General features: G+C 49.5%; 5 protein-coding genes, 2 long non-coding RNA genes and 1 other non-coding gene across 14 annotated transcripts; 4 read left to right on the top strand and 4 right to left on the bottom strand.

The window, feature by feature from the left end:
* Window positions 1–25,600: 25,600 nt before the first annotated feature.
* On the bottom strand, window positions 25,601–35,651 carry DBNDD1 (dysbindin domain containing 1). Its single transcript, XM_027076507.2, is given in 5 exon segments — window positions 25,601–26,944; window positions 27,870–28,010; window positions 28,370–28,516; window positions 35,284–35,365; window positions 35,367–35,651. Coding segments are annotated over 5 exon segments (798 nt in total). The 5' UTR covers window positions 35,637–35,651; the 3' UTR covers window positions 25,601–26,786.
* A 26-nt stretch (window positions 35,652–35,677) lies between these two features.
* Window positions 35,678–58,933, top strand: GAS8 (growth arrest specific 8). 6 transcript variants are annotated; one of them, XM_027076495.2, is made up of 12 exons: window positions 35,678–35,818; window positions 39,749–40,121; window positions 42,469–42,555; window positions 45,757–45,954; window positions 46,908–47,114; window positions 48,969–49,023; window positions 49,899–50,104; window positions 50,643–50,810; window positions 51,273–51,359; window positions 54,043–54,252; window positions 56,973–57,038; window positions 58,683–58,933. In XM_027076495.2, the coding sequence occupies exons 2-12, from the start codon at window positions 39,849–39,851 to the stop codon at window positions 58,830–58,832; spliced, it is 1,707 nt and encodes a 568-aa protein (XP_026932296.1). In that variant the 5' UTR covers window positions 35,678–35,818; window positions 39,749–39,848; the 3' UTR covers window positions 58,833–58,933. The 6 variants fall into 6 exon arrangements, with proteins under 6 accessions (XP_026932296.1, XP_026932299.1, XP_026932300.1 ...); XM_053210831.1 differs by lacking the exon at window positions 35,678–35,818 and adding an exon at window positions 36,125–36,279; XM_027076499.2 differs by lacking the exons at window positions 56,973–57,038; window positions 58,683–58,933 and adding an exon at window positions 53,822–53,942 and having other exon boundaries at window positions 35,687–35,818; window positions 54,043–54,213.
* A 137-nt stretch (window positions 58,934–59,070) lies between these two features.
* Window positions 59,071–61,885, bottom strand: LOC106988974 (5-hydroxyisourate hydrolase-like). The gene is made up of 4 exons (XM_027076508.2): window positions 61,756–61,885; window positions 61,170–61,309; window positions 59,804–59,939; window positions 59,071–59,343 (listed from the first exon to the last, which is right to left on the bottom strand). The coding sequence occupies exons 1-4, from the start codon at window positions 61,813–61,815 to the stop codon at window positions 59,254–59,256; spliced, it is 426 nt and encodes a 141-aa protein (XP_026932309.1). The 5' UTR covers window positions 61,816–61,885; the 3' UTR covers window positions 59,071–59,253.
* A 1,365-nt stretch (window positions 61,886–63,250) lies between these two features.
* Window positions 63,251–85,213, bottom strand: LOC113604413 (cadherin-1-like). Its single transcript, XM_053210461.1, is given in 10 exon segments — window positions 63,251–64,619; window positions 64,792–65,908; window positions 66,111–66,352; window positions 75,378–75,560; window positions 79,171–79,299; window positions 80,144–80,242; window positions 80,245–80,324; window positions 82,613–82,757; window positions 84,256–84,399; window positions 84,479–85,213. Coding segments are annotated over 9 exon segments (1,323 nt in total). The 5' UTR covers window positions 84,593–85,213; the 3' UTR covers window positions 63,251–64,619; window positions 64,792–65,721.
* On the top strand, window positions 65,006–84,195 carry LOC113604415 (uncharacterized). 2 transcript variants are annotated; one of them, XR_008293598.1, is made up of 5 exons: window positions 65,006–65,624; window positions 66,642–66,869; window positions 73,197–73,452; window positions 73,924–74,091; window positions 84,143–84,195. It is a non-coding gene; the product is annotated as an uncharacterized LOC113604415 (long non-coding RNA). The 2 variants fall into 2 exon arrangements; XR_003426355.2 differs by having other exon boundaries at window positions 73,924–78,023.
* A 5,895-nt stretch (window positions 85,214–91,108) lies between the features above and the next one.
* Window positions 91,109–106,684, bottom strand: PRDM7 (PR/SET domain 7). The gene is made up of 10 exons (XM_053211053.1): window positions 105,288–106,684; window positions 104,758–104,881; window positions 104,332–104,439; window positions 99,218–99,267; window positions 96,375–96,531; window positions 95,638–95,739; window positions 95,152–95,423; window positions 94,661–94,728; window positions 93,279–93,472; window positions 91,109–91,503 (listed from the first exon to the last, which is right to left on the bottom strand). The coding sequence occupies exons 1-10, from the start codon at window positions 105,411–105,413 to the stop codon at window positions 91,109–91,111; spliced, it is 1,596 nt and encodes a 531-aa protein (XP_053067028.1). The 5' UTR covers window positions 105,414–106,684.
* Window positions 106,685–107,441: 757 nt separating this feature from the next.
* On the top strand, window positions 107,442–107,547 carry LOC113604436 (U6 spliceosomal RNA). Its single transcript, XR_003426379.1, has one exon. It is a non-coding gene; the product is annotated as a U6 spliceosomal RNA (small nuclear RNA).
* A 197-nt stretch (window positions 107,548–107,744) lies between these two features.
* LOC128313214 (uncharacterized) lies at window positions 107,745–117,577 on the top strand. Its single transcript, XR_008293585.1, has 3 exons — window positions 107,745–108,061; window positions 110,843–110,918; window positions 114,493–117,577. It is a non-coding gene; the product is annotated as an uncharacterized LOC128313214 (long non-coding RNA).
* Window positions 117,578–135,409: the final 17,832 nt, after the last annotated feature.

The following is a 135,409-nucleotide window of genomic DNA, read 5'->3' as shown; positions in this document are numbered from 1 at the left end:
CATGAGGGACAGCATGGTTGAAATAACACGGGTGTTGTCACCTGTATATCTATTTTCATTATAATAGAATATTGGGGATGATCCAAATCTTTGCTTATGTTGGGGTTTTTTTTTTTTTAATATAATCAATATTGGGTTCTTGACTGTACTTAGAATTTGTTGTGTTAATATGGTGGCTTTTCTTGAGCTTATTTTTGTTCTAATGGCTTTTGACATATAATAGTGAAAAATCTAAGTCGTCTTTGGTCTTGTCCTTAACTGGTGTTAAATACTGTTAGCTTATGGTGAAAACTGGCATTTTCTTCTTTGAGGACTGAAGAAAATACAGGATCTGGAAGAGCACTTGCTTTCTTTGGCCTGACAAAAATACTAATCCTTGGTTGATCGAAGATAAATTATAGTATCCTTTGCTTTTAAAATTTTATGTGGCTTAATCTTAGAATCATGTTTGTTTTTGAGGCTGTAATAGTTTCAGTGGCCAAAATTGTCTCAGGCAAGAAATGGTTAGGGAATTGGTGGGGGTGGGAGTGGAGGCATTGACAGCAATAGCTGTGAAAATTCTTCATGTGTTTCTGCAGTGAATTTAGTTCCTGTTTATCCTGTTTGAATCCTATTTTAATGGGACATTTAAGCGGATAAGCAAAGGCAGCAAGCTAGCCCTTTAGCCCACATCCGGGTCCCTTCCCACCTGTAATGCCACCGTGAGAAAATGGCCCATCACATGGCAGAAGGTGTTCATCTTCTCTCACTTTTCACTGCCTCCGGGGGACCTGCTTTCAGCAGCTGGCTCTTCGGGGAAGACTGACGTCATTTTCTTAGTGGCTGTGTTCAAAACCACCCAAAGGTACCCATCTTTCTTCTCCCACCATTAGCATAACGTTACGAGAACCAAGTGAGGCTTCCTCAGTGTCTCCCCTGTAGTGGGGGAACCAGGGGACAGGGTGTGTGTGGACTCAGGATGCCCTGTGCCTCCTCCCTTTTCTAGTTTCCATATTGAGCCTTACTTCAGTCTTCCCGTTTCTGGGTCACTGCAGCCTGTCTTTATGGTTTTGATAGGACAGTGAAAGAGAAACTCTCATAAGAAAGTTTCTAGGCGAATCTTTTGGGATGCATGAGAACAAACCTTTGTTTCTACATATCTGAGTGACTCAGGCTGAGCCTCATGTTTGGGAAGCACAACAGAGATGATGTGCAGACTGCAGTTAGCTTGGAGCATATCTGCCTCTCACAGTGGACTGTAGGACTGTGCTCAGTGTCCCCTTGGACACCCTGTATGTGAGGCTTGTAGGTGCATGTTGATCGCATCAAGCAAGGAGGGCAGAAAACTGGTTTCTCTCGTACTCTCTTTCCTCGTCTTGCAGGATGGTTGCTTATGTGAGTGTGGTCTGTGCTTTTAAAGTACCAGAATCTCATCATTTTGTCCCTAAGGGTTTGAGGAATTCTTTAGAAGAAACAGAGACTTAGAAAAAGCAGCAACTCCAAGAAAAGGTACAAGGGTCAATTTGACATTTTAATGGACCGAGCCACCCAGGTGTCCATCAATTTAATGTTTTTTTTTTTAATTTTTTTTTTTTTAACGTTTATTCATTTTTGATACGGAGAGAGACAGAGCATGAACGGGGGAGGGTAAGAGAGAGGGAGACACAGAATCTGAAACAGGCTCCAGGCTCTGAGCGGTCAGCACAGAGCCCGACGCGGGGCTCAAACTCACGGACTGTGAGATCGTGACCTGAGCCGAAGTCTGATGCTTAACCGACTGAGCCACCCAGGCGCCCCTCAATTTAATGTTTTAAAACTGTGAGAGTTTTGCATTTTTAAGGCCTTCACTACTTCCGGGGTTAATCTCCTTGGGAGGTGACAAGCAGGCGGCCCGTGCACGTGTGGTGTTGGCCTTGTCTCTCCTTTGCTTGTCGTGTCCATCGCTTCCCAGTCACCCCCTTCCTTATTCAGATCCAAAGCCTCACAGTTTGGTGATGTGGATTGGTGAAGTGGGTATTTATCAGGTGTGGTTCTCCTGTGGAATGTCTTCTGCTCAGTTACCTGTAAGTGAGGAATAGGAGGAGGCCCACAGAAGCATGTTGGGAGGTGTGTTTACATGCTTTACAAATATAGCAGTTGGTTTTTTGCAGCGTTATCGTTTATGCACATTTTTACTCTATCCTGTAATATGTTTGTCTGTTTCTGGGTCACCTAGGCCTTGGGCCTCCATGGCTTTGATTTGGGGTTCTTGGAGTGGCGTGCATGTGACGGGGCAGGACTGTGGCTTTGTTTGTCCTGCGACTTTTTGGGCTTCTTGCTTAGGCCCTTCCATTTGCTGTTGCCTGGCTGTGGAGAAACATGGCCATGGATGGATCGCTGCCTTAGAAGCCTCTGTGAGACCACCTTTCCCTTACTCAGGGGAACGATTGTTTTCCTAAGTTTTGGGTTAGTTTCCCAGGTTCTTAGGAACACATGCATTCTTGTGTGGCACCTCTGCAACTTCATTTCTGGTCACAAATGTGTGGGCGGGTGGTGGGGGGGTGGTTTCCCCACCATGCAGTTCTGGGACACCAGCTGGGTGTCCTACAGTTTAACCCACTTCTGACACCATGTACCTGGAATTAGCACCAGATTCCACAGGTTCAGGGCTCCGTCCTGAAAGGCTGCCTCCGCCTCCCACTCCCTGCCTTCAGATGCTGTTCCACTTCCAGATTGTCACCTGTGCTTCTGACTGACTGGCTGTAAATCAGGTTTCCATGATCCCCTCTCCTTGGGTTCATTTAATTTGCTAGAGCTGCTCACAAACTCGGGAAACCAATGTACTTACTAGATTACCAGTGGTTCATTACTGGATGAATGAGGATGTTAAGGGATATGAATGAACAGCTAGATGAAGAAATATGTAGGGCAAGGTCTGGTGGATTCCCTGGTGTAGGAGCTTTCTGTCCCCTTGGGGTTTAGCACAGAATGTGGGTACTTTCTTGTCTACCAATCTAAAAGCTCTCCAAACCCTGCCCTTTTGGGTTTATATGGAGGCTTTGTTGCATAGGCATGTGATTGATTGAATCGTTGGCTGCTGTGATTAATTCGACTTCCAGCTCTTCTCCCCTCCCCTCCCCCCTTCTCCCCCAGAGTCAGGGGTGGGGCTGAAAGTTCTAACCTTCTAATCACCTGGTTGCTTCTCCTAGGAACCTGCCTCCATCCTTAAGGGTTTTCCGAAAGTCACATCATTGACACAAACTCAAGTGTGGTTGAAAGAGGCTGGTTATGAATAACGAAAGACACCTTTACCACCTAGGAAATTCCAAGGGTTGTTAAAGCTCTGTACCAGGAGGACCAAATGTATACTTCTTATAAATCCAGTATCATACAGGTCAAACAAAGCTAAATGCCTGGCAGACACCGTGATAACAATTATTCGTTTTTGTTTCTCCCCCTTGTCTTTGTGTGTGTGCTAAAGCACCTCTTGGAAATTTTAACTGGAAATTGTACTTGATGGAGTTACATGGGGAGGGGAGAGTGTTTCTTTGGGTGTGCCTAGCTTTCTAGGACCGTTCAAGCCTCCTGATCCTCAGAGTGTACTTGGAGGAACCCTAGGTGGGCCTGTGCTGAATCAGAGCCATCTCTCCCAGCACATACTTCGCACCCGACAGAATGGTGGGACAGGGGTGCTTATGGGGCTGGATTTGTGTACTCTGAACTGCTTTGTATTTTACGTGTGTGTTGCAGGAAGAGGCTTGCAAGGCTGGATTCAGTCATCTAGTTTGTGGGTCACAGTGTTCTGAGAAGGGGTATCGTGCCCAAAGTGCCAGCTGTTTAACAGTAATGCCCCCTGGATCGTGCCTGGTATGTATGTTCCATTCACTGGTGATTACCTGGAGATTTTAAGAAATTGTTTTAAATTTCCATCTTGTCTGGAAATGTCTGGGGTTGGTATGGTCTAGTAGTCTTTTCCACTCTAACCTGTGTCCTGAACTGGGAGGGGCACAGCAGGCTTTTCTCCTACACTTCTGGACAAAATACTTATGTTTCAGCTCTGCTCAGCCTCTTCCTGTCCTGCTCCCTGTTTACCTCCAGAAGGCACCAGTGTTAGGAAGATTGTATGTTAGAAGGCATTTTTTTGTTCTCTGAAGCCTCTTTCTCTAGGAAGTTGTAATTATTGTTACCTGGTGTCAGATTCTGTTTTCTCTTAGGAACTGGTGAGCCAAAGGATGTTGGGGCTGGAACAGAGGAGGCAGGAGAAGAGGAAAGCAGGGTGACTTTGCCTGGTGGAGCCGGCTGCAGAAGGTGTGTGTGCATCCGAGGACTAGACCCCACGCGGCCCATCACGCACCCAGGGGGCCGGTCACGCTCATAGACCCCACGCGGCCCATCAGGTACCCATGGGGCCGGTCACTGCTGTGCTTGGGCTTTGTGCAGTCGCTCTGCTTGTTCTTGGAGCAAGCTGATTCAAAGATTCTAAGAAACAAACTTAAAATTATGACAACGTGGAGATTTCCATCTGAATTTTAAAAGACCCAGATAAGAGATAACCCCAGAAGTGTTGGCTCTTTGTGGGTCTTCTGCCTCTCCCGGGTGCTTTGCTGAGCTGCTGTGTTTGTTGTGTTTACATGTGCCAAGCGGAGGCCTTTCCTCCCAAGGACCCCGGCTTTGGCTTCACCACGCACACAGCATGGTGGAGTGTGAGGAGGGAGCATTTGATGATGTCTCTCATAATATCTGATAAAAGAAGTCGCTGTTTCATGAAGGAAACCACCCTCGTTTAACCGTAAAATGTGTTCTCTTGTCCCACGGGGGGAGGGGGTGGGCATTCCCCTGGGACAAGCAGGGTTTCCGCAATCTTGCTGTTTCGGGGGCAGGTGTTGCTGTGGGATTTTTCTACATCTATTTTCGAGATCCTGGGAAGGAAATCACCCGGAAGCGGTTCATGCAGTATTACTTGGTGAGGGGTCTGGTGAGGGCACTTACAGTCTGTCCACCCAGGAAGGAGTATGGCGGCGTGCCCACCCCTGTGGTCTGCAAGCTCTGATCCTGAGCATCCCAGCCTTGGGGTACAGACAAGACCAGTTTTACTTTTCCCAGTAGCTCCCTCACTGAACGCTGAATGTCATGCCCACATTCTTGCTGGGTGGAGGTCCCTGTAACATCATGGCCTAACTTCATCATTGACTAGCTTTTGCTCCTAAGACCTCATTCTGTTTTTCTGTAAACTCCGATCTTCTGTCTGATTGAAAGCTTTTCTCCTAGTGTAGTCCTACCCTGACCCTGAGCAGGGTGGGCCAGCACTGTCCGCCCCAGGCTTTGTGCTGTGCTCGCAGGGTCCTCCCTGGCTTGTCCTTCTGAGTGCTGAAGTCAGGTGGAGTGCTCCTCCAGCTTAAGTGTAAACTCAGATAGGAGCGGAGGACTTGCTCCCCCTCTGCCCATCGCCCTAAATAACACACAGTTAAGATCCGGACTTCCATCTGTGTGATGATGTTTGTAGAAAACCATTGTTTCCCACCAGGGTCCATAGCTGAGGCCTTTGTTGTCTGCCCGCACGTCTGTCCTCAGAGAGGCCCTTGCTCCCTGCTGGGTGGGGGAATGGCAGCTGCCTCTCCTCTCTCCCAAGGATCTGCCTCCTGCTGGGGAGGAGGGGTGAGACAGGGGTCCTCCTGTGTCTGTATTCTGGACAGATTCCAGAGTTCCCTCAGGGTCTGGCACCGCTGACAGTGACGTGTTTGTTCTGAGGCACAGCCTAGAGCACTGAACAGGGACGTGTTCCCTCCCTGGCTCACCTCACTCAGCGCTGCGCTCAGCCCCCGTGGTGCACGGGGGACGGGCAGCCTCTCCCCAGGCTCAGACCAAAAACCTGATCTTCCTCACTCAGAGGAACTTTCAGGTTGGCTGGGAAAGTCCAGCATGTGAGTGCTGCACCGTCTCCCAGCTCCTCCGCAGCTGTCGTGAGATCACCGGATGACATGTTAGGGTGTCACAGAGGTAAGTAAGCTGGAGCGCAGCCCTCCCTGAACGCCTCATGCATTTGGGAATAAAAAAAAACCACAGTATCCAGAAACTTAAGTGGCAAACTTTGTTGTAAAATAGCTTTGTTATTTCTCCTAACTAAAATTAGGAGGACGTTTCCTTCCAGTTTTTAAAATGAGGAGAAAGTATATTTGCAAAAAATGGGAAGTAAATAAGAATATAAAGAAGGGAGTCCCTGGCCTGCTCTGAGCAAGGTTACACAGGGGGCACTGGTCTACACCCTGCCCCTTGGGCTTCACCGTGTTGAGCTGTGTACCCAGGTGGTAGTGTAATTGTGTCGGAGAAAGCAAGACTGGCCAGCCGGGCGGTGATCCAAAAAGTAAGAGATTGAAACATGATGAGGGCTGTAAGGATGTCCCAAGCTCTTGCCTCTTTAACGTGAGAGTCGGTGGAGTCTCTGGGGTCTCTGTTGCAGAAAAGCTGGGGTGTTCGGCTGCTCTGAGGCGTTTCTTTGACAAGCATTAGGCTGCACTATGGAAGCATTGAGCTTTGTGGGGTGGTCATAAGATGCCACGGTTGGGAACACGTCCTCATCACACAACCCTGAGTCTTTTACTTTCCAGAAGGAGCATTGTTGTAGTGATCTGAGATGCTGTCGAGAGCAGATGGATGGCAGAAGGAACCAGGGCACACCCCTGAATTGTGTCTTTGAAGAGCTTCCCAGAGGAGCATGTCTGCGTGCAGATGGTTGGGTCCAGAGGCACCAATAGCTTGTGGGCCTTGGGGATTACGTTTTCATTCTCCCTGGCACTGTTTTCTTGTGGTACCTGCAGCTGGGTGGACAGAATGTTCCCGAATCAGCTCTGTATCTTAGGACTGCCCTGTAGTCAGTGTAAGACTGTTGTTTGTGTGCCTTCTGGACACACCTTTCCAAGGCAGTGTGGAATCTTAGTGCCTGGATGTACCAAACTTTAACTCCTGTTGCTGAATTGGTTTCTGTTTATTAAAATGGAAATAGGTTCATACCCCAGGCTGGAAGTATTCATGTTAGTAGAAAAACAAAACGGATCTGTTCTGCAGAGCGTAGGCTGAGGTAGAGCCACAGTCTGGGTCTGTGGAGCACGTCCGAGCACAGAAGCACGTGGTTTGCTGCCGAATGCCCTGCTCTGCAGGTCTGGCGTTCTTTCTCCGAGGTGGACCGGCCGGAGGTTGTGAACAGTTTGTGCGTGGCATTTCTGCTCCTGGACGGCATCTGAGGTGAGGGGTAAGTTCAAGGCTGAGTGTTCCTTCATAGGGTTTTTTTTTAATGTAGAGTGTAGGGGCACCTGGGTGGCTCAGTTGGTTAAGCATCCGACTCTTTATTTCAGCCCAGGCTATGAACTCATGGGTTCTTGCGTTTGGGCCCCACGTTGGGCTCTGTGATAGTTTGGAGCCTGCTTGGGATTCTCGGTCTCCCTCTCTCTCTGCCCCTCCCCTGGTGCATGCTTTCTCTTTCTCTCTCTCTCCTCCCCCCTCCTCTCTCTTTCAAAAATAAATAAACTTTAAAAAAGAATTGAAAAAGTAAAGTGTAGTTTTCTGTGTGTGTGTGTGTGTGTGTGTGTGTGTTTTCAAAAACATGCCTCTCTTGGTTTCACTACCCAACAGCGGAGGTTTCAGTTAAGAGGATCTTCACAATTCTGCGCTGGCAGATGCTACTTCCCATGATTAATAACCCGTGTTAAGGGGATCGTTTACCACATCGGTGTGTAGCAATAGCAGTGTTCCAAGTAGAACAGAATCCCCGTGTAGGGCTCTTTTTTAAAATTTTTAAACAATTTTCATTTATTTTTGAGAGAGAGAGAGAATGTAAGTGGGGGAGGGGGCAGAGAGAGGGACACACACAGAATCCGAAACAGGCTGCAGGCTCTGAGCTGTCAGCACAGAGCCCGACGTGGTCTTTGAACTCCTGAACCATGAGATCATGACCAGAGCCGAAGTCCGATGCTTAACTGACTGAACCACCCAGGCACCCCACACCCGCCTAGTGTAGGACTCTTAACTGTGACTCAGTTTTGTCAAGTAACATGTAAGAACCATGGTCTGAGAGCTGGGAGGAGAGAATGGCACAGGGACACAAAGAAGGGACAGACAAACCTTCGCAGTTGTGGGAGCTTCTTATACCTTCATCCAAGACCCAAAGCCTGTGGTTTGGTGAGGCCAGACCCAGGCTTTGCTGGAGGAGCCCCGGTGGGGGGGTGGTGGCTGGAGGGGGAGCCCAAAGCTGCTCTTGAGTCTTGGTCTCTGCAGAAGTTTGTATGGTTTAACATCAGCAGTGTTGACACCTTTGAGCGGAACTTGGAGACTGCTCACTGGGAACTGGGCATTGAACTCCCCCAACCAGACGGCAGTGGTCTATGCCACCGAGAGCGACGGGTGAATGTCGGGCTCCAGTCTGGAGTCTGTGGTTCTGAGTACAGAACAGTTCAGTGTTTGATCAGTTTTGGAGGGGCGCCTGGGTGGTTCAGTCAGTTAAGTGCTCGACTCTTGGTTTCGGCTCAGGTCATGATCTGGCGGTTTGTGGGTTTGAGCCCCTTGTTGGGCTGTGTGCTAACAGTGTGGAGCCTGCTTGGGATCCTCTGTCTCTCTCCTTCTCTGCCCCTCCCCAGCTCACTCTCTCTGTCTCTCTCAAAGTAAATAAATAAAAACTTAAAAAAATTTTTTTACCAGTTTTGGAGTGTGCTTCCTTTGAGCATATTATAGGCGTCTGCTAATTTACTATATATAGTAAAATGAATAAATAAATTCTGTTTTCATGGAGGAAAGAATCGATCGGTGAAATATTTAGGCAGGCAGCCCTTAAGAAATAGTATAATAGGGCTCAACTGTGAGGGGGCTGTGCTGGGTCTGCTGGGGTCCGTCCTCCTCACCCCCAATTTCAGGTGTCTGGGCAGACAGACGTGTGTGGGGTGAGAGGCTCAGGATTGGGGAAGGCTGGATGCTGTGTCCAGGCTCTGACATGTTTTTAAAAGATACTGCTCCCTTGTGTAGCATCAGTCTGCTCTTCACAGCCTTTCTCCCGAGGGAACTGATGAGTGGTTTTCTTGGATCTTCTAGGTTTCCCTTGCAAAGCCAGGTGTCCGCCCTTCTCCTAGTGGGCATCTTCCTCTGTGCTGTGAGGAGGGGGCCCGGTGGGGGCTGGGCGTGGCAGGCGAGGACGGGGGCCGCCTCTTCAGTGCTGGGGAGACACCTGCCAGGGTCTTAAAGTACAGTGTCAACGTGTGGTTTGCGGATGTAGCTGGTTGTGAAGAGGCCAGGCTGGAGATGATGGAGTTTGTGAATTTCCTGAAGAATCCCAAGCAGTGTCAGGACTTAGGAGCCCAAATTCCAAAGGTATTGATTTCAGAAAACATGATAATGCTCTGAGCTCCAGGTCACAGTCAGAGATCACCATGGGTCAGTGTGGACAGATACGGGACAATTGAGCGTTTTCTAGAGATTGTGTATTTTATTAATCATGGGAAGTAGCATTTGCCAGGGCAGAATTGTGAAGATCCTCTTAACTGAAACCTCTGTGAGTTTACTTTTTTGAACTATGAGCTTGTGCAATTATAGGAACAGTCCCATACCCAACCGAAGTGTGTTTGTGTTCGCTTGAAGCACAAACATTATTGGCTTTTCATTTAGAGGCCAGTCTGTCCGTCTAGTTTGTTTCCAATGATCAGAATCTTTTGTTAAATGTCTTGCATAAACCACACGTTACCTATAGTTTTGTTCTCTAAATGAAGTGAGAACTTAGAAGCAGAGCAGTCTGAGTGTAGAACCGTGTATTTTCTTATGACATTTTTCTTAGAGTTTTCTTTCCTACTCAATTTGACATTTTTTTTAGCTGTTTGCCTTTATTGCTTTATTTTCCAAAGCTTTCAACTTAGTTTTTTTTTTTTAATTTTTTTTTTCAACATTTCTTTATTTTTGGGACAGAGAGAGACAGAGCATGAACGGGGGAGGGGCAGAGAGAGAGGGAGACACAGAATCGGAAACAGGCTCCAGGCTCTGAGCCATCAGCCCAGAGCCTGACGTGGGGCTCGAACTCACGGACCGCGAGATCGTGACCTGGCTGAAGTCAGACGCTTAACCGACTGCGCCGCCCAGGCGCCCCTCAACTTAGTTTTTGAAGAAACAACCTTTTTTTATTCCTGTTTTTTTTTTTAGTTCACACAATGTTAAATTACATAATTAAAATAGAAGTACAGCTTGCATAAACAGGTTTGGGATCAGATACAGCTGCCTTATGGTGAGCCCTTGACCCTGCTCTGGACAGAGGGGTGGGGTTGGTGTGGGTCAGGGTTGTTGTACAGCCATTGTGATTCTGGCTGCTGTCTGTTTCTGCTGGTGCCTCTTTGTGTCATGGACCCTTTGATGGCTTGACAAACTGCAAGTCCTTTTCCCAGAATGATTTGCATCTTAAAGGAAATGGAGTCACAGACCCTTCAGTCATCCCCGGGCTATGTGGACCAGGCTAAGAGCGCCTAGTGTAGACCGCTCTTTGGACACAGACCCTTGTAGGAACCCTTGCTTTCTCCAGCTCCTCCCCGTAGTGTGGCCGCCACTAGACAGTTTGTTCTGAGCAACAGCAACAGGTGACAGACTGCTGTGAGCCTGGGGACTAGAGGGTAGGAGGTGCTGTCCTGTCTTACAGGCTGGGGAGTGTTTGCTGGAAAGCGTGTGTGTGCGACAGAGGTGCAGCTCGCCCTGGTGCTCCCTACTGGAGATTTGCCAGCACCCGGCCCAGCTGCTGGTCCCCTCGGCTTTGTGGTTGGGTGCCGCAGGGGGTGCCTCTCTTTGCTTCTTAGGATGTCCAGCTGCTTGTACGTACTTGCAAAGTGGGTGTGATAAGCGGTGTGGCGGTCAGGTCACCAAGAAGGGCCTCTCACCTGGAGTGCGACCCTCCAGCAGCGTGTGGGCTCGAGGGAGGCGTCTCTGTCATTCTGTGTGGTGCCGAGGGCATCGGGGCCCCCATGGGTGTGGGCTCCTCCTGGGCGTAAAGACCTATAGTGGATGTGGACACATGTACCCTGGGCTCTCAGTTGTGCGTGTGGTCACACGACTGGCAGAGATGGATTCATGGCGCACCGTGACCTTAACCCACATTCACGGGAACATGGGGTCCAGCACCATGTTGTGGATCTGAGTTTTGTGACTCCTTCTCCCTGCCTTTTCGTGAGTACTTGTTGTTGTTTTTAAAGACTCAAGGAAAAAACACTGTATGGTCTCCGCTGAGGTAACTAGATGCTAACCCACACCCTTGACTGGAAATGGGGCAGTAGAAATTCCCTGCTTTAAATTTCTTTTCAATTTTCAGGTGTGATGGTAATCCATAAAACGGACACCGAGGTGTGTTACCAGAGTGTGAATTGGTGTCACTGTTTTGTAGAGCAGTTTGACGGCACCTGTCAGACATTCAGACCCTTTGACCCAGCAAGCCCTGCCCTCGGGAGCTCTTGTGAAGACACGGCCTGCTTAGGTGGATGGGCTTTCGTGTGTCTGTGGTATTTGAACTTTTTATGGTGAACGTGGTTTAATTTTCTAAGAAAATATTAGAGGGAGAACCTCGGACTAGAAGAATGGTGCATCATCTCATGGGATTCTTGTTAGTGACGCCTGGAAGTCACCTGTTTAAATCAGAAACGGGCCTGCTTTGGGTCCCATCTGTCCCCTTTAAGAGCCCGGCATCACCTTTCTGTTTCAGGGAGCCATGCCCACTGGTCTCCTGGCACTGGAGCTGCTTCTTGCCACAGCCACTGCGGGGAAGGCCAGTGTGCCTTTCGTCACCGTGAATGGGTCAGAGTTCCTGGAGACATTTGTCGGCATTGGGCCAGCAAGGGTAGGTGGGCGCTTGTCCTTGAGTCAGACAGCCCCGGTCTTTGTGTGGACCCGGCAGTGAGCACAGAGTACGCCGCAGATTGAGATAAGGGTTGGGTTCCGGAGAAGAGAAGAAGAGACTTGGGTTAACAAACACTCATTTTTGTTTTCATACCAGGAGCAAAATAGACTCTCTGTGTGGATTCCTACTTTAGGTTCATGACATGTTTGCAGTGGCCCAAAGAAACGCTCCTTGTGTCTTGTTCATTGATGATATTGATGCATTTGGCAGGAAACGAGGCCGAGGGTATTTCGGAAGCCAGAGTGACCGGGAGAACACACCGAACCAGATGCTTGTGGAGGGATGGATGGTGAGTGCACGCTGCTGACAGCCGCCGAGAGCAGGCCCGTCCTGTCGGCACTGCCACATCTCGCGTGACCCTCCTCCGGCTTTTGTTTCTGTCAACTCCCTGGGTGAGTGAGCATCCCTGATGGTTCTGTTTGTAGGAAGGCTGCTCTCAGGCAGACTTAATGGAGAAAGCTATGTTAGATCCACAAAAGCCCCCCACTGCCCCCTCCCCACCAGCAGGAGGGGTTAGTGGAGATGGGGTGGTGAGATGAGGAGAGGTGAGGCCCTCTTGGGGAGGTGGACCAGGTAGATGAGGGCTCCCCCACCTCTCCTAGTGTAGGCCTTGGTGCCTGCAGGATGGCGTGGTTGGAGCCTTGCTCCTTCCCCTCTGAACCTCTCTCCTGCTGCCCTTCCTGACGCAGAATCTCATGGGTGTGAGCCCACTCCACGTACCAAAATCTTTCTCTTTCTTTCAGTTCAGACTTTTCCTCAAGGTGATTCCAGCTCAGTGTGTCTGGTAGCTTGTCAGGCGTGCTGATATTTCACTGGAAATGTCTACATGGTGAACGTTTTTCAAATTTGGAGATGCTTTCAGTGGTCCCATGGCAAGTTTTCATCTTCATCTTGGGGCTGCCAAGAGTACCCCAGGTTTGGTGATTCACTAGGAGGACTCCTAGGACCCCATGTGTAGCTGTACCCACGACCACGACTGGTGACAGACACAGAGCAGAATCCGCGCGGGGAAGAGTGTGGTGCAGGGAAGCTGGCTGCAGCTTCCCTCAGGACGTGCAGGAGGCACCGACTTTTCCTGGCATGGAGCTGTGACGACATGTGGGCGTGTAGTTGACCAAGGGTTTCAGTGGGGGCTGGTCCTGTGGCACTCTCTGCCCAGTATGTACCAAAATCCCAGCCTCCCGGGAGGAAGGCAGGTGCGCAGCAAAACCACACTGTACAAACAGTTTAGGCCTAGGGAGCCCCTCTTATCAGGGCGCAGTGGAGACCCTCCCCAAATCTCAGGTCCCAGAGCCAGCTGGGGGCCACCTTATAAGCAGAGCTTGAGAGGCTTACTGTGTTAGATTCTTTCTGCCCAGCCAAGACGTTCCAAAACCCTTTGTTATACCTCGTATCCAACCGTGATTCTAACTAGGTTAGTACTCTGTTCTGATGTCTCAAGGGGCTGATGGGAGAGAGCATTCAGGGGGAAAGAGGGTGGGAACACCACCACTTTCTCTGCTGGCGGCCCCTGTTCTCTGCAGTCCCGCCTGCCCTTGACCATTCCAGTTCCCTGGGCCTTGTGAGCCCACTAGGGCTGGGTGGATGGAGACCTTGGGAAATAGCTGGGGCACTGACACCGTGGAGAGTCTCCTTGCTCCCCAGGGGTTGGGGGGTGGCATCAGGTAGTGTCAAGCTGTCAGGAACCAGTGATGAGTCAAGATGGAGGTCCACACGTGGGCCCAGGTCCTGGGGGGGTCCCAGTTAGCCGGGGAACGTCTGACTACTCTCTGATGGAGACGCGTCTCAGCCAGAGCAATGGGGTCTGTGAGAACCAGAGCCAGTGGTGTGCTGTTTGTGTCCTGCCCGTGAAGGGTCAGAGGGAGGGGCCCCAGAGCCAGCCCCGGGCAGGAGCGTTGGCCCCGCTGAATGGCCTCTGTAGTCCGTTTGGAGTGAGCAGAGGAAGAGCAGAGCCAGTGCAGGGCGGCTCAGGGAGGCCAGGGTCCCTAGAAGGATGAGCAGGTGTGCAGAAGAGGACAAGGCGTCAGGACCAGAGAGAGGAGGAGAGCTGTCTGGGGATACAGCACTACCCCAGTGGGTGCCAGCCGAGCCCTCTCCTCGGGCGCCCTTGCTTCTCATGTCCAGGGTTCACCTCTTTCACGAACGTTGTGGTGGTGGCTGGCACCAACCGCCCTGACCTCCTTGACCCGGCTCTGATGCATCCTGGCCGGTGTGACTGACTGATTTACATCAGCAAGCCTGCCAGTCACATGGCGCTCAGGTTTGGGGCTTCATGCCCTTGTGCTAAAGGTTAGGTTGGTTAGATCATTACCTGTGTATTTGGAGGCGATTTCTTTTCTTTTCTTTTTTTTTTTACTTCTTCCTTTTTAAGTGGGCTCCATGCCCAGTGCAGAGCCGAATGCAAGGGTTGAACTTTTCACCCTGAGAGATCAAGACCAGAGTCCGGCCGTTAACCGACCGAGCTACCCAGGTGCCCCTGGAGGTGGTTCGTTTGATCAGGGCTCTGCAGTGGTTAATATTAACATTTGGAAAAAGTGGAAGCTCGTGGATGCCCTTGGGTGCTGCTAGTTGCTGTCTCCCGGCAATCCACTTTTGGGACAGGTGTGGCCGGGCCTGCAGAAACGTCACTTCAGCCCATACAGGTGGGAGTGCTGGGACATATCCATGTATTCTGGCGCGGTGTTGTGAAAACGTAGAGGGTAGACAAGAAGAGCTCACCCTCACCTTTTGCTCTGACAACTGACATCACCTCTTCCCTAGCTAGCCCTTTCTGTTTGTGAGAGTGCGTCCGTCCCGCGTGGACTTGCCCTGGCCCTTTCCATTTGTGAGAGCGCGTCTGTCCCGCGTGGACTTGCCCTGCTGCCCAGGGTGGTCCTCATCTTGCTCACTGTTGGCTCATGGCCCCGGGAATGGATTTGATGTTAGAGGCAGCACAGTCATGAAGGTGTTTTTATGCGTTCAAGAGCTGAGTGTACGAGGGGGCTCGAACTCGCGAACCATGAGATCGTGACCTGAGCCGAAGGCGGACACTTGACCGACTGAGCCACCCGGGTGCCCCTGCCCTGATTAATTATAGTTTTGCTGGATATAGCATTCCTGTTTGACTTTTAAAAATTATTCTTGTCTCACTGCTTTGAATATTTTGTTCCACTGCCTTCATTTTACTATGTCTGATGAGGTGCCAGACACCAGTCGTCATGTTGCTGTTATCCTCTATGTGATGAATCTTTTCTGTTGCTGCTTCAGGATTTCCTCTTTGTCTTTTGCGTTCAACACTTTAATTGCGATGGGTCTCTTGCAACTTCTGGGTTTCGAATTATAGTTAGAAAAGAATCTCTCCTTATTTTCATATTATGGACACATCTTTATCATGTTTATGACTTATTTTTTTTACATTTACGTCTCTGACCCATTTGTACTTTATTCTGATATGTAGCTTGAGATATTGCATAAATTTGATCTTTCTTCAAATAACTATCCTATCATTGCAACACCATTTTTAAATAGTTCATCACTGACGAAGAAACAGTGCATTATCTTGACTTTACCCACTGAATGGGAGCCTTTCCAAGGACAGAAGGAATTACAGAGAACATTTCAGATTTTCTTTAGTTGTATCACAGATAGTACTATCAACATTGTTATTTTGAAAGTATTTCATGTAGGGGCGCCTGGGTGGCCCAGTCGGTTTAGTCTCCGACTCCTGGTTTCAGCTCAGGTCACGATCTCACAGTTTGTGAGTTTGAGTCCCTTGTCGGGCTCTGTGCTTATAGCACAAAGCCTGCTTGGGATTCTCTTTCCCTCTCTGCCTCCCCGCCCCCCCCCCCCCGCACCCCCCCGGACTGTCTCTCAAAAAAAAAAAAAAAAAGGAGGTAAGTGTACCTGACCTTTGGGATACTTCATCATTGCTTCCTGACTCCAAATAACTAAGTGTGAAGCAGGGAAGGTGCCTGGAGTCCCAGGCTGTCCTTGTAGATTTTGCAAAGTGGCTACAGGTGACCCTGCTCTGACCGTCTGTGTGTCTCTGTCTTTGTTAGGCTCTGACATCAAAGGCAGATTGTCCATTTTCACAGCCCACCTACACCCACTGAAGCTGGGTGGGAGCCCCTGTAAGGACACTCGCGGTGCTCCCTTTGGGCTGTCACGGTGCTCACTCACAGGTGAGTGTTGGCCAGGCCGGGGATGGCCTCGGGTGTTACATGCGCTTGGTAGGTGGTTTCTGGTTGTAGGGTTCAGTGCTGGCATGTGCCCACCTTTGTCTTTGGAACTTTGAATCTGTTGAGAGACATCAAAGGCCTCAGAGATGATTAGCCCCAGAGCTGATTTGTAGCCATCTGAAGTTCTAGTTTAATTCGGTTTCGACTTGGTGAGTTGTTAGTGCAGGGGCCTCCCTAAATGCCCGAGCACAGACCCACAGCAGTGAGGAGCCGTTGCTGCATTATACGGTTTTGGGCGTCAGCTCCCAACCTGGGGGCTCCCCTTGCTTTTCTCTTTTCTTTGTAGTTGAAACCAAGATCCTGTACTAGGAAACTTGTTTCCCCACCAGGGTGGTTTAAGCACTGGGAGTTTAGGGTTTTCCCAGGGGGCTTCCTGCCCAGGTCATCGTCTACTCAGCAGCCCTTTGGAAGCCTAATGATTACTGTGATGAGCCCTGCCATCCCCAGAACATTCTGCTGTGCAGCCTTGTCCCCTCCCACTGTTGTGCTGCCATCTGCCATCTCCCTGGTGTTCTGCCCAGTGCGGGGTGAGGGCTGGGGTCAGGTCACACATAGGAGTGCACGTTTGTTGGCTACAGGATGATGAGTGAGGCATTCTCATCCAACCAGGCTGGTCTGTTTCCTACAAAGAATGTGCTCTCTGTTCTTCCTCCTTGTGACTCCCATGTCCACTTATACACCAAAGTTAAGAAACTTGAATAGGCCTCCCAGACTCTCGTCCCAGATATACATTAGAGGCTGCCCAGACTCAGCAGGATGACCTAGGACCTCACCAGCCTCCTGCGGCAGCTGCCTCATCGAACTGCCGTCCTCTGTCAGGCTGGTCACGTGGATTCCGCTGTCCCTGAGAGGCAGACCCAGCCTTTGTGAATGTCGACATCGCAGGGACAGAGAACGGTCTCTCTGTCCTCACACACAGAAGGGGACACAAGAATTCTTAGAGGAAAAGAACTGTTGATACATTTTCAAGAGCCACATAAATAAGTGCAAACTATGGCTGTCTGTGGTTCTCATATTGTTGAGCCTTCATCTCCACGTGCGCCTCAGGCTCCTGTGTGGGAGATCCAGTTTTTTTAAAAACCTGGATGTTCCTGGGGTGCGTGGGGGGCTGTCGGTTGAGCGTCCGACTTCGGCTCAGGTCGTGATCTCACAGCTCGTGAGTTTGAGCCCCACATCAGGCTCTGTGCTGACGGCTCGGAGCCTGGAGCCTGCTTCAGATCTGTGTCTCCCTCTCTCCTCTGCCCCTAACCCACTCACATTCCGTCTCTGTCTCTCTCAAAAGTAAATAAGCATTAAAAAAATTAAAAAAATAAATAAAAGCTGAATGTTCCTTGGGAACCTGACGTGTAAAGTTCTCCTTTAACATTTTTGCTCGTTCTTTGCACTATAATGTAGTAACAAAAGTGAATGAGAAAAAAGACATTTTAAAACTTAGCTAATGATTCAACAAAAGATTACAAAGTATGCAAAGAAACAGTAAGTGTGGTTCATTCACAGGAGAAAGAAATGGACAGAAACTGTCCCCAAGGTAGCACAGACATTAGGGTTACTAGAAAAATACTAATGTCACCTGTCTTAAAGTTGCGTGCCTATAGAGTCAAAGGGGACCAGAAGAACTGTATGTCTCAACAAAGAGAATATTAGTAAGAAAACAAATTACAAGAAGTAACCAGATAGAAATTCTGGAGCAGTAAAGTACATGACTGAAATGAAAAGTTCACTAGGGGGCTCAATAGCAGATGTGAGCAGCAGAGGAAAAATATTGGCAAACTTGGAGATAGTCTAATATTACCCAGTCTGAGGGGCAGGAAGAAAAAGGAATGGAAAATGTACAGAACCTAGGACCAGATGGGACACTACCAACATGCATATTATGGCAGTCCCAGAAGGAGAGGACGGAGGAAAAGGGGCAGTGAGAATATCTGAAGACATAATGGGTCAGAACTTTCCAAATTGGATAAAAGACAGGAATCTACGTTCCCAAGATGTTCAGTGAATTTCAAGTAGCGATGAACTCTAAGATCCATCGAGACTCATCATCATCTGTTAAAGCCGAAGAGAGGCTTGGAACCAGCAAGAAAGAAAGGATACAGTGTACAAAGGATCATCAGTGAGACTTGATAACGGATTTCTCCTTGCACACTTGGAAGGGCAGAAGGCAATGGGGTGACATGTTCCAGGTACTAAAAGAAAAAACCCGTAACAGAATTCTGCATCTGGCAAAACTGCCCTTCAGGAAGGAAGGGGAAATTAAGATGTTCCCAGATACTGAAAAGTTGAGGCAATTCATTGTGTTTAGACGTAGCCTACAGGAAATGCTAGAGAGAGTCTTCAGGCTGAAATGAAAGGGTGCTAGCCAGTCACTTGAAGCCATGTGAAGAAATAACAGTGGTACTGGTAAAGACAAGTGCATAGAACGATAATTACAATTTCTGTGATGGGTATGTAATGTAGAAAGCTGTAATCTGTGACAATAACAAGGTGAAGGTGGAGGGAAGGAGATGTACAGGAGACATTTGTACGGTTATTAAAAGCCAGACATGGAAGAGCTGGTCTTAAAAGTCACGTGGAGGGGCGCCTGGGTGGCTCAGTTGGCTAAGTGTCCAACTCTTGATTTCAGCTCAGGTCTTGGCCTCTGGGTCGTGAACTCAAGCCCTGCGTTGGGCTCTGCACTGGGTATGGAGCCCACTTAACAAAACCAAAAATGAAACCAAATCCTAAGTAAGTAAATAAGTAAATTCACACGGAGCTGCAAAGTGCCCAAGTAGCCAAAACAGTCTCATGAAAGGAGACCGAGTTGGAGGACTCCTACGTCCCTATTTCAGAACTTGCCACAAAGCTCGGTGAACAAAACACGGCCCTGACAAGGCGGACATACTGACAGAGGAAAACTCACGAGTATAGATGCGGCCTGTACATCTGTGCTTAGTTGATTTCTCTTAAGGTCGTGAAGACCGCTTAATGGGGGAAGGACAGTCTCTTCAAAAAAATGTGCTAGGACAATGGGATATGCACATACAAAAGAATGAAATTGGACTTTGGCACCAGATATAAAAGTTAACTCAAAGTGGGTAAAAGACCTGAATTTCAGAGCTAAAACTATAAAAGTCTTAGAAGAAAACATGGAAGACCAGATCTTCGTGACTCTGGACTTGGCAGTGGTTCCTTAAATACGATGCCCGAAGCACAAGCAACAAGTGGAAAAATAAATCGGACTTAATAAAAATTGAAATCTTTTTTGTGTCAAAGGACATTACTGAGTGAATAAAAAGGCAAGTGTAGAGAACAGAGGAAAATATTTGGAACTCATGCGTCTGATGAGGGTCTAGAATCCAGAACATAAAACCCAACCCAAGAATGGGCAAAGGGTTAGAAAAGACATTTTTCCAGAGAAGATAGACACCCGAAAACCACATGGCAGAATGCTGAGTGTCATGATTTATTAGGCAAATGCAAATCTAATGAGGTAGCCCTTCCATGCCGCGGACGGCTGTGAAAGACAGAGTTGCCGTGGATGTAGAGGTACAGGGCGTCTAATAGGGCTGCTGATGGGAGCGTAAACTGGGCTGACTGGGCTTTGGGAGTCAGTTCGGCTGTTCAGAAAGTAAAGTACGGAGCCCTCGTATGACCCAGCAACTCCACGTGTAGGTATCTACCCCGGAGGGTTGAAAACCTGTCCACACAAAGATGTGTACGTGTGTTCACAGCAATGTTGTTCACACTGGCCAAAGGGTAGAAACACGCCAAACGTCCGTCAGTGCATGAATGGATAAACAATGGTATGTATGTATAATGGGATATTATTCAGCCATAAAAAGAAATGCTGGCATGTGTTACAGTAGGGATGAACCTCCAAATATTATGTCAAGCGAAAGCAGCCAGGCACAAAGGGCCACGTACTGTGTGATTCCATTCATATGAGAGGTTTATAACAAGTCCGCGGAGACAGACAATACACGTGCGGCTAGCTAGGGTGGGCCCTGGAATCCCCCACGTCAGGCATAGGGTACCTTATAGATGATGGAAGTGTCTGAAATTAGGGCAGGAGTCGTATGACTTGATAAATTTACTAGAAGTCTTTGAGGTACACCCTTAAACCAAGGTAAACCAAGCGCCAAATTTGGGTTTGGAAAACCGCCTACGGATCCTGTGAGCCGAGGTAACGCTGGGGCCCCAGGTCAGCCCGCGGAAGGCCCCCCACCGCTCCAGGGCTGCCCAGCTCACCTCTGACGAGCCTTTCAACGGCCTGCTCAGAGTGCTTCTCCTGAACACAAGGACCCAGGTGGCAGGAGGCAATCGGGGCGGCTTCGTGGCCCTGATTAAGATGGGTGGATTTAATGTTGAATAAATTACACCTCAGTAAGTTGCTTAACCAAAAAACCGGCCTGGCCCCAAACTGGTGACTGACAAAGTTGCTGCCTCGCTTAGCTGTGGTCCCTGTCGCAGAGCTCCTCTTGTAATACCCAGTCCCGGGCACTCATGACCAGTTTCTCCGTTCCCGGGTCGGGTGCTGACATTTTGGTGTCTGCCACGAAGCCGCCCCGATTGCCTCCTGCCACCTGGGTCCTTGTGTTCAGGAGAAGCACTCTGAGCAGGCCGTTGAAAGGCTCGTCAGAGGTGAGCTGGGCAGCCCTGGAGCGGTGGGGGGCCTTCCGCGGGCTGACCTGGGGCCCCAGCGTTACCTCGGCTCACAGGATCCGTAGGCGGTTTTCCAAACCCAAATTTGGCGCTTGGGAATCTGCCAGCAGCCTTCATGCTCTGTCCAGAGCTACGTTTAAAATCTCAGAGAGGTGGGGCCTGCAGGGCAGTGGCTCAGGCCCTGGTTTGGGTGCTAATTGCAGACCGGAGGAGGGGGTTCCCAGAGAGCTCCCTCACGGAGGCCACAAGGACAGCCCTCTGAAGGTGGGTGCAGGGGTGTGTGCTTCAGCGCGGGCAATGGCTGCCTGGCCTCCTGGCTTCAGCTCAGCAGCTCGGGGAACTGCAGTCAGCGGGTAGGGATCTTGGGGAGCTATGGCTGGCAGTGGGAGGGGCTCGCTACCAGGAAGGCAAGGGCACTGAGCTGCAGCTACGGCCACAGGCCGCCTCCAGGGAGGGGAAATCCTTGTGATGCAAGGGGCCCCTGAGAACAAGAATGAGTATCCGATTGTTACATGGTTGGCCCCAGGTGTCAGGTGCCAGGCACTTCCCAGGCGTGTCCCAGTCTCCCCAGGGTTCCACACAAGGCACCTGAAAGTAGACAAAGCAGACCCCTGGGGGGCATCTGAAAGCCCCTGGGGGGAGGGGCGCTCTGGAAGACTCCTGCTTTCCCAGCGACCCCCAGACCCCCACGCCTCACCTTGATGGTGGGTGGAGCTGGGCACCTTGGACCCCACTCTCGCACACAGCTCAGTCAGGGCTGCGTGGTTACTGAAACCTGACCGAGGTTTGAAGGTAGGTAGCACAGGAGAACATCCTCTCACAAAAAAATTTAAGGCTAGAACTTAAGGGACGGAGATCAGGGAGGTGCCCAGGTAGCCAGCGGCTGCCCTTCCTGCGTCGTCAGCCCCACAGCCGTGAGAACCAGTGCTGCTTTGCTTTGTGTGTATCTTCTCACTAAAGCGTGACACGTATGGAAGGGTGGGGAGTATTGGGTAGCTTCTGGAGAGTTGTCTTGGCAGCTCGGGTGAGCCGTTGGTGCCTTTGTACTGCTAACGGCCTGTAAGCTACGGTGTGGGAGGCGTTGGGAACCACTCCTTGTCTCCATGCTTCCTGTGTCACTTAGCGAGCCACCGAGCATAGCTAATCACGTTGGCTGAAAATGGGCCACCTAAAGCAGCCTGCTGCGTGCAAAGTGCATGAGTGGGACACATTCTTTGGAGGTGGGAGGCAGGGCTTCTGCAGAGCAGAAGGCAGCATCGTGTCTGGCGTGGAGGGACAGGCACCAAACTGGGCCTGAGCCGTGTGTGTGGAGGCTGTGAGTCTGTACTTGCTGAGCAGAGGCTCTGACCAGCCCCCAGCGCTCCCTGAGTGGAGGGTGGGGATTTGGCGCCCACTTCCCAGATGTCCATTTGTCCTCTGCCTCTCACAGGCCTGGCAGCTTGACATGGAGGCCTTGAGAGGAAGACACAGGTCCTGCAGCCCAGAGAGAAGGCGACCGTGCCGGACCGTGGCCCACCACGAGGCTGGGTGTGCAGTGGTAGGCTGGCTCCTGGGGTGCGCGGACCCTTTGCCGAGGGTCGGTCTCTCCGCCCGTAGCCTCTAGGCCTGGGCGTTTGCCTTACCCAGGCGGCTCTGTGTGGCCTGTGGTCATGCAGGCACAGTACGTGTCACCGTGGCAGCACTTTACTTGTCGAGGAATTAATTTAGGTCTAGAATTTGGTCCAAAAGTTTCCTTGGGGGGTGGGTGGCAGAGAGGAGGAGTGGAGTCTGGATGCCAGCCACCTGACACCCAAGAGGTTTGACACTAAATTTCCCTCACTTCTAAGCTTTGGACCTGGCTCTTCTGGAGCTACTTTGGGGTGGGTAGGGTGGAGGTTGTTTCCATTGCTAATCTTTGGGGTGACCCCACCCAGACCTGCTAATTCTGGGTAGGGCCCAAGAGGCTCCTCTCCTCCCACACCCTTGTGACCGAAGGTCACAGTAGGGCAAGTTGGGTCTGGGGTGGGACCTGGATGGGGCAGGAGCTCTGTGTGCGGAGTGACCGGGGCACCTCCTGCCTGTGTCTTACAGGTGTCCATCATCCCCCCGGGGCGAGGGGCTCGGCTCTGCCCAGTACTCGCCCAGGGTGCAGTGTCTACACGCAGGAGCAGTTCTCTGACCACATGTGCACGATGCTGGGGGGCAGGGTGGCTGAGCAGCTGTTTTTTTTGGGGGGGGGTCACAGGTCAGGGGCCCAGGGTGACTTGAGGAAGGCCACCCAGAGCGCCTATGCTCAGGTAAAGGGCAGGGAGCCCTGCAGGGTGGGATCCAGCCAGGTTCGCCCCCAGCTCCTTCCAGATTGTGCAGTTTGGGATGAGCGAAAAGCCGGACCACGTGTCCTTCGACTTTCCCCGACAAGGCAAGATGCTGGTGGAGAAGCCGGCTAGTGAGGCCGCCGCCCAGCTCACTGAGGAGGAGGTGCGGTGCCTGTCGGCTCCACCTGTGAGCAGGCCCCGGCCCCGCTGACCGGCTGCTGAGAGCAGGTGGAAGAGGTGAGTGGGGCAGGTCCTGGCTTGGGCTTGGGGCTTGCCTTCGCGGTGCCTGCTGTCCTGGGAGCGGCTGAGTGATAGGCAGCTGCGATTTCTAGGCGGGCACGCGGCTGCTGGAGAAGGACAGACATGGTGAGTTGCTGGGGCGCCGGCCCTTTGCGGAGAAGCCCGCCTACAAGGCGTTTGTGAAAGGCACCAGCAGCCTGGAGGAGGACACCTCCCTTCCTGAGGGGCTGACGGCCTGGAACCAGGGGCGGGAGGAGGGGGCTGCAAAGCGCTGCGTGCAAGAGAGCCCAGCTTGGCAACGCTGGCTTTGAAAGCTGCTGCCAGAATCACTGGGAAACACCTTAAAACCTGATAAGGGCAAACGAGCATTTTGGATGCCTAGAGGATGGGGTCCCGAGTCAGAGGGGCGGGCCGTGAGCCGTAACTCCCCTGCCCCACAGGAAGCAGAAGGCACGCCTCTTCCTGGTGGAGCCTTGAGTTTAGACCTTCATGGGCCTCCCTTGAGGGGAGGGGGGTCATGGGTGCATTTGGTGGGGACAGGTGTGAGTGCTGATGTCCTTAATCGCCCCAAGGAGCAGAGGCTTTTGGCTCAGTTCAGAAATTTCACGGTTTAGTGAAGTGGCAGAATTAAGGGAAAAAGCAGCCAGTTACCAAGGGGAAGTGTTGGGTTTGGGTTGGTGGAAGGCCTGTCAGTGGTTCTGAAGGAAACGCCACGCTTCCCACAGGTGCGTGGTTGGGGGGAGGGTCGTGGAGCCCACCCCGCCCCCAGCACCTGGGTGCTGCTCTGAGCTCTCGGGAGGCAGTCTCTCCGCCGAGGCCAGCACCCATTCTCAGGGCAGACAGCTTTACTGACCAGGGTGTGTCTGGATTTAAGTCCCTTCTCCAGCTGGCCGTGTTCCCTGTGACCCCCTTTTGTTAGAATCACAGAGAGGGAGGGTCTGGACCGAGCTGGGGAACCTGTGGGTTGTGTGCAGAGAGTTTTGTTGTCGCTGCCCCCGGTAACCCTCTTCCTGGTGTTGGGGCGGCTGCCAGACGAGAGGAAGGCCAATTCTGGCTTGTGAGCTCTAGGCCTCTGTTGCCTTAGATTGTCTGGTTGGTCTGAGAGCGCGGCAAGGGCCCAGCCCGGGGAGCTGGGGTCAGGACTGGAAGCCTGGGGTCAGTGGCAGCATCCCTGCTTGCCTCCCAGAGTCCTCGGCACCACGACAGTAAAGGGGTGTCAGCTGCTGCCTCTCGGGGCGGGTGGATGTCTGGGACCCCGGTGATACCTGCTTGCCTCCCAGCTGTTGCTCACGGCACCCGGGTGTGGGGGTGGGGCGTCTCCACTTGCCACACGTGACCTCTGTTCTCTGCTCGGTCAAGACCAGACGCTGGGATTTGGTTTAAAAATTTCCGAATCATTTGTTGTGTTTGCTTCAAAAATAGAATTTCCAAGTTGGGACAAGCACTTTCTGTTTTTGTTGTGTGTAAGACATGCCATCGTTGAATTTTTTTACTTTTCCAGAGCTCACCGTGTCATGAAGTCTCCACTAAACTCAGCCTTCATTAGCTGAGCTAATGGGACCCTCTGACAGAGGTGGGAGGTGCTCTCCTCAACCCCGTGAAAGCCCCATGATGTCCAGGACCTGGGCATTGGTCCATTTTGGGGCTTGGTGCAGCCTCCTCAGGCTCACACCCCCAGCACACGTAGGTGAATCCCAACCCCTGCTGTTTTTTTTTGTCTTGGATACCCTTGCGCTCGCTCCCTCTGGAGTCTCCTAAGCCCTTTCCTTCACCCCTTCACCCTGTTTGGGCCACCTGGCCACACACTACACAGGCTTTGAGTCAGTTCCTGGGCCCAGGGATGTGGGAGACCTGGCCTAGAACCTTCCATCAGGGAGGCTCGGGCTTCCCTCCAGAGAGGCCAGCAGGAGGAACTGCCTGGCAAGGAGCCCTGGGCCTGTTTTCTGGGCCCCTTGTTACACGGGTAATCAAAAGAATTGGGGTTTGGGCCTCACCCTTGGCCTTCTCCTCACAGGCCCAACCTGCTGGCTGCCTCCTCGTGACCACTCGCTGCTCTGGGAACCTGCCTGGGCTCAGAAGACTTGCCGGGGAGCTACCTCGGGCCTCTTCTGGCCTGGGCGTGTGCGTGTGCATGCGTAGGAGGGAATCTTCACTTCCTAAGGACTACAAATCCAGGGCACTTGTCCCTGACACGTGACCCATATAAGCAGCCCAGAGTACAGCACCGAGGAACCCCCAGTGGCTTCAGCTGGAGAAGGCCCAGCACAGTTTTGCTGCTAGGGCAGCTCCTGTACCCTCGACACGCTCTTCTGAGCTCTGGTGTCACCTAGAAAGGAAGAGACACCGGTTGGGCCTTGGGAAGAGGTGAGATTTTAATCCCAATGTTTGTAAATAAACTGCGGAAGCCATAGCAGGAAGGCTAGAGATGGAGGGAAAAGACGCAGGGGGCGGGGGGGGCCATGCAGCTGCCCTGACGGGGTTTGTGTTTAAGCGGACTTCTGGATGGTGCCTGGCAGACATCCTCTGAGTTGGTCCTCCTCGCGTGGAGGGAGCAGGCCTGTGTTCTCAGCGGGGGACTTGCCTTTAGCTGTGCACAGCGGGCCCAGGGCATGCCCGGGGCTTCCATAGGAGAGCAGGTTCTCCTCCTGTAGAAACGTTTCGGTGGGAAACGGGTCAGGGCGGGTTGGCCTGGGGACCAAAAGCAGACTTAACGTATTTATTTTTAAACTGTTCTTGGATTTGCTGTCGGACCAGAAGCCTCTTTCATCCCTTAGCTCATAAAAAGCAGCATTGGGAGCAGCTGAGCCTGATGCCCTTAAGTTGGGGCTTGGGGGCTGTGCGAGGGCCCCTCATATTCCCAGTCCCCCTTGGGCATCTCTACCCCAGGCCAGGACGCCAAGCAGGGGCACAGATGCCGGACTGTGTCCCGGGCAAGGGCAGACCCCGCCCACCCACACAGTCTGAGGCGGTTGTGCCTTATTTGGTGTTACAAACCACGGAGGGTGGGCTCGGCTGTCACACGGGGACCAAGACAAGCAGGGTCTTAGGGCCTGAGGAGGGGGCCCTGGTGCCAGCAATGCTCCCTGGGTGGCAAGAAGAGGATGGGACTGAAATGAAGGTGGCATTGTTCAGGACGGACTCCCCTACCCACACACTTGGCTGGATAGCAGAGCATCCCGCGGGCTGGAGCACGGTGTGGCCATTCCCAGACCAGAACCCTGAGGCCCTCAGGGGGTTTGCAGAGAAGCTGTCTCCGACTTAGGTCCCCCTCACCCCACACCCCCTCGGGATTCTTGTGGCAGATGAGAGCACCCCTCCTGCAGACAGAAGTTTCCAAAAGGCCTAGGCCACTCCCACCTCGTCCTCAGCCATTGTTGTCCGAGACTCAGGGACTGGGACGGAGGGGGACATAAGGCCATTGGGCTGTGCTTGTGCTGGGGCACCCCGAGAACCTGACCCAGAGCCACATGGGTGGGCAGTGTCCATGGGGTCAGTATTGTCCGGATTTGTCCTGCCTGGGCCCCGGGGCCAGCTGGCCTAGTCCTCCTTGGGCCTCTCCACGGTGAGAAATGTGTCCACAATTGCTGGTTGGCGCTCCTGGTCACCAAGTGGCTGCTTTTCTCGGTTCTGCTCGGCCCTGGTTCGCGTCCAGGAGGGGGAGCGCAGACAGCCAGACCGGGGTAGTGGGTGCAGGCCTGATGGGAACATAAGGGTCAGGTCATTCCTGCAGCTACTGGGCTGGGCCCCCGTGTGCCTCTCACACGGGGTCTGGCTGCACACTGGGGTCCCCCGGGTGTTTAGAAAACACAGATGCCAGGCCACCAGCATTGCGGACATGGGGGTCTGGAGGCGGCATGGGCAAGGGCGTTTGTGATGTCCACAAAAAAGAGGGTCTCTGTGTAGCTGAGATCCCACCCTGGCTGTGAACCTGGCCCACAGCATCTGAGCAGTCCGTCACCCTCCCAGGGTGCAGGCTGTACAGTACAGAGCTGGAGCCTGAGCCCCCCATTCCACCCCCTGCCTGCACGAGGTGCGATCAGGGAGAGAAAACGGTCCCTGGGTCCCCATACCCCCACTGGCTGCGTGGCTGTTTCTGGAGCCCTATAGGTCAAGGGCAACACTTCCCCAGCAACTGAAGGGGAAACAAAGGGCTGAACTGTGGTGCCAGGGTCGATGAAGGCCACCCTGCTTGGCTTAGCCTAACTTGTGAATGATTACATTCACATTTAGTAAATTTCACTTTTTGGTGGGACTGTGGCTTTGGCCTTTTGTTGGCGTTTGGAAAGGAGAATTGAGGAAAACAGGAGGGAAATTCCTTAAAGTTGGGCAAATAGACATGTAAAATGCAAAAATATTGGGATGCTTGGCTGGCTCAGTTGGAGGAGCATGCGATTCTTGACCTTGGGGTCGTGAGTTCGAGCCCTACGCTGGGGATAGAGATTACTAGAAAGAATAAAATGCCAAAATATTGAACGAAACGGTACAGTGACAAACACTGATTTTGACACACATGTGAGCAACAGTTATTTTCCGAAATAGGGGTTTGAGGAGAGCTGTGTTCGGTCGGCTTGGGCCCCAGGACCGCCCCACGCTGCTCACTGCGCCCCAACGCCAGCCCACCTGCTGGCGACTCGCTGGCCAGGCTCTCGTCGTCCGAGTCAGCAAAGACCTCAGCCAGCTCCTGGTCGGACATGTCTGTCAGCTCAGTGAGATCCAGGAGGTCAAAGTGCACCTCCAGGGAGGAGACGCTGCTCAGGGGCTCTGCGGGGCCGGGCAGGGGGATGGCTCGTCATGGGCGCAGTCCGTCCACCCAAGGCCCCCCATGAGCCCCAGGGAAGAAGAGCTCTGGGTGAAGCCCTGTGTGGCCAGGATAAGACGGGGCAGACCCAGACACCCCCGTACTCCACACATTCAACCCTAAACACCTTCTGGGGCCCCCCACTTTGCAGATGGTACAGCCAAAGCCCACAGAGCCGGAGCTGTGAGAGCTCAGCACCACCACCACTGCCACCCTGGATACACCTGGGGTACTGTTTGGACAGGATGGGGACCCTGCCCTCCATTTCCCAGGGGTTCATGGTCCCCGTGGGACACACGCTGGACAGGTCAGCTGTACTTACGCCGCCTCTCTGTGACCTGCAGGAGCCCCGGTGCTGGTATCGGGATGCCCACCTCCTCCTCGGCCGTGGGCGAGTGGCAGCTATCTCCTGTCCCATGGGCCAGGGTGCCCAGGGCTGCCTGTGGCACCTCAGCCTCCTTAACCATTTCTGCAACAGAGACGGTGTTACCTGGGAGGAGAGATGGGGGCGGGGAAGACCTGGGTGTTTGGTTCACTGAGCCCCCCTTTGAGGCCCCGGGCAGTGAGCAGGGTAGCCTCGGGTAGCCTTGGGCCCGGATGCCAGACGAGGGCCACTGGGCAGTGGCCTCCTGTGGATGGGGAAGGGGGTGTCCAACAGCGTCCTCTGTCTCTACTCTTAAGTCCAACCAAGGGTGCAGTGGTCTCTCTAGCATTTCCTTGCCTTTTGGGTCCCTTTGATCCAGAATGGCCCCTACTGGCCTGCCTGCCCTCTGTGGATTGACTTTTAAAGTCCTATGCTCTTGTGTTTGAATACTGAATAACGCATTTTCATAGTAAGAGACTGAGGAGTGTTCCTCCAGGTTTGCAGGTTTTTTTTTTTTTTTTTTTTTTGGAAAGATGTAATTACTCGTGTTTTGCATTTGATGATTTTCTCAGATGAGAGCAGGAGGCCCTGTGGGCAGTCTGCTTGGTAGAGGCTGAGCCGCTCAGAGATGGGGTCCCTGCCCCCAAGGAAACACCAACTGCACCCTTCCGTTCCTCGGCCCAACACCTTGTCTTCTCAGCTCACGTCCCTCCATCCGTACCTCCTACCAGCCTCTCCAAAATGTTCCAGAACCCACCCATCTCCCCCTCCTGCTGCCTGACCTTGTCACTCCCTGAACTCAGCCAGAGGACCTGTGAGGCACGTCCCTTGAGGCAGCTGGACCCCTTGGTTCCTCCGTGTCCCTACTGTGGCCCCCAAAAGAGTGAACAAATGCCTCCTGACTCCCCTCAGCAGTGCTCTGCAATGCCCCAGCATCCATGCCTGTCCCACGGGGTCAACATTGAGAGCTGGGTGTGCGTGAAGCTACAGGAGCATCTGCTTTGAGTGTTGCATCTAGGAGGGTCCAGTCGGGCCCCCACTGCCAACAGCTGCCTGTTAGGGGTGGGCCTGTCCCCCACAACAGGGTGGTCAGCAGCCTGGATGCTGCCCAGCAGGTCCTGTGGGTCTAAAGGGTTTCCAGCTGAGTGGGAAGATAATGCCATCCATTCACAGCTGTAGGGCTCTCTGGGTAACACCTTGGCCTCCTCTTGGAGGGTACCACTATTCCTGGGAAGTATAGCTGAGGGGAGATGGGACTGGGCCCTGCCCATGCTGTGTCATCACATGGGGCTTGGAGCTGGATAGGGGCTCAGGGGATCTGGCTTCCAGCTCTCTGACACATTTGGATTGTGGCTTTGGAATATCCTTAGAGGATACAGTTACACCCACCAGTGTCCTGGCCCTCCCAGCCCAGCAAGGACACCTTCCCAGCAAGATGGCACAAGAGATGTGATTCAGACCCTGCTCTGAGCTGGGGTCAGCAGGGACGCCTGTCTTGAACCTCCAACCAGCCATCTGAGAATCCCTGTCGAGAATCCTCAAGGAGCCTTTACTCCATGGGACACTGCTTTGTTTCCTTGAGGTGGGGACTACAGAACCCCAGTCCCTCTCTCTGAGGGTGTGAGTATCCATGGGCTCACATCACGCTGGTGTGTGTTGTCGTAATTCTGAGACACTTCTATACCCATGGCCCATGGTGACGGGTGAGGCAGGGGGACACAGCAGGGGATGCACATCACACAGATGTCATCAGGACCTTGGCTGCTACTCTGAGTGAGCTGGGAGAAGCCGCTGAAGGGTTTTGAGCTGAGTAGCATGACATCTACCTCCATTTATGTGAGATGCAGGCCAGGTGGGAAGGATGAAGTCCATAGGTGCTGAGATAGTATGAGGTGGGGGAGAAGCATCATTACAGATGCTGGGGTCCAGGGGTCTTGGACAGCCTAGCCTGTTGTGCTGCTGACTGTAAGAAGCACATTTTGACAAATTTCAACATCTCTGAAATAACAAAGCACCTGCGGTCGATGGTATCATGGATCCAACAGAAAATGGTAGCCCTGAATGTTTCAAAGTCATCAGGTGTCTAGTTTTTTATTCCTTTCCATGTCTCTTGGCAGTTGGGGTGGTCTGTACTCTGTAAACCCTGGTCCTTGGCCTGTGTCAAAGCTGTGGGGGGTGAAAATGCAGAAGATGCAACTTTTGCCATAAAGGACACTCACTGATCTTTTGTCGGGAAGAATGTAATGGACATTAAGAGTCAAAATGCCAGGGCAGAAGAGGCCAGGGACAGAGAAGGTTCTGGGCCCCTCAGAAGGAGCAGGATTGACCTTGGCATGTAGAGTGGTATAGCCATTGTGGAAAACCATCTAGTGGTTCCTCAAACGATTATATATGGAGTCACCACATGACCCCGAAGTCCCCTTCCTATGCTTATAACCACGATCATTGAAAGCACACATCACACAAACACCTGCACACGAATGTTCGCTGAAGTATGACAGTAGTCAAAAGTGGAGTCAAGCCCAGATGTCCATCAACGGATGATGTGTGTCCATCCACACCATGGGATGTTACTCAGCCACAAGAACCATAAGAAGCCATAAGAAGGGAAGCACCGACATAGGCTCAACATGCATGAACCTCAGAAACATGGTAAGTGTGAGAAGCCGGTCACAAAAGGCCATGCGCTGTGGTAACGTTTATATGAAATGTCCAGAAGAGGCAAATCCATAAAGGGTAGAAAAGTGGATTAGTCAGTCGGTGTAGCGTCTCACTCTTGATTTTGGCACTGGTCATGGTCGCACAGTTCTTGAGTTCGAGCTCCTGACTGGGCTCTGCACTGACAGTGTGCAGCCTGCTTGGAATTCTCTTTCTCCTCTCTCTCTGCCTCTCAAAATAAATAAACATTAAAAACAAAAAGTGTTGTTTTTTTTTTTAACATTTATTTTTGAGACAGAGAGAGATAGAGCATGAACGGGGGAGGGTCAGAGAGAGGGAGACACAGAATCTGAAACAGGCTCCAGGCTCTGAGCTGTCAGCACAGAGCCCGACGCGGGGCTCGAACTCACGGACCGCGAGATCATGACCTGAGCCGAAGTCGGCCGCTCAACCGACTGAGCCACCCAGGCGCCCCAAAAACAAAAAGTTTTAAAAATAAAAAGAGTAGATTAGAAAAGACATAGAAAGTAGGTGGTGGTTTCCAGGAGCTGGGGTGTGTGTGGAATGGGGAAAGAACTAATGGGTATGGGATTGCTTTTCGAATTGATGAAAAAATTTACACACACACACACACACACGTATGTATGTATATTTTAGCTTATTTATTTTGAGAGAAGAAGCACAAGCAGGGGAGGGGCAGAGAGAGAGGAGAGAGCGAGAATCCTAAGCAGGCTCTGCACTGCCAGGGCAGAGTTTGATGCGGGGCTCAAACTCATGAACCGTGATATCATGACACGATCATGACTGAAGCTGAAGTTGGACACTTAAGCCACTGAGCCACCTAGGCCCCACCCCCACCCCACCGAGTTGATGAAAATATTCTAAAATTAGATGATGGTGGTGGTTGCACAACGTTGTGAATATGCTAAAAGCACAGAACTGTATGCTTTAAAAGCATGAATTTTATGATATGTGAATTATACCTCAAAAGAAATCCTCAGGGGTGTCTGGCTGGCTCAGTAAGTAGAGCATAGGACTCTTGGTCTCGGGGTTGTGAGTTCGAGCCCCACTTTGGGTGTAGAGATTACTTAAAATCTTAAAAAAAAAAAAAAAAAAGAAAATCCTCAGTGGAAACAGCTTGATTTTGGCTGGAATTGAAGGGCAAATCCAGGAGGACTCAAGACCTCCACTAACAATTTCTGTGCACCTACTACGCACCAGGCATCAGGCTCAGAGCCTGGGAGTGGGTAAGAGAAGTGTGACCTCTAGCACCTAGGTTTGGTCTTGGCACACAGTAGGTCCACCATAAATGTTTGTTGAATGCACGAGCCAGCCCAACACCCAACCGCATAGTTACTAGGCGGCTGTGCTAGGAGTCACCTCTCCATGGATGAGACCCACAGCTCTTCCAGGGTATGAGACAGGAGTGAAAAGCAGGCACGGGGCAGGTGTGCTTGACAGCCAGGCTCAGCAGCCCCTGGGTCACCTGGGGCCAGGGGGTGGGGTAGCAACACTGTGATTCTCAGCTCAGCACAGCCCCCATTAAGCCCCTGCAGGGCCACTGCTGCGCTGCCCTGCCCTGTGCAGACAGCAAACCAGTGCCCCATGGGGACCGCAGTTGGGTTACCACAGTCCTGCCCCCCAGCACTGGTGGCTGATGTGAGTGGATGGATATGATAGGGTTACCTTGTGCCATGTGGCTGACCTATTTTCCGGCACATTTGTGTGAGCACTTGGCCCAAATTTCAAGTTCCCTGCTGCGTGCCCTGGGCCTTGCCCTAAGCACTGAGGAGGTGCACTGCACGAACAGTTGAACAAATTAATGAAGTGAATGAATGAATATATATGACACAATTGCAGTGGGGAGGGAGAGATGGTCACAGAGAGGGGGGCACTCACACCCCATTTTCCCAGCCCCTTGTCCTTGGACTTTGAGGATGCTGGGTGGGCCTTGCCAAGGCTCAACCTCTTTGGTGCAGGGCCACGGCCTCTCCCTGTGGCTGTTCAGACAGACCTGGAGTCCGGTGGGCCACAACCTTGGTTTTCCCCAGCTGGGGCCCTTCAAGAAGTGCGCCGCCTCCCTTCTCATTTCCATGTCTGCGCACTTGGGTATGAAGACATTATTGTTGGGGCGCCTGGGAGGTTTAGTCGGTTAAGCGTCTGAGCTGGTTTCTGCTCAGGTCGTGATCTCACGGTTTGTGAGTTTGAGCCCCACGTCGGGCTCTGTGCTGACGGCGTGGAGCCTGCTTGGGATTCTCCCCCCCGCCCCCATCCCCCCCGCTTCTCCCTCTCTCTCTGCTTCTCCCCCACTCACGCTCTCTCTCAAACATTAAAAAAAGAAATCATTGTTAATTTGTTTAGATGCAAAAGTGGGCTTTTCCTTATGCTCTGTGAAGACCTGACCTTTTAGAGATACTTTCAGATGAAGTAGTGTGTCTAGATTGGCTACCAATTACTACTGAAGGGAGGATGCTGGTGGTCTGGTAGAGCAGGCTGGGAAGTGGCACACAGAGCTCTGCTGCACCGTTCTACTTATTGGTGTGTCCCACATGCTCCAACATAAAGTTTTCAAAAGTCAGTGAGCTGAGAGAATGACCGAGCCACCCATATGTGACCTCATGAGATCCCACAGAATGGAGATCACCAGGCCACTGTGTAGGCAGGAAATGGCTACCAGGTAACAAGAGTTATGAGCCCCGTCAGGGTGGCCCCATCTGCCCCTGCCATGTTCCCACTGCTGCTCCTGCACAGGGTGGGCACCTGATAAATACATGTTTGTGCACTCAGTAAGTGAGGGTCGGAAACTGAAATCAGAAAGCCCCTCTCCCGACCAAACACCTTCCCTCCTGACCTCACTCAGGGCTCGCGCAGCCCTGCAGGGAAGTGAATCTGTCCCCACCGACAGAAGTGGGCATGAAAACTGAAGGCCAGGCCCCATCTCCCAGTTCTGTGCTCCCCAGCCCTCACCTTTCCCTTCACATCCCCTCAAAGCTGCCACGGGGAAGTCCTGGGGTTCTGGGACTGTCAATAGCAAGAAAAAGGTGGATCCCTTCCACAAATGACAAGACAAAGAAAACCCACACGCACCAGCTCTGGGTGTGTCTGGTGGTGCTTACAGGGAGGGTGACAAGGTCCTCCAGACAGTTGTCTGGGACGCACCTGCCCAACTCAGATTGCAGACACAGCAGTGGGTGGGCCCATTGCTTCAGGACACCCCTCGGGGCCATCCCTTTGGGCTCCAGATGAGGTCGCTGATGTGGCTGGTGTCCCTCCACAGGTCCCTGTGCGGTCAAGAGTGGCTCCCTGGGATGGGACCTCCAGGAAACCCATGATGCATCTGGGGCCTGGCCAGGCCGGTGGAGGCGCTGATGGCGCCCAAACACTCTTCCTGAAAGGACTCTGAAATGGGGTTCCTAGAGTTTTCCTCTCATCACCAGCTGCCACCCTGCCTGGGCCAGACTCCAAGAGGGGAGACCTTGGTAGAATCTCAAACGCCAGAGTCACCGGGAGCTGACAGAGGCTTCCAGGAGGTCTCCGTGCACACCTGCCCTCCCAGATGTGAGCGCCCTGTGCCTCACCCAGGCCGACAACCCCGGCTAGCCTGGAGGCAGGCGCCCCGAAGGCCCTGCCGGGTGCGCTGCCCCCCCCTCCCCCCATCCACCCAGGGCCTGTCCAAGCGCGGTGCCCTGCAGGATCCCAGAGGCGGCCTCCCTGCCCGAGCCCCCGGTGAATAGCGACTTGGGCGAACAAAGCAGATGCGCGGCCCAGGAGGGCAGCGTCGACCCCACGCCTCGCCGACCCGGACCCCGAACCACGGCCCAGACATGCCCTGACCCCCAGAACCCCGGCTCTGCTGGGATGGGGTTCGGCACGAAACTCTGGGCCAACCACCCAGGAGCGCGCCTGTCGGCTGCCGGGGCCTGAAGCTCAGAAGACAAGGGGGCGGGGACGCGGTGTGTGCGCCCCCCGCCTAGCGCGGGGGCCGTTCCCGGGAGATGCCCCCGGCGTGGCTTCCCCGGCGGCAGGCCAGGCTTCCACCCGCTCCGGCCAGGCTCGACTCGGAGCTACCGGTGGGTGTTTGCGGCCCCCGGGAGCGGCCGATGAGTGGGCCCTGGGCCGGGGGGGGGGGGGGGGGGGGGAGGGGAGGGAAGGGGCTATGCTGGCTGCGGGGAAGGAGAAGCTCGGGGACTTCTAGGGACTGGGGCCACACTCACCTCCGGGGCCGGCGCCCTCCGGGGGCTCCATGCGGCCAGCGGGGTCTGGGAGGGGCGCGGGCGGCGTCGGCGTCACCCGGCCCGGGCGCCCCTGCAGCTGCGGCGGCGACGCGGCCCCAGTTCCCGGCGCAGCGCATCGGGGCAGCAGCCGGGGGGCCGCGGCGGCGGGGAGGAGCCCGCGGGGCGGGGCGCGCAGCTGCTCCGGGGCCCGGGTTCCCCCTAGCATCCTCCCCCCGAGCCCCGCAGCACAGGTGCGGCCCCGCCCGGCCCCGCGCGCGCCCCCTGCCGGTCCCGGGCCCTGCGGACCGTGTCTCCCGCTGCGGACCCTTGCGCATCCGGCGGCGGCGTCCCATCGCGGGTGCGGCTCTAGCGCCCTCTGCGCCCCCAGCGCGCACGCTCCTCCCGCAGCCGCGCCGACTTCCGTCCATTTGTTCACCCCCAGATATTTATGGGGTGCCAGCTACTCGTCGGTGCTTCGCTGGCCATGGAGGGGAGGCACGAGGAGAGGCAAAGGCGGCGCCCACACCCCTGGCCTGTAAGCAAAGATTTGCAGATTGTGGCTAATACTATGGAGAACACATGTGGGTGGGGTTGGGCGGGAGTGTAACGGCGAGGCCGGAGTGGGGGATGGGAGGTAGGGAGGTGGGAGCGGGCAGCCAGGGCGCCCCGGGAAGGCAGGCAGGATCCGGGCGCGTCGAGAACCGCAAACACACGCCCCTGGAATGCGTCCCTGTGTCAAGTTCTTTGTGCGCAGTATCTCATTAATTCTCCCAGAGATCCAAAGAAGACGGTGTCCTGTTTTTCCAGGTGCAGACGTTGAGCACAGAGAGGGTAGGTAACCTGACCAAGGCTGCACAGCCAGGCACTGGAAGCCAGAGGGTCCGAATTCAAGCCCAAAGACTGCACTTTTATAAAAACAAAACCAACCACAGAAGAGCATCAGGGAGAAAGAGTTTGTACCCAGCTGGGAGTGAAAAAGGCCCGCAGAGGAGGGAGGTGGGTATGAACTTGGTGTTTGCAGGACAGGCACCCTCTCAAAGGCAGGTGGTCCATACAGTTTCAGCCACTCGAGGAAGGCCCTCGCTGCCCAGCCCAACTCCAGTCACCGGAGCCCACAGCCTTTGAGACTGTCAGTCCCCGAGGCTGGCTAATGGTTCCCATTGTTCTTTAGTTTACAAAACAAGTGAGAACAAAAACTGCAGTTTGCAACCTTCTAAAATGATTTCCGTGACCCTGTAGAGAACCAGCCCTTGCTGTGAGCCACTGGCCTCCATGTGACCCCAAAAGGCAGAGATTTGGCTTTCCAGGGACAAAACTGAGTTCTAGGATGGGTGGTGGGGCCATAAGCAAGCCAGTGAGTGCCCTGGGAAGTTGGGACAGGGGATAGGTACTGGCTGTTCAGAGTGAGCTGGGGTGGCAGATTGTATTTTCTCAAAATGGTCACATTGGTATTTCTTTAAAAAATTTTTTTTGATGTTTTTAGTTATTTTTGAGAGAGAGAGAGAGACAGAGCATGAGAGGGAGAGGGGCTGAGAGAGAGGGAGACACAGAATTCGAAGCAGGCTCCAGGCCCCGAGCTGTCAGCACAGAGCCCGACGTGGGGCTCGAACTCACAGACCGCGAGCGAGATCATGACCTGAGCTGAAGTCGGATGCTCAACCGACTGAGCCACTCAGGCACCCCCAGATTGGTATTTCTGATTCCATTTCCAGAACCTTTCCACTCCCCTCAAGACACTCCCTCACCTATACTTTTCCTGCTTGAACCTGGGCAAGCCTTGTGACTGCTCTGGCCAATAGAGTGTGGCAGAAATGATGCCATGTGACTTCTAAAGTTGGGTCGTAAGGGAGATTCACCTGTCCCTCAGAAGACCCCCTGGAACCTGGCCACCTTATGTGAGGAATTCCAGGCCACTCAAGACGCCAATGTGTGTGTTCTGGCCGGCAATAGCCAGTAGACCGGACTTAAGTCCTCAGGCCACGGGGCAGACATGAGACCCGCTTTGAGCCACCCCTCTGGGGGTGTTCTGTGGAGCTGAGGTGAGCTGCCCCCCACTGAGTCTTGGCTGAGTTGTAGACTCATGAGCAAAACCAATATTGTTACTGTATCAAGCCATTACTTTTGGGGATAACCTGTTATGTAGCCACAGTAACTGTAATGGCAATTGTTTAATAATTTTCCCTATTTGAGAGATGGGTAGGTGGGTACAGAGGGGGTCTTGTCTAAGGCATTCCAGCTGGTGACCAGCAGGTGATCTGATTCCAGAGCCAGTGTTTATTTATTTTGAACTTTTCATTAAGAATATTTTTAAGCAAAAGGAGAGAGAATAGCACAATTAACCTGCTTGTACCCAACACCCAAACTCAGCAGTTACTAACTCATGGCTGATCATGTTTCCTCTCTACTATCAATTACCTCCCTTCATTGCTGGAAGCAAATCCTACACATTATATAATTTCATTTGTAAATACTTCACTATTTATCTCTAAATGAGAGTCCAGTCTTCTCAAGTCCTCTGTTATCTTTTTTTTTAAAGCTTATTTATGTAATTTGAAAGAGAGAGAGAGAGGGAGGGAGGGAGACAGAGAGAGAACAAGCAGGGGAGGGGCAGAGAAAGAGGGAGAGAGAGAATTCCAAGCAGGCTCCTTGTTGTCAGTACGGAGCTCGACACAGGGCTCGATCCCATGAACCATGAGATCATGACCTGAGCTGAAATCAAGAGTCAGACACTTAACTGACTGAGCCCCCCAGGTGTCGCTGAAGTATTCTATTACCTTAACACCCAGGCATCTGTTGAGTTGACGTAGTGGTCTGCACTTGATCTTAGCCAAAAGGCCGAGAAGCGATGATGATGTAGTGGTCTGAAGCAGTTTACCTAACTGACCAAGTCAGCAGGCATGAGGAAGAGGCAGACATTAGACAATATGGTCAGGGGGTTTGTCTATGTTAACATTTGCTCTGTGATTTTGCAGGAAACTCAGATGCCATTTATCTGGGTTTCGGAGCTGCACAGCTTGATGCTGAATAAAAGTATCTTGAGCCACACATGTGAAGAAAAGGCTCTTTTCTAAGAATCTGAACTCAAATCCAATATGAAAAGCACAGGTCACTGTGGGCCTGTCAGGAGCCCGGGGAGTTGTCAGCCAGGGCTCTCTGTGGAACGATAAACTAAGCGATGCTGCTGCTTTTGACAAGTGAATTCCCTGTCTCGTTATCCTGAGCTCACCTTCTTTTTCTTGCCCTTTTTGCTGAAAGGAATTCTTGTTAATGCATTTATTTAATTCAGAACTCCCAGACTTCTAAAGCAAAAAAGCCAATCAGCATGAGGCACCTAGCATATTGGGTCTGCCAAACTAAGTGTTAAATAACAATAATTACCCCTCCGTGTTACCCAGCTGCACTGTCTGGCCCGCCAAATTCCCTCTGGGAGGCCCTGGCATTGGGGGAGGAGGCCCCTATCAGGCCAGTGGTGTAGGCACAGGGACGTGACCAGACCTCACAAAGGCCTCAGGGCCTGCTATAAATAAATCATGGCTCTGTGCAAGGTGGGTCCTTCCAATTGGCTGCTCCAGTCCAAGAGCAGTCATGGCTTCTGTGGGTAAACCAGGAAGCCCTTCAGGGTCCTTACTGTGGCTCTCGGATCACTGCCTGTGTGTGTGTGCTTGGGGCCTAAGCAAGCCCAGCTAAGGAGGCATCTTCTTCCTTGGGTGGGATTGGCAGATCCCTTCTTCATTACTCACACTTTGTCCCCAGTGCAACTCTCCAGGGTGAAAAAATTCTGGAATCTTCTCCATCCCCAAACAGATGGGAAGATATGACCTGCTGCAAAATCACTAGTTAGGAAGATGTTAAAAGAGAGGGTGTACAAACAAAGAGGACAAATGGTGTGTAAAGATGGGCACTTGCTTATGACACATTCTTAGTCTTCTGATTGACAGGGAGTGATACACGTGGGCAACAGGGTGGTGGCAGGGGTTGGAAATTCACCTGCAAAATCATATAATGATTTGCAGTTTTCAGAGCAAGGGGTTGGGAAAGGGACTTCCTAAGGCTTTTTCTGCAGTGCCTGTCTGGAAACCCCTGGCAGAGGTTTCTAGTTTTTCCTCACCATGAGGACCGGGGGCCACAGAGGAGGCCTCCTCTGGCAGAGCAGTTTATTTTTGAGGAGACACTTGCCGACTTCAAAACTTTGGAGCTAGCTGGAAAATACTTTTCTTTCCTATTTCTGTTTTGTTCTGATGGTTTGCGGAAACCCAGCTACCTTCCACCCTCACCGCGGCAGCTGGTGGGAGGAATTTTCAAAGGTGGGCGGGGGTGTGGCCCAGGGGCGTAACCTCGGCCCAAATTTGAATCCGATTTGCATAGCGTCTGGGAGCCTTGGGCGGCTGATCTGTCTTTCCTTGCGGTCTCCCTCCTTCCTTGAAGGCACTCTTAACTGAACACCTGGTATGTACTGTTGTTCTAGGCGCTGTAGGTAAGAAGTGGACGAAACAGTTCCTCCCCCTCCGGGGAGCTTAAGTTCTAGTCGGGGAGACACGCAAAAAACACCATAATCCCCCAACGAAATGCGCTTAGGAGCTTCGGGAAGATCCAGAGTGCGGTTGACACCAGGCCGCCGCAAGACCTACTCGATTCGGGCAACCCCGGGTTCCGCCCAGCGCGAGTTGCTAGGAACTCGCCTCCGCGGCGGCGAGGGACTGTACCGGCTGGCCGAGTCTCGCGAGGATCTTCGAGGTTTCGCGCGGGACCGCCCATCGGTTGCCGGGAGACGCTGCGGCCGCCGTCGGGCGGGCGCCTCTGTCTGCAGGTCGCGGCGGGAATCCACCACGAGAGCCATGGTGAGGAGGCGCGGGGTACCCGGCTAGGGTCCCTGAGGGGGCCAGGGGCTCCTCGGTTAGACAGTCCTGCGCGCAGAGAGACCCCTGGATGGGGAGGCCTGGGGTCCCGGGACCTGTGCGCACTGAGACCCCAAGAGTGGGCAGGCTTGGAGCTCTGGGTTCCTGGAATTGAGGCCTTGGTGCTCTCCTGGCGTTCCCATGAGGAGAGCATGGGGCGCTACGCATGCCGCATCCCTCATCCCGCACGCACGTTGAGCTGAGAGATCTGGGATCTCCAGGCTCCTGTGCTCACCGCCCCCCCCCCCCCCCCAACCCCCGCGCCGAGATCCAGGGTTTGATGTGCAAGCCGTCCAGAAAACAGAACCTGGGACAAAAAGATTTCCCATTTGTTATGGAAGTCTCAGTCCTCCGACCCTTGGGCCCTAGGGTCTGACATTATAGGGTCCCATGGAGCACAGTCGGGGTCAGGGGACACCCTAGGACGCCCAGTCTCTGGGATGGAGAGTCTGAGGCATACCGCAGTGGCTGGAGTTCCCGCTACAGCAAGGAGTACTGGACAGAGCCCCAGGATACAGGAACTGCTGTTTCCTTGGAGAACCCCGTGGGAGGCAGGCCTGTCCGAGCACGACGGGGAGCTCACCGCCTCTCCAGTTCTTCCTCCTGCCTCTCTCCTGTATTGGGGCCCTCAGCTGCCCTGGCACCCATGGTATAGACGCGTTCAGTAGCGCATTTTCTGGGGTGTAGCCCGCGGGCCATCAGCTGGCGGGGAGAATGCCTCTCCAAGCCCCTGCAGTTGGCTGTGAATTGCCAAGTAGTGGTGAACCTTTGGGACCTTCTGATGGGACTTCTCGAAGGAGGAAAGATTTTAGTGGATGGGTCTTTTAAAATCAGCTGGAAAAGATCGCTAAAATACTTATGTGTATCACTAGCTTGTGGGAATATGGGTGATTTTCCTATTCACTTTTTGCTTTTCTGTGTTTTCCGAGATATCCACGTAAAACTTTTTTGTAATCGTAAACATGTTACAGAGATGTGTAGACATGCATGTACACACATGAAAACATTAATAGGGACGTTTAGACACACAGATACGTTACAGAAACATGTAGATTCATGCACATGCAAAAGCATGGGTCACAGAGTTGGGAGAAGTCTAGGCATAAAGACAGGGATTTGGAAATTCAGTACGTGCTTGAGTGGCCCTTGAGAGGTGAGTGGAGGTGGGAGGTTTCTCTCATCTTGTCAAAGTTGTTAAAAGCAAGTGACACTAAGAGCAGGTCCGTGTGGTGAACTGTTTATAGCACACCCGTGGCGAGTGCTGTCTGCTTCAGCTCCTGACAAGGCTTCTTTCAAGGATTTATTTATGTATTTATTTTAAAGTTTAAAATTAATTAGTAATAAATAATGTTTATTTACTTGTTTGTTTATTTATTTAAATGTTTGTTTTTGAGAGAGAAAGAGAGACAGAGCGCGAGTGGGGACGGGGCAGAGAGAGAGGGAGACACAGAATCCGAAGCCGGCTCCAGGCTCTGAGCCGTCAGCACAGAGCCCGACGCGGGGCTCGAACCCACGAACCCCGAGACCATGACCTGAGCTGAACTGGGGTGCTTAACCGACTGAGCCACCCACATACCCCCAAAGATTTTTTTTTTAAGTTTATTTATTTTGAGGGAGAGACAGCGGGAGCGGAAGAGGGGCAGAGAGAGAGAGAGAGGGAGAGAGAGAATTTAGAGCCTGACATGGGGCTTGATCCCACAAACTGAGATCATGACCTGAGCTGAAATCAAGAGACGCTTAACTGACTGAGCTACCCAGGCGCCTCTGATTCTCTGAAGGAGTTTTATATTTGGAAGAAAGGAAGCCTTCTATTACCACCTGTGATCATTGCTATGGAGACATTTCTCCTTAGACTTATTGAACAGTTTCTTGCAGGTTTCTCTATGGTGGTGACCAAGCATTATAGCCAACATAGTAACACTTGGCAGTGTGGTATCGGGGTTTGTCCTGGCCAAGCACATTTTGCATCTACACCAAGGAGGTCTCTGCCACGCACCAAGGAATGGATTTGGAATGAGTTCCCCGTCCCTTCCTTTCTGAGGGAGAAAATGTTCTCTTCTAAAAAGGAAGATTTTTTTTTTCCTTGTTTCTCCAGAGGTGTCAACAGAGAAATGTGTGGGTGGTGAAGGGTGGGGAAACCTTAGGGCGGAGTGATGTGCTCCAGGTGGGGCATGAGACAGTGAGCAGTAGGACAGAGGTACCACGACAGGTATTCCTCTTCTGGTGAGCCCGGGAATTAATCAGAGCCAGGCCTCCCTGTCTTACCCAATCATCTCTTCTTTAATCAAAGGCGCCCAAGAAGAAAGGGAAGAAAGGGAAAACCAAAGCTACCCCGATTGTTGACGGGCTTGCTCCGGAGGACATGAGCAAGGAGCAGGTGAGCAATTAGGTCGGGATGGGAGTGGCGAGTGTCGTTCGAAGTTGTCTCTGGCTGTTTGTCTTTCTGAACTTCTTCTTTTTTTTTTTTTTTAATTTTTTTTTTTAACGTTTATTTATTTTTGAGACAGAGAGAGACAGAGCATGAACAGGGGAGGGGCAGAGAGAGAGGGAGACACAGAATCAGAAGCAGGCTCCAGGCTCTGAGCCATCAGCCCAGAGCCCGACGCGGGGCTCGAACTCATGGACTGCGAGATCGTGACCTGGGCTGAAGTCGGACGTCTAACTGACTGAGCCACCCAGGCGCCCCTTTCTGAACTTCTTACAGACTGTTGCCCACTGCCTCCTCGTCCACCTCCCCTCAGTGTGCTCCTGCACTCGTGTCCAAACCAAGATAACACCTCTTCCCATTTCCATACTTTTCGTCGGCTCTAAAACTCTCAAGCACAGTACAGTTTAAAAAAGGCATCAGTACACTGAAGACATTTTTAAATAGGGTGGTAGCAATTTGGAAGGAAATGATTTTCCAAAATAAAAACTATTTTTAATTTTCTGTATATCCTTTCAGTCTTATCCTTTTATGCACCTGATGCTTACTGAGCTGTTATATGCATATATAATATTGTTGTTTATTTTATTTGCATTAAACAGTAGGAATTATTTTAAGCCACTTACCCATTTTGACGACTTTAAGGACCAGAGAACGTAATTATCTAATTATAATTCCAGTGAAAAACTGCAGCACGTGGTGAGCCATGAGAGCAGGTGTGGTGGCCCCTGCAGCCTTTGTGTTGGTGACTGACCCGTGAGTGAGTGTCTGCTATAGGCCTCTTGAGGGTCCCATGTCAGCTTGTGGGTTGGTGTTAATAACTCCCTTGATAGTTTTAAGACATAAATACAAAGGAGACGGGGACAGTGACATGAGCTGAAGTTGATGAGCTGGACAGAGGCCCTTGTACACTAGTGAAGGGTTGCTTTATTTTACATGCGGGGGAACCTCAAGCAGTTTAAGGAGATGGTGATGGGTTCCGGTTTGTGTTTTGGAGAGAGGGTGGGGCTGCTGTGTGTGGAATGGACGGTACATCACATTGCCATCAGTTGAGCTGTTTCTCGTCTCCCCGTTTACTTCTTGTCCCTGTGCATACAGAACTGTGACACAGCAGTGGTTAGGTTGCACGTGTGAGCACTGACACCTCAGAACTGTCTAGGGTCCAGGCAGGGGTGAGGGACTGGGGACAGTTGCAGTCAGTTCATTGGATGGTTACCTTGGAGGCACTGGGCTCCAGTGTGGTCTGTTTTCTGCTTTTCAAAGAGAAGCTAGAAATCTGGATATTTATAAGAAACCTAAATATTGAGGGAAATCTAAGACTGTGAGTCAATCGAACTAGGTAGGAGCCTGGTTTAGGCTATCTGTTTGAGTCTAGATACGAAAGGTCTGTGCCATGAGGACACTGTCATCTGCTGAACCCCTCATCAGAACCCCATGGGGAGGCAAGCCCCACCCAGGTTCCCCACCACAGAGCTCTGGCTGCCCCTCCTTAGGGGCTTGTTATCTTGGCCTTCTCTCTTCTTAAAGTTTTTAATTCATTTTATTTATTTATTTTTACTTTTATCTTCTAATGTTTTATTTCTTTTTGAGAGAGAGAAAGTATGAGCAGTGTAGGGGCAGAGGGAGACAGGGACAAAGGATCTGACAAAGGATTTGCTGAGAGCAGAGAACGCAATGTAGGGTTCGAACCCATGAACCGTGAGCTCATGACCTGAGCTGAACTCAGACGCTTAAGCAACCGAGCCACCCAGGCGCCCCTCTCTCTCTTTTTAAAAAATGTTTATTTATTTGTGGGGGAGAGGGGCGGAAGGAGAGAGTGGGAGAGAATTCCAAGTGGGCTCTACTTTCAGTGCAGACCGTGTGCATGACCCTGGGGTCATGGCCTGAGACGCCATCAAGAGTCGGACGCTCAACTGACTGAGCCACTCAAGCGCCCCTTGGCCTTCTCTTGAAGTGAGAAGTGTGGTTTCCCTGTGGGGAGTGGGGTTATCAAGAGAGAAAAACTTCACACTGAGTGGCCTGAAGTTGTGCTCTGAAGATGACTAATTCTTGATGGAGATGAAATTCCCAAGAAAGCCAAGAGCCAGCCCCACGTAAAAAAAAAAAAAAAAAAAAAAAAATTATTTGGAGATTTGCAGTGGGCTTCGGACAAAACCTTTTTGACTGTTAGGGGTTCTTCTGGGTTTGTATATTTTTTTTGCTTAACATACCTTTAAAGGTGAGCGTTTGTTTGTTTATTTATTTATTTAAAGTTTTATGTACTTATTTTGAGAGAGAGCAAGGGAGGGGCAGAGAGAGAGGGGGAGAGAGAGAATCCCAAGCAGGCTCTGTGCTGACAGTGCAGATACGGGGCTTTAACTCTTGAACTGTGAGATCGTGACCTGAGCTGAAATCAAGTCGGATGTTTAACTGAGCCACCCAGGCACCACCAGAAGGTGAATGTTTTTTAATTTAGCATTGTTTTGTTAACGTGTGTACATGCTGCTCCATCATTTTCATATTTATGTGTCTTTGGGCCATATAACCTTTTAGTAGATTTACTCTAATTTCTCAGCCATTTCCGTATTTAAAATCATCTCAGATTACTTCCTTTAAACTTTTCTTGCTGTTGTAATAATGGTGTGGCTAATGTCTTTGAGCAGATAACTCTTGTATTTTTTGGTTCTTTTTTTTTTTTTTTTTAACGTTTATTTACTTTTGAGAGAAAGAGAGCATGAGCAGGAGAGGGGCAGAGGGAGAGGGAGACACAGAATCGGAAGCAGGCTCCAGGTTCTGAGCTGTCAGCACAGAGCCCGACGTGGGGCTCGAACCCACGCACGGTGAGATCATGACCTGAGCCGAAGTCAGACGCCCAACTGACTGAGCCACCCAGGTGCCCCAACTCTTGTGTTCTTTTGAGAAATTCCTCTAGTATAAATTCCTGGGAATGGATGAAAAGATACAATCATATTTTGATTATTGGTTACATTCAAGGTACTTCTGCTATTTTCTGAATTATGTCCTGTCCTCGGGACCTTTCTAGCATCATATTTTAACATCTCACTTTTAGTTTTTACTTGTGTTTAGGTGAGAACAGCCTTTCTTTCTTCATCGCAGTGGGCAGGGGTGGGGGGAGGGCCCTGCTGGGCCTCACGGCTGCGCTCTGCCCGGCAGGTGGAGGAGCATGTCAGCCGTGTCCGCGAGGAGCTGGACCGTGAGCGTGAGGAGCGCAACTACTTCCAGTTGGAGCGGGACAAGATCCATACCTTCTGGGAGATCACGAGGAGGCAGCTGGAGGAGAAGAAGGCCGAGCTGCGGAACAAGGACCGGGAAATGGAGGAGGCTGAGGAGAGGCACCAGGTTGAGATCAAGGTAAATGCAGCTGGCCTGCCCGTCCCTGCTGGACATACCGTATGGCACAGAAGAACGGGGCTCGAGCAGGGGGGCATTTTGTTGCTTGCTTTGGGGTCACAGCCCTTTGTATCCTTTACACTGGGAAATGAAGGTTTGTTGTTTTTTTAAGTTTATTTATTTTCAGAGAGAGAGAGAGAGAGAGAGAGAATGAGTGGGGGAAGGGCAGAGAGAAAGAGAGAATGAGTGGGGGAAGGGCAGAGAGAGGGGGCGAGAGAGAATCCCAAGCAGGCTTCATGCTCATCGCAGAGCCTGACATGGGAGATTGTGACATGAACTGAAATCAAGAGTTGGACACTTAGGGGCGCCTGGGTGGCTCAGTCGGGTGAGCGACCGACTTCAGCTCAGGTCATGATCTCAGGGTTTGTGAGTTCGAGCCCCACATCGGGCTCTGTGCTGACAGCTCGGAGCCTGGAACCTGCTTCCGATTCTGTGTCTCCCTCTCTCTCTGCCCCTCCCCGACTCATGCCCTGTCTCTCTCTGTCTCAGAAATAAATAAACATTAAAAAAAAAAAATTAAAAAAAAAAAGAGTTGGACGCTTAACTGACTGAGCCACTCATGAAATACTCATGAAAGTATTTTTTATAAAAGGGTATGTGCACGGGGCACCTGGGTGGCTCCGTCGGTTAGCCGTCCGACTTTGGCTCAGGTCATGATCTCCTGGTTCGTGAGTTCAAGCCCCACATCGGGATCTCTGCTGTCAGCTTGGAGCCCATTTCAGATCCTCTGTCCCCCTGTCTGCTTCTCCCCAACTTGTGCGCTCTCTCTCTCTCAAAAATAAATAAAACATTAAAAAAAAAAAGATATGTGCCTGCAGGTGAGCATGCACGGGCAGGTGAGCAGGCGAGTGTGCGTGTGCCGGGGTGTGGGTGAGAGTGTGCAGGGAAGCAAGCGGTGCTCTCGCTGCCTGCAGGTGTACAAGCAGAAGGTGAAGCACCTGCTGTACGAGCATCAGAACAACCTGACGGAGATGAAGGCTGAGGGTGCCGTGGTCATGAAGCTGGCCCAGAGGGAGCACTGCGCACAGGAGGGTGCACTGCGCAAGGACATGCGGGCGCTGAAGGTGGAGCTCAAGGAGCAGGAGCTGGCCCACGAGGTGGCGGTGAAGAACCTGCGGCTGGTAGGTGTGAGGGCCGCCAGTGCCTGACTGGCTGCTGGGGACCGTGAACTCCTGATTAGTCAACTTACCTGGGAATTCATATTTTGCTTAGAAGCTTCCTGCATTTTGGGAATTAGTTGAACTATTTAAGAAAAAGACAAATCCCATTTGGGGGCCAAGTACAGAATTTTATTTCAGATCTGAGCAACAAATGGACTTCCCAAGGGGAAAATCCAGCCTAGGGTCCTCTTCATGTGCTGCTGACACCTGACACCTGGCTGCTTTCCCAGGGAGTCTGTCAGGTGCATTTAGAAACATACAGAACCGGGGCCCCCCGGGTGGCTCTGTCGGTTGAGCGTCCGACTTCGGCTCAGGTCATGATCTCGAGTTTGTGAGTTCGAGCCCTGTGCCGGGCTCTGTGCTGACCGCTCAGAGCCTGGAGCCTGCTTCAGATTCTGTGTCTCCTTCTCTCTCTGCCCCTCCCCTGCTCGTGCTCTGTCTCTCTTTCAAAAATAAACAAACATTAAAAAGAAACATATGCAACCATTAACATGTCTGGTATACCAGCCCCTCCGTGGCCATGGCAGTTTGTCATGCAAGCTGGGTTCATAAGCACCTGGCTAACTTTTTGGTCCTTTCTGAGTGAGGCTTGGGGGTTCCAGGTGGAGGTTGAGATTCATTTGCCTGGTGCCCATAAGGTGCCAAGCGCTGTTCTGATCTCTGGGGACAGGGAACAGGACTGAGAGAATGACTGCCCACGTGTGGTTGACAGTCCAGGAAGGAGACAAAAGACAGAACGAAGTGTTGGATACGTGGAGCACGTCCACAGGCATAAACGCGGTGGGAAGAGCAGTGTGGGGAAGAGGATGCAGTGGGTTGAGGGTAGGGTTGTATTCTTCTACAAGGAATTCTGGGAGTGTGTCATTGAGAAGGTGACATTTGGGCAAAGGCTGGAAGGCGGTGGGGCTGAGCCAGGCTTAGGGAGACCAGGTCTGGAGAAGGCATAGGGGATGGGCTGTTGTGGAGGCCTAGAGGAGCAAGGGGCAAGGTGGCTGGGCAGGTAGGTCAGAGCTTGTCAGCATCAAAAGCCACAGTCAGGACCCAGCTGTTGACCTGGGTTTAGTTGGGGGAACTTTGGAGGTTTTGGGCAGAGGGAAGATGTGTCTGACTTTGGTTTTCTAAGGTTCTTCTTGGCCATGGGTTCGGAAGACTTTGTTAATACGTTTGCCTCATGCTGGAGGCACTGCAGCCTCAACTAAGAAAAAACTTTGCAGTGAAGGCTGACGGTGAAGTCTTGGACCTATAAGAATAGTCTGATCTTTGCTGACAGACAGATTTCCAGTGAATTTGGTGATGTGAGGCTGTCTGCTTACCTGAGGCCTGGATATGGAGTAGTTATGTGGTCAGAATACCCCTTTGTGCAAAAGTACTATCCTATAAAAAATAATCTAAATTTTCTATTCAAAACCTCTCTATATAACTGTGAAAATAATTGTGAATGCTGCTCTAAGTCACAGCTGAAGCAGGCCGTCAGGCATCTGGAGAGAACCTGCAGCTCCGTGTAGACATGGCCCGTGCTCTCCGACCTGTGGGCAAGCTGAGTGAGGGGCCAAGCACGGTCAGTGTTGAGCATGTCTGTTAACATTCGGTCATTAACCAAGGAAAGTGAATTATGAAACACGGAAGTTACCAAAACCACGTTATTCTGAGCATGGTCCAAGGGCTCGGAGGTGAGGGGAACCCAGCACCCTCCAGAAACAGCGCAGAGTTTCCGGAGTTGGATTTTCCATACCACCGAGGAGCAGGGCCAGCCCCAGGGAGAGGCTTCTGTGTGTGTCTGTCACCTAGTAATGGCCTGCTTCTCTGCCTTCGCAGAAGCACAGCGAGGAGGTCACCAAGATGCGGAATGACTTCGAGAGGCAAGTGCGAGGTCAGTTCCTTACATGCGTCCTGTCAGAAGGAAATTTACCTCTAGGGCCTGCTCACCCAGGGCACAGAAACCAGGTCAAAATGGCCTAGATGCGCAGAGAGAAAATGTAGTTTCCAAGGCTGACGGATTGCCCAGAATCCCGGAACAACTTACTTCCACGCAAGTTGGGGAGGCTGTGATTACCACCTACGGCCCTACTCCTGGCATAAATCAGTAGTTTGAGGCACGTGGCAGTTATTGTCTTGTGGGCAGTATTCTTAGAATAGTCTTCATGGCTTCTGGCCCGAGGAGGCTCCCGTTTGAGAAGTCTGTCGGGTTCACAGACAAAGCTCTAGAGTCGGCCTGGATGACCACTGAGCTGTGGGATCAGCTGACACTTGGTTTTGGGAACCCTAACCCCGGGATTGATTATCAGTGCCTGCTACAGACAAAGGAAGGCAGACAGTGGTGTGTGTGTGCTGAATATGTCATCTGTGAGCCTCAGCAGAGAGAGGTCCACTCAGACCCGTCCTGTGCTTTGGCCGCGCTTGTGTGCACAGCCTTCATCCCGGTGGATGTTCCTGGGCCGTGTTTAGAAGTCCCATCTATTCTTTTTTTTTTTTTTTAATGTTTATTTTTTGAGAGAGCATGAGCAGGGGTGGGGCAGAGAGAGACAGAGGGAGAGAGAGGATCTCAAGCAGGCTCCATGCTATCAGTGCAGAGCCGGACATGGGGCTCGAACCCATGAAACATGAGATCATGACCCGAGCCGAAATCGAGAGTCGGACGCTCAACCTACTGAGCTGCCCAGGTGCCCATAGGTTCCATCTATTCTGATAGACACTGGGCCACCTGTTCCTCTGCTAAGCTGCCCTATATGTGCTTCTGCCTTTCAGAAATTGAGGCCAAGTATGATAAAAAAATGAAGATGCTTAGGGATGAACTTGACCTGAGGAGAAAGACTGAGATCCACGAGGTGGAGGAGAGAAAGAACGGCCAGATCAACATGCTGATGCAGCGGCATGAAGAAGCCTTTACAGACATCAAGAACTACTACAACGACATCACCCTCAATAACCTGGCTCTCATCAACTCCCTCAAGGTGCTGCGCTAGGGCCGGCTGGGCCGGGGGCCCCAGACACTAGGTCTCCACCCCGTCGGGCCCATTACTCTCCTTTTAAAGATGTTTGAGGGTGCTCCTCTGTCCTTGTTTGAATTCATAATGGAGCCTCTCCACACCTGTGGCTGGCGGCAGCCAGGATGTTGCCCTGACTGTAGCGTAGGCGGGGCTCGTGAAAAGGACACATTCGACAGGTGGAAGCTTCATGCGGAACTGTAGTGGGAGCCCCAGCATGGCTGCACAGGTGGTGTCATCACCACGCAAGTGCTGGCAGGGACAGAGTTCCCACGGTGGGGAATGCCCCTCGGGTCCTGGAAAAGTGTAATCTCAATTTGTGTGGAAGCAGCCTTCCTAGAAGATTCAGAATAAGTGAAGACTGCCAAATTACTCCGTGTTTATACACAGAACAGGTCTTCAGGACCGTCCTTGGTGGGCAGGAGGGCTCCTGGCTCTGCCCTCTGAAGACCTCGGCTCTGCCTGCCGAACCCCTGCCGCACCCCTGCCGTACTTGTGCCAACAGGAGCAGTTGGAGGACATGCGCAAGAAGGAAGGTCACCTCGAGAGGGAGATGATGGAGGTGTCCGCGCAGAACAAGCGCCTGACAGACCCTCTTCAGAAGGCTCGGGATGACGTGACTGAGATGCAGAAGAAGCTCGGGAACTATGAGAGGGACAGACAGACCCTGGTTGTGAGTTTCTGCCTGACTGTGCCTCCCTCCTTGCACTTCCTCCTGGGCTAGGAGAGGAGGGACATCAGCAAGGTGTCTCCTGGGTCCCAGAGCAGGGTCGGCCTTTAGGGCAGGACTGGGGGGCTGAATCTCAGCTTCTCTGACTGGTGTCCTTCATGGACAGGATGTTAAGCTGGTGCACATTCTGGGCAATAGGTGTTTCCACCAGCTTGCTGCGGGGGGCGCTCAGCTGCTTGTGTCCTTGAGCCAGTCCTTCGTTCATTCGTTCGTTCCTTCATTCATTCTATCAGTCTCTACACTGAGGATGGGGCTCGAACTGACAGCCCTGATCCAGAGACACCAGGTGCCCCTGAGGCAGCTCTCTTCCACAATTATTTTTGGCCTTGCCATCCCCCAGGAGCCTGCATTACGTGGACGCCTGGTCCTGAACACTTTGTCCTCCACCTTTCATTTTCTCTCCAGCGCACAAAAGCACGTTTGAAGGTTGCCGAGAAAGAGCTAAAGGACCTGCAGTGGGAACACGAGGTGCTGGAGCAGCGATTTCTCAAGGTGAGCAGATGCCAGGCCGGCATCCCAGGGACCCCCAGTCAGGGAGAGACCCTTCCTGTAACCCTGGCTCGGCCATTGGTTTCAGGAAGCCTTAAAACCGCGGCTGGGTTTCTAGGTTCGAAAGCTGGGAGTCCTGTTGTCCACTTCTCACGCTCTGCAGCCTTACGAGGCAAAACCCTGTGGTACATTCTAGAGAAGGCCCAGGGTCTCACAGAGCAGGTGCCCTGCTGGGAGACCATCACCCCCAATTCTCTTTCCCCCCGGCTCACCTCTGAAGCACGTGAAGGGTACCTAGCCCTTGCATTGAGGGTCTTTTCCATGTATGTACATGTGTTTAAGTAGTAAACTGTCGGGCACACATTGTAAAGAAGTCCTGGAGCCCTGCCGTCTGTGAGTGAAAATGAGAGGGCCCTCCTGCTGTGCAGTGCTGGTTCTCATGAGTGGTAGCAGCTCCTTGAGTTTTGTGCAGACTTCTTCCTGTGCACCCTTATGTACGGGTGGCTTCATGCCTTAAGAACGCTGTGCTTTTTTTTTTTTTTTTTTAACCTCACCTTGATTGTGCTGTCTCCAGATTGTACACACAGAACAGTCATGTTCGGCTCTGTGCCAGAACGCTCCATTTAAAAAAAATTTTTTTTTTTTTACATTTATTTATTTTTTGAGAGACATAGAGAGACAGAGCACAAGTTGGGGAGGGGCAGAGAGAGAAGGAGACACAGAATCCAAAGCAGGCTCCGGGCTCCAAGCTGTCAGCACAGGGCCTGATGCGGGGCTCGAACTGTCAAACTGTGAGATCATGACCTAAGCTGAAGTCGGACGCTTAACCCAGTGAGCCACCCAGGCGCCCCAGAAGGCTCCATTTGTTATGCAGCCACTTCCCCTGGAGAGATGTCTTTGTTTTTGTCTTTTGCTGTTACAAACCACTGCCACTGTCCTCCTTTTAAGTTTACCTTTGTGCAGGGCTGAGCATCTCTTTTAAAGTCAGTCCCTAGCAGTGGCTTGTTGGGCCAAAAGGTTTGTGTTCCGAATTTGGGTAGAGGCTGCACAGAGCGTTGTTCTGAGTTATGACTCTGCCCAAAGCACCCAAGGGGCCACTTCCTGCCTGAACCAGATGTCACTAATTCAAAACTTGCTGATGTGATCGGGTGGAAGATGTCTTGTTGAATGTGCTTTTCTGAGGTACCCCGTGAGTGGCACACATGCCAGGCAGAGCAGTTCCGTTTTTGTAAACTTTGGTTAATTCAGGTTTTGTTCCTTTTCTCACCTGATTGAGATTCATGCTCACAGACAGTGATTATGGAATGGTCCAGATTCCTCAGGTACATCCCATCATCCCATCAGGTCTAGAGTCACCTTCTTCAGAGATGCCTCTGAGGGTCCTGCAGGCTGCTGGCTGGCCAGGAGAAGGACCCTTGAGTCACCAGTGAGATGCGCCCTGCGCCCCCCCGTGCCCCCCCGCCCCCGCCGTTGCTGGCTAAGGGGGTGTGCATTTGGGGAGGAGGAAATGGAGGCTGACTGCAAAGGCTTGCGTTGGAGCCTGTGCACTTTGCCCCTTCTCTTCTGTTTGAGTGTCGTTCGTGGTATGTGCCCAAGTCAGTGTTTCCTGAGAAAACCAAGCGTGTCGATGTGTCAGCAGATTTTGAAGACCAAAGGGATGGACTGATTGAAGTGAATCGAGGGAAAACTGTACAGTAAGGAGAAGGAGAAGGTGCTGCAGGTTTGAGCATAACCCTCTTCTCTTCCTAGCTGTAAGACATGTTTTTTTTTTTTAATTTTTTTTAACGTTTATTTATTTTTGAGACAGAGAGAGACAGAGCATGAACAGGGGAGGGGCAGAGAGAGAGGGAGACACAGAATCGGAAGCAGGCTCCAGGCTCTGAGCCATCAGCCCAGAGCCCGACGCGGGGCTCGAACTCACGGACCGCGAGATCGTGACCTGAGCCGAAGTCGGACGCTTAACCGACTGAGCCACCCAGGCGCCCCAAGACATGTTTTTACACACGTAGAGAACATTCTGGAAGGAGTTACATCATGGATTCACATGGAGGCCTCTGGGAAGTTGGGTTAAGGGGCGTTCACGTTTTATACTTACACACAGTCTTGGTTTTTCTTTAAGGTGCTCAGTTAAAGGAAAAAGAATCGGAAGATGAAAAAGAACACTTCTATTTATTGACAGGCTGGTCTCCAGATCTGCCTCGTGGGGCATGTTCTAGGATCCAGGGCTGGCAGAGGGAGTGGATGGATCCCCACGGGCCCCACTCCCAAGCATTGCTTGCTGGAGTTTGATGCCTTGCATGTGACGTAGGGGTGATCAGGGACATGACTTTCCTGAGCCTCCTGAACAAACCCAGAGCCCCAGCCTCTCTGTGGGGCTTCTCCAGCTCTAACGAGGGTGCCCTCCTGCCTCCTGAAACAGCTTAGTAGACGAGGGTCCAGTTAGTGTTTCCTCCTGCTTTCCACAGTGTGGATGGCTGCAGCCCTTTAATCCCGTCACAGAGAGTGGGTGTGGCGGCAGTGTAAATGACACCCAGCCCCCCCATCCGTGGGTGGGCACTGGTGAATGGAGTTCACTCAGCAGAAGTGGTATGTTCTGGCCCAGGGAAGAGGCGGGAGGGGGCTTCTGACCAGTGAGATGCTTCCGGGGGAGGTGGCCTCTTTGTCCACTGCAGCCTGTCCCTTGCAGGTACAGCAGGAGCGAGATGAGCTGTACAGGAAGTTCACCGCGGCCATCCTGGAGGTGCAGCAGAAGGTGGGCTTCAAGAACCTGGTTCTGGAGCGGAAGCTGCAGGCGCTGAGCGCTGCTGTGGAGAAGAAAGAGGTGCAGATTAATGAGGTGCTGGCGGCCTCCAACCTGGACCCTGCTGCCCTGACCCTTGTGTCCCGCAAGCTGGAGGTAGGCCCCAGGCGGGCTCCTGGGGAGGTGCTGGGCTGGAGCCTCATGTCCTTGCCCCCCAGTAGGTGTCCTGAGCTTGGGTTGGGGGTCGCTTGTTTCGTGTGTTTGTGTCCAGCCTCCGTCATTCCGGTGGGGACCCTCAGGTGATGTTGGGAGGGTCATGGGTTTCCTGTGGCCTGAGCATAGATGGGGCTGCAGATGTCTGCTCACAGGCCCGTGTGTGCCATCGGGCTCCCCAGGTTCTCTGTTACTGGCTTTGCTCAGGTCTGAGGTCTTCTGTAGTCCCCTCCTTAACCTCTCAGCCCTTCTGGCCCTGAGCCCACTGCCTGTCCAGTTCTCGAGATGGGTTTAGTTCAGCCTATCAGGCCCTGGGTTTCTTAAGCTGCTGTGGGCCGGCGCTCCTCGGGAATTTGGCAGCAAACCTAGAGACAGGCCTGGGGGACAGTCGGGCCCATGAGCTCTCAGCTGAGACTACTGCCACAGTCTGCCTGGGTTGCTTTGATGTCCGGATATAGGCTGTGGGCAGTCAGGATGGGGAAATGCAGGGCCATGGGCAGTTAGGACAGGGAAATGCAGGGCTGTGGGTGCCCCTTTGTGGTGGCGGGTGCTGTGGCAGGGTTCCCAGAGGGAGTTATGTCTGAGCAAAGGCCACGAGTTCACAGTTCCTCGTGGTGCTCCTCTATGCTGGAACCATCTTGGGCACTGGGGACAGCAATAAACAAGACAGATGGGGCCTGGGTGCCCATGGGCTGGTGGGGCCAGCTGAGGAACCCTGGCAATAGCTGCCAGCTTTGGCTCAGCAAGCAAAAGCCTGACAGCACCTGGCAGGCCGTCTTGCCTGGAGCTGGGCCTTGTGTCTCTGTTCCCTGGGCCTAGTTGGGGCATGTCACAGAAAGAACGGGTGAGGCTGGACAAGGGGTCTCTGGGCTGCCGCGGGAGTGCGGCTGTGCAGGGATCCTGGCCACCTGGGTGACCTACTGTAGCTGCCGGGCCTGAGACAACCCCAGGTGCAGTGCCCTTGGGTGCCTGGGAGACAGACGCGGGTGTGCATGGCCCCAGAGAACGCAGCTGGTCTGCATGTCTTTATGGAGAGGCCCAGTGAGGAGAGGCCAGCTTGTCCCAGAGGTGGATCCTTCCAGGATAGACGGTGCCTGTGTGTGTCTGCTTTTCCTTCATGGAGAAACAGATCTTCGGAGTTAGGGGCTGCTGACTGCTTCGGTTTGCGCAAGCGTGTTTCATCCTGAGAAATGGCACACATAGCATTTAAAAAAAAATGTTTTATTTATTTATTTTGAGAGAGAGCGAGAGCGAGCGAGAGCGAGCAGAGGAGGGGCAGAGAGAGAGGGAGAGACAGAGAATCCCAAGCTGGCTCTGCACTGACAGTGCCGGAGCCTGATGCTGGGCTCGAACCCACGAACCGTGAGACCATGACCTGAGCCCAGACCAAGAGTCAGACGCTTAACTGACTGAGTCACCCAGGTGTCCCTACACAGGTAGCATTTTTTAGGTGATTTGTCCCTGTGTAGTTCAGCTGAACATAAACCCCCCTTTGCTCACATGACACCCAGGCCCTGAGGATTAACTCTGTGTCAGGTCACTTCATGTTTATGTCAAGCATCCTGCACTGGCCTACTGCCCACCTGGCCTTGACCTTAAGCTTGCAGCTCCCTCTTGGTTGTATCCTTGTGAGCCCCTTGCTGCTGCTTGGGTGTTGGGGGAGTGCAGGGCTGTGGCGAAGGGAGCAGAGCCAGAGGGATGGGGGTGATTCTCACGCTGTTGGCTGTGCCCCTGGGTTTGGGGCTGGTAAGGAAACATGGAAGGTCCTGGGTGGGGCAGACTGGATCAGAGAGAACCCTCTGGGAAGGTGGGAGGTGAGCTGGCACTGAGTAGGGGTGAAGGACTTATTGCTGGTGGAGAGGTGCTGAGGAGTCCAACGTTATGTAGTGCCCATTTCTGGATGAGACCAGGTGCTGCTTTCGGGCAGCAGTGAGTCCTGGCTCAGGGGGTGGCAGGGCCAGGAGGGCCTGAGTCACTCAGGACAGGCTCTCGGGGCCTGTGGTGGTGCAGCCACATGGGAGGGGCCTAGTCTGGGCTGGCAGCACCATGGACTTGGGTCTGGGGGCCCATCTGCGTCCTTGTTTGTCCTTGTTTGTGTGTGAATCCCTGTGAACGCCAGCTGGCGGGGAGCGAGGGCCCTGTTAGAAAGGTCAGGATGGCTTTCCTGCCTCTACTTTTGGGAGGGGCAGCTGGTCTTGGAGCTGGATGAGGCTGTGTTGCCGGCACTCATGATGAAATCAGTCCGGTCCTCAGTGGTTGCTGCAGCTGGGCCTGTGGGCCAGGGTCACTGTGGGCCAGGTGGCAGCTCTTGCCTTTTCTGGACACTTACTTCTCTGGCCAGGCAGGAACCCTCCAGGCAGCGGGTAGGGGTTCAAGGGGCCTTCCCTGGGCCGTGGTTGGCCTGGCTTCTCTGATCTCTTGTCCTCACTTCCCAGCATCTAGACAGTCGCCATCTGGAGAGGCAGATGGTATCTTCCCTTTCTCCTCTGAAGACCTTTCTGTGCTGGCTGGCTGCGCCCTGTGTGGATGCACACCGTGATGGGGTCAGGCTGCCATTCCCTGGATGTCTGAGGTCCCCTGCTGGAGCTCCCAGACCCCTGCCAACCCCTGTCTACCTCAGCTCAAAGACAAGCTCTAACTCACATCCACCTTTCTCTCCTTAGAATGTTCTAGAATCAAAGAACAACACTATCAAGGACTTGCAGTATGAGTTGGCCCGGGTCTGCAAGGTATGAGGAGCCTCCTTGACCCTCTCTCAGGGCCCCACCTGATTTACACTTTGAGGCATACACAGCCTGAGGCTGTCTGGGCCTTCTAAGGGTCACTGTGTGTGTGGACTGGGTCTCTGATGCTGCCACGGGGGTGCGGTTGTGCTGGCATCCTGGCCACCCGGGAGACCTGTAGCTGCCAGGCTTGAGACAGCCCTGTCTCAGCTCTGGCCATGGTCCTGGTGTCCCTTACAGGGGCCTGCCCAGTGGAGGTCTGCTAAATGAGGGTGCTCTGTCCCTGTCTCCCTGTTTGACCCTTTACTCTTGCTGACCTGGCCTCTGGGGTGACTGGATGGGCCTCCTTTGCTTCTTCTATGTAGGGGACAGTACGAGTCTAAGCTTCTCTCACTCCTTTGTAAGTCTGATGAAAGCTGCACCCCGTACCCACACCAAAGCCACCAGCAGTGTGGAGGCCTCCCGCTGTTGGGGAGTGGCAGGGAGTGCCTTGACCCTTCTGTTGTCTGCCTCATGAGCCCCAGAGGCCTGGGCCCTCTACCCAGTATTCACTCCTCTGTGGGTGAGCCCCCAGCTCTGCCTTGGCTTTGCCTATGGGAAATGCAGACATAGCGCTGCCTACAGATACATTTACCTCGAGCAGCCACCCCGTGAGTGTGACTCAGATAAGCCCATAAGCCTGCCGGTGGACATTGCATCCTGGTTCTACTGTGCACCCTGGGTTGTGGAACCCCAGGAGGGAGGCAATGCCTGTCACTGGCGCTGGGCTCCAGCGCCCGTGACCAGATCTCCCTGAGCCTTTCCTCAGCCCTGCCCATCTGGACACTTCCCTTGTACGCTCTGGCATCCCCTGATACTTACATCTACAAAATTCGAACCATCTACTGGTGTGTGCAGTTCTAAGGGAATGTATCTGATTGTCAGGAGGTCCGACCCCCAGAAAAAGGTGAGAGCCAGGACCTAGCCCCCAAGTTCTGTCTGGAGCCCAGCCTGAGCTCACCCTTTAAATCTCAGCTCCAAGCATCAGCACCTTTTTCTTGATAATGGGGAGGATGATGTCAGACCAGGCTCCAAGCATTTCCTGCGCATTTCAATCCCTTGTAACCAATCCGATGCAATTAACTTAACTCTTTAAAAAGTATCCATTTTCCAGAGGCTGGGGGGGGGGGGGGGAGACAGGAACCTTGCCTGTGTTGGCCCCACCAGCACTGTTGCCCAGACCTTAGCCTTCCTGGGATCGGGGGATGGAGGGCCGCCTGCCTGCACTCTCCACCCACAAGGCAGGGAGGGTCATATACATGTGGAAGGTCATGCCCGTGAAGTCAGGGATGACTGATTTGAATGAGAAATGCCTGGCAAGGAGCCAGGAGCACGTTCAGACTCTAGTTCTGCTCTGAGTCTGTATCTTCTGCTTCAGTTTCCCCATCTGTGAAACAGGAATAATGGCAGCGTCTCCCATTGTGGGTTAGCTCAGTTATGTACGTCAAGGTGCTTATGATCAGGTGTGGCGTATCGTGAGCCGTTGGTAAAGGTTAGCTTTAAATGGTTTTCCTCCACCACCCTCCTGCACCCTCCAGAGCTGAGTAAGGCCTGGGCTAGAGTCACCCTCCGTGTGGCTCCGCCCCTCCCGATGCTGCTCTCACCCCACAGGCCCACAGTGACCTGCTGCGCACCTATGAGGCTAAGCTCCTGGCCTTCGGAATCCCTCTGGACAACGTGGGCTTCAAGCCTCTGGAGACGGCCGTGATTGGGCAGACGCTGGGCCAGGGTCCCGCGGGGCTCGTGGGCACCCCAACGTAGTGCCCACCTGGGACTGCTCCCTGGATGACACTCCCTTTCACCAAGGACAGGAGCGGTTTGTCTATTTGTATCGTCTGCAAATGAAGTTTTTCTACATTTGCTGTGTGTCTTGTTGCCTGGCTACGTGGAGGAGAGGCACCTCCAGGGCCCGTGGTGCCCTGACCACTTCCTTCCCTGCTGCCCTCCTTCCCACCTCGGGCCAGGGCAGCACCAGCCGAGCCCAGGAACCGCAGCAGCCTTGCAGATGCCATCACTGACTTTATTGACGCCTGAGACTCAGCGGCTACTGGAAATTGGGGGGCCAGAATCTCCCGCAGGGAGTGTGAACTGGTGCCCTCTGTTGAGGTGTCCCAGTGAGCTGTGGGGATGGGATTGATGCTCACAGGCCAGCAGTTGTCCGGAGGAGGCGATGGCTCAGCCACTAGCTTCCTCGATACGTGGTGTAGGACCACGGGCTCAGCAGCAGGGGCACATGGAACCTGTGGGTCTCGTTGGTGATGGTGAAAACGACCTGAGAAGCAGAGAGGGCACCGGGACAGAGTGAGGGTCTGGTGCAGCACACAGGCAGCCCAGACTGTGGACCGGGGGCAGAAGTTAAGTGGGGCTGGAGCCCCGAGGGCCAGATGAAGCCAGTGGAGAACTGGAAAATGGTGAGGGCTGCGGATGGGGCTGAATCCTCCCCCGGAGAAAGCCCTCGGCTTGGGGAACTCGAAGGATCCGCCCTGAACAGGGTCAGGTGAGTGCCTTTGTCCACAGGGGCTGAGTCACTTTTGGCCCTGCCCCACAGCTTTACCCAGGGACAGGGCAGGGATGGGTGTGTTGTGGTAAAATCCCCGGACACCTTCCGAGAGCTCAAAGCAGGTGAACTCACTGCTTGCCACCGCCCAGGGAGAGGTGGGACCAGCCTGCCCACTGCAGGAATCTTGGTGAATCACAGGCCTCCACCCCTCTGGCCCACCCCCGGCCCTCACCTCCACATACGGGTAGAAGCTCTCCTGCCCCCTCTTCTTCCAGTAGCCCTCAGTGTCAAAGGACAGCTTGTAGGTGCCTGCCTTCATCGGGCCTGGTGGCAGGAGCCCCGGGCAGCGGCCATCCGAGTCGGTGTAGCTGGAGAGAGTGGAGTCGGAGGGAGTGAGGAGTCACCCCTGCCTGGCTCTCCAGGGTCGGTCGGCCCATGGCCTCAGACGCCTCCACAACCTGAGTCACTGGGAATGCCCTGCAGCAGGCCACGTTCTAGGGCCTGGGGTCTAGAGCAGCTCGGGGACACCACTGCAGTGTCTTTTTAGGGAACTCCAGTACAGAGAAGCAGAAAAGGAAAAAAAAATCTATTCCATGAGCAACAATCCCTTTATACTGGCATATATTTTTCTAGATTTTCTCTATGCATAACTATGCTTATTCATAAACTTGGAAAAATACTCTAAAATGGATTGTTCTGTTCATACTGTTTGATAGCTTGCCCTTTTCATTTAATATATTGTGTGTGGCTTTCTGGATCAGTAACTGTCCCCAAACCCCCATCCTCATGGTGGCCTGTTTCCAGCTGTACCGAGTGTCTGAATGGAGGGTTCTGAGGGCCTGGCGCTTTGCTCACTGATTAGCCCCCAGTCACGTCTGGAAAGTTCTCCCATTGTTCCTGCCACCTGTGCTTTCAAGTTTCTGTGCTGCGACTGGGAGGAGCAGCATGTACCCACACAGTTTATGGGGGAGAAGTTGGGAATGGGTCTCTAGGACCCTGCGGGGGACTCCATATATTCCTTCAAGAACCTGGAACCCCAGCCTCTGCGAAGGGGCGGGGGATGAGCTCTCTGTCCTCAGGCCCTGAACCCTTGGGGCCCAGCCGTCCACTCCCACCACCAGAGGGAACCTGCCTCCTTCAGGAGACTCACAGGGCGGCCCCAGCGCTACAAGGCAGGGCCTGGGCTGGGCCTAATCCAGTGGAGCCTGGGGCAAGGGGCCAGGGCCTGCCGAGCCGCCCACCTTTTGCTTGCCTCTCGCTGCCTTAGTCTCCGCGACTATAAAAGGGGTAATTATGGAGCCTGGCCACAGGCTGTAGTGAGCATAAGAACACAAGAAAAGTGTTCAGTGCACTGTCTGGCACAAGGTTACCTGTTAATCACGGTGACAGTGAGGCGTTCAGATGACACTTCAGGCCTCAGCCAACCCTGCCCTCAGGGAGAGGCAAGCCCTGGCTCCCGGCCCAGTTGGCACTGGGGCTGTGAGGCTGCACGAGTGTGTTCTTTGGCCCCGAGGCTGAGGGGACCATAGCACGGTGGTCAGCACTGCCATCCAGCCCACACTTCCTGGCTATCTGGACTCTGTGACCCTCAAGCCTACCTTTTTCTCAGCTCCGTCCACTGCTGGCCATGGTCCTCGAGCCTGGACAGACGGAGGCAGAGGCCCTGGGCTGGGAGCCCTGAGGCCGTGTCCAGCACATGCGTGGTCAGCGGGCTGCTGACCAGCTCCATGCCTCTGCCCTGAACCACGAGAGAGGGACAGGGATGAGCGTGTGGGGCCCAGCCCTGTGTCCGCACTGGCGTAGAGACCGCAGCCTCGGAGTAAACAGCCCCAGAGGACAGAGTCCCCAGCTGCCCCTGGACCCTGGAGGGGGCGGGGTTGGGCTGGCGTCCCTGAGTCAGCTACGTGAGGCTGTGGGGCCAAAACACTGAAAAACGCTTCATAAACAATGCTGGTCTGACCCCCATTCCCCCACACTAGACCCTACTAGGGCCCCCTCCCCTCCGCCCAGCCACTGCAGGGCATCTCCACACACGGGCTTCCTTCTCCAGCCAGTCAGTGCGGGCAGGGGCTGGCCAGACCCCACCTCCTCGTTCTCCCAGAGCCCCTGGCTCATGCGCCACTTCGGACCTTAGCCCCCAGGCCGCGACGAGCCAGGAACCCAGCGTCCGGACCCGCCCCCTACCTCTGAGGAGCCCAGGTGTCGCTGCAGCGCCCGCAGTCGCGGAGCGGCCCCCGAACTCATGCCGGAGCCGCCCACGTCCACCACCCCTAGAACGGTGGTCCTGAGCGGCGGTCCTGGGTCGCAGGTAACCTGCCCGAACCCGCCCCTGCCCTCACCCTGGCCCCTCCCAGGACCCGAGGGCCACGTGTCGGGCCAAACCCAGGTGGGGGGCGCGGCGCGGTGGGGGGGAGGGCGGCTACACCTCGGTGTCCACCAGGGGTGTCCGAGGGGGCTTCGCTGCGGAGCTCTGGCGTGGCGACGGGGGCGCACAGACCTGCGGGGGCCGCGGAGGCTCCTCCCAGGGCCGGAAGTGAAGTTGAGGGCACCGGCGGGAGGTGGGGTTTGGGGCGGGGCGGGGGGCGCGGGGGCGGAGGGGGGAGGGGCGTCCGTTCCGGGTCTGTTGCGCCGCAGGCGGGGCGGGGGCGGGACGAGTGGGTCCAGCGGAGATCAGCGTGGGCCGCGGGCTGCCATGACTGCCCTGACGGCCCTGAGAGACCACGTGACGGTGCCTCAGTTTCCTGTCCGGTTCTGTAAAACCCTCGGCAGTAACTCCCAAGGCTGAGACGAGGCGAAGCTGTCTACCTACCTCTCTTCCCTTACGCCCCTGTGGCCCCCCCACCTCTAGGGAGGCTCTGCACACTGACAGCTTAGGGTCTGGGAGAGAGGAGCAAGTGACAGAACTGAGCGGACGGGTACCAGTCCATCGCCATATTGAAGTTCTTGCACATAAAATATTTTATGTAACATAAGTAAGGGCACTCTATATTTAACATCTGGAAAGGTCTACACCACCATGTTGGTTGACTGGTTGTGTTGCTCTAGGTAGGGAACCTTTTTCTTGCTGTCAAAGGGCATTTTCCAACTACTGGATGGTGAGCATGGACTATGTGTAGGTTAAGAATCACACCCCTCCAAGTCAGGGAAGGAGACCCTCCTAGCAAAGTTGGGAGTGTGCTGGTTACACCTACTTTGGAGTTAATTAAGAGATCTCTATTTGCGGGGCTCCTGGGTGGCTCAGTCGGTGGAGCCTCGGACTTTGGCTCAGGTCATGATCTCGCGGTTTGTGAGTTTGAGCCCCAAGTCGGGCTCTGTGCTGACGGCTCAGAGCCTGGAGCTGGCTTCGGATTCTGTGTCTCCCTCTCTCTCTGCTCCTCCCCTGCTCACGCTCTGTCTCTCTCTCAAGAATAAAGATTAAAAAAAAAAAAGAGTATCTATTTGAGGGGTGCCTGGGTGGCTCAGTCAGGTGTCCGACTTCCTCCTGGGTCATGATCTCACTGTTCGTGGGTTGGATCCCCGCATCTGGCTCTATGCTGACAGCTCGGAGCCTTGAGCCTGCTTCCGGTTCTGTGTCTCCCTCTCTTTCTGCTCCTCCCCTGCTCATGCTCATGCTCTGTCTCTGTCTCTCTCTCTCTCTCTCTCTCTCTCTCTCAAAAAGAAATAAACAAAATTATTTTAAATAAAAAAAAATATCCATTTGAGATTTAAACACACATGACGTTTGGCTGGGATTATGTTTACAGGAGCTAACCCCAAAGAGAGGCTCACACCTGTTTTGCCAACACCCGTGGGTACGATGGATGAGAAACAACCAGATGTCTCCACTGGGGACAATTAAATAAATGAGCTCTGTTAACAGACCGGCATGCTCTGCAGCCCATTAAAGAGAATGAGGTCCATTTGCGTGTAACAGTGTCCCGGAGTAGTAGCCGCAAGGCATGACACGGGGTGTAAACAGGGGGAGGCGTCTATAGCTTTCTGCTCTGAATGTGTGTATAGCTTCAGCTACATTAAAAGCTTTGCTCACTTAATCCTCACGGCTACCTCATGATGTAAGTATTATTAACCCCATTTCACAGAGGAGGCACAGAGAGGCCAAGACCTGGAATACTTTCTAGTATGCTACCAGCAGACTTACACCAGCGGCCACTCTGGGACAAGCAACTGTGGATGGGGTTACTTATTTTTGCTCTTTAACCTTTCTTTGAGCTCTTAGATCTTTTATTTTTGTACTCTTAGAATCTCTAAGTCGTCTCAACTGCCATAAGTAAACTGACAAGAACAACAATGAAGCCTTTGTGGGGTGTGCCCTGTAACTCCCTTTCTAGAGACCCGACACTCTTTGCCCCAAGAGAGAACTTAGTGGCCGGGAGAGAAGGTGGGGGGAAGGGAGTTGTTGCAGTTCCTTCCAGGGCCCCTCCAGGGCCCGTTCCCCATCCTGCCTCCACCCAGACGGGAACTTCAGTGTCTAGGGCCCCTGCCCCTTTCACAAGTCACTTGAGACCCTCAGCCCCTGCCTGGCATCCTGGCAGCCAGCCCTCTCTGAGAACCAAGATTATCATGGGGACATTGCATACTGGGAACTTCCCTAATGAGAAGGTGACAAGGTCCCTTGTGGCACCTCTAGGCAAATTAGAATAAGGTGCTTCATCTTCAAGGTCCTCATCTACCAGAAAATTGTCATAGTAAATGTTTAAATGGCTCATCTGTGGATTCAAAGTTATAACATTTGAAAACACTTAAAAATGATAAAAACACTTGCAGTGTGAGGCATATATGTATCAAGTCAGTGCACGGTCTGATTGGCTGTGCACGGTGCCTTGCCGATCCTGGTGACAAGGCTGGATACTCACCTGGGAGCTCATCTTGACAACCCATGGGGACCCTAGAAAGGCAAGCGTTTGGCGAAAGGGCCTGGTGGCCCATACTTACAGCCTCAGGCTCTCGTCCCCGCCGGCAGATGGAAAGGTACTGTGAGTCTGCCACTGGACAGTCTGTGTGAGAGAAAGTGAGGAGAAGGGTCCTGGTCCCCATGGCTGGAGGTTGCCCTAAGGGGGAATGGGACAGAGGAGATCAGACCCTACAATTGTGAGCCGCTACAGTTCCTCCAACTTAAACACCGTCCCATGAGGTCTGCTGTGCCCCCCCGGGGCCCCTCCCCATGGTCCTATCTCTCACTGGGTGACTGAGCCAGCCTGAAAAGGGGCTGCTTGATCTTACCGTTTATCTCCTCTCTAATCTAACTCTAAACGCAGCTTCGGGGCGCCTGGGTGGCTCAGTCGGTTGAGCGTCTGACTCCGGCTCAGGTCATGATCTCGCAGCCTGTGAGTTTGAGCCCCGCATCGGGCTCTGTGCTGATGGCTCAGAGCCTGGAGCCTGCTTCGGATTCTGTGTCTCCCTCTCTCTCTGATGCTCCCCCGCTCATGCTCTGTCTCTCTCTCTCTCTGTCAAAAACAAATAAAACATTAAAAAAAAAATTTAAACGCAGCTTCTGCACAGCGCCCTGAGTACTCACTGGGCCCTTAGCACCACCATTTATGGGTACGGTTTGCCAGGTGCTGGTGGCCACAGGCAACGTGACCTGAGCAGGGTCTTATGAGAGTGTGTGTGTGAGTGTGACAATTCGTGTGAATGTGTATGATGCGTGCGTGTGCACGTATGAGCTTGTGAGTCTGCATGGATGTTAGTCTGTGGGAGTGTGCATGAGTGACTGTTTTAATGTGATCTATGTGAATGTGATTGTGCACATGTGAGTGTGCAAATGGGTATTTGTTGAAGGTGTGTGTGACATGGGCCTGTATGTGTGCACTTTGTCCCTTAGGGTGTCTGGAGGCAGATCCTGCCACTCTCTTCCCAGCGTGGGTGGTGCTGTGCCCACGGTCACCTTTGCTGTAACACAGCAGCCAGGCTGGACCCCCTGAGTGATTTTGCTCGGAAGCCTGGACAGCCTGGCTCAAGCCCGTCCTTGCCCCCTGGGATGCTGGGAGGATCGTTTTCACTCCTCAATCCTGTGTTTTCATTGCAATCTCAATCCTGTGTTTTCAGTAAAACAGGTAAGAGAACACAGTCCCTCCTCGTCAGCTTCTGGGAAAGATGTGTTGAGATAATGTACGCAAGCTCAGCCGCAACGTGGAGCTGGGCATCAGAGCATCACATCAACAGAGGGATGTGGCCCAAAGATGAAACATCCAAGCCCCTGCCGTTGTCTACAGCTATGACAACAGCCGAAAATGTGTGGTTCTCCATGCTGTCCTCGTGCAGACTGGCTCGAGTGGAAATGACGCCTGTTTCTGAGTTGATGTCCAGCTGATGGCTGGGATCGTGCCCTATCTGGTACCTGAAAGGGACAAACCCTCGTTCTTACAGGGCTGGGGCCATGTGTCCCCCAACCACCCTCCTGGGGCATAATGAGCTACTGGGGGCTGACAAATTTAAGTATTTCCTCCGGCCAGCTCTCCAGGCACGTGGCTGGGTCTCAGCCCTGGGTGCCTTGAGCAGGTCCGAATGGCAGCAAGGCCAAGCCACACCTCCAGTCCTACCTGATTTCCTGAGAGCGGAAGCTGTCTGGGTCCTGGGCCCTGTAGGATGTGATCTCCTGGCCCACACTGATGTCCTTGGGCATTTCCACCATCTGTATCAGGGGTACAAAGACAGGGGCCTCATTCACGTCCAACACGTCCACGGTGACCGTGGCCATAGAGGTGAAGAGAGATGCCAAGGGCACTGCATCCACCACTGTCACGTAAAGGACGTACTGCTGCGTGGTCTCAAAATCCAAGCCCTGAAGAACATAGCAGAGGGCGGTCAGGGGACTCAGGCACATAGCTTTCCAGGACTTGGCACAGGAGGCCTCCCTTTTGCTGGCCTGCAAGAGCGCTCAGGCCCTGGCTTGCTACCCTCTGCCTGTCTTGAGGGAAGGCCACAGCTTGGTATGGCGGGCTGTGTTCCAAAGATGGCCACAGAACATCACCCTTCACACGTGCTTTCCTGAGCGCATCACCCAGAAGCGGGGCCCACGTCCCCTTCCCGTGAACCCCAGCAGGCTTCCATCGTGGTTTCTCCTACTGCAGGTTGCCAGTGTCATGCATTCTGACTTCAAGGCTTTGTCACCCAAGATGAGGCGCCCTGCCGTTGCTCACTGGAGCGTGAAGTCAGAGAGCCCTGAGGTCACCATGCTATGAGGAAGCTCATTTGAGCCCCCGGCCTCCAGTCCTGGTCACCTCCAGTCCTGGCCACAACTGTGGGAGAGACCCTGACTCAGAATCACTGAGTCTTTCCTGAATTCATGACCCATGGAGGTAAAAAACTGTTCCATTTTTTAAGCCACTGAGTTGTGTGTGGGGTGATTTGTTATGTAGCAATAGTGGCTGGTATAAGGAGCAACCAGAAAGCTCCCGTTTCTGAGCTTTGTAGGCCAGTTCTCATTTCAAAGAACTGTGGTAGAGGTTTCATATCATCATGCACCCCTGGGCTAGTCCTGAGCCAGAACTCCCCGACGGCCACGTGTGCCCAGCCGTGTGAGTGCACTGGGGTAGAAGGCCCAGCCCCTGCCTCAGCATGGACATCATCCCAACCACGAATCTCAGAATTCCCTCTGGCCGAGGCTGGCCTGACCCGAGTCCTATTGGCAGGGCAGAAGCGGCCATGACAGGGAGTGCTCTGTGCTGAGCCGGCGCTTGGATACTTCGCACTTAACATAGCAGTGAAGAGGGGGACTGTGGTGAGGGTTTTGGCTTTGCCGCTTACTGTGCAGCCCAAGCAGGTGACCTCACTGCTCTGAGCCTCATTTTCCCCATCGTCGCCTGTCCATAATTGCAGCACTTCCCTGCTGGAGTGAATACTGAGTGTGTTAGTACATAAACAGCCCGTGGCACTTCTTGGGACCCTGTGTTAGCTCTCTGTTTTATTATCCTGCACAGGGACAACATGGGTGGTGGGCCCTGAGCAGAATTATCTGAAAGAGTCCCCAGATGGTTGGGCCAGGAGTCAGCTGGGATTGGGTTCTCCTGACTTAGGCCTCGGCACCACCCGCAAGGCATGTGGTTATTCCCAAGGGGTCGATTTGCCGCCTGCTGGCACAATACTCCGGTTTCATGCAGGTCGACAAATGTTCTGGGGCATGTCCTTGGTGGAGTTCTTGATTTTTAGCCCTTCTGTCCCCCAGCCTTGTCGAGATGCCGCCTTTGGCCTTTTCCATGTTTATTCTAGGCGTCCTGGTATTCTGGCACAGGAGCAGTAAGTGACTGCTCCCTCCCCAGTCACTCCTCAGCCAAGCAGAAGTTCCTGAGTTTGTCCTTCTCCCCCATGACTCCTTACATTCCCTCTTGGTTTTTTTATTTTAATTTTATTATTATTTTTTAAATTTACAGTCAAATTAGTTAGCATATACTGCAACAATGATTTCGGGAGTGGATTCCTTAGTGCCCTTACCCATTTAGACCATCTCCCCTCCCACAACCCCTCCAGTAGCCCTCTGTTTGTTCTCCATATTTATGAGTCTCTTCTGTTTTGTCCCCCTCCCTGTTTTATATTATTTTTGCTTCCCTTCTCTTATGTTCATCTGTTTTGTCTCTTAAAGTCCTCATATGAGTGAGGTCACATGGTATTTGTCTTTCTCTGACTAATTTCTTAGCATAATACCCTCCAGTTCCATCCATGTAGTTGCAAATGGCAAGATTTCATTCTTTTCGATTACCGAGTAATACTCCATTGTATATGTATACCACATCTTCTTTATCCATTCATCCATCGATGGACATTTGGGCTCTTTCCATACTTTGGCTATTGTCGATAGTGCTGCTATAAACATTGGGGTGCATATGTCCTTTCGAAACAGCACACCTGTATCCTTTGGATAAATACCTAGTAGTGCAATTGCTGGGTCGTAGGGTAGTTCTATTTTAATGTTTTGAGGAACCTCCATACTGTTTTCCAGAGTGGCTGCACCAGCTTACATTCCCACCAACAGTGCAAAAGAGTTCTTTCTCTGCATCCTTGTCAACATCTGTTGTTGCCTGAGTTGTTAATGTTAGCCATTATGACAGGTGTAAGGAGGTATCTCATTGTGGTTTTGATTTGTATTTCCCTGATGATGAGTGAAGTTGGGCATTTTTTCGTGTGTTTGTTGGCCATTTGGATGTCTTCTTTGGAGAAGTGTCTGTTCATGTCTTTTGCCCATTTCTTCACTGGATTATTTTTGGGGGGGGTGTTGAGTTTGATAAGTTCTTTATAGATTTTGGATACTAACCCTTTATCTGATATGTCGTTTGCAAATATCTTCTCCTATTCTGTCGGTTGACTTTTAGTTTTGCTGATTGTTTCCTTCGCTGTGCAAAAGCTTTTTATTTTGATGGGGTCCCAGTAGTTCATTTTTGCTTAGTTTCCCTTGCCTCTGGAGACGTGTTGAGTAAGAAGTTGCTGCGGCCAAGATCAAAGAGGTTTTTGCCTTCTTTCTCCTCGAGGATTTTGATGGCTTCCTGTCTTACATTTAGGTCTTTCATCCATTTTGAGTTTATTTTTGTGTCTGGTGCAAGAAAGTGGTCCAGATTCATTCTTCTGCATGTCGCTGTCCAGTTTTCCCATCACCGCTTGCTGAAGAGACTGTCTTTATTCCATTGGATATTCTTTCCTGCTTTGTCAAAGGTTAGTTGGCCATACGTTTGTGGGTTCCTTTCTGGGTTCTCTATTCTGTTCCATTGATCTGAGTGTCTGTGCTTGTGCCAGTACCATACTGTCTTGCTGATTACAGCTTTGTAATACAGCTTGAAGTCCGGGATTGTGATGCCTCCTGCTTTGGTTTTCTTTTCCAAGGTTGCTTTGGCTATTCGGTGTCTTTTCTGGTTCCATACACATTTTAGGATTATTTGTTGTCGCCCTGTGAAGAATGTTGGTGTTATTTTGATAGGGATTGCATTGAATATGTAGATTGCTTTGGGTAGTATCAATATTTTAACAATATTTGCTCTTCCTATTCAGGAGCATGGAATCTTTTTCCATTTTTTTGTGTCTTCTTCAATTTCTTTCATAAGCTTTCTATTGTTTTCAGTGTATAGATTTTTTTACCTCTTTGGTTAGATTTATTCCTAGGTGTTTTATGGTTTTGGTGCAATTGTACATGGGATCAATTCCTTGATTTCTCTTTCTGTTGCTTCATTGTTGGTGAATAGGAATGCAACTGCTTTCTGTGTGTTGATTTTATATCCTGCCACTTTGCTGAATTCATGGATCACTTCTAGCAGTTTTTTGGTGGAATCTTTAGGGTTTTCCGTATAGAGTACCACGTCATCTGCGAAGAGTGAAAGTTTGATCTCCTCCTGGCCAATTTGGGTGCCTTTTATTTCTTTGTGTTGTCTGATTGCAGAGGCTAGGACTTCCAATACTATGTTGAATAACAGTGGTGAGAGTGGACATCCCTGTCTTGTTCCTGACCTTAGGGGGAAAGCTCTCAGTTTTCCCCCATTGAGGATGATATTAGCATTGAGTCGTTCATATATAGCTTTTATGATCTCGAGGTATGATCCTTCTATCCCTACTTTCTTGAGGGTATTTATCAAGAAAGGATGCTGTATTTTGTCAAATGCTTTCTCTGCATCTATTGAGAGGATCATGTGATTCTTGTCCTTTCTTTTATTGATGTGATCAATCACATTGATTGTTGTGTGGATATTGAACCAGCCCTGCATCCCAGCTATAAATCCCACTTGTTCATGGTGAATAATATTTTTAATGTATTGTTGGGTCTGGTTGGCTAATATCTTGTGGAAGATTTTTGTGTCCAGATTCATCAGGGAAATTGGTCTATAGTTCTCCTCTTTTGTGGGGTCTCTGTCTGGTTTTGGAATCAAACTAATGCTGGCTTCATAGAAAGAGTTTGGAAGTTTTCCTTCCATTTCTATTTTTTGGAACAGCTTCAAGAGAATAGGTGTTAACTCTTCCTTAAATGTTTCTTAAAATTCCCCTGGAATTTCCCCTGGAAAGCCATCTGGCCCTGGGCTCTTGTTCTTTGGGAGATTTTTGATTACTAATTCGATTTCTTTACTGGTTATGGGCCTGTTCAAATTTCCTATTTCTTCCTGTTTCAGTTTTGGTAGTTTATATATTTCTAGGAATTTGTCCATTATTTCCAGATTGCCCATTTTATTGTCGTATAATTTCTCATAATATTCTCTTATTATTGTTTTTATTTCTGCTGTGTTGGTTGTGATCTCTCCTCTTTCATTCTTGATTTCATTTATTTGGGTCCTTTCTTTTTTCTTTTTGATCAAACTGGCTAGTGGTTTATCAATTTTGTTAATTCTTTCAAAGAACCAGCTTCTGGTTTCATTTATTTGCTGTTCTTTTCCCAGCTCTTTAAGGTGTAAGGTTAGGTTGTGTATCTGAGATCTTTCTTCCTTCTTTAGGAAGGCCTGGATTGCTGTGTACTTCCCTCTTATGACCGCCTTTGCTGTGTCCCAGAGGTTTTGGGTTGTAGTGTTATCATTTTCATTGGCTTCCATATACTTCTTAATTTCCTCTTTAACTTCTTGGTTAGCCCATTCATTCTTTAGTAGGATGTTCTTTAGTCTCCAAGTATTTGTTACCTTTCCAAATTTTTTCTTGCAGTTGATTTCGAGTTTCATAGTGTCGTGGTCGGAAAATATGCATGGTATGATCTCGATCTTTTTGTACTTGATTTGTGTCCCAGTATGTGGTCTATTCTGGAGAATGTTCCATGTGCACTGGAGAAGAACGTATATTCTGCTGCTTTAGGATGAAATGATCTGAATATCTCTGTTAAGTCCATCTGGTCCTGTGTGTCATTCAAAGCCATTGTCTCCTTGTTGATTTTTTGATTAGATAATCTGTCCATTGCTGTGAGTGGGGTGTTGAAGTCTCCTACTATTATGGTATTACTATAGATGAGTTTCTTTATATTTATGATTAATTGATTTATATATTTGGGTGTCTCACATTTGGTGCATAAATGTTTACAATTGTTAGGTCTTCTTGGTGGATAGACCCCTGGATTATGATATAATGCCCTTCTGCATCTCTTGATACAGTCTTTATTTTAAAATCTAGATTGTCTGATATAAGTGTGGCTACTCTGGCTTTCTTTTGTTGACCATTAGCATGATCGATGGTTCTCCATCCCCTTACTTTCAATCTGAAGGTGTCTTTAGGTCTAAAGTGGATCTCTGGTAAACAGCATATAGATGGATATTGTTTTCTTATCCATTCTGTTACCCTATGTCTTTTGATTGGAGCATTGAGTCCATTGACATTTAGAGTGAGTACTGAAAGATATGAATTTATTGCCATGATGTTGCTTGTAGAGTTGGAGTTTCTGGTGGTGTTCTCTGGTCCTTTCTAGTCTTTGTTGCTTTTGGTATTTATTTATTTATTTATTTAATATTTTCATCTTTTCTCCTCTGAGAGAGTCCCCCTTAAATTTTCTTGCAGGGCTGGTTTAGTGGTCACAAACTCCTTTAATTTTTGTTTGGGAAACTTTTTATCTCTTCTATTTTGAATGACAGCCTTGCTGGATAAAGAATTCTTGGCGGCAGATTTTTCTAATTCAGCACATTAAATATATCCTGCCACTCCTCTCTGGCCTGCCAAGTTTTGTCAAAAGGTCTGCCGCAAACCTGATCTGTCTTCCCTTGTAGGTTAAGGACTTTTTTTCCCTTGCTGCTTTCATGATTCTCTCCTTGCCTGGTATTTTGTGAATTTAACTATGATACGCCTTGTTGATGGTCGGTTTTTGTTGAATCTAAAGGGAGTCCTCTGTGCTTCCTGGATTTTGATGTCTGTGTCTTTCCCCAGGTTAGGAAAGTTTTCTTTTATGATTTGCTCACATAACCCTTGTACCCCTCTCTCTCTCTCTTCCTCTTCTGGGACCCCTATGATTCTGATGTTGTTCCTTTTTAATGAGTCACTGGTTTCTCTAATTCTTAAATCGTGCTCTTTTGCCTTAATCTCCCTCTTTTTTTCTGCTTCATTATTCTCCATAAGTTTGTCTCTGTATTGCTGATTCTCCATCCTTGCTGCCGCTGCATCCATCCGTGATTGCAGCTCAGTTACAGCATTTTTTATTTCATCCTGACTAGTTTTTACTTCTTTTATCTCTGCAGAAAGTGATTCTAATCTATTTTCAACTCCAGCTAGTATTCTTATTATCATGATTCTAAATTCTGGTTCAGACATCTTGCTTGTATCTGTATTGGTTAAATCTCTGGCTGTCATTTCTTCATGCTCTTTCTTTTGGAGTGAATTCCTTTGTTTCATCATTTTGAAGGGAGAAAAGGAATTACTGAGGTAGAAAAAATTAAAATAAAAAAATAAAATTAAAAAATTAAACACACACACACACACACAAAATCGAATACGTGATGCTAGATCCTAGGTGTGTTTTGATTGTTGAAAGTGGCTTGATAGGTTAGATAAAAAGGGGGGGGGGAAAGGAAATCGTTTGAAAACTTGAAAAAATGAATACACTGAAGTAGACTAAAATGAAATGATGGAAGTAAAATAGAATTTGAAAAAAATTTACACAAAAGTAAAGAATATAGTAGAAAAAATTAAAGAAAAATATTTTTAATAAAAATTGAAAACAAAAATGAATTTTTTCCCTTTCTGTTTTCAAGAAAAAGAAAAGAAACAAAAAAGAGAAGAAAAAATAAAATTGAATAGATGGACCTGCTAACAGATTGAAATACGACTGAAATTACTTCGTTTTCCTGTAGAAGGCAGACTATGAAGCGCTTTATAGTCCATAAACCAAGCCGGTGGTGAGCCTTGTGTTCTTGAAGAGCGAAGTTGGCCCAGTTGGGCGGGGCTCGCTGTAACAGCTCCGCTCTCCACTAGATGGCGCTGCTAGCCTACTGGGGTGGAGTGTTGCAGGTGGGTGCGAATGCGCATGTGTGGGAGTGGTGAAAATAGCGCCGCCCAGCTATCCAGCCTGTTCTCCCAGATCAGCAATCGCGCACCGGTCCTCTGTCTTCAGCTCTCATCCACTCCCTGCTTTTTCACTCTCCGTGACCAGGCCCCAGTCCGTAACTCTCTCCTGAGTTTTGTCTTAGACGCGGCTGTTTTCCCTGGCCCCTTATTTCCGAAAGATTGCGGCTTTGACCCGTTCCGCCCCTCTGCGGGAGGGTCTCACCGAGCAATGGCCGAATGAGCAATGGCCGAATGTCGGCTGCACCCAGGAGCTCCTGCTGGACCCCGCTGTTGCCGGTACCCCCAGACTGCGGCCAGGTGCCAGGCCGCCCCCAAAAAAGTTCACGAGACAGTGTAGCAGCAGTGTTTTAGGGACCATGGAAAATCACAACACACACGTGGCACCAGGCTTCACCCTTAATGACCTTGTTCCAGCACCAGCGATTGTGGCCGTTCTCTGGGGTCTTCTGCGACCAGGTGGCCTCAACAGTCTCTACCAAATGTTCTTCCAGCAGTGGAACCACTTTTTCCCGTGTGGCCCAAGAACCTCCCGGACTCCACTCTGCTCCTGGGGATTCACACTTCCGACCCGAGCACCACCAGGTATGGAGCTGTGGAGTTTCAGACTCTGCATTCCCCTTGTTTACAGTCTTAATGGAATTTAAACCCTCGCCTTTCTCCTTTTTTAGTTCAGTCCCTGTGGCTGTTTCTAATTTTCCGCTTTCTCTCCAGCTGCTTTTGGGGAAGGGTGCTTTTCCCGTATTCTCCCCCCTCCCCAGTCTCCGTCCTCTCTCTGCCCGCAGAAGCACCTCCCTTCCCGCGGTTTCTCTCTCCCCCAGTTCAGCTCTCCACGCCGCATCCCTGCTGAATTCTGTGGTTCAGGTTGTGCAGATTGTTGTGTTAGTCCTCCAATCAGTTTTCTAGGTGTGCAGGATGGCTTAGTGTTGGTCTGGCTGTATTTCATGCATGCGAGACACACAAAAAACTTCCATGCTGTTCCACCATATTGGCTCCCTCCCTCCCCTTCTTGTTTTTTTTTTTTTGTTTGTTTGTTTTTGTTTATTTTTTTATGTTTGAGAGAGAGAGCGAGCGAGAGCGAGTGCATGGATGTGCATGTGCGCATAAGCGGGGAAAGGGCAGAAACAGAGAGGGAGAGAGAGAATCCCAAACAGGCTCAGGACTGCCAGCAAGGAGCCCAATGTGGGGCTTGAACTCTCCAACCATGAGATCATGACCTGAGCCGAGATCAAGAGTCTGACACTTAACTGACTGAGGCGCCCAGTTGCCTATCTTTTTGTTTCTCTCTCTCTTTTTGATAGTTTATCTTCAGTTTATCTGGGGGAATGGGGAGTAGATGGTTCCAGGCCCCTGTGCCCACTCTGAAGACCACTGTGGCTCAGGGGACCTGGCTTCCTGCCTCTAGGGGTAAAGCAACAGTTCTAAGCATAAGGGAAGGGAGACAAATGTCTCAGATGAGACGACTGCTCAGGCATTGCTCACAATGACTCTGGAGGCCTGAGTCCTCTATTCTTGAGCCTCCTGTTCTCTCCCCACTTCCTGTCCCACTCACCCCTTCTCAGTGCTTCTGGGGCCCCTCCCACTTTTGGAGGAACCCAAATGAAGACCCCTGTCCCAGTTTAGCTCTCTGAAAACATCCCAGGTTAGTGTTTTTCTGGGAAAAAGCTGTTAATTAGGCAGCATTTCTGAGGTCCAGGGTGATGGCATGGCTGTTTTGATGCAAGGACCGGGGGGGACCCCCATCGCAGTAGAAGGCCCCCACTGGGAAACTGCCTTCCTGGTGTGAGGAGTGTGGTGTCTGCTCCTGTCTTGGTTCAGGGTGGACAGAGCCAATCGATCATGGCGGCCACCTCCTTAGAACTCACACCTACCTTGGCTGTTTTCAAAAGGCCATTGTTGGTCTCCGGGTCCGTGGTGACAGTGTAGAGGCCTGCTCTGTCATTCAGGATGGAAAACACTGCCTTCCCTGCTGGAGAGCCTGGGGCATCTTCTCTCTTCACCTTCAGTCTCAGTATCCCTGCATCCACCTTGTTTTCAAACACCTGGCCCGTGTACTGCAAGAGAAGGACACAGACACTCATTCCTGACATCCTGTGTGGGGACCTGGGAAGCAGCCTGTGGCAGCCTCAAGGGATCTTCAGCAGGATGGGCCATGGTAGAAGGGTCTTTTCTTGAAGCGGGTGTCTGTTGGCCTGAGGGGCACCTGCAAAGGCCCTGCTCAGTACCCTGGACATGTGCGTCAGCGGTGGGGCTTCCAACAGCTCAGTGTCTACTTCCACTCTGTGCCAAAGGGACGGGAAAGGGTGAAACCGTGTCTCCTAGCTCCTGAAGCTTGGATCCCAAAGTGTGTATCAGCCGAGGAGGATATGTCCCCATGGCCAAGTGCAGCCATTCCGGGCTCTGTTCTCAGGTTGCAGCCACCGTGCGAAGCTCCTCAGATCCCAGCTGAGGCCATTAGCCCCGCAGGCTCAGGAGCCAAGCGAGAAGTTGGACCTAGAGTGGCTCCTCCAGCCTGTCCCCCGCACCTCGCTGTCAGGTCCCTTCTGACTCAGTCTCCATGGGGAGCAAGTGTCTCTGTCTTACATCCTGCACACGAGACTGTTAGGAGGGCTCTGCTGGAACACCTTCCAGGCTCAGGTGTGACCCTGACTCCAGCCCTAGTCACCTTGGGAGGGACGCTGGGTTTATTGCCCAGGACTCTGTGGATGATATGGTAACGTCTACAACTGTCTCTGCATTTCGGTTATAGGGAATTCAGGCATGTGAGCCTCTGCTGTTCTCTGTCTCTTTGTATCCTGGCGTACCTGTCTTGGGAACAAAGGACAGAGAAGGATGGGCTTCCTAATTGTAGCACGTCCAGCAGTGGGTTCAAAAGAATTAACTCAATTATTTTTCGGATACATCTTCCAGAGTAGAGACAGTGTGCTCTCTGAGGTCAGACTGGTTCCAATTCCAGCCCATGAATGAATTCCTATTAGCACCTTCCTGTACATTATTTACTGTGGTCCTCATATACCCCCAGAGGGCAAAATCACTGCCCCCCCCCCTTCCATAGATGATAAACACAGGGAGGTCAGACAACTTCTTCTCCATTCAACAAGGCTAACTGATCTGTACTGCTGTCAGGGTAGCACCAGTGGGAGCAGACAGACCATAATCTGTACTGCAGTTTAGGAGACCAGGGCTACTATCACCTCTGATTTTGGGGAGGGGCACAGAAACACTAAGGTCACAGCTACAGGACTGAGAAGGGGATGCTTGGGACCTAAATCCAAGGCCCACTGCCTTGAGCATATCCCTGGACTTTATGCCAAGGGTCTGGCCCATCTCCCCTGAGAGAAAGCAGCTCAGAGCCTGGGGCTCTAGACACCCAGGTGACCACCCTGTCACCATTCCCAGTGGCCTGAGCAGGGCCAGCCCATGGAATCCAGACCCCATGTCCCTGGGCTTAAGCCAGGTGACCACCAAACAGGTAGGCCTTGGTTAAACCCCTCAAGGCCTGCAGGCTTTGCCTGGAACCTTCATCATGACTCTCCTATGGCATTGGGCTGCTTAAGAGTGGGCAAGGGGGTCCAGCCTAATGGGGTCAGTGCCAGTTATTCTGTTATTCTCACTGTGTGATGCCCTGCTCTGTAATCCCTGCTACCTAAACAAATTCCAGCCAGGGGTGGCCGCATACCACATTCTGGCTGGTGAGGTCAAAGTGCAAGTCTACCTGGTGGAGGTTATGGTAAAAAGACACCCGGCATGGCTCTTGATCTCTTCCCTCCCTCTTCTAACTGGATCAGTGGTCTGGTGTAGCAGCCACCATGAAGACAAAACTCACAAGCTAAGGAAGATGGAACAAAAAGAAGGAATCTGTGTCCCTGTGTTGCCGCTTGGTGTGCCCGGAAGCTGGGGCCTTCTGTGTCTGGATTGTGTTACATAGAGCAGTAAACCCGTCATGGTTTTAAGCCAATCCTGTTGACTTTTCTGGGTGTGTAGATGAAAGGATGTCTGCCTCAGGAGGTTGAAATCATGCAGGTAAAATGTGTAGACATAAACTGCTCAGTAACTTGGAACTGACAGTTGTTCTTGGTTGGTCTGCACCCTGAGCAGGTACAGATACCTCTGTTTCCCAGTGAGACCCTACTGGTGTGACTGCTGCCTGAGTTAGCACTGAGAGCTGGGAGGTTCCTGCCCTACCCTGAGCCACTGGAGAGGCCCACATGGGACTGCCCACTGGGGCCCCACTGAGACACCGCCCTTATCACAGGAAGGATGCCTGTGCCCTGCCCCCGGCTCCACACCCTGTCTAGAGAGTCCTCTCAGGCCATTGCGATGGGGATTTGTGGTTGGAACACAGAGACTTTGATTCCATTCCAATTGTTGCCTCAACTGAGAATACATAAAGGCACCTGGGACCTTCCTTCCTTGAGGATATATCGAGGCAGCATTGCCAGGTGCACTGACGTGACACAAAGTGGCAAGAGGAAGGGACAGTCCTAAAGACCTGAACAAGTACAACAATCAAGATGGTGAGATGAGCTGAGAATGAGCTTTGGCAGGGGGTGGCAGGCAATGGGTTTGAGTGTGGTCTTCTCCGAGGAGGAGGGAAGTGCTGAGACAAGGGCATGACTGGTATGTTGAAAGACCAGCAAGAAAGCACAAAGGCCGGAGCTCAGGGAGGGCCAGTTGAGTAGTGAGGCCAGGGGAATGGGCAGGGGCTTGAGGGCCACAGGAGGGTCATGTGTCCCCTGGGAGAATTTCATCTCCCAAAGACCCGGAGTTTTTGTCTGTGTCATCACAGATGTCCCCATGCCTGGGATAGGACCTGGCCACAAGTAGGTACGAAGTAAATGTCCAATGGTTGAAGAGATAGAATGACTATGCAAATATGCACAGACAGAGTCAGGCTGCAGAGTGAGAATTAAACAGATGTATAAAGATGAGACAGTGTGAGGGAGAGGGACAGACAGACAAGGTGACTTGGATTCCTAGGGGTTTCCAGACACTGTTTTCTAGCCCTCATAAGGCTCAGCTGCCCCCAAGCCTGTCTGTCCCCCACTCTGTTTCTTTACAATAAACTCCTTCTATCCTTTTGCTCATCCAAGTGTCCTGTACCGCACGTCCTCAAAGAATCCCTGTGTCAGTTCCTGCCACCTGGGCTCGAGGTCTCTTTATTCTTAACCAGTGGGATGGGGCTCCCCGTGAACGATTGTGCCCCTAGGACAATGACATCTTGTCTGTGTCATGGACTCTGTCTTTCACACTCATCTGCCCATCTGAGTCACCACCTGGCCCAGAGCAAGCAGCCCTTTCCCTGGGACAGGGAGAGTTTCACCTTGGCTCACCACTCAAAGAAGCAAACTTTGGTGAATTCAGATCATCCCCTCCCAATACTGACCCATATACTGACAGTTTCCTGGATTGGGATCTGATCAATATATTCCCATTCCCAGCACTACACCTGGGAGTCCTGGGTCTCCTTCCGTTATGTGTGCAACACTTATGGGGGCGGGGGATGCTTGTATTTTCCTATTTTCATCAGAGAATGTGGTCCAGAGCGTTCTCAAACACAGCCAGGCTGAGGCTTGAATCATGACACTGCCTGTCAACACAGTGACACATAATTTACTGTAGAACATAGGTCACGAGACATCCATTGACTTTGGCTGGACTTACCAAAGTTGGGCTGAAGCCGGGAGGGTTAGCATTGCTGTGGGTGACTGTGATCACAGCTGTCCCTGTAGAACTGAAGCCTTCACCTTGGAGGTCAGCAGCTTGAATTGTCAGGGTGTATACGGAAGCGATCTGCAGACAAGCAGGTGGCAGTCAGCACTGGGGATGATAGATGCAGGTTTGGCTCATCTACCCAGTGGCACCCAGAGAGTAAATGTGGAACGCCTGAGGCAGCAAACCTGGCGGACCCTCCCTTCCAGTAAATGACTGGCTCCCGGGAGCGACGGTCCTGTCAGGCTCTCAAGGAGAGGCTGACATGCTGCCCCGTACCTCAGCTTTCACCTTGGCTCACCACTCAGAGAAGTCAACTTTGGTAAATTCGGACCATCTTCTCCCAGAACTGACCCAGGAGGAAAGTTTCCTGGATTGGGGTTTGATCAATATATTCCCACTCCCAGCACTACACCTGGGAGTCCTGGGTCCCCTTCAGTTATGTGTGCAACACTTATGGGGGCGGGGGATGCTTGTATTTTTCTATTTCCACCAGAGAATGTGGTCTGAATCCCTGGGAAACAGAATTATTTCATTTCGTCAGTTACAGGAATTGTCTTGTGGCTCACATTTCTAATTCACCCCAGTGATACCTTAGGGCTTGCTATATGCCCAGGGCTCAAAGTCAGCCAGGCGGGAGGCGGGGGGGGGGGGGGGGGGGGGGGGGCATCAGCGGGAACCCTGTCTGTGGCAGATAGATGCCTCTTCTGATTGGTTGGTTCATGGTCTAACAGTCAGGAGTCTCTTTTGATTGGTTGAGTGCCTATTCTGACTGGCTGGGAACCTGTTCTGATTGGCTGGTGTCTGCTCCGATTGGCTCATGTTTGTTCTGATTAGTCAGTGTTCTGACTTGTGCCCGAGCCTTACCAGCTGGGACAAATGTACATTTAACTGCACCACCTGGTAGCCCCTCTTGACCCCTGACTTGTTGGTCCAACCCAGAAGTGAGCACAGCGATGATTCCTGTGTCCTGGTTGATGGTGAGCATGTTGGGGTGAGGCACCGAGGGGTCTTGGCTGAGGTCTTGGCCGAGGGGTCAATGGCCGCATTGTAGGTGTTCTCATGGTCATCTGCGTCCGTTGCTGTGATTTGCATCACGGAGGTTCCTTCAAGGACAAAGGGGAGAAGAGTTGATGATCTCAACAGCTAACAACTGGCAGGGCAATACAAATTAACACAGAAATCTAAAATTAAATGTGTTCTTTTTTTGGTCTATTCACTATACAGGTGACAAAAGTACTTATCAAGTGGTATAAGTTCTAGTTCAAATAATTCACCAAATTATTATAATAATTTACAAATGATTTGTTTACTTTTTCCAGAAATCTTTAGGGTGTCTTTTAAAAATTTTTTTTAGTTATTTTTCTTTTTAAAGATGTATTTATTTATTTAAGTAATCTCTACACCCAACATGGGGCTTGAACTCAAGACCCCAACCGAGAACAAGAGTCGCTCATTCCGCTGACTGAGCCAGCCAGGTGCCCCAGGGCATCTTTTAAAAAATGTATTTTATTTTATTTTCTAAGTTTTTATTTTAATTCCAGTTAGGGGCGCCTGGGTGGCTCAGTCGGTGAAGCGTCAGACTTCGGCTCAGGTCATGATCTCGCTGTTTGTGAGTTCGAGCCCCGCGTCAGGCTCTGCGCTGACAGCTCGGAGCCTGGAGCCTGCAGCCTGCTTCAGATTCTGTGTCTCCCTCTCTCTCTGCCCCTCCCTGACTTGTGCTCTGTCTCTCTCGGTCTATCAATAAATAAATAAATAAATAAATAAATAAATAAATGTAATAAAAAAAATTAACAAAAATAAATTCCAGTTAGTTAAAATACAGTGTAGTATTAGTTTCAAGTGTACAATATAGTCATTCAAAAATTCCACACCTCCCCTGGTACTTATCTCGACAAGTGCAGTCCTTAATCCCCATCACCTATTTAACCCATCCCCCACCCCGCTCCCCTCTGGTAACCATTAGTGTGTTCTCTGTAGTTAAGTCTGTTTCTTGGTTTGCCTCCCTCTCTCTTTTGTCTTTAGGGCATCTTTTGACATGGCTGTCGCTGTGGGATCTTGTCCCTCATTAACATGATACTTCAGGGTGCTGAGATGTTATTAGGTGCTCAAGGGGAGGGTCAGGTGACCATTTCATATCTCATCTTTCCAGCTGTTCTACTGATCTCAGGCCTCTTGTGTCATTCTTCCTTCCCTGCCATTGTCAGGGGAGTCCCGTCTGGCCACTGGCCACACATCTGAGCTAGAGCCAAGCACGTAAGCCAGATGGAGGGAAGTGGTGAGAGAGTGGACAAAGGCAGGTGGGGGCAGTGTGTCATGGTAGCTAGAACCAAGCCTCTAGAGTTTGGTCCGCTGAGAGAACCTTAAACAGACCTGTCCCCTACGTGGGTGATCAGGAGACAGCTAGTGCTGGCCAGTGAGCCATGGTTTGTGGTAGGGCCAAAGGCAGCACGAAGATAGAAAATACAGAGAAGAGGAGGAAGAAAGCATTAGTGGCTGTTATGGCGGGCCAGAAGGGAGAAGAAAGCATCCATCATAATGTCATTTCACATGAAACACCCTGTGATTTTTCGGCTTCATTTATCTTCAGTCCGAGAGAATGAGGACCTCAACATCGATTCCCAACATGTCCGGTTGGAAGTTGTGAGCATGTGGTCCTGTCAGTGTTGCCTATGATGCCGTCATGGGATCCACAGGTTTAGTGTCATGTCTGGAAGTGTAACAACAGCTCCTCGATGTGTAAGTAAGAGCCTGTTGAAACCAGAGTGGCCCCCTAATCAAGAATAATCAGATTCGTGTTTGTAGGAGCATGTATTAGGAAATATGTAGGGAGAAATGGAAACTGACGCAGAAAGGGTGTGTCGAGGGAGCTATGAAGTGAGAACGGCCACAAGGGGAGGAGGGTCTGCCAGTGGCACCAGTTACAGAGATGCAGAGACCAGCAAATGCAGACAGGACATAGAGACAGAATTGAGGCAACCAGTGAGCATCACCTGGACAGTAGCAGACCCATGATTCCTGGACTTCCTTGGCCCCAAAAGGACCTTCTTGCTTTATGGTCCCTTTTGGCCCCTCTTTGTGGGATCCTTTCCACCTGTAGCCCTCCCCAGTCCTGACTTTTTTGAGCAAGCCTGAGAGGGTTTCTATTGCTTGAAACCCCACCCTAAAAAAATAAAAAAATAAAAAAAAGAAGAAAGAAAGAAAGAAGAACAAGTCATTGCAGTCCTTGATCTGTCCCTTCCAATCTCCAAGTGGAAACTCTCCATGCACTGGAGCCCAGGGTGTGGATTCGTAAGATCTCCTCTGGTTTTTACACTTTAGTTTCCCAGATTCTTTGTATCTCCCCTGATTTTACTGCCATGTGTCACTAAAGCCCTCCATTGTTCAAATTAACCTGGGTGGGCTCTTTCCATCACAGACGCCTCAAAGACCACCCGGGTGAATTCAGGCTTGTTGTCATTCGGGCCTACCACTGTGATCACAGTCTCCGTAGGCTCTTCCACAGCATTCCCAGTCGAAGACGCAGCATGAAAGAAAAGCTGAATAGCAATAAAGGTGCAGAAGAGGCCAGCCAGTGGGCATCTGTCCCACAGAAGGCCCGTTGCAGTGAGAAGCCACTTTCTTTGTCTCATGTTTCAGTTACCTGGGAGTCTGAGAAAACAGGACTTATTCCAACCTCGTTAATGTTAGTAAAGGTTGCATCTGTTGTCTCCTCAGTGTTTTCTGGTGTGATGCTCAGGGTCAAGTGCTAGCTGTCAGCATGCCCACCTCTTGCCTTTTCCCTAGAAATTGGCTCAGCCACGCACATTGCCTCCCACGCAGCTGGATGTGACCGTGTGACCACATTCTCATGGTGGGATCATGAGGACTGAGGGCTCTGATTTCTGCAGCACTTGTCTTTGTCCTTCTCAGGTGTGGAAGGTGGACCTGATGGGGAACTCACTTAGACTCTGTGAATGAGGGCAATGACCTTGGGAGGAGAGCAAATTGAGGCTCTATTTGGGTCTTGGTTTCCCTCAGAGGGGTATGGTGGAGAGTCTGCCGGACAAGACACCCCAGAGAGCTGTATTTAAGGGATGCTCAGCTGACATGCATTGAGAATTTACCCAGGACTAGTCGTTGTTCAAAGTGCTTTACATATATTAACCCAACAGCAAAGGGGGTTACTGAGGGGGTCACTACCACAGCCAGGGCTACAAAGTAAAGAAGTGTCAGAGCTGGGGTCTCACCATGAGTTGTTTCGCTCTGGATCCTACACTCTTAACATTTGGAGATTGTCTAGAATGTTCCAATCTAGAGTCACACAATGCGCTCGTTCTCTCTGCTCAGCCCTGTCTGGCCACTTTCTCTCCCCCTGCTGCACCTTTGTCTTTGCTGCAAGAGTCCTGTCTTTTTCCCCTCTAGAATGGGACTCTTCATTATGCGTCTTTGTAGCTAACAGCAGTGGCAGAAACTATAACAACAGTCTACATCTCCCCCCAGTATCGCTGTCTTCCCTGAGCTCAGAAGCTCGCATCTCACAGCCTCCTCACCTTAGTGAGTCTTGGAACTTGTCCACAGCTGCAGAGCTGGTTCTTAGGTTACAAATCCCAGATCTGTACCCCAGCTCTGCTCTGCTCTACCCTCTTAACCCTCCTGTGTGGTACCTGGAATATAATAGATGCTCAAAACATGTTCCATAAGTAACTTCAAAAATTCAGTGGCTGTTTGAAATGTTTAGCAAATGAGATGGCTGCCAGTGCTCCGGCCCCTACAGCCATATAGGAGACACTCGCAACATAGTGGGACTCCTGCTCTCTGTCCAAGGGCATTGTCACCTTTAGCCATCCTGTTTCTCTGTCCATTATAAACACACCACAAGGAGGTTTGTCAGCCCCCATGCCAGTGATGCTGTAGAAAACCTGGATTTTCTTGCCTTTGTCAGATTTGACCTGAAGACGACGCAGAAGCAGAAAAGCAAAAAAGGACCCCAGTCAGGTATGAATCCCTCTCCATAGGGAACCCTAGAACGAAACCAGAGTCCTCCCTTTGCAATACCTGAGCCACCATTTTTGGGAATGGGCCTTTTTCATTCTCTCTGATGGAGATGGGAGGGATAACCCAGTCTCTCTTCTGCCTTCTGAGACCGTAGTGGGCATGAGGGAACATCAGCACCTCCGTCTGGTGTCCAGAGAGAGTACCCTAAAAGGACAGGAGGTGAGGGACCATAGCACAGGCTTAACTGTTCAATGAAGCCGGCTCTTGTAAACACCCCACTGACCTGCTGGAGGGTCTTGTCGCCACGTAGATCTTTCACCACCAACCCCAGCTTCTGAGGTATCTTGGGAGACCCCTCACTAAAAGGCATCCATTGGGCAAGAAGCTGCAAAGCCATTGATGAAGCAGGTTCAGAACACAGGGGACAGTCTTCAGGACAATGCCCGTGGTCCAGCCTGGGTGTCACTACTCATTGTCTTGTTTCTTCCCAGAAAACAATGGCTTCCACCTCCACCATGGTCTCCAGGCTTTCCCAACACCATCCTGTGGACAGGAAGGCTGAGAGGGGTGCTCTGAGACATCATGGGAGGGGTTAGGTGGAGTGAACATATTCTTCCTAAACCCATGAGATCAGAGAACTTTCTTGAGGACTGAATACAGTGCATGTTTCAGTCTATACCAAAACTAGGCTAAACTCTGGTATACAAACTCTTTCTGGAAACACCTTTCATGTCCACCGACAGGGTGTTGGTTCAACCACAGCCCAATCCCGGACATGACGTAACAGTGAAAACTGCAAGCAAGGTGTTCAGGATATTTTGTGAAGGGAAAGAGGCAGGTGAGAAAGTTAGATAAAGTAAGATAAAGAAAGTAAGATAGGGGCTCTGGAGGGTTTGGAAAAGAAAAACGTGCAAATATCCAAGCGTGTGTGCAGTTATTTTTGTTCGATGAACAGAAAAGTTGTAACTTGCTGTATTAATTGATATTCCCTCTGAAAAATGAAATTATTTACTGGGTGGTTTTTATTTTCAGTATTTTCTTAACTTTTATTTATTTTATTTTATTTACTTATTTTTTAAAAAAAATCTTTATTTATTTTTGAGAGAGAGAAAGAGCATGCACAGGGGAGAGGCAGAGAGAGAGAGAGGGAGACATAGAATCCGAAGCAGACCAGGCTCCGAGCTGTCAGCACAGAGTCTGATGCGGGGCTCGAACCCACAAACTGCGAGATCATGACCTGGGTGGAAGTCGGATGCTTAAGCGACTGAACCACCCAGGCGCCCCGTATTTACTTATTTTTTAATGTTTATTTGTGTGTGTGAGAGAGAGGCAGGGAGGGGCAGAGAGAAAGCGGGGACAGAGGATCCGAAGCAGGCTCTGTGCTGACAGGAGCGAGCCCGAGCTCCATGTGGGGCTCAGACTCAGGAAATGCAAGATCCATGACCTGAGCTGAAGTTGGATGCTCAACCAACTGAGCTACTCAGGTGCCCCATTATTTTCAAAGATTTTATTTTATCTTTAATTTTTTTTGGTTTATTTATTTTTGAGAGAGAGGGAGAGAGTGTGAGTGCGGGAAGGGCAGAGAGAGAGGGAGACACAGAATCGGAAGCAGGCTCCAGGCTCTGAGCCGTCAGCACAGAGCCCGACGCGGGGCTCAAACTTGTGAACCGCGAGATCACGACCTGGGCTGAAGTCAGATGCTTAACCAACTGAGCCACCCAGGCGCCCCTAAAGATTTTATTTTTAAGTAATCTCCACACCCAAAGTGGGGCTCAAACTCAGGACTCAAGAGTCACATTTACTACCGATTGAGCCAGCTAGGCATCCCTGTGTTTTCTTAACTTTAAAAATCATAGCCACTGCATATTATCAGAAAACAACCAAGTTGTTGCTGTGAAGTATGAGAGCAGGGCACCTGGGTGGCTCAGTTGGTTAAGCGTCCGACTTTGGCTTGGGTCATGATCTCGAGGTTCCGTGAGTTCGGGCCCTGCATCAGGCTCTGTGCTGGCAGTTCTGAGCCTGGAGCCTGCTTAGGATTCCCTGTCTCCCTTTCTCTCTCTGCCCCTCCCCTGCTTGCACTCTGTCTCTCTCTCTCAAAAAATAAATAAACCTTAAGTTTTTTTTTTTTAAGTATGAGAGCTTGCAAAATAAGATCTTTTTTTTTTTTTCAACGTTTATTTAGTTTTTTTGGGACAGAGAGAGACAGAGCATGAACGTGGGAGGGGCAGAGAGAGGGAGACACAGAATCGGAAACAGGCTCCAGGCTCTGAGCCATCAGCCCAGAGCCTGACGCGGGGCTCGAACTCACGGACCGTGAGATCGTGACCTGGCTGAAGTCGGATGCTTAACCGACTGCGCCACCCAGGGGCCCCGCAAAATAAGATCTTAAGGTGCATGTATCAAAATGTTACAGGATTTTTCTCTGGGTGATGAGATTAATAGCCTCTTATAAAAAAGTATCTTAAAAAACTGTCTTTAGTAAATTTTAAACAGTTTAATAATCTTTGAGGACAGCATCTGTGGGTGACATTACTCCACAGTGATAGGTCTTGTTTCAGATACTGGCTGGGTAATAGGACTGGGGCCAGATGGAGTGGAGTCTGAGAATCGAAGACAAATTTAGTAAGTTTCAGATAAGCTTACTCTCCTGTGTTGCTTGGCTTCTGGTTAGGCTTGTCCTCACCCCAGATGTGGAGAGTGTTCTGCGGTTCTGGGTTCTTTCTCAACTGTCCTGGTGAGTGATGCCCTCACCTGCCCAGCTATTGTTCCCAAAGAAGCCGGTAATGTCCCTACCTGGATGGCAGACAAGCAGAGCAGAAAGCAGGTGGGGCCGGCCATAGCTGTGGTATGTGCTGTGGTCACAGAGTGGTGTGGGCCAGAGGCCGCTGGCCACACTGTTCTGTTGCCTCAGCTGCTGACATCCTGTGGCCCACGGACTATTGACCTACGCGTCCACGGCAATCACAGTGTCAGGGGGAGGTGCTGGAAAGCCAGCAGGTGCAGAGGCCCACCAGGTGTCACAGGAACAGGACAGTGGCCTCAGCTAAGGGCTTCTCAGCTGTGTACCAGGGAACACAGACTTGGAATCCAGTGGATGTCAGTTAGCAGTCATACCTCTGAGCCTCCTCGTCAAAATGAGGATGATGGCCGCCGGCAGCTGGCGGTTGGGCAGGAGGGGGAAATTAACACTTAGCTTCATTGCACGAGGTGATCTGGGACCTTGTGAAATAGTGAGAGCAAGGCTGAAGCCACTTTGGGCGTCATACGCTGTAATTTTCACAGCACAGGTCAACCCTGTTCTGTGAAGGTGGGAGTGCACAAAGGTGTGGTAATGAGAGGTAGATTTTGGGGGGCCATCTTGCAGGCTGGTGGCCACACTGGCAATGAGGTTTTGCTGAAGGGGAGGAAGAAGGAACAGACCTGTCCTCATCTTGAAGTGATCAGCTTCCCAGAAGAGTTTCAGGTCAGTTCTGGTGGGAAATGGAGGCAGGAATCACCTGGCAGCTTGGGGCTTCTCCTCCCCTTATATTGTGAGCTCCTCTGCCAGCATTATTCCTAACTCTGCCCCTTCTGCAATGGCTCATGCTAAAGTCACAGAACATTGAGGGTTGGGCTGCTTTCTCAGCATGAGGCTTTACAGGGAAGAGAATTGTCCCCTCTTCCTATAGGGAAAGAAAGCCACAAATACTCACCTTCCCTTACAAAAGCATAAGGGACTAGAGAAAATAATAATGAATATTTATTATTGAAATCCACATAGTTTATGTAGAGAATGTTCACAAGCCAGGCACAGGGAGAGGGACAGAAGGATCACTGTTGGAAGTCATGGGGTTTGGGTGCCCCCTGGATGGCCCATACTCCTTTTGGTATCTCCTGTAAAGTGTGAGACTTGGGATTTAGCTTCCATGAAGCCATCCTAGTAGGAACTGGGCTGAGATGCATACGATTCCTCAGAAGCAGGAAGCTAACTCCTGCAGGAGGGATGTGATAGTGGCTCTCGTTCATTGTGCTTCCTAGAACACCATTGCCTCCTCTTTGTATTGGAAGTCAGTTCTGGTTCTAAGAAAAGATGTCAACATCCCCGCTTACCCAGTGGTGCATGTAACATGCTTATTTCATGTTCACTTGCAGTCTTGCTACTTCCACCCATTGTGTCCCTGGGAATTGTGTGCTCCTGGGGCGGGTGGATCTTACATGTGAATGGGTGGCCGTTCACTTGTGCATATCTGCCCTGCTCACGGCATGCTCCACTGTCCTTTCAGACTTCACTTACCATGCAGAAGTCTAAAGATAAAATAGTTAAGAATTTCAGATGACCACAGCTGTGCATTAAACCAGATGGGGCCCGGGCACAAGGTAAGTGTACTGTAGAAGCTGCTGAGCCATGGGCTCTGTGAACATTGTATGCAGATGGGCCAGTGAGTGAGATCAAAGACTCACTCACTGTGCGTCCAGTTCCTGCGGATGCTGACCCCACAGTCTCTTCTCAGGAAGGGCTGGGTGAGCGTCTGGGTTTACAGGTTATTGTCGGTACTGCCTGCCTGTGTTGAGGGGGGTTCAGAGCTGCTCAGGCTCAGTGGGAAGGGCAGTGGCCTGGAGGGAGATGGACCCACCCACTTTGCATCCCTGACCTCACAGCTCTTTCTCAGGGTAGCTGAGTCTGTTCAGAGAAAGCACTGGTGTCTGTCCAATTTATGAATCTGGCTCCCCGCCCCCTACCCTACCTACTCTTTTTATCTTCCTTGTGCAGCGCTAAAGCCCTTGAAGACATGGGCATTGAAAGTTGTGCAAGAGAGAGAGTAACAAAGAGGGAGGGACTTGTATTCTTGGCATCTCTGTACCAGATTCTGCCTATGCTTACTCAACTTTGAACATCAAACCAAGGGCTGGGGTCACCATTCCCATTCTCCAGCTTATAAAACAGGCACGGAGAGGTTGAGTATCTTGCTCTATGTCACACAACTGGTGAGGGCAGATCTGAGAATCAAACCCACTGTGGGCTGATATGGAATTCATGTGCTGTGCACCTGATGCCAGCAAGGAGAGAGTGAGAGAGAGGAGGTGCCCCAGACTGAGCCAGGCACATGGATGTACATACACACAGGTATGTGTACATACACATAGGTATGTGTACATACACACGTGTGTGTCCCTCCCCCGACCCAGTGTTCACCTCTGAGGCTACAAGGGAGGAGGGACACCAAGAGAGGAGCCGTGAGAAGCCAAGGGAGGAGGGTGGCAGCAAAGGACAGGCGTCTATTAGGGGAAAACACCATGCTTCCCAGGAGACTAGGGCATTCCCTTCCCTGATGAGTCTGTCTCAAATCTTAAATTTCTCTCCCTGGCCCAGAAATTCTCTACTGGTCTAACTAGATTCACTCCTGACTTTTATACCTTTCCAGGGGTTAAGTTCCTGTGGAGACCTGGGCCAAGAGCATGAGTTCTCTGGCCCTCCTGGACCCTTCTGCTTTCAGTGATAAGGGGGGAAGAGGTACATGATGTGGAGTTTGGATTTGAATGCACACAAAATTTATTAGAACAGGAGGCCAAAAAACCATGGAGGGGATTGGCGTCAACATCCCCAGAAACACTCAAGGAACCTTCCCCCGTTTGTATACCTCATCTCTTGCCCTGAAAGTAGAGGATTTGTTTAACCTGTTATATCTGCTCTCATTATATTCTTGGGGAGTGTAAGGGGTCAGTAGGCTTCTTCTGAACCTCCCTCAGAGCTGGGGTATGGAGTGTGTGGTAGCTACATTTGTTCTCTGGTAGCTGAGATGCAATTTATTGGTAAAGCCTTGTCCATCCTTCCTGCAAACATAGGGCTTCTCCCCTGTGTGTGTCCTCTGGTGTCTGAAGAGATGTGACCTCTGTGTAAAGCCTCGCCCGCACTCCCTGCAAACATAGGGCTTCTCCCCTGTGTGTGTCCTCTGGTGTCTGAAGAGACTTGACCTCCGTGTAAAGCCTCGCCCGCACTCCCTGCAAACATAGGGCTTCTCCCCTGTGTGTGTCCTCTGGTGTCTGAAGAGACTTGACCTCTGTGTAAAGCCTCGCCCGCACTCCCTGCAAACATAGGGCTTCTCCCCTGTGTGTGTCCTCTGGTGTGTGAAGAGATGTGACCTCTGTGTAAAGCCTCGCCCGCACTCCCTGCAAACATAGGGCTTCTCCCCTGTGTGTGTCCTCTGGTGTGTGAAGAGATGTGACCTCTGTGTAAAGCCTCGCCCGCACTCCCTGCAAACATAGGGCTTCTCCCCTGTGTGTGTCCTCTGGTGTGTGAAGAGACTTGACCTCCATGTAAAGCCTCGCCCGCACTCCCTGCAAACATAGGGCTTCTCCCCTGTGTGTGTCCTCTGGTGTGTGAAGAGACCTGACCTCTGTGTAAAGCCTCGCCCGCACTCCCTGCAAACATAGGGCTTCTCCCCTGTGTGTGTCCTCTGGTGTCTGAAGAGATTTGACCTCTGTGTAAAGCCTCGCCCGCACTCCCTGCAAACATAGGGCTTCTCCCCTGTGTGTGTCCTCTGGTGTGTGAAGAGACTTGACCTCCGTGTAAAGCCTCGCCCGCACTCCCTGCAAACATAGGGCTTCTCCTCTGTGTGTGTCCTCTGGTGTGTAATAAGAGCTGACTTATGACTGAAGTCTCTTCTAAACTCATTGCAAACGGAGGGCTTTTCCTCTTTGTGTGTTCGTTGGTGTCTGCTGAAATGTGATCTGTCATTGAACCCTTGCTCACAGCCTCTATTTTTGATTCTTACAATTCTTGACATTCCTACCCCCATGAATAATTTTCCTGTATCCTCTGAATTCAAATTCTGGCCCGTGCTGGGCCCTTCTTCCACCATTCCCTCACACACTCTAGAACTCCCCATTTGTCCTTTGCATGGGGTGGAAAATGCCCTTGAAATTCTCCTCTGCTTTATACTTTTAAGCAAAGGTCTGGACCTTTCTTTGACCTCTTGACATTTTGCTTTGTCATTCCAGCTGTGTGGATCAGAATGTTGCTGCTGCTGCTGATTCTGATCACCTGGGCAGGGATTCTCTGGTTGGAAATGTTTTCTTGCAGATATTTGTGGGAGGCTCTGAGAAGAGTGTTTGCATTCCACATGTTGGCTGAGGAATTTCTGACTGGAGAAGGCCAGCGAGCAGGAGGGACATCGATGGATGTCTGGCTGTGGTTCTGCTGAAAGAGGAAGTTTTTGGTCAGGTAGATGTTGCGTTGTATGCTTTGTCTCCTGGTAAGGCCTGCCCCACTACTCATTTTTATTGTGTTGACAATGCAAGATCTGTCTCCCACCAAGTTTTCCTTTATTTTTCCATTCCATTTTCACTTACTACATTGAGTAAATCCAGAAAGCCCATTTCAAGGGTCTTTTTTATGTATTGCCCAGACTAGGTACCTTCAAGCAGCATCAGAGGAAGCTTCCCTCCTTATAGGAATGGAACTACAATGACCTTTCTCCACATACAAACACCTTCTAAGTCATGCGACTCTGTGACAGTGTCTACAGTGATTTTATTCTATTGAGAGGCAACAGTCCTTTTGATGACTTAGAATGTGGCAGTAAATATGAACTTGAGTCTCCCCATTTAAAAAAACATATTTAGGGGCACCTGGGTGGCTCAGTCGGTTGAACGACCGACTTCGGCTCAGGTCATGATTTCACCGTTTGTGAGTTTGAGCCCCATGTCGGGCTCTGTGCTGACAGCGTGGAGCCTGGAGCCTGCTTTGGATTCTGTGTCTCCCCCTCTCTCTGCCCCTCCCCTGCTCACGCTCTGTGTCTCTCTGTCTCAGAAATAAATAGAAACGTTAAAAAGACATATTTAATTGACAACCAATATGTGTCTGGATCTCTATCTGAAAGTGGGATTTGGATTGGACGAGACAGAGCAGTGCAGTCTCCTGGACTAAAGGACTCTGGTTCCTGCCGCTCCAACTAGGTTATAAACTGCTTCTCTTTCAGTTTTCTACAAATCATAACATGAAAATATATCCTTCATACTTTATTTCATTCGGTCTTAGCTCATCTCAAATACGATGGGAAGTCCTTTCAAAATATTTCCTCGACCAAGTATGGGTATATATGTCACACTCCCAACCACCATTCATCTTCTGCCAACCCACCACCCTCTCTCGCTTAGAGATGAAGTGATCTTGGAGGGGATTACCCACTGTAGTCTCTCTCCAAAATTAATCAAAACATCATCTTAAAATAGAGAACACGCCACTCTCCAGTCGAAAATTGCACACTTGTTCTGTCTCAGTCAGGAAACACCCCAGTGTCTCAGCGTGGATCACAGGCTCTAGGGCGTCTACGTATCTATGGGTTCTCAGACACATACCACACATGCCCCACCTCTCTTGTGCCTCAGGGCCTCTCTCCTAGCAGGCCCCCTCTTCCTGGAATCCTTTACCCCTGGGTGTTTGCGCATGTCCAGAGAGAGCCCTTCCCTGTCCAAGCTCTGCCCCATCCCATCCTCTCCTCACACTGGTCCCCAGGCACTTTCCCAGGACTAGTTTTATTTTCAAAGCACCACTTGCTGTGTGATGTTATGCACACACATGCATCTGTACATGTGTTTCCCTTACTCATTCACTTATCAGGTGCTCAAGAGCAGTGATTCTGACAAGCTTGTTCCACCTCCAGTTCCTGGAAGGCTGTCTGGAACAGAGTAGGAACTCACATGACAGCTAACTAAATTATGAGTGGACGCACACCAACATACACATGTCATTTAGAAATACTGAGCAAATTAAGAAGAAAGAGCTAAAAGGGCAGAAGAAACTGACTTAGTGAGGGAGCTGGTAGGTGCTTGAAAATTTAATTTTTTGGCCTCTAAGTCTTTTATCACTATGTTCTGTTACACATTTTATGCACGAGGTATTTAAAAAATCATAACAAAAATGAAAAACTTAAAAATTATTTCTAAGAGGCCAATGCATATGAAATGAATCCTTATTTCTGAAGCATCTGAATTGCAATCGTACTGATTTTAGACAGGATTTTACTCTACTCGAGAGCTGGACATGGAAACTGCCACGGAGAATTCTTTCTTTTCTTTCTGTTTTGAAGAGCAGTGGTGCCCACCTTTCCCTGTTGAGAGCTCGCTCTTCCACTTGCTTCCCCACTTGATGCCCAGCTCCTGGCCGTACTCGTCCCCGTACCAGACTAGCAGTTCACAGCCTGGCCTGATGACCCGGCAGGTTCGGTAGAAGATCTGCCTGTGATACTGAAAGGCCACCAGGTTCTGCTCCTCATCGTCCCTGGCACAGTTCACATACCTGGGGTTGAGGCAGGGAAAGGGAAAAAGAACCATAGGAGATAAATTCCCATTAGGTGTCAGATCTGCCCCGATGCTCAAGGCCTCTATGCTGTGACGCTGTCCACTCCCCAACTCCTCAGGAACCTTCTGTTCATATTTAAGTCTCCCTCACAACATCATATGGATTCCCATCTCTAAGTTCTGCTTACTGGCCACAGCCTGCCTTTAATGTTTTCCCCCTTGCTTGATGAACCATTTTCTAAATCCCAATTCCAGACTTACTGCCACCTTGATTGGTCACAAAAACCCAGTGACCTTTTGTTTCTCTAAACTCTAAATTAAGTTCTGTTTTATACCACAGAACTTGATGCTTGACCATGGACTCTGCTTCTAGATCAACACACATCATTCCACACTCAGCCCAAGTGTGGCTATCTTCCTTTGAGAAGGCTTTCTTCAATCTCCCTACACTGTGTCTGAGGTACCATTCACTTGCCTCCCCTGAGTTCCCATAGAAACTTGGAGCTTGCTTTGTCTTAGGAAAATGACACAGAAAAGCAATATTTTATTTACATACTGCATTCCCTGATAAAATGAGAGCCCCTCAAGGAAAGGGGCTGGGTCATGAAGCACAGAGGCCTGTGGCCATACTGTAGCCCATTCCTATACAGGCTTCAGAACCCAGTTCTATTAGAACTGAGACGAGGAAGAGCTACTTCCCTCACATATTAAAGGTCCCTTGTTTGAAGCTATCTCTCCACCGTATACCTCTTGAAAAACAGGGAAATCATAGTTAAATATTCTTAAACTCAATTGTCTATTGTCTGTCTGCAATATGTCTTCCATAAAACATGGGTTGTATAATATGTTTAACTCACGAACTCCATTGTCTAAACTGGAACATAGTAAATGCTTATAAACATTGATCAGATAAATTGAAGTGTGAGTCCAGTGTTCCTGATGAATCTAGGCTCCTCAGGTTTTTGCCAGTGTCCAAATTTTGTCTAGCATATTTTGAGGACATATACTATATTCTTATCTCCTTTCCCCCATTAATTTCTCTTGAAATAAAAGAGCATTATATGGAGAAAAAAGAGGAACAGAGGATTGAGGGAGACCATTGAGGGAGACATGATGAGAAGGAAAGGGATGTAGGTTTGTGAGAGGTGAATGTCCTCTCTGGAGCTCTGAACTCTATTGGCCTTACCTCATCCAGTTGGCCCAAGAGTTATCCTTTCCATCCACATACTCGTAGCAGTTTCTCCCTTTGGTGATCTGAGTTTGAGAAAGAGAAATTAAAGTTTTTTGTTTTTTGTTTTTTTGTTTTTTGGTGTGTGAGGGGTGGGGAGGTAATAGAGGGATTATTTTACTCTCCTGTGGTCAGTGGTCTTTCAGCCTATATGGAATCAGTCCCCAGTGTGACCACATGATGTACTCCTTAGTCGTTGTCTACACAGCTGGGTCGCTTTGTCAACTCAGAGCTCAGGTCCCGCAAGGGAGGAGCTTCCTGTTTGTGTCTGTACCACTATGCTCCCTCTTACCCCCTGATCTTTAAGTAGGAACACCAGGTTCATGCAAAGTCCACTCAGTACACAGAACTAACCATGTTATTCTCATCCATGTATAAGGTGATGTCCTACCAATTCACGGCAGAAATGTGGGAAACCAGAGGACGGGGAAGAGGTAGATGATTCTCACCAGCCAGGAGTATCCACTGTTGGCTGCCTCTTCATCTTCGGTGATCTGGCCCTCATAGGGGCCAAAGTGTGTACCCAGTGGCAGATCAGATGCTTCATTCCATACTCCAAGCCCAGCCTCAGGGATGCTCGATGGTCTGATTCTCAGACCAGGGGGCAGAGTGAGGGCTGAGCGGTTGGGATGCCCCTTGCCCACTGCATTGTCCTTTACGAACGTAGGGGGCCCATGAACAGCACAACTGTCAATGAAGAAATTCTGACACTTCTCACAATCTGGAAGTGAGAGCAACAGGGGTTAGGAAAAGGGTTAGTGCATGTTCCTGCACTTAAGTAGCTTCAGAATTAGCCCAACACACATCATTTAGCCTCTATCCTATACTCCTGGTTACTAGGGGAGGAGAATGATTTGGGGTCCCTATGACATAATGAAGTTATTGTACCAGGAGAGAACAGCTTTCTCTGAGAGTGGGCCAAGATGGTCACTTACAGAGGTAGTCATCATCCTGGGGCTCGCTGACCTCTTGGTATGCAAAGCCCTTTCTTTCTCGTAGACTATACATCTTCACTCCAATCTCCTTTCTCCTGAGCTCTGAGTTGGAAAAGAGTACATGAGGGAGGTTGGTGGGGTCTGGAGTGTTAGTCCCGTTTTGTCAGAAAATGCAAAATCTCCTCTAATAAATTATTACTTATCCTTCTATATACTCTCTCCCCACTGTCCAAACTCTTACTTCAGAGAGTAAGTCTCCATACTGACTGTAGATGGCTAATTCAATGTTAGTTTCTTCCCATTATCAGGCTTACTTTACAATATTTCCTCTTAGAAAATGGTTCATTCATGCATTTCTTCATTCAGAAAATATTTGTTGAGGGCACATTACATGTTAGGCATCGAGCGAGAGCCTGGGCATTCAACACCAAGAAAGTATGGTCTTTATTATCACTGAGGGATTTATTGGACAACTTGCATGTGTCAATTCTTTAATGTTTAATGCTTTCAAACAGTATATGAGCTCTGCATTCTTATATTCAGTTTACAGATTAGCATTCAGGAGCTCAGAGAATTTATAAGATTTATCCAAGACCTCAACGGTAACTACAGGTCTCAGGTTAGTCTAGCTTTAACCTAGGCCTAGCCAAAGTCCACTCCACATACCTAGGTTGTATTCATCAAACTTTCTGGAGGACTTAGAGGGACCAAAGTTCCCATATTATTCTTTCTCTTACCCAATTTTCGTCTAGAGTGATGTCCAGAGGTACTTGCTTCTCCAGGAAGGGACACTGGTTTCTGGCCCTGCTCTGAGCCACTTGTGTTCAGCAACTTTGCTGTTTCTGAGAATTCCTTCAAACTAGATTCCTTACTTAATGGCACTCTGTGGGTTCCCTTCAATGTGAGAGTCACATATTAAAAGACAACAGGCATTTTTTTTTTTTTAGTCCTGTAAGGCTTATGATGTGTTTTCACATGAATTGCTTTGGTTAATACTTCAACAACACTTGGAAATACCTGGGGATTCCGAATACTAGAGGGAAAAGAAAGGGAATATGTGGATATTGAATTCAAAACTATAACCCATGGCTTAAGACTCTTTCTCTTTAAATTTTCTCAAATTTCTCCATAAAAGTGAGAAGGAGGCAGGGAGAACACTTGGGAAAACTGGCTGGAGAATCAAGAAGGTCTGTGAAAGAAAGTGGTGAGGACTTGTAGATAAAAAGAGGGGATCATCTATAAACTAGTGGACATTTAATGGAGGAGGAAATGTAGACAAGTGGAAGGGACTGCACACGTCTGGAAAATGAGGTGACAGAGCAGAGAGAGGGGAAAGATGATAAAGAAAGCGTTGGAGGAAATGTATCTAAACACTGGGGAAAAAAAAAAAAGGATGCTAAATTTGTCACTTGCCATATCCAGGAAAGAATATTTGGAATTAAATTAGCTGGTTCCTGTCAATTCTGTTTGAATAAGGTTGTACCGGCAGCTAGCTCTCTTCAGTTTTCCTGATCCATAAAATGGTATACGTGCTAATTTTTAAAAAAGTTTTATTTATTTAAGTAATATTTACATCCCACATGGGGCCTGAACTCATGACCCTGAGACCAAAAGTCCCATGCTCTTTCAACTGAGCCATCCAGGTGCCCTGTATACATGCTACTTCTTAATGTTATAGTAAACAGGAAATATTATAATGATCATCAAATTGTCTCATGAGCTATTTGATACAGTATGAATGTGAGATTACAGTTCTGCTGTCAATTGAGAGGGTTCTCAATTGTCTCCATATTCAAAATCTAAATCACAGATCTTATTTTCAGCATTCTTTGACCCTTTTATTTCTAATGTAATCTGTAAACGTGGAATTACTTGTTCAGAAAACATTCAGGGGCCCTGTGGGGCCTGGGACTTCTGAGAAGAAAGAGCCTGCAGGGCAGAAGCAGGCTACACAAACGATTCTGAACATGAGAGTTGCCTAATGAGAGCTCAGAGGAAGGAGCTGTTGCTTCTTCCTACAAGTATGAACATTTTAAATCAGTTCCAGTTAAGTAAGTTTCTTTTTTTCTTCTTAAGTTTATTTATTTTTGAGAGAGAGAGAGAGGGAGAGAGGGAGCAGGGAAGGGGCAGAGAGAGAGGGAGGGAGAGAGAATTTCAAGCAGGCTCTGCACTGACAGTGATGAGATTTCACGAACCATGAAATCGAGAGTCTGACGCTTAACTGAGTGAGTCACCCAGGTGCTCCACAGATAGGTGAGTTTCTAAAGAATATTATGTAACGTATATGAAGTCTTTAAGTCATTTTATATGTTGTTTCTCAGTCATCAAACCTGAAGGTACTCAGGGCTTCAGATGCTTCCTCTTATTAGAATGGGAGGCTCTGGGGGCGTCTGGGTGGCTCAGTCAGTTGAGCGACCGACTCTTGATTTTAGCTCAAGGTCATGATCTTGCAGTCCTGGGATTGAGCCCTGTGGTGGGCTCTGTGCTGGGTGTGGAGACTGCTTGAGAGTCTCTTCTCTCTCTCTCTGTCTCTCTCTGTCTCTCAAAATAAATAAATAAACATTAAAAAAGGCGGGGGGGCTGGGTGACTCAGTTGTTTAAGCATCTGAATCTTGATTTCAGCTCAGGTCATGATCTCAGGGTTGTGAGACCAAGCCCCAAGACAGGCTCCATGCTGGAAGTGGATCCTGCTTAAGATTCTCTCTCCCTCTGGGGCGCCTGGGTGGCTCGGTCGGTTGGGCGTCCGACTTTGGCTCAGGTCACGATCTCACTGTCCGTGAGCTCGAGCCCCACGTCGGGCTCTGTGTTGACAGCTCAAAGCCTGGAGCCTGTTTTGGATTCTGTGTCTCCCTCTCTCTCTGACCCTCTCCCGTTCATGCTCTGTCTCTCCCTGTCTCAAAAATAAATAAAACGTTAAAAAAAAAAAAAGATTCTCTTTCCCTCTGCCCCTCTCTGCTCTCTAAATAAATAAATTAACAAATAAATCGAATGGGAGGCTCTGATGGCGGGGATGCTATCTCTTTCATCTGGGACGATCGAGTGTACAAATTGCTGATATTATTTGTAAGCTTCTCTTACTTAGGGGGTCTTAGCTCATCTCTCACTTCATACTAGAAAAGAACTGAGTCAAAATGAATCAAATGAATAATGTAAATTTTATAAAACTATGAAAGTCTTAATGAGCTTTTAAGTGGTTTAGAAAAGGAGCTTGAGATTAGACTGCACTACCACTAGCACTGTGATGTCAGGTATATAAGCAAACATGTCTTTGTCTCAATCTCACCTATAAATGGTGATATTTATAGTACCCCCCCCCATAGGGTTGTTGTAAGGTTTAAGTGAGTTTATTTGTGTAAATGCTTAAAATAAAGTCTGAAGTACAGTGAAAATAAAACAAGTGATAGCTAATATTGTTGCTGTTCTTGTTAACTATTACAGCGATGATGATCTCGGATATTGTGCTAAAGAGATCAGTAAAGGAAGGCAGCAGTTTCTAAGATACTCTGAATTCTTCTACTCTTACCTGTGTTTAAATCCATGAGAAAGATTTTCTTGTCATCAGGATCTGGGAAATACTCACCTTGTGTTGTTTATTCTGATCCACTCTGGATGCCACCCAAGAAGGTTTGACTATAAAGTGATGAGAAATCAGTGTTTTGGTTGGCAAATGTTACTAAGCTCCAGAGACTCTCACTAGAGACACAGAACTCTTGAGTAAGGAGTGGCAAGTACAAGGACTACCAAAAGGTGATTGGAAAGTGGTTTTTGAAATATTATCAAAGTCTATGCTGCTACTGGTGACATGAACTAATTTTCTGAAAATGTTAAAAAAATAGACAAAACCTCATTTAAGCTTCATCCTATGTTCATAACTTATCTATTACATATAGTTATATATATATAACTACTATATAACTATATATATAACTATATATAACTATATATATATAGTTATATATATATAACTATATATATATAGTTATATATATATATATATATATATATATATATATATATATATACACTGACCTTCTATGACAAAAAAATCTCAATAAGCTGTGAATAGAAAAAAATTACCTCACTCTAATAATGGCCATATATGAAAAGTCTATCTCCAACATCATACTCTGCAGTTTAAAACTGAAAGCTTTTTCTCTAAGATCAAGACTAAGGCAAGGATGCCCACTTCACTACTTCTCTTCAACATAGTACTCGAAGTCCTAGCCAGGGCATTGGAGAAAAATAATAAGTAAATATGTAAGTGAGTAAGTAAATAAAGTGCATCTAATTTGGAAAGCAAGAAGTAAAATTATGGTTGTTCACACATGACATGGTCTTATATGTAGAAAGTCCTAAAGATTCCACACAGTATCTGTCAGAACTAACAAATTCAGCAAAGTTGCAGGATACAAAATTAACACTAAAAAATTAGTTGCATTTGTATGTACTAACAATGAACAATCCAAAAAGGAAATTAAGAAAACAGTCTTATTTATAATAGCACCAAAGGAATGAAATAATTAGGAGCAAACTTAAGGATGTATAACATTTGAACACTGAAAACTACAAAACATTGCTGAAAGAAATGAAAGAAGGCACAAGTAAATAGAAGCACATCCCATATTCATGGATTGGGAGTCTTTTTTTTTTTTTTTAAGTATATTTATTTTGAAAGAAACAGTGTGAATGGGGTAGGGGCAGAGAGAGAGGGGAGACAGAGGATCCCAAGCAGGCTCTGCACTGTAAGTGAAAAGCCCAATGTGGGGCTTGAACCCATGAACTGTGAGATCATGACCTGAGACGAAATCAGACGCTTAACTAACTGAACCACCCAGGTGCCCCCGTTTCTGGGTTTTCTATTCTGTTTCATTGATCTATGTGTCTTTCGTACCAGTACCATACTGTTTGAATCACTACAGCTTTGACATATAACTTGAAGTCCAGAAATGTGATGCCTCCAGCTTTGTTTTTCTTTTTCAAGATATTTTCATTCTTTTGCATATGGATATTCTATTTTCCCAACACCATGTGTTGAAATATTGTCCTTTCCCCATGATGTAGTCTTGGCATTCTTTATTTGATATACATATATATATATATACAAATACACACACACACAGGCACAATGGAATATTAGCCATAAAAAAAGATGAAATCTTAACATTTGCAATGACGTGGATGGGAGCTAGAGAGTATTATACTAAGCAAAATAAGTCAGAGAAAGACAAATACCGTATATTTCATTCATGTGTGGAAGAAACCAAACAAATGAGCAAAGGGGAAAAAAAAAGGCAAACCAAGAAACAAATTCTTAACTATAGATAGCACACTGATGGTTACCTGAGGGGAGGTAAGTGGGGGAATGGGTTAAATGGGTGCTGGAGATTAAGGAGTGTACTTATGGTGAGCACAGGGTGCTGTATGAAAGTGGTAGTTTACTGTATTGTACACCTGAAACTAATATAATAACACTATATGTTAACTAACTGGAATTAAAATAAAAACTTTAAAAAGGGAATGAAGATGGATCTTCATCTTACATCATATACAAAAACCAACTCTGAAAGGACCATAGACCTAAATGTATGACCAGAAACTATAAAGCTCTTAGAAGAAAACAAAGGGAAAAGCCTCATGACATTGAATGGGCAACAATTTCTTGTATATGAAACCAAAAGCACAAGCAACAAAAGCAGAAATAGACAAATGGGACCCTACTAAACCTAAAAAACTTCTGTGCAGCAAAGGACACAGTCAACAGAGTGAAAAGGCAATGGGAGGGGCACCTGGGTGGCTCAGTCGGTTAAGTGTCCAACTTCAGCTCAGGTTATGATCTCACGTTTCATGAATTCAAGCCCCGTGTTGGGCTCTGTGCTGACAGCTCAGAGCCTGGATCCCACTTCAGATTCTGTCTGTCTGTCTGTCTGTCTGTCTCTCTCTCTGTTCCTTCCCCTCTCACACTCTGTCTCGCTGTCTCTCTCCAAAAATAAATAAAAATAAAGAATAAAAAAAATTTTTTAAAAGGCAATGGGAAAAAATAATTGTAAAATATACATTTGATAAGGAGTTAATATCCAGACTACACAAAGAACTGCTGAAACTCAATAGTAAAAAACCAAGTAACCTTATTAAAAATTGGGTGCTACGAAAAGATTTATGTCTCTCCAAAAGGTCCCTATGTGAAACCCTAACCTCCAATGTGATTGTATTTGGAGATGGGGTCTTTGGAAGGTAATTAGAGTTAGATAAGGTCATGAGAGTATGCTCCTCATGATTGGATTAGTGCCCTTAAGAAGAGAAATCTCTCTCTTTCTCCAAGAGTATGCACATATAAATGAGAGGTCATGCTAGCACACAGTAAGATGGAGGTTGCCTACAAAGCAAGAATAGAACTGGACTATGATGGCATCCTGATCTCAGACTTCCAGCCTCTAGAACGGTGAGAAAACAAATTTCTGCGGTTCATGCCACCCAGTCTATGGTACTTTATTATGGCAGCCTGAGGTTTTAATACAATGACAAAAGGACTTGAAAAGACATTTTTTTCCAAAGAAGATATATACAAATGGCTAAAATGCACATGAAAAGATGTTCCAGGGGAGCCTGGGTGGCTCATTTGGTTGAGTGTCCAACTCTTGATTTCGGCTCAGGTCACGATCTCGTGGTTTGTTGGTTTGAGTCCCACATTGGGCTCTGTGCTGAGGCTCTGAGCCTGCTTGGGATTCTCTCCCTCCCTCCCTCTCTCTCTGCCTCTCCCCGGCTTGTGCTCACTCTCTCTGTCTCTCAAAATAAATAAACTTAAAAAATTAAAAAAAAAAGAAAAGATGGTCCATTGTCACTAATCCTCAGGGAAATGCAAATTAGAACTGCAATGAGATATTATCTCATACCCATTAGTATAATCAGTATGAAAAAAAAAAAACCCACCAGACAATAACAAGTGTTGGCAAAGATGTGGAGAAATTGGAACCCTTACACACTATTTGTGGGAATGTGAAATGTTGCAGGCATTATGAAAAACAGCATGGAGGATGCTCAATAAATTAAAAAGAATTGTCATATGATTTAGAAGTCAAATTTCTGGGTATGTGTATAAAAATTGGAAACAGGATCTTGAATAAATATTTGTACATTCAAGGTCATTGCAGCATTATTCATAATAGCTAAGATGTGGAAGCAACCTAAATGTGCATCGACAAATAAATGGATAAAGGAAATTACACACACACACACACACACACACACGGGAATATTATTCAGCCTTACAAATGAAGGACTTTGAGGACATTATGCTAATTGATATAAACATATCACAAAAGACAAATACTGCATGATTCCACATATATGAGTTATCTATTTCATGGATATGGAAAATAGAACGGTTGTTTCCAGGGCCTGTCGGGGGAAGGGGAGGGGAGGAAATGGAAAGTTGTTGTTCATGGGTATAGAGTTTCAGTCATACAAGATGAAAAAGATCTAAAAATCTGTTGTTCAATAATGTGCATGTAGCTAATAATACTGTGCTGTATACTTAAACATTGTTAAGAGGGTAAATCTATGTTATTATATTTTGTAACCACAATAAAGAAAATTGGGGTGGGAATTTTAGCTGAGGGTAGATAAAGCTGTGTAGATGTATGGTAAACCATGGGGTATATGAAGACTTTTTTCATGTCAAACCTTTGTGGACAACCACACACTGGGTTTTCAAATCTCTGAAATCCGTAGATAGAATCATAGACCTAACCCAAGTTGCTTTCTCCAGTTTAGGGAGATCAACCCTTCCAAACTCTTTTGTTTGAACAGCAAAGGAGGAAGTGAGTTTCTCAGTTCTATTTTGTAGCGATCACACTTCATGTTGTTTGCCTGATGCTGTCTCTGGCGAGTGATATGTGGGAAAGATCAGGGAGACTAGTTACCTCAAACCCTCTTGCAGAATTATGACAAAGAATCTGGTTCATTTTGGGGTAAGAAGATCATGTGTGTGATTAAATATACCTAAAAACTGTATCTTTACATAATATGTTCATCATTTTCTTTTTTTAAGACATTTAATCCAATAATTGGATAATGAGAATAACTGCAATTACTTTTAGAAAGCTCTCTGGTGGACTTACAGTCTAATTAAGGTTTCTTTATCTTCCCTTTCATTAACTAGCAATGTTTAGCAAAAACAGTCTTTTTTAAAAAAAAAAAACGAATGATAAATCTTAAACATACAGAAAGGTATGGAGAATTATATTGGAAAACCTATACACCCACCACCATTCAGCCTTATCTCTACATTCTGCCACAACTTTATATCTTTTAATTTTTATCTCTATATCTTTTAATTTCTATTTTAAAATTCAAAAACAAAAATAAAAGCAAATAAAAAACTAACCAAGACACAGCAAAGCCACCTGTCACCCATTCCTTCTTCCCTTATGATAACTATTCTGAATTTGGCATTTCTTTTTCATGTTCAGATTTTGATACATTTACCACTCTTAATGTATTTATAAATAATATAATTATTATCATCCACATTTTAAAATTTTATATGAATAGCCTCTTACTGTGTGATATGCTGTTTTGCGTCTACTTATATTTATGTTTCTGAGGAAAGAGTTTCCTTTTTTAACTCCTGAGATGCAGCTGAGACCTAAACTTTGGGTTCCAGGAGGAAATCTCTAAATCTTCCTGGCCCCTCACCTTGCTGCCTTGGCGTCCATTCTTCATCGGAATCCTCAGTGTCATCTACTTGGGGTTTGATGGCCTGCCTGCGGTGACACATGAAAGCTGGTCGAGGGGCTCTGAGACCTGGAAAGAAGCAAAATCCTTGTCCTAAGAGGGAAGATCTAGAAGGAGGAACAAAGCACGGTAGCAATGGAGCACATCTCCTAGTCAGTGCGACTCAGTTGTATGGGCTGGGAGAGTCTAGAACAAGGCAAGAGATGAGCTGTGCATTGCCAGTGCAAGCCCTACACTGATAGAAGAGAACAAAATTTCATTCCAGATTTGTCTTCACACAGAAGGGAACTGTGATCAGACAGAGCCACCCGAGAGGCAAACTAATATAGGGACTGAAGGCCTGATTCATGTTTCCCAGGCTCCTCAGCACCCAGCACTTCTGGTTACCTATAGTCATCAGCACTTCATAGTTCCTTTTCACATTCCTGTATCGGATTTTCTCCCAGTCTCCCATCTCTGTCCATTCTTCCTTGGAGAAGTATATGGAAATGTCTTTGAAAGCATCTTTGGCCTAGAGAAAATAAGAGATCCCATCAGTGACTTACTAATGCAAGTCAGAACTTAGAGCCGGGCCTTCTCCTCCACCTTGTATGTAGTGTGTACCCTGCTTCCTGGGTGCTCTCTGTTAAACGAGGGTAAAGCGTTTCTGTCCTTCTTGATGGTGTCCTGATCAATTGAACAAACACTAAGCATTTTACTAGCTCTCTCTTGGCAAAGGGAAATCGCTGATGCTACTATCCCGTGTAACTTCCTCCCCCACCCACATCCTGTAAAGGAGTGAGTGCCCTTTATCCTGTGTACATTCACTGGTGTAGGCCAGGAGCCTGTGGTCCTCCAAGGACCAGCTCCTGGTCACCAGGCCCCTCTCTTCATCCTCTCCAAGAAGTCTGGAGCCCAGCTTCTCCCACACCTCTCACCGTGGGCTTCCATCTTGCTTTCCTTGAGCTTCTCTCAGTGGACTGCTCCGGGAATCTGAGGGGGCTCGTGGTGCTGGGACCTCCAGGCTGGCCCCGCTCTGACTCTGAGGCTGGCAATGGCTCCATGAGTCTCTTTGTCCTAAGGCCGAGGCACCTGTGGAAGGAGAAGGTGCTGACAGGGGGTGACAGCGCAGACCACTGCCCAGAGCCATGTCTGTTTTCTCCATCTGGGTGGGGTATCCAGAAAAGATGTGGGCAGCCCAGGGAGGATTAGAAGATGCAGGGGAAACCTGCGGGTAGTGATGGGATGGAGAACCTCTACTGGCAACGACAGGCCATTCTAACGTGAGCTGGATTTTGTTTCTTTTATTCTACTGCAGCTCGGCCCATATGAGGAAAGGTCGCAAAGGGATGTGGCTGTGGGCGTTTGATTAGAGTCGTGAGGTGCAAGGCCAGAGGAGTACCAAGGAGGCCTGGAGGCCCCTGAGTGCCGGCCCGTTCTGGGGAGAGTAAGTGAATATTTCTCAAAGAAGCGCTTCTTGGGATGTGCACCTGGGGATTCTGGAAAAATCTGGTATAAACAGGCTCAGTCTCTAAGGGACAGAGATGTCTCAGGGTGAGGAGATTTGGTCTCTCGCAGGCTGAGGGAATTGGGGTTTCTTAAGGGGATTTGGGGCCTCAAGATGAGGACACTTAGGGTTCCTCAGGCTGATGATATTGGCAGTCTCTCAGGACGAGATTTGGGTCTTTCTGGCTGAAGAGGTTTAGAATGCTCAGGTTGAGAGGATTTGGGATCTTTGAGACTGAGGAAATGTTAAGTCATATTCTGAGGAGATTTGGACTCTCTCATTAATGGGCTTTAGGTTTCCTGACATTGAGGTTATTTGGGGTCTTTGAAGCTGAAAGGATTTAAGAGTTCACAGGCAGGGGCTGTTCAGGGTCTCTGACATTGGGGAAATTTGTTCTCTCTGTGGGTGTTACATTTCAGGCTCCTCGGGCTGAGGACATTTGGGGGTCTAAGAATTGGGGGGGTTAGCGTTTCTCTGGGTGACGCGATATGAGGTTTCTGCAGCTGAGCTGCTTTGGGGTCCAATGCTGTGGAGACGTGAAGTTCCACGAAGTTAGCGGATTTGGATTCCCTGAAGGCGGCGGGATTGGGTGTCCCTTGAGGCTGAGGGGATTTGGAACCTTTCAGGGTGAGGGGATCTAGGGTCTACCAGGCGGGCTTTGAAGGGCTCAGGATCAGGGTTTACAAGGGTTTCACACGGCACGGCAAAGTCCTCGGTGTTTTCGTCAGTCTACCGGGCCTCTCTCGTTGCCCACCCGGATCTGCCGCCCGCTCCTGAGCCCCGGAGCGCTGTGTGCCGGGAGAGAGTCAAGACACAGCGGAGGGCGAGATACCCGCTTATACCGCCCTGTCAGGCAGGAGCCACCAATCAGCGCTGCAATCGAAGCGCTGCAACCCTCCAATTGGCGGTCAGGAGGGGTCTGATGGGGCGGAGCGTAGGGCGAGCCGTGTGTGTCAGTCATTGGCCGAACGCCACCCCTGTGGATGTTCCCGCCCCACCCCGCGGGGATTGGCTGCTCTGAGTCCAGCGCGTGTCTCTCAAGAAGGCTCCTCCCGCCCCGGGCATTCTGGTAGTTTTCATCACTTCCCTTCCGTACCCGCCCCCCTTCACCCGCAGTCCTTGGTGAAGGACGCGCAGGGCCGGAGACTGCGCAGGGCGTCCTGCAGCGCAGGCTGAGTTTGGAGCGTTGAGCTGACGGCAGGGCTTTAGGGTGGACAAAGGCATCCTATGTTCTGAAAAGATTCTTTCTCTACCAGACTTTTATCAGGCTCTGGAAGGGTCTCCTAGGCCCATCTGTCCCCGTCCTTGTAAAATCCACTTTTAGCGAGAGCTGTATGACCCGTTAGTATATAGTGAATATCATATTACATTCAGGGGACAACTATGTAATTAAGTATTGTCTGGTGAGACGGTGTGTAGACACACCAAATAAAATCTCTACGGCTCAAAGATTTAAACCCAACAAATGGAATAGTAAGTATATTAGAAAACAACTCGGGGGTCGGATTCCTAATGAAAAGTAGAAGTGGCATTCGTGAGTAATAGGCGTGTTTAGATAATGCAGGTCCAAAAGTCATCAGAAGTAGTGCTCGCTTGGCAGCACGTAGACTACAATTGGAACAATATCGAGAAGATTAGCATGGCCCCTGTGCAAGGATGATACACAAAACTTTGAAGCATTCTATATTTAAAAAAGTCAAGAGAAGTAAGACGTAAGTAAAATCAAAGAAAAAAATGAAAAAAATTCGAGTATTTTGCATAAAAATAAGGCATCAAATACAGGACAATGGGTCCACGGGGGGGCGGGGGGCACTGGCTTTCAGAAGATAAAAAGGGAAGAGTGTTTCCGATCCTTACCAAGTGTTTTTTTTTTTTTTAATTTTTTTTAATGTTTATTTCTCTTTGACAGAGCATCAATGCGGGAGGGGCAGAGAGAGAGGGAGACACAGAATCTGAAACAGGCTCCAGGCTCCCAGCTTTTGGCACAAAGCCCGACCCGGGGCTTGAACTCACAGTTGGCGGGACCATGACCTGAGCTGAAGTCAGACGCTTCACCCAGGCATCCCTGACCCTTACTAAGTTTTGATCACCGAAACATAACATGATTTCCTTGTACATGAAGTAGGCCTTCTTTCCAAGGAAGGAATGTAAGACTCCAGGCAAGGTCACCCGGGCAAGTGGACTGCTCCCTCTGCTGTCATGAAGGTAATGGCAGACCAGAACTTTAAGGGCCCACAGACCTCTCAGGTTCCTGCAAGAATGGTGCTGGGAGTAGAGGCAACAGTGAAAGAGCGGGGAGTTTTTAGAAACTGGGAGACCATCTCTGTGTTTGCAGGTGTTTTGGGAGTTGCTGCTACCCTGACTGGTCAGCTGAGAGTGGCTAGCAGATCTTGTGCAGGAGCATCTATGTGGTCCCTGTTGTTGGCTTTGCTGTTCTGAAAGGGCGGGCCTACGCCAGCCGACTCCATCTTGTTCTGTGTCCTTCACCTTGACCACACCTCCTCCCCTTGAGTAACCCCCCCCTCACCTGCCTAACTGGACTCGGACCCTTCCCCAGGACCCTTCCCCAGCCAATCGGCTGAGACCACAGCCATTACCTCACCAACTGCCCCTAGGCCCCAATAAAACCTTTGTCCTTTTGAAACTCGCTCTCTTTCCCTGGTATCTCACCGCTGCGTCGGTGCAGGTAGGGGATTGAGCTCGAGCTAGCTCGAATAAAGGCTCTTTGCTTTTGCATCGGACTCGGCTCCCTAGTGGTCTTTGGGGATCACGAATTCTGGGCATAACAGTTCAAAGAAACATGAGACTTTTCTTTTTTTAATTTTTTTAACGTTTATTTATTTTTGAGACAGAGAGAGACAGAGCATGAACAGGGGAGGGGCAGAGAGAGAGAGAGACACAGAGCCCGATGCGGGGCTCGAACTCACGGACCGAGATCATGACCTGAGCCGAAGTCGGACGCTTAACCGACTGAGCCACCCAGGCGCCCCGAGACTTTTTTTTTTTTTTAAACATTTATTTTGAGAGAGAGAAGTGAGAATGAGGGGGGAGGGGCAGAGAGAGAGAGAGAGAGAGAGAGAGAGAGAGAGAGGGAGAATCCTAAGCAGGCTCAGGGCTGGCAGCCCAGAGCCTGATGGGAGTGGGGGTGGGGTTCCAACCCAGGGATCTATGAGATCATGACCTGAGCTGAAATCAAGATTCGGAAGCTTTACCAACTGAGCTACCCAGGCGAAACAGGAGACTTTATTTTTTTTAATTTTTATTGTATTAAAAATTTTGAAGTTTATTTATTTATTTTGAGAGAGACAGAGTCAGCACAAGTGGGGGAGGGACAGAGAGAGAGGGAGACAGAGAATCCCAAGCAGGCTCCACACCATCAGCCCGGAGCCCAGACATGGGGCCTGAACCCACAAAACCGTGGTGAGATCATGACCCGAGCTGAAATCAAGAGTCGGACACTTAACCGACTGAGCCACCCAGGCGCCCCAAAACAAGAGACTTTAAAAAGGCTAAAGCATGATCTTCAGGTGCTCAATGTTTACCTTAAATATAAAACTGCCAGTTATTTTACCAGCAAAAATGGCTTTATTCTGGAATAGCAGGGAATTGCACTCCAGGACTAGCAAGCCCAGGAAAAACCACAGACTAGTCTTCAGAACAAATAAGTGGATGACTCTTGCATACAGAAGGGGGATTTGGGAAGGGTATTGATAAACAAAAAGTTCACTAGAGTAAAGGGAGTGGTAGTGGCTTCTCATTGGCTGACCTATGACTGTCTCTCTTGTCTGGGCTGTTGTGAAGAAACCATCCTTCCTCCTGCTGAGGTAGTAAAGTAGTCAAAGTAGCATCCACTTGCAAGATGGTCTCTTCCTGTTGGATAAGATACTACGGAGTGAAAGGATCCATTTAAATAGCAAAACGAAAACAGAAATAAGGCACTGTCAAAAAAACCAAAAAAACCAAAAACCCTCCCAAACTAAGATAGACTTGGCAACAAATAAGAAAAATACAAAAGAATGACAGAGAGAAAAGAAGTCGATGGAAAAACATAATGTGTTGGTTTTTTTTTTACCTTTTTTTTTGAGAGAGAGAGACACACACACAACATGAGCAGGGGGAGGGGCAGAGGGAGAGGGAGACACAGAATCCCAAGCAGGTTCCAGGTTTTGAGCTGTTAGCACAGAGCCTGACTCAGGGATCGAATCCACGAAAGGGGATATCATGACCTGGGCCGAAGCTGTACGCTTAACTGACTGAGCCACCCAGGCGCCCCATGTTCTTGAACAGAAATACGGAGAGTTATAAATATGTCAGGTCTCCATATGTTAATGTAAATTTTAATGTTATTCCAATAAAATAACAATGTCATTTATGGAATTTTCCAAGCTCATGAAATAGTTATGTGTAAAAATAAACTCGAATAGCAAGGAAACTTGAAAATAATTAAAAATGGTGGGCTAGCCTGTCAGATATTAATATTTCTTTTTTTCCTTTAGAATTATTTTATTAAATCATAGGTATACAACAGCTTCTTTACACACTCAAATTTTTTTAAAGGAAAAATATGTCTTACTACACCATGATCCTGGGTAATAGCTTTTCAAAACTTGGAGAAAAATCTTAAAAAAGGTTTCACGTGTCATCTGAGACTTACAAATTTAACATTATCAAAGAAGGAATGCTTCTACATTCTTACAAAACCACAAGAAAGAAAGAACGATTCGGGGCACCTGGGTAGTTCAGTCTGTAGAGCCTCCGACTTTGTCTGGGTTCATGATCTCATGGTTTGTGGAATTGAGCCCCACGTCAGCATGGAGCCTGCTTCGGATCCTCTGTCCCCCTGTTTCTGCCCCTCCACTTGTGCTTTTCTGTCTCTCAAAAATAACTAAGCATTAAAAAACAAAACAAAACAAATAAAAGAATCAACAATTAAAAAGCTAAGAAAGACTTTTTTTCTTTTTTTTTTTAACAATTCTTCCTCCACAGTAACGTGCTGTTATTAAACAATCCATTCACAAAATGGCTCTCTGCATCTGTCCTGGTGCCTTCTGCCATATCGGGGGTAGGTATTAACATTTCTTATAAATATTCATATTAAAACTGTCCAGTTTGGCAAGTGAGGATACAGTCATATTAATATGATTTAAATAAAATCTAGAAGTAGGTCTGGGGTGGTTAATTTTATGTATTGTATAGGGGGAGCAGAGCGGAAGGTGCAGACCCTGTGGCCCCAGGCCCAGGTCCTGGGGGAGTTTGGAGCTCCCTGAGTTCTGCCACCTGGCGACTGCAGGGTTGGGTGTCAGTGTGATGCAGGAGAATAAGGCAGTCTGGCACCCCACAACCCCGCCCGTGGGATCTGTGTGACATTCCTCAGGCACTTCTGGCTGCCCAAGAACCAAGGAAAGGGGCAAACAAATGGTTGACTGATAGAGATCAGAGTCAGGTAGGACCCGAGCCTCCATCAGTTTAGATGTTTTAGTAAATTACAAGAAAAAGGCAATCTTATCAGTAGCTTAGTCTTCAGAAACCTGTAGACTCAGTCTCTTGGAGCTCCAACTTCACCCTCTCCTCCATAGTGATGTGGGGGACAAAGGCAAGAAGGAAATTGAAGTTAAAACTAAATTTCTTTATAACCTCAGGCCATTGGCAAATACTTGAGGCTGACACAGAGTATAACATTTCTCCAGGCACTCCCTGCTTAGGTCTTAGCTTAGAGGGAAAACAACCTTAGCTTGACAATAGCAAGGCCTCAGGTATCTTTGGAGTCCTCTTTAGCATATGAAAGTCTTCTGGAGGCCTCCCTTGGGTCTTTACCTTCCCCGACTCCATAGTATGTAACAGTCACTCTTCACAATCCTAGTGAAGCTCTCTCTGCCCACGGTCCTGTCCCGGTGCTTTAATAAAATCACCTTTTTGCATCAAAGACATCTCAAGAATTCTTTCTTGGCCATCAGCTCTGAACCCCCATCATTCCCAAACACCATCATTCCTGCTGGAGGTCCTTGCCCTAGGGCTGGGCGTGGCCCTGTATGAGACTGCTTGGGTGACCCTGGCCGCCTACCTGGCCTCCCAAGAGCTGTCCTAGCTGTCCCTGGGGCCTCCACTGTGAATCAGGGCCCAGCACGGGGCGCGTAGGTGAGCAAAACCCTTTTTCTTGGCCGTCGCAATGTGAGATTAAATTCCAGACGCTCTCACAGCCAATAACAGTAATAATAATGTGTCTTATATACATATATCTGTAGTAGTGGTTCTATTTTTCTGGAGAATCGTGATGAATTTGGGCCAACAAATATTCAGTGAAATGATCATTAAGGGAAATAAAATTTTTTTTTTTTAAATGTTTATTTTTGAGTGAGAGAGACAGACAGAGTGCAAATGGGGAGGAGCAGAGAGAGAGGGAGACACAGACTCCGAAGCAGGCTCCGGGCTCCCAGCTGTCAGCACAGAGCTTAACGTGGGACTTGAACTCACCAACAGTGAGATCATTACCTGAGCCGATCAACTGACTGAGCCGCCCAGCTGCCCCTAAATTTCAAAATATTTTGGAAAAGATGACACTATTGGCGGTTTGGGGAAGCAAGCTGGGAGAAGGCATGTATTGGTATAATCTCTATGAAGATCATTTTGACAATAGCCATCAAGATGTAATATCTACATAATTTTTGATCCAGAAACTCTACTTTTCAAGATTTACACCATAGTTGTGCTTCCCTTTTATGAAATGAAGTACGTTAAAAAAATTTTTTTACCCACACTTTTTACAATAGCAAGAGATTTTATTGAGAAAAAAAGTGTTCAGCAGAAGACAATTTGTTAAATTACAGTTAACTATTCCGTAGTGGAATATTATAAAACTTCAAAAATGCATGAGGGTGTATTATATTTCAATAAAAAAATGGAAACCTAATGAGATGGTTCAGGTGAATTTTTAACACGGACTAATTTCTAAATTTTTTCTTTAAAGTTTATTGATTTATTTTGAAAGAGAGAGAGTGCAAGAGGGATAGGGGCAGGGAGAGAGGGGAGAGAGCATCCCAAGTAGGCTCTGCACTGTCTGCATTGCCTTGTTTTTCTTTTGTGTCATTTGGAATGTTGTGTTTTCTTTTTTATTTTTTTTTTACTTAAAAATATACAAACATTTACTGTAAATAAGTTACTAAAAGAATAAATGAAAAGTATTGGGCTATATATATGGCATACTTGCTTTCCCTATGTAAATGAAACATGTTGATCAGCCAGAATATGAGGTCAAAGTGTCCAATTGTCTCCCAAAGCTTCAGCCTAGCAGGTGAATTCTCATAGGTCAAAATGTTATACTGTGTCACTGGGTTACTGTTCTTCTCCAGAGATACCTGGTCCCAGCACTGTTGTTAAATTTTAGATTCCCCAGAAATGGTGTAGCTAAAGGAGAGACTTTGTTCATAATGGAAATACACCTAAGAGAAAAATGAAAGCCTCTGTCACCATTTTCAAGAATATTAGATGCATGTCCTTGAAAAGTCACTCAGTTTTTCTGAACTTCACCTGACAAATAGTACAAAATCTCTAGTAAACCTGATTATAAGAAAGTAGTGTTGGAAACATTTAATTTTGCACAGCCTTATGCACTGGGGTACATTAGTTACATTTTGGGTAACACATCCATTCGTTGTGATAACAATGTTGTCACATTCCCAGAAAGCAGCAGTTTTGAAGTTTGTTTTGTTTTGTTTTGCTTTTTACATATGTGCCTTTAAATACTGTATTAATTCTACTACATTGTGGTCAAGCATTCATTCAATGAAACATGTCTCCTGTCAAATTACATGCACGCAGCATGCACAAAAACATTTTCAAATGTGCATTTAGCATGGTTTTATTTTCGTTACATGGTGAATTTATTAAAATAACAGCTCTTGGGGCGCCTGGGTGGCACAGTCGGTTAAGCGTCCGACTTCAGCCAGGTCATGATCTCGCGGTCCGTGAGTTCGAGCCCCGCGTCAGGCTCTGGGCTGATGGCTCAGAACCTGGAGCCTGTTTCCGATTCTGTGTCTCCCTCTCTCTCTGCTCCTCCCCCGTTCATGCTCTGTCTCTCTCTGTCCCCAAAATAAATAAACGTTGAAAAAAAAATTTAAAATAACAGCTCTGAAGTTTGTACGCGAATAGCACTCGTAGAAACAACTATTGTATATTTAAATTCTGTTTTAAATGTATCGCACGGTGGTCACAGCATGGTAATGCGTGTAGAAGCTTCAACATGTTTACTTTTTTTTTTTTAAGTTTTTTTTTTTTTAATGTTTATTTATTTTTGAGACAGAGAGAGACAGCACGAGCGGGGGAGGGGCAGAGAGGGGGAGACACAGAATCCGAAACAGGCTCCAGGCTCCGAGCTGTCAGCACAGAGCCCGATGTGGGGCTCGAACTCACGGACCGCGAGATCGTGACCTGAGCCGAAGTCGGCTGCTCAACCAACTGAGCCACCCAGGCGCCCCTTCAACATGTTTACTAAGGTGAGATAAAGGTAAAGATAAACAGAGAAGGTTAGAGTCAGGGTTTGGAGTTTAGGGGTCAAGGTTGGGGTCTGGGTCTAGTGGCTAAGGGTTAGGGTCAGGGTTAAACATAACTTGTCCCCTTCCTGTTCCTCATCATCTCTCCAGGATGCACAGGACTTGCCCAGGGTCACCCGTGAGGCAGAGATCAAGCTGGACCATGGGTTTTCTACTCTCCCCACCCCCATCCTGGGCTCTAATAGAAGAATGAAGTGTCTGCTGGTTACGGTCTGTTTCAAATCCAGCCCAAACTCAGTCAAGAGCATGGAGGGCCTCAGAACTCCTGCAGGTTCCTTCTGCCCTCCTTCCCTGGGAAGGGTGCTGCTGGCCCCAATCTGCGTGGGCAGTTCCAGGTTCCAGCATAGGTCTGACCCACGAGGATACGTGGGAGACAGGTGTGGATTTATATAGCACTGGGTGCAGTGGTCTACCAACCCCTACGTGCAGCCTTCTTTCAGGCTGGTGGGGCCCTACTAGCACTGGCTGGGTCCTTTGTCCTATCCAAGCGATCAGCAGTAGACTGTCAGGTCTCAGACAGAGCAACCCTTGGCCTCTGACCACCCAGACAGGCATCTGTAGTCTTCAAGCTCAGACCAGCCTGGGTGTTGACAACCCCGGACTGTGTTCCTGGCAATTGAACAGTCCATGGGCAGTGTAGACAGTCCCACTAGATGTTTTCATTTCCAGCACTTGTGTGGTTGAGACAAGTGCCTCCTCCCTCACTTCTAGTCTCCCAAGAAAGATGATAACCCTCCAAATGTGAATGTGGCCTTGGCCACTACAGCCACACAGCAGACTGGCCCTGCAGTCCTTTGGCCTCCCAGTTGTAATGCAAACCTTTGACATGCATACTCATTAGGAGTCAAGGATATAGGACCAACTGTATCTCTCACTGACGCTGCATGGTCTCAGAGAGCCACATGCATGACCCAAGGACTGTGGCCTCCAGAAAGCCTGCAAAGTGTGGATTCCATGTTGTGGAATAATTCTTGAGCCTCTCATTGTTTCACTGAGCAATAATTTCCTTACCATCTTCACATTTGGTCTCTGCTCTTTGTAAAGGAGAGAGAAGAGACTGGAAAATGAGCTAGTTTGTTCTTTGGGGTTGGGTAATTAATGTGGCCGGGAGGCAGGTGTGACTCCTGGTCTCCCTCCTCCCAGGGACATGAGTGAGGTCTGTGTGCCCTCCGGTCTCTGAGCACAAGGATCCAATGCCCAATACAGGAGCCTTGGGTTTCCCACCAACAGCAAAGTTGCTTTTTCAGCAAGTGAAAGAGGACAGCAAGAGCACTGGATGGGCAGCTGCAGCCCCAGCCCTGAGTGAACCCCTTCCTTCCTTGGGCACGGCGGGTTCCACAGCTGCACATTCGGCCACCAGTGATGCGGAATCTGCTGTTTTCTGAACGCTTCATCTGTTCTCATGCCCAGGTTCAGCACCTCCGCTTACCTTTGGGAACTGCATTTCACTCACTTCCCATCCAAACCGCTCCAGAGGGCAGATCCCACATCCCACGTACCTCAAAGACGGGCATATAACCAATGCAGCCAACCCCGTGCTCTACCCTCTGATGGCTCCAAGGATGAGAATGTGACCCAAGCCAGGCCAAAGGCACTTAAAGCCATGACTTTTCATGGAACCCAAGAGAAAGAGAAACTTTTCCCAGGAGAATGGACAGTGAGTGGGTGTCAGCCTGGAGTTGCTGGAGGCCCCAGATACAGTGAGAGAGACTGTGCCTGTGAGTGGGGCTGCCCCAAAGGCACTTAGCAGGATGGAGTATTGGAGAGGGTCCAGGTCATACTGGGAGAGTACGAGCCCCTGGACCAGTCAGGTTCAAACCCACTCTTAACTTGCTTCTTGCAAGTATTCATTTATTTCTACCATTGAAAAATATTAACTTGTTTTACTTTAGTAAGTGTGTCCAGTCCCGTGCCATCTAAAAAGTGCTGGCTGACTCATCAGAACCAATAATTCCGGAGACTCCCTGTGCATGGTATCCTCACTGGGCGGGCCATGGTTGGGGGAGACAAAGACAGTGGGTGGGGTCAGGTCTCAGGGGAGCTCCAGAACAGCTCTTTATCCCTGTTCGTTCTCTGTCCTGGGAAAGGAAAACCCCCAGAACAATGAGAGGAGGACCATCAGGAGGAGGAGGCTCTGGATGAGCAATCGGTCTGTTTGTATTTTCCTTATTTTAGGGTACATTTTGTTAATGTGTGTTTTTACTAGGAAGCCACTCATCTCTAGCTTTCCAGTCTGATGCAGTAGGTTTCTCTTATTTGATCTTTAGTTTTGACTTTTTCTATTTTTCTACAGAATTGTCACAATTAATGAACAAATATTAATATGTTATAAGGTTTATTTTTGAGAGAAAGAGAGAGAGAGATCATGGGGGAGGGGAGAGGGAGAGTCCCAAGGAGGCTCTCAGCTGCCAGTGCATAGCCTGACAACGGGGCTCAAACCCACTAGCCATGAGATCATGACCAAGAGTCAGATGCTTAACCAACTGAGCCACCCAGGTGCTTTGATAGGTTATTATTTACTAAAACTCATACTTTATTCAGGTTCCCTCTGTTCTACTTTTTCCTGCTCCAGTGTTGCCTGCTGGGCACCACATGACATGTATCCACCACATCCCTTGAGGCTCTTTATGGCTCACATGGCTGCGACAGTCCCTCAGACTTGTCTTGCTTCAATGACCTTGGCAGTGTTGAGGAGGACTGGTCAGGTAATCCTCAGTGGGATTTACTGGGTGTTTGCCTCATGATTAGATTGGGGTTATGGGTTTTGAGGAAGCAGATCACAGAGGTAAAGTGCTCTGTCATCACTGCATATTAAAGGAACATGCTCTGGAGGCTACTTATCACTTTCTGTGTTCACTTTGGTCGCCTGGCTGAGGCAGTGCTTGTCATGCTTCCCCACTGTGAATTACTCTTTCCCATGTGCATATGATGTGTCTTCTTGAGCAGGAATACACTATGCGGAGCCCACAGTGTAGGAGAGGGGAGTTAGCTCCACCTCCTTGATGGATGGCTGAGTGTGTACATCTATTATGTGGAATTTGATAGGAGAGGTCTATTCAACCCATTTTTTAAAAAATATGAAATGTATTGTCAAATTGGTTTCCATACAACACCCACTGTTCATCCCAACAGGTGCCCTCCTCAATACCCATCACCCACCCTCCCCTCCCTCCCACCCCCCATCAACCCTCAGTTTATTCTCAGTTTAAGAGTCTCTTATTCAACCCATTTTTTTTTTAAAAAACTATGTAATCTGTTAAAAATGTAACCAAGTAATTTAAAAGATCCCATTGGAACAATTAATGAAGCAGGCAGCATCCCATCTAGTAAACAGAAAGGAGCTCTTTGAGCTGTAAGGAAGGAAAGGTTTTTAAAGGCAGAGAGGGAATTGAAAAAAAGGAGGTTACTAGCAGAAGATGCGTTGTTTTAGGCAAGGTCACCCTTCCAAGGGGACCAGAAGGGGCCATTCAGTACATTTTCCAGGTTGACTGGTTAAAGGTTATCTGGGGCGTGTGTGTGTGAAACTGCAGTTAGGTTAGGTAGTAAGTCTTGCTTTGCTGGGTCTCTGAACCCTCTGAACTCTGAAGTGACTCCACTTTTGGGACTGCAGTTTCATTTTTAACTATCTATCTACCATCTATTTATTTTTTACAGTGAGGACAGCTGGGTAGTCATTTTAGTCTGTTGGTTATACTCCAGCACTACAGTGTTTGGTGGCTGGTTCATTTCTCCTTGGCCATTGAGAGTACTTTCCATTGGCTTCTGTTTTCCTTTGACATATTTCATGTGGGGTTTTTCTTGGTACTTTCTTACTTTCTGATACTGGCTCCTATATTTAATGTCAGTCCTGGTGTCAGCAATTTCTTCAAGGATCCCTGGTTCCTTTCATTAGAGAATGTATTAAAAAACTTAAATATGGGATCTAAATGTGCTCAGTGGACAATGCAAGGAAATATATGCATATATTCCAACCTAGGTATATATACCTAATTATAAACGTTTCTATGTGGAACTGTCTGTATCTATATTAAGCTAAAGATCAGTTTTCACTGATGTCTCTAACCTGGTGATGTCTGGTGATGTCTCTAACCATATCTCATCACATGCACATTGTGATCTTCTCCCTTTGCTGGTCTGTAACTTCCCACTCCAGTAGTGAGAAACCTGGCTCCCATCATCTGCCATTTATGTAATTCATCGCTCCATTCCAGATCGCAGATGTGGTGTTTTCAGAACTGTTAGCTGCCACCCCGAGGGAAAGAACTTTATGAAATAGAGTCCACTGCTTATGTACAGTACATTTTCCCTTTTGTTCACAGATTCCATTCACTTCCAAAGTTACTTAGGTCAGCATGTTTTGCTACGTAACCATGAGCAAAACTACAGTTTTTTTTTTCATACGTTCCTAATACAGTTAGATTAATTGTCACATTCTGTACTCCATTGAAGGGGAGGAAGAAATTTTCCTCCTGCAAGATTCTTCCAGCTGGACTAAGAATTATATTGACATGAGACAGATTGAAAGGGGAAAAAAATCAAGGTGCACATGGGGGTCCCATAATGAAATTGAGACCCAAAGAAATAACAAAGGCAGGCAGTTTTTATACTTTGTGGACAAAGAGAAAGTAAACCTGTGATGAATTCACAGGACAAAGAAAACTTAACCTTGAGAGAGAGTAAGGAAGTCTAAACAGAAATTGGGCTGTGGTAGTAACTTAGTAAAAAGTAACAAGGGTTGTTTATACAGCTTTCTGGGCTCTAAATTTCCCATCTCTGGTGATGTGGGAATCTCTTTACCACCTGGTACAGGGAGATCTTCACATGGAGATTGATGTCATGCTTCCAGGGGGACAGATGGGGTCTGAGTGTTCCTCTTACGTTGGCTATCTCTTAAGTAACTTTTATTTATATGATCTATGTGCCAAAGTGGCACATTTGGGGCAGCCTGCCCTTGGGCCCTAACATCCTGTGACAATACTACATTCTAAATAACTTAAGTTTAGTGGGTTATGGTTTACCCTTTGTGATGTAAAAATGTTTGGGTTTTGACAAATGCATTTTGGCAGGTAAAAATCACTCGAATATCATCAAATACTTCAACCACCCAACCCTGATCCTTTTATCATCTCTAGTTAGGTTTAGGGTTAGGTTTAGGATTAGGGTTAGGGGTTAGGGTTAAGGTCAGGTCAGGGTCAGGTTCGGGGTTGGGGTCGGGGTTGGGGTTAGTGTTAGGGTTAGACATAGAGTTACAGTTAGGGTTAAAGTTAGGGTTTGGGATTTCAGAAGGCTTTTGGGTTTAGGGTTCCGGCTAGGTGTAAAGCCGTAAAGTTAGGATTAGTGTTCGTGTTAGGGCTATGTGTATGGTTAGGGTTAATGTTCAGGTTTGAGGGTTAGGGTTCCTGTAAAGTTTATGAGAAAGTCTATGCCAGAGGGACTCTTACTGTAAGTGCACTTAGTGGTGTCACCGAAGACGTATTCAGACCTGGGATAGTAGCTGAACGATGCTCCCTAGCCAGTCATGTCCTGACCTTCCAATTCCATTCCCAACATGAAGATCCTGAAACCTCATGTGGGCTCCTCCTATTTATGAAATATCCACCAGAGATACAGATAGGACACCAACTTCCTGTGCCGGAAGGAAGGGGCGTGGGGAAAAGCCTATATGGTCTCCAGCTTATTATTATTATTATTATTATTATTATCATATTTTGAGTTGCAGGGTCCCATTAACCCCCTTGAATAATCGATGACATAGGAAATGGTCATTATTGCTGTAACTAGTTTAGACCAAGGGATGTGGGACCTTTCTCTCCTCGGAGCTCATGGGCCTTCTGCCTGCTACCTAAATGCAGAATTGTGTTCTTTTGTCAGGTAACGAAGTGAGGAGACACTGAGTAGGAAGAGGGCGGTGTCTTCCATGAGTGTCGAGTTGGGTGGGGAGGGTCCCAGATATGGCTTCTTATTTCAGGCAAGGAATGTTATGTTCAGAGCTCCTAAATAAGGTTAAATCTCGATTCTTTTTGGATTAGAGAGGAAGAACATGAAAATGTGAGCAACAAAGCCAACGGTAGTCCATTGTTTGAATCATGCGTCCCACACTTTGTCTTGGAAACAAAAGCGATTCAAAGAGTTCGTGCCCAGTCTCCACCCAACAAAATCCTGCTGAGGCAGCAGTGGTCTTGTAGACCCTCTGCAGCAGATAAGATGAGGCCAGGTGGATGCAGGCAGGGCCAGCTGCAAGGACAGCTTCTCCGGGAGCTCCCCCAAATGGGGATCAGCCCGCACTTGGGACTTCCAGCTAATCTGGATCAGAACACTGTGCTGATGTGTCTGAGACTCAGCTGCACCTGTCAACAGGGTCTCCCAGGCTGGTATGTTTCTCCCACCAGAATTGTGAAATCTTCTGTCACCATATACATTTGGGAAATGCCAGGAGCATCTCCTCGGGCTTCAGCCCCAGCACACTGGCCAGGACCCAGCAGCAGAAGCCTAGTGCAGATATGAGTGTAAGTGGTGGGGCTACCCGTCAAGCATCTGGCAGCTTCCCCTGGAGGGAAGTGCTAACCTGCCCTATTAGCCAGGACACATGAAAATAGGGGTCCCCCACCCCTTGCCAAAGTCACCTGCCCCTGTTTGGACAATCACCTGTCTGGACAAGGAGGCCAGAACACCCTGCCTGCATGTTGGTAGTGGGGAAACCTGAGCCCTGGGGTGTCAGGGGCACAGCACCGGCTGCCAGCCACCTCTGCCCACCAGGAATGCTCCAAGCAGGGCAGGGTCTCTAACCAGACTTGATAAACAGAACATACAGACTGCGTGCTTTTTTGTGGGACTCCTGACCCTCAGAACCCTGTCTCAGAGATTCATCTGTTTCCTGGCGTGGACCCTTCCTTTTCTGCTGCTGAGTGGTGTTCTACCACGAATGCACCGGGATTCCTTTGCCTTTCTACCTTTGTCCACTTGGATGGTTCTTAATTTGAGGTTATAATAAAGCTCCTAGGAGCATTCTTGTACATGCCTTTGGTTGAACATGTGCCCTGATTTTGAGGGGTCTACACCCAGAAGAGGGACTGGCAGGTTAGAGAGCGTGTGCCTGTCTGCCTTGAGTGGTGCTGCCGAACCGATTTCCAAAGCAGCTGTACCGTTTCATGCCCCCACCAGCTGCTCCACATCCTCCCCAGCACGCGGTATTGTCAACTCTAGAATTCTGGCGGGTGAGTAGTTTTCCACGTACGTTTATTACAGCGCCAATTACACTAGAGTGTTGGGGGGAGTTCCTAACTTGGCACTCCTGTCTATTTCCCCTTCCTTAATGTAGTACACTTATAGCTGGGCCTGTGGTCACTCAGCTGGCGACTGCACGTCCCAGCTTCCCTTGCAGCTGCAAGCGCCCCGTGACTAAGTTCTGGTCAATGATATGTGACAGAGCTGATGTGTGCCACTTCCAGTCCCACTGAATCTGTGAGCATGCCCTTCCTCCCTGCAGATGCCATGCTGCCCAGGGCCGGCCTGTCCACCTCTGGCAATGTTATGATAGAAGTAAACAGGTGTCCACCTTCGTTAAGCCACTACATTTCAGGTCTCTTTATTACGGCAGCAAGCCATGCCCCCAAAGGATGCACTGTGATTGCACGTTCACCTGTGGCTCTAACACAGCGACACCTGTGCTGATTCTGTCTGTTCAGCCCCATCCTTTCGCCAGGGTGCCGTTCCCACCCAGCCCCGAGGTTCTGTGAGATGATGGGCCCACCCTGCCTGGGCGTAGGCAGGTGGCCCCGGTCTAACTGGTCATGGGTCCCCATCCTGTTTGGGGTTATAGTTTCATGGGTTGGGCATGAGACCCAACTGTAGTCCTCCCATTAGACTCTCAGTATGGTGAGAGAGTCTTTGTCATTACTGTGGATTGTGGCGGGAGAGGGAAACCAACACCCCAGCAGAACCAGAGACAATCAGACAGAGGAGAGGAGGAAGCCCAACAATGGTGTCTCAGCTCCTGGATGAGCAGCACCTTTAGATGTAAGTGATCCCAGACTGTGAGCTGAACTGCTGTCACTTGCAACTAAAAGTCCCATCTCCTTCACTAATAATAAAATAAACGTGTTTGGGAGCGATTTTACATAAGTATTGTGTTAAGTGGTAAAGTCTGGAGACACCCTTTAAAATGATAATTGTTTCTTGTTAATGTTTATTTACTTATTTTGAGAGAGGGCATAAGTAGGGGAGAGGGGCAGAGGGAGGGAAAGAATCCCAAGCATGCTCTATGCTCAGTGCATAGCCCGATTCAGGGCTCAATCCCATGACCCCGGGATCGCCACCTGAGCCAAGATTAAGAGTCAGATGCTTAACCAACTGAGCCACCCAGGCACCCATAAAATAGTAATTCTTAATCTGGAGAGGCTTTGGAGGGTCTATCCAGGTAAAATGGATGGGTGGTCCACTTATATGTGGATTCAAAAATTTTGTCTGTGAATTTTTGAAAAATCATACCGTACAGTCCCGTAAATATACTTTCTCTTCCTATGATTTCCTCAACGACATTTTCTTTTCTCTGGGTTACTTTTTCGTAAGATTTCAGCATATGATACAAACAACATGCACAATATGTACTAATGCACTGTATCAGTAAGGCTTCTGCTCAGCAGAAGTGGTTAGTGGTTAGGTTTGGGAAAGTCAGAGTTATTCATGGATTTTTTACTTCATGGGGGGTTGTTGCCCTAACCCTCACGTTGTTTAAGAACACATCAACATTGGTACATGTTACAGACCATCATTTTTGGAAGGAATAAAATTAGATGAGAGTATTTAGTAGAAAAGACCCCAAACCTGCCAAACCAGTGAGTGAATAGGCATTAGCATGAGATGCCCTGCTGACATGTAATCCTGCCCGATGTTGACATGAGGCAGACGGTTACTGTTCTTGTGTCTTTTGTGTAAGTTTTGGCAAATGTACACACCTGTGAGACCATCTCCACGATCCAGGACATTTCCTTCACCCCCAGAGTCCCCTCACATCCATTCAAAGTAAACCCCACCCCCTGCCTGCCATTTGCCAGACAAATATGCATCTGCCTTCCCTCCCTGTCCACCTGCTTTCCCTGTTCTCTGACCTTGGGGTCATGAGACGGGACAGTCTCTCTCTACAGGACATCTGAACCTCACTGTGACGTGGGGGATGTGCACCAGCAATTTGCTCGTGTCCACATGGTCTCTCGTATGCACGGTCCTACCTCTTGTTTATTCATTTACTGGTGGATGGACACTGAGTGGTTTCCATGTTTGTGATGGTTGTAAATAAATGCCTTTAACAGTGGATAGTATGAGTTTAGAAAAAACGGATGTTTATTGTTATAAGAAAGTAAATTATGCTCATACCACACATAGATATTTGAATAAAGGATAAAGAAGCAATATTTCTTCAGAGTCCCACTACTCAGCTGTAACCACCAGGCTATTTTGCTGTGTTTCTTCCCAAACTGTGCCATGTGTGTGTATGTACATAAAATCGTGATAATTGGGAAAGTAATGCAAATGTAATTTTGTTCTTGTCTTTTATTTTATTTTTTATTTTTTTCAACGTTTTTTATTTATTTTTGGGACAGAGAGAGACAGAGCATGAACGGGGGAGGGGCAGAGAGAGGGAGACACAGAATCGGAAACAGGCTCCAGGCTCCGAGCCATCAGCCCAGAGCCCGACGCGGGGCTCGAACTCACGGACCGCAAGATCGTGACCTGGCCGAAGTCGGACGCTTAGCCGACTGCGCCACCCTGGCGCCCCTGTTCTTGTCTTTTATAATGAACATGAGTGTCTTAGTGTGGGTTTTCCGGGGAAGCATAACGTATAACATTTATTAAAAGGAATTGGCTCATACAGTTATGGAGGCTGGGAGCCCCCTGACCTGCAGCCAGCCCACTGCAGACCCGGGAGCTGGTGATGTGTGTGGTGTGCATGTGTGTGTGTGTGTGTGTGTGTGTGTGGTGTATCTGTGTGTGTACTATAAGGAATTGGCTCACACACTTATGGAGGCTGGGAGTCCCCTGACCTGCAGCCAGCCTGCTGCAGACCCGGGAGCTGGTGGGGGGCGGGGGGGTCAGAGCCTGAGCCAGGAAGCCCAGGAGCACAAGCAGAGCAGGTGCACATTCTGGTCCAGGGGCAGAGAAGCCCGGGTCCCGCTCAGCAGCCAGGCGGAGAGGGGTTTACTCCCCTTTCTGCTGTATTCAGGCCTCAGTGCACTGGACGAGGCCCACCCTCACTAGAGAGGGCAGATTCAGGTGTGAACCTCACCCAGAAGCACCTCACAGTTGCACCTAGAATGCTGTTTGGCGCACAGAGAGATTGATTTTAGGACAAATCATTTACACAGATAGCCGTGTGGAAGGTATTCCGTTGCTAATCTGCCTTCTCAAAGACAGGGATTTTGTCTGTAAACTTCAGACCCAGAAAATTGACTGTTCTGCCAACGTGAGATAATTATCTGTCCTCCCTGAAGCAGAGTGCTGTTTCTCTGGAGCCCCACCTAGCTGTGTGCCTGCGCTGGACGCCGTGTGCACAGTAAAGCTGGAGGCCCCCAGAGGAGACCGCCAGGAGCCTCGTGCAGACGCACAGGAACAGAGGCGGGGCAGTGTGGCACTGTGTCCAGAAGGGACCGGTGGGGCCCTGACCAGAGAAGCCTCCAGGTCTCCCTCCCCTCTGCTGTGGCGCAGGGGGCAGGGCTCACAGGCTCGCTGGGCAGTGCTCTTGCAGAGCATGGGACGGGGGCTTGCAGCATGAGAGAAGGAAGCTAGTTCTGAAAGCCTCAGTCTCCTCCCTGGGCCTTCACAGTGGGAGACCGAGCATTCACGCAGCATTGTGCCCACTGGGAAGAAACATCACAAGAAAGACCCCCTTCCACTTCTGCACAGGGCACACACACCGTCTCTTGTTTCGCTGCTTCTCAAGGGCATCCGGGCCCCTGGAGAATCTCTCAGGACTGCATTGTGGGATCACCTTGCGAAGCTCAGAGTCCTCAGGCAGTGGCACCTGCCCTTCCACGCATGCCGTGCTGCCTGTGATGCTTGAGCCCTGCATGCTGCCCACATCCAGGAAGTTTGAGGATTTTGCCCAGACCAGGTTGGGGAGGGGAGCAGCACCACGATGCCATTTGGCCTGGGCCCTGGAGACACCCCCCACACCCCTGCCTCACCATCTGCATGTTCTGTGGGATGTTGGTGTAGGGGCATCCTGGCTCTGGGTGACACACCCCAGGACAGTAGAGAGCAGGGTCTGGCTTAGGCTGGGGCCTGACCCTGAGTCCAGGCAGTGCAGAGCCTTGCCCAAGGGGCTGCATGAACCCCTCAGTCTTCTCCTCATGGGGACAGGGGGCATTTATTTCTGCACCTCCTCTACCCTCAGTGAGTAGTGAGCCCAAGTTCAAGATGCCCACAGATCAGGTGTCTGTGAGAGCATGTTTCCTGGCTCCCAGACAGCACCTCTTTGCCGTGTCCTCACTTGGTGGAGAGGTGAGCGAGCTTTGTGGGGTCTCTTGTAAGGCCCCCACTCCCATCCATGGAGGATCCATCCTCCTCAACTAAGCACCTCCCACAGGCCCCTCTCCTAACACCATCATCTTGGGTGCTGGGATTCTAACACGAGCTTGGGGGGCACATGACCATTCAGACCGTAGAGGTATGGCATCTCCAGCCTCACTCCCAGCTGTCTCATGAAGGGGTCTCCACCTTCCACAGACACTGCCTTCAGAAGTCCCAGATGAACCTGTCCTCTGTTCCCTGCAGTCATGTCTTCAAAGCCACAACCTTCCTCATAGCCTCTCTGTTGGGGGTCAAGCTGCTGCATTGGCATATATTTCGGGTACAATGTAGGCCAGGTGTTCATCTGAGCACTCAGGGCTGTGCAGGTATGCTGTGACCAGGAACCCTTGTCCCCATGCCTGAGTGATGGAGCCAGTGTGTGCCATTTGCCCCGGGCCCTTCCGGTTGTGGGACTTCTGCTCAGACTTGAGCTCTGGTCCCCATAAGCAGGAAAGGCTAATGTGACAGAGTGAGACTGGGCATGTTAATGTTTGCACCCCTGGATTCAGGTAATGTGCTCCTCTGTCTCATCCCCCCCCTGCTTCTCACTGTGCCATTCAAATTTACTTAAAGAGCCTTGTGATTCCAGCATACTAGTTTGGTCGATGAGCCTTTGCGGTCCACGACCTCTTGGGTAGCTTGTCCGGCAATGCACCTGGAGGAGACAAAGCGGTGTCTTCACCACCTCCTCCAGCTGCAGCTCCTCCTGGTGCTCCAGAGGTGGAAGGAGACTTCCTGCCTGCCTTCGAAGGACCGTGCAATTATGGAGGCAACAGTCCCCAGAAAACAAACCCTGTGTTCTCCTTCTGTGAGTCGGACACAAGGTCTGGGCTGGCCCAGAAACAACTGTTCCTCAGGGTCATCAACCTCAGGAGACTAAATGTCACCTGGCGTGTAGGGCTGTAGCCTCTGTAAGATCAAACATTTTGGGTAACAAGAGTTTGGCACAGCCAGTTGGTCACATATGTGCATGTGACCATGTGACATGTTTGTGGATAACCCAGACATCCTGAGGCCCTAAGTAGCCACACGACGTCCAGACAGTCACCGTGATGGCATGACTTTGCATGCAGGTGCAGTCCTCAGGCACCGCCTCCTGACTGCTTGCTCTCTTCTCTGCTGTGTTCTAAAAAGTGAAGCTGCAGGATGGCTGGAACATAGACCATGGAAGGTAGGAGGTGGTTGCTCTTGAGGAGAGGCATGCTGGCTGCAGTGACATGAGCAAGAGATGGGGAAACTGTGAGCAGCAGATCCAAGAAATAAAAAAGCCAGTAGATGGGTAAGGGGGTGTCAGGGCTGCTTCCTGGGGAACCTCATTGCTTTACTGTTCAATGAGCCATGGCTTGGCCTTCCAGACATGTGTGCCAAAGCCCCAGTGGGACCTGGGATTGCCCAGGCATCTCTACCGTGTGCTCATCAGCCATAACTCAAGCTTGTGTCCTTCTCACCTTCAGAGGATCAAGGGTATCGGTGGTCCTTGCAAAGTACGTTCTATGTCTTCACAAGTTTGCAAACATCACAGTTTGCCAGGGAGTGACACTGGGGACCTGGATTCCTGATGCAGTACTTTCTGACTTCAAGATGTCTATTCATTGGCAACCTGGTGAATTTTGTAAATAGGGCCCAGGTTTGTTAATTCAGCTGCATCGAAGTTAATAGGATCGAATAAGGTCCTTTCATAATACGTTAGTTGACATCAAATCCAATGAGATACTTCTGAAAATCTGAGTTGACCGAGAAGGCTTTTCCAGAAAACGAGCCCTGACTCATGAAGCAGCAACTCAAAGATTTGTCTTGTAGTTGAGATCCTTCCTATAAGCTCTCCTCCCATGGCTTGTGTCAAGTCTCCTGCTGCTGCCAAGCGGGGATCAGCCCCAGGGCTGGCCTCCTGTCCATGACATTGTACTCAGCCTCAGCACAAGCAGATGGACTGCTGGCATGGAGTCTGGAACCGGGAACTAATAGAATCTGATCCCAGATGTAATTTCTAAGGGGATCCAGGGTGCAGAGCAGAGCCACAAGTTACATGGGGCTGGTGTAGAGAGATGTCCATGGTTTTGGAACAACCCCTGGACACCCTGATTCCACCTCCTCCTGCCACCAGCAGATACTGAGAAATTCCATTCCAGGTCAGTGAGGGACATCTGCTCAGGGACGTGGAGGGCAGCAAGTTGTCCCCAGCTCTGACTGCTCCCCACTGTGGGCCCATCCATGGCAGCATCAAGGCATCTTTGGCCTCAACCACTGTTTCAGGAAAACGCTTGAAAAAGTCAATCTCAGCATTTATTTCCAGGGTTCCAAACCTTCCACATCTGAGGAAGGAAAGATCGGCAACAATGCAAAGAGAGCCTCTCAGCCCAGCCCTGCTCACCAGCCCTGAGGTCCAGGGGTCCAAGGGTCCAGAGGGAAGGACTCATGGGGTTGAGTAAGACAGTCTCCTCAGCATTGACTCCACAGGGGTGTCACTTTCTTGGCTTATCCCCCTCTAGCCCGCAGATATCCAACAGAATATGTGGGCTTTCTGGAAACTTGAGGGCTGTAGTGGGTGGTGGGGGCATTCTAGGCCCGTGTTTTTGAGGAAAGATGCCGCATGGTTAAGACCCCAGGCCTGGGTGCTCTGGGGATGGGCAGGCTGTAGGTGTGTTCAGAGGTCATGGCAATGCTCAGGGCTGTGTGGTCAGTGGTGGGCCTGGGTTCAGTGGGCCCCCTGCAATGCCCTTCCTGCACAGAGTGGGGCTTTTCTGTCTCTGTAACCCCAGTGACTGGCTGGGGCCTGTGCCAAGGTAGGCACTTAGGAGGTGTTAAAAATAGAATATTAGAACTAGTCCAGCCCAGTACGCTGCTCCCGCCTACCCAAGCCGCTCTGGTATCTCCCTTGATGCCTGCTTGGCATGATGTATCTGGAGGACCAGTGCCTGGGCAGAAGCTGTGCCCATTGGTGGTCAACAAGAATTCCTTGAATGCCTGATGTGTTAAGGAACTTGTCTGATCCCAATGTGAAGGGTGAGGAGACAGTTGTTGGGGTGGGGGGTGGGTCAGAGTGAGTAGGGGAAGGGATCGGATTCAATGGCTGGAATCCCCCAAGACTCTGATACTTGGAGGGGCCCAGAGATGGTGTTCATGGGTAAGGCGTGCACCTTCCCTCCCAGCCCATTTTATCCCTCTCTGACCCACCTCTCAGAAGTCTTCATGGGAGGGCCCCCTTGTAGGTAACCTCTGATATGTCTGATGACCAAGGTGTCACCTGGATCACATACTTTGGCAAGGGGTTCCCAATCAGGATTCTGTCCCCAAACCATGAGATGCATGTGCAGACTTGGAACACCCCTCTCCAGGATAACATCCTCAGTCAGGACTGAGAGAAGGAGCCCCCTGGCACGGAAGTGGGTGCTTGGTCCTCATGCCCTCAGAACAGGGCCTTTCCCACGTGCGAGGGAGGCACTTGGTATGTTGTCCATCACTTCCCCGCTCTCTGGTCCTTGCCTCTCCCCACAGGGGCCCTTGCAGGAAAAGCTTCTTAGGGTTCATCCCTTTCAATTTCCCTCTTCCTTCCCTCATTGAGGAAAGTTCTGAAGCACATTCTCTTGTTCCTTTGTAAAATCATTGTTTCAGAGTTGGAAACATCACCAGGAGACAGCTGAGTCCAGTGTTGTCTTTGCTGATACTTAATCAGGGGAGCTCAAGAGGCAATCAGAACCACTGCAGGTCCCGCCAATGTCCTCACTGGAATGAATGCCACCATCAGGACATCAGGACTCATTGACTTCAGGACAGCCCTGCCCTCCGTACTGGTGCTCCTCCTTCCTCTTAACTGTTGTGGGTTTTTAGTTAGTTGTTGTGTGGTGTGAAAGATAGGGGTCTGGTGTTATGCTTGGGGCTGTCCAGTTTTCCCAGCACCATTCATTGAAGAGACTGTCTTTTCACCATTGTGTATTATTGGTTCTTTTTGGGGGAATTAATTGACCACATATGTGTGGATTTGCTTCTGGGCTCTGCATTCTGTTCCATTGGTTGTCTCTTAGCCCATAACATACTGTTGGTTACTGTAGCTTTGTAATATAGCTTCAGATCAGGGAATGTGATGCCTCCCGGTTGGTTCTTCTTTATACAGATACTTTGGCTATTTATGGTCCTCTGTGGTTTCATACACGTTTTAGGATTTTTCTAGTTCTGTGCAAAATGGTACTAGAATGTTGATCAGGAGGGATTACATTGCATCTGTACATCACTTTGGATAAAATGACAATTCTATAATATTCATTTTCATAATCCAGGAACACATAATCTGTCCATTTCTTCATCTATGTCTTACCATTGTCATGGTATATGTTTTTCATGTCTGTGGTAAAGTTTTTTCCTAACTGTTTTCTTAACTTCTTTTGATGGTTCATTATGAGTTTGTCCAATGTAATGATTTTTGTATCTTGATTTTGTATACTACAATTTCACTGAGTTTGTTTATTTAACTTTTTTTTTTTTTTGGTGGAGTGATGTGGTGGAAGATGGGAACTCAAAATGGCATGTTTCTACCATATCCTAGGTCATTCACAACATCCACAGCATAGTGGCCACTAATATAATTCTACCACGGTGTCCTTTAGTAATATGTTGCATCTTGTGAACTGTGTCCAGGTAGGGTTTGGCATCCATCATGAAATTTGATGTGTTCTACACTTTTCTGGTATGTTACTAATATACCAGATTAATACACCAGTTGTTTTGAGAAGTAGTGTAGTTTCCATGAATTTCCAACATATAGAAAGTCTGTCATAGCAGTAGAAATACTCTTTATCTCTACACTCAGCTTCACCAGCTGTCTTTTTACACAGTTGCCACTTCTTATGACATACTTCTTTGTTTTTTACTCAAAACATGACACCTTCCCCAGGAACTGTCATAGAACTCCCACACAGGGAAATCATTATGGTTTCTTCATTGTAATCTAATCCAGAGGCAACTTCAACTGTCATCACCTGCCCGAACTCTGTGACAATCTCTTCCTGTTGTGACCCACTTTACTGTTCTTGAGACTTTCACTCACTTCACAACCATGATGGATTTAAAGATCACAGAGGGCTCCAATCTGGGCAGGCTTTTCTGTGTGGCTTCTATAATTTAGTATGTTTTCAGTCTTCTTTCACGTCATGATATGTTTTAGTACTTCAGTCATGACTTTAATTGTGGTTCAATTTACAAATCATAATAGTAACCATTTAAAAGATTTTTTGTAAAGTTTTTTAAATGTTTATTTATTTTTGAGAGAGAGAGAGAGAGAGAGAGAGAGAGAGAATGAGTAGTGGAAGGGCAGAGAGAGAGAGACAGAATCTGAAGCAGGCTCCAGGTTGGCTTTGTGATACATGGAGCCATAAAGCCCCTTGGAAATGTTGGCCTGATACTTTGCTTACAGAGTTCCCAGCAGGCTCACCAGGTGAATAAAGAAGGTCACTTCCTGGCAGGGGCAGGAACCTCAGGATATCTTGGGGACCTCATGAAGAGGAATTCGCTCAATTCTACAAGTATTGCAGGCCTGTCTGATAGCAAGTATTTGGCTTGGCTTCTGGCCTGGAGAGGCTACTAAAAGTTCAACCCGGAGATTCCTTATAAAAGGTTCCAACAAAGCAAACTTTATTTTTATTTTTATTAAATTTTTTTTTCAACATTTTTTATTTATTTTTGGGACAGAGAGAGACAGAGCATGAACGGGGGAGGGGCAGAGAGAGAGGGAGACACAGAATCGGAAACAGGCTCCAGGCTCTGAGCCATCAGCCCAGAGCCTGACGCGGGGCTCGAACTCACGGACCGCGAGATCGTGACCTGGCTGAAGTCGGACACTTAACCGACTGCACCACCCAGGCTCCCCTCAAAGCAAACTTTAAAAGATCCTCATGATCAGTCGCTATTCTTGCTGAGCTTATGTAAACAATTAGGCCAGATTTGTTAAGACTGGACTTGTTCTACAAATGCATTGGTCTCAATTTGGCTATCTTTGGAAGGGGGGGGGTGTTTAGAGGGAAAACTATGTTTCAACAACGCACAGTTATGGATGTTAAATTGTAGTTCTGTTTGCCTTTAAATGTTTGTTGTTTGCCTAAACTAGACAACTTGAGGTAAACTTCAGAAAAATTGTCACAGTATTTCACATATAGACAATCTTCTGTGCTTGTTATTCTGTGGGGATAATAATAAGAGCCCATGGGCATATGATTATTTAAACAACTGGAAAACAGGATGGATCTCTAAATATGCAAACCGTATCTTCCCTAAACCTGATCTGACAGTTCCCAGAAACCCGCCCCTTTTGAAGACTTGGAGGTGGACTTTACAGACATACAACCAAATAGAGGATTCAGTTTCAGGTATCAACCCATGGGTCCATCACTCCAGAGTTAAGAAGGCCAACTCAGAGGAACCCTCAACCTGGTGAAGTGATCCAGATCCAGTCAACCCGCTTAAACTGACCCTCAAAAAGACACTGGCCCCTGACATCTCCAGCCCTGCTCCAGCCACACCCCAGAAGCTGGCTGGCCTGCACACGGCAGAAGCTTGAGGAATCAATCTTGTGACCATTGGCCCCTGTAAACTAAATGCCCTGGTACGTTTTATTGAAAACACTGTTGCTCGCCAAACTGTAGCACGTATCTTAGCTTTCAGAGGGTACCTGAGCAAAAAGTGATGCCTAATAAAAGATTTTTAAGAAGGCATTAAAGGGCGGAATGTTGGGAAAATGAATAAAGTTTTACACCATAAGATGGCCGATGAGACTAAAACAAGCTCTGGTCTCTAGCTCGGAGACCCCTCTTCCGGGTTCTTCTTGCCCTGTTTGCTGGGGGCGCGAAAACCCGTCACAGATATGGAAGCTGACAACTATAAATTCCCCTTCCCCCCTTCATTCGGGGCTCAGATCTCTGGAGAAACGGTCTCCTCTGAGCCTGCCAGTGTTAAATAAATCTCCAATCCACCAAGATCTCCTAGTGCCGCTTGGTTTTTCTGCCAGCGTTCCAGCCTGGTTCTGTAACAGCACCAGCCAGGAAGACACAGGAAAAGACAACAAAATAAAGTTCATGTTATAGGAAAGAGAAGCTGAACATAAAACAAAAACAAAAACAAAAACAAAAAACTTCGGTAATTTTCCTTCAGTCCATTACTGTCATTTGAAGAGAGATTTGAGGCCTTCCACTGGTTCACAGGAATTAGAATGCGTGTCAGCTTGCATACTAGATTCCTGTGAGGAAGGTCCAGGTTTAATTCTTGATATGTGAGTCCATGAAGAATGGCCTTCTAATTTTACTATAGTGGAAGTACATAATATAACCCAGTAAGGGCACCTTCCATTTTGGAGTTAAAACCCCTGCTGTATTGGACTTCCAATCCTTTAAATATATCATGTCTCCTGCGTTTATATGGGGTGGGTTTCTGGTAACTGTCAGATCAGGATCAGGAAGGCTATGACTTGCATATTCATTTAGATACGTATCAATTAACCTGGCCTCAAGTGAATAATTAAATAAAGCACTATATTTATAGTTTGTATTTATATTTATAGTGTAGACTATTTATAGGTCTACAGTGAGAAAAGACTTTCCATATGCAACTATTGGAGGAGTCCATCCCATTTTTAGTTGTTTAAGCAATCATATGCCCATGAGGTCCTGTTACTATCTGCACAGAATAACAAGCAAGAAGATTGTCCATACCTGTGCTCTTGTGACAATTTTTTTTCAAGTTTATCTCAAGTTGTCCAGCTTAGGCAAGCAATATTTGTAGACTATCAGAACTAGAATTTTACATCCACGAAGGTGCATTATTGAAACATAGTTTTTCTCTTTCAAAACCCTCATTTCCAGAAGAAGCCAAATCAAGACTAATTCATTTGTAAAACAAGTCCAGTTTTCACAAACTTGGCCTAATTATTTACATAAGCTCAGCAAGACTAGTGATTGATCATATAGATCTTTGAAAATTTGCTTTGCTGGAACCTCTTTCGGAAGGAACCTTTAGATTGAAATTCTAGTAGCCTCTCTAGGCCAGAAGCCAAGTCAAGTACTTGCCATCAGACCTGCCTGCAAAACCTGCAGCTTTGGGTAGATTCCTCTTCATGAGGTCCCCACAGTATCCTGAGGTTCCTGTGCCTGCCAGGAAGTGACTTCTTTACTCACCTGATAAGGCTGCTGGGAACTCTGTAAGCAAGGTATCAGGCCAACATTTCCAAGGGGCCTTATCGGCATCATGCTTCATAGTCAGTCTTAGTTTCTTAACGATGTTACCATTCTGGCCAGGGTACTAACTTCCAGCCATAGGGCAGGCTTTCTCCTCCCCGTAGAGTAGCCACGGTTGAGGGGATAGCAGCCTGCGTGATCAACATGAAAGTGTTGCAATAACACCATACTTCTCAAAAGGCCCTGAAATGAGGGTAAAGGAAGGAAAGAGTATGCATCAAGTTTGCACCAGCCCAGAATCCAGATGAAAAGACTCATTGCCCCACATCATGGGCGCCATATAAATGATGAAGTTTTTGGGGTGATAGTGGGGTTCGCAGGGTCTGGAACCCATGCCAAGAAAGAATTCTTGAAGACGTCTTTGGTGCAAAAAGGTGATTTTATTAAAGCACAGGGACAGGATCCGTGGGCAGGAAGAGCTGCCCTTTGTGTTTGCATTTTAAATTTATCTACAGTTTCCAGTGGATTTTGGTGTAGGTTGTAAAGTTTGTGTGTACATTTCACTTTATGTGGTTGCCAGTTAATTCTTCCTTAACTATTTTTGGTGGAGTTGGGGGATAGTGGGCTCCACTTAATTTTCAATTTCCAAGATGTCGTGGATTCAGCGGGCGGCTAGGAGGGGGCGCTGCCTCCACGGACCTGTGAGCTCAGCGTGTCCTGCACTACCGCCACCGCCTGCAGGGGGCGCCTGAGCCCCGCTCCCCGACGCCGGCGCCCGCACGCGCATTCAGCCCGCCTCCTGCGTGACAGGAGCTCCGCTTCCTCAGGACCCGCCCTGGGGGGGGATTCGGGGGAATGTGGGGCCGCGGGCGCAGGGACAGGAACCGGGTCTCCTCAGGACCCGCTGTGGGGGATTCCAGAGGACGTGGGGCCGCGTCCAAGAACACGGTCTCCTCAGGACCCGATGTGGGGGGATTGAGGAGGACGTGGGGCGGCGTCCACGCCGACGAGAACCCGTCTCCTCAGGATCCGCTGCAGGAGTAGCAGTAGGAGAAAGCGAGGCCGGGGGAGGAGGAGCTTCCGGAGCGGGGACGCTGAGGGGGGTTGGTGTTCAGGGGACCCGGAGGGGGAGGGGCCCGGCGCGGCATCGTGCGCGGTGACACTGTGTCCCCGAGGGGCTGTGCGCGCGGCCGTCGGGTCTTCCCGCTTCGGGCTCCGGGGCCGCGGGGCCGCGCGTCCGTGTTCCTGCTCCGCGCCGACTCGGTTCCCGCAGCGTCCTCGCGCGG

This window comes from Acinonyx jubatus, chromosome E2, assembly GCF_027475565.1.
Source record: "Acinonyx jubatus isolate Ajub_Pintada_27869175 chromosome E2, VMU_Ajub_asm_v1.0, whole genome shotgun sequence".
NCBI classification, from domain to species: Eukaryota; Metazoa; Chordata; class Mammalia; order Carnivora; family Felidae; genus Acinonyx; species Acinonyx jubatus.
The sequence above is the reverse complement of the archived record's forward strand: the minus strand, read 5'-3'. Positions and strand labels throughout refer to the sequence as shown.

Excerpts from the sequence above, each read along its gene's own strand:
- GAS8 (XM_027076495.2), top strand. The coding sequence starts at position 39,849 with ATGCGCTTAGGAGCTTCGGGAAGATCCAGAGTGCGGTTGACACCAGGC. Across the intron at positions 47,115-48,968 it reads CGGTGAAGAACCTGCGGCTG|AAGCACAGCGAGGAGGTCAC; the intron begins GTAGGTGTGAGG and ends CTGCCTTCGCAG. Across the intron at positions 49,024-49,898 it reads CTTCGAGAGGCAAGTGCGAG|AAATTGAGGCCAAGTATGAT; the intron begins GTCAGTTCCTTA and ends TCTGCCTTTCAG.
- LOC106988974 (XM_027076508.2), bottom strand. The coding sequence starts at position 61,815 with ATGAGTTCGGGGGCCGCTCCGCGACTGCGGGCGCTGCAGCGACACCTG. Across the intron at positions 59,940-61,169 it reads TGGACGGAGCTGAGAAAAAG|CTACACCGACTCGGATGGCC; the intron begins GTAGGCTTGAGG and ends CACTCTCTCCAG. Across the intron at positions 59,344-59,803 it reads GCTTCTACCCGTATGTGGAG|GTCGTTTTCACCATCACCAA; the intron begins GTGAGGGCCGGG and ends TCTGCTTCTCAG.
- PRDM7 (XM_053211053.1), bottom strand. The coding sequence starts at position 105,413 with ATGGAGCCATTGCCAGCCTCAGAGTCAGAGCGGGGCCAGCCTGGAGGT. Across the intron at positions 99,268-104,331 it reads ATGGACGCCAAGGCAGCAAG|TCAAACCTTCTTGGGTGGCA; the intron begins GTGAGGGGCCAG and ends ATCACTTTATAG. Across the intron at positions 95,424-95,637 it reads CCAGGATGATGACTACCTCT|ATTGTGAGAAGTGTCAGAAT; the intron begins GTAAGTGACCAT and ends TCTCACTTCCAG.